The sequence below is a fragment of the Monodelphis domestica genome, chromosome 2 (assembly GCF_027887165.1).
Source record: "Monodelphis domestica isolate mMonDom1 chromosome 2, mMonDom1.pri, whole genome shotgun sequence".
Lineage (NCBI taxonomy): Eukaryota > Metazoa > Chordata > Mammalia > Didelphimorphia > Didelphidae > Monodelphis > Monodelphis domestica.
In genome coordinates, this window is record NC_077228.1 from 511695562 (window position 1) to 511839740 (window position 144179).

A 144179-nucleotide genomic window follows, 5' to 3' on the forward strand; every position below is an offset into this window, starting at 1 on the left:
GTTCATCCTAAGGGAGGAACCTGAGGCTCAGTAAAGTCTCCTGCCCTCCCCTTCATCCTCTTCTCCTCTCCCTTCCTCTACCCTTTCTTTCTCTCCTATCCCTTTCTCTTCTTCTTCTTTTCTTTTTCCCTCTTCTTCCTCTCTTTTCTCTTTCTTCTCTTCTCTTCCCTCCTCTCTTCCTTCACTTCTTTGCTCCCCACCTCTACTCCTTGCCTTTTCCTCCACCCTCTCTCTTCTTTCCTTTATCTTACTTTTCTCTCTCTCGTGTCTCTTCCTTTTCCCTCTCCTACCCCCCTTCCTTTCTTTTCCTTTCTTTTTTCCCTCTCCCCTCCCTTCCCTGACACTCAGAACTACAAGGAGCTGGAGCTTCTCAGAAGAGTGTACTATGGGGGTGTGGAACATGAGATCCGAAAGGATGTCTGGCCCTTTCTGCTTGGACACTACAAGTTTGGCATGAGCAAGAAGGAGATGGAGCAGGTAGGAGAGCATGGCACCCAGGGCAGTCTGGCAGGAAGGGATCCCCAATCAAGCAGGGCTCAGATGTCACTCCCTTGAGGTCTTGGTTTTGCAGAGGGTGTCAGCCTTCTAGGAACCCAGAACAAAGTCTGCCAAGCTAAAAGAAACAGAGACCTGGGATTCAGTTGTTGATTTGCTTCTGCCTGGGTGACACTGGGCTAGTCCTCTCTCAGTTTCCTGCTCATAAAAAGAGACAGTTGGACTAGATATTAAAGTGTCTTATACTCTAAACTCTTTTATCCCTAAATAACTTTTAATTGGATAATTCCTCTACCCCAGTCCTACCCTTTCCTGGGCCTCCCAGACCTGGGAAACTGATCATCCTGGGAGAGAGAGGTTTGGGTAGAAATCTATTCCATGGAAAGGGGGTCTGAGCAAACTCCTCATCACTGCGTGTTTCCCAAGTACAGGTGGATGACGCTGTGGCGTCCCGATACCATCGGGTACTGGCAGAGTGGAAGGCCTGTGAGGTGGTAGTCCGGCAGCGGGAGAGGGAGGCCCACCCAGCCACACTCACCAAGTTCTCCTCCGGCAGCAGCATTGACAGCCACGTCCAGCGCCTCATCCACCGAGACTCCACGATCAGCAATGATGTGAGCCCTGGGAGTGGCAGGAAAGGTAGCAGCTGGGGCAGAGGTGCCAGAGAATGGGCAGGATCGGGCAGGGCGCTTTCACACGAGCTGCAGAGGTCACACAAAGCTTGTGCCAGTTCCAGTCTAGCTTCCCAGCCTGGTCTTTAGACGATGATGGTGATGATGTTGATAAAACCATTTTTAATGCACTTACTTTGTGCCGGGCGCTGGGCTAAGTGCTGGAGAGAGATACAAAGACAAGAAAGCAAGGCGGTCACTGCCTTCAGAGAGCTTACAATCTAATGGGGAAAGACGACACATAGAAGAGAAGCTAGAAACTGGGGGAGGATGTTGGGAGGTGGAGGTTTGGAAATGGCTAGGAAATGACTTAGAGGACGGATTCTGGGCAAGATGAGGGCAAAGCTCCCTTTTCAGAACTTCTGATTTCATTTCAGGGAATGCACCGTTAATGTCTTCAGATGGGAAGCCTAGTGGTATTGCCGTATCAATGAAGTGTTGGACTTAGTTCAAAGACATTTACTAGTTCTATGACCCTGGGCAAGTGAGGATAACTATCCTTCCAGGGTTGTGGGGATTCAGTGAGATACTATATGCAAAAAGCTTTGCAAACCTTAAAGAGCCATGGGGGAAGCTAGGTGGCACAGCAGCTCCTAGAGCACTGGGCTTTCAATCAAGGAAAGCAAAGTGCTTTGAGAGCTTTGAGGGAATTAAGGAAGGCTTCCTGCAAGAGGGGACATTTGAGGGAGCTTTGAATGATGGGTAAGAGTTTGACAAGCAAAGAGAGCTAGGGGGCATGTGGCCAGCATAGGAAGCAGCCCATGGTTACTGGGTAGAGGAGCCTCAGAGCAACTGGCTTATGGAGGGAAGTAACACAAGAAAAGTCTAGAAAACGAGGGTGGTTCCACGTAGTGGAGGGCTTCGAGTGCCAAGGCAGAGATATCTCAATTTTATTCCAAAGATCTCAGGAACCTGCAGAAGGGCTTCAAAGCCCAGGAACAATGTGTCTAGATCTGTGCAGGAGACAGATTATTCTAGTGACAGTTGTGGAGGACTGATGAGAGGAGAGATGATGGGGGTGGGTAGACCTCGAAGGAGGCTGCTTAAACAGTGTAGGTGGGTGCTAATAAGGGACTGTACCAGAGTGGTCACCATGGGAATAGAGAGGTAAGGACAGATGCTAGAGATGTTATGGGAGCAGCAGACCTTGTCAACTGAGTTTTGTTAAATAACTGTGGGAAAGGGGCAGCTAGGTGCCTCAATGGCTAGAGAGTCAGGCCTGGAGATAGGAGGTCCTGGGTTCAAATCCAGTCTCAAACACTTCCTAGCTGTGTGACCCTGGGCAAGTCACTTAACCCCCATTGCCTAGCCCTTTCTGCCTAGATGGTGAGGTTAAAAAAAAAAACTGGGAAAAGTAAAATAGACCAAAACCAAAACACAAAAGGCTTTGAAGATAACAAACAGGGCATAGAGCTTTCCACAAGCCAAGCAGAATCCTAGAAAGTCAACCTACAAAAAGATAAAAGTGAAAGTCCCTAGGGGCAGCTGGGTGGCTCAGTGGATTGAGAACCAGGCCTAGAGACGGGAGGTCCTAGGTTCAAATCCGGCCTCAGCCACTTCCCAGCTGTGTGACCCTGGGCAAGTCACTTGACCCCCATTGCCTAGCCCTTACCACTCTTCTGCCTTGGAGCCAATACACAGTATTGACTCCAAGACGGAAGGTAAGGGTTTAAAAAAAAAAAGTGAAAGTCCCTGGATACAAGGAGCTTATAATCTAATGAAGGAAACAAGGAATAATAATAATAACAATAGCTAATGTTTATATAGCATGTACTAAGTGCCAAGCACTGTGCCAAGTAAGCCATTTATAATTATTATCTCATTTGAGATAATAAGACTATGACATAAGATGACAAACATCATCTCGTATTGGTGTGTATGTGAGCTTTAAATGGTTAAATTAAGCTCAGCTCAGTGACAAATAGCAAATCTCAGAGGTAAGAGCTGCTAGGTGGCTCAGTAGAGAGAGTACCAGACCTGGAGTCAGGAAGACCCAAGTTTAAAACCAGCTTCAGATCCCTCCTAGCTGTGTGACCCTAAGCAAGTCACTTAACCACTGATTGCCTCAGTTTCTTCAACTATAAAATGGGAATCCTAATAGTACTGCCTACTACTCAAGGTTGTTTTGAGGAACAAATTAGATAATACGTGTAAGCACTTCTAGTGGGTACACGTCAAATTGGATTGAATCTGAGTTACAGATGAGGCTTCAGTGACTTGCCCATAACTATGTTACATGCATAACTCAAACTCAGATCTTCCCTGATTCCAGGTCTAGTCTTCTCTCAACTCCAGCATACAGAGAAGGTGACACTATGGTACTGCGGAGAGAACTTTGCCTCTAGATTCACAGTATTTAGTTTAAAATCCTGCCTCTGATGGTTGCTACCTGGGTGACCCCTTAGATATGTCTTTTCCCTTCCCTAAGCCTCAGTTTCCTCATCTGTGACCTGTGAAATGAGAACTAAATGGCACGAGAGGTCCTTTCAGCTCTCAGCTCTGTGATCCTCTGAAATACTCCACCATGGCTACATAGATACACATTGTATCTTCCTTTTTCCCATATATTCCTCCCCTCCCTCCCTCCTCTAGGGCAATGGTTACAGATTGACTACTTCTATTGCTACACAGTAGATTTCTTGAGTAATTCCTTTATCAGGCTTTCTGGTCCTTCCAAGACCTGTTTCTTAAAAGGCTGATACCCCTCTTCAGCACTATGAAAACATAGTTGTGCTCAAAAACAATTAAAGCGTTTTATTAACCCCTTTTAGTCCATTTTATTCACACAGAAGTGCACAGATAAAGGCTAAGTGCTGGCCACTGATCAATTTCAATCAGGTCAATTATTCTTTTGTAAAGTATTTATCTACTATGCCCCAGGCACCACGCTAAATAAACTCAGGGGATACAAATATGAGAAGGAAATACAATCCCTGACTTCAAGAAGCTTAGAGTCTAATGGAGAAAGACAAGAGACAAGAGGAAGCTGGAGAGGTCAATTCTTGAGAACAGCTGGGTATTGTGAAGAGTGCATAACTGAATTCTGACTTTGGATCACAGGTCTCTAATGGTATCTCTCATCTTTGATTTCAGCAAATTAATAACAAAAGGCCCCTTTTCTTCTTAAATTTATTATTTCTTTACAACATGCTTTTTTTAAAATTTCTGAGTTCCAAATTCTCTCCCTCCATCCATCCAGCCTTTCCCCTACTCCTTAAGAAGGCAAGCAATAGGATATCTATTTTACACACAAACCAAACAAAACCTGTTTCATATTAGCCATGTCAACCACAAAACAAGAACAAGAAAATGAAAAAATTGAGCTTCAATTGGCACCTAGGGTTCATAGCACTTTTCCTCATGAGCTGTTCAGAACTGTCCTGGATCATTGTATTGCTGAGAGTGCCTTAGTCTTTCACAGTTAATCATCATTACAATATTGCTGTTAATAAATGCAACGATTTCTTGGTTCTGCTCACTTCATTTTACGTGAGTTCATATAAGTTTTTTTCAGGTTTTTCTGAGACCATCTCCCGCATCATTTCTGATAGCACGATGGTATTCTATCACAATCATAAATGCAACTTGTTCAACTGCTCCCCAGTTGATGGATATTCCCTCAGTTTCCAATTCTTTGCCACCACAAAAAAGAGCAGCTATAAATATTTTTATGGATTTAAATGTCCCTTTCCCTTTTCTTTGATCTCTTTGAGGTACAGACCTAGTAGTAGTAGTATTGCTGGGTCAAAGGATGCACACAGTTTTATAACCCTCTGGGCACAATTACAAACTGTTCTCCAGAATGGCTAGACCAGTTCACACTTCCCCCAACAGTGCATTTGGGTCCCACATCCACTCCAGTATTTGTCATTTTCCTTTTCTGTCAATCTGAAAGTTATGATGTAGAACCTCAAAGTTATTTTAATTTGCATTTCTCTAATCAATAGTGATTTAGAGCCTCTTTCATATGACTATAGATAGCTTTGGTTTTGTCTTCTGAAAACCTCTTGTTCATATCCTTTAACCCTTCGTCACTTGGGAGAAAGAGGATGCATTTTTTTCCATTGTCATATAACACACTTCCATATTGGTCATTGCTGTAAGAGCAAGGATACATTTTCACGGAGCCAAGTAGACAGAAAAGTTGTTCTCAAGTTGGTCATGTGACCAAAAGACTTCAGGTGGTCAAGTCCCTCTGGCCTCAGCTAGAGCTTTAAACAGAAATATCTGGTGGCTTCTTCACACCATTAGAGCAGGGGCTCTTAATAGATTTTAGGGGATCTAGGAGCTTGAATGGGAGAAATTTTTATGTCTTTCTTTTATTTCAAATTTAAACTAAGCATTTTTTTCAATTTTATAAAAATTTGTTTCTGAGAAAGCGGTTCACTAGACTGGCAAAGGAGTCTGGGACACATCGTAGGTTAAAAGCTCTAGTCTTAGTTTCCTTGAGTCAATTCCCAAAGACACCTCTGTCTATCACCCCAGTTCAGGCATGCTGCTAACCTTTGGGCTTGGATTGCTCCCATTGATTCGGATACTTATAGGCTAGGACTCCACCACAGTCTGGCTACCCAATCTTTAGAGTCAGCAGGAAAGACTGGATTTTTCCACCTTGTTTCCAGGATCCAAAGGTGGAAACCTCAAGTATTCCTGGAGGATAGAATGGGCCAAATGAAGATTCCTTTACCTATATTCAAACGTTTGCTCTTCTCCCCTGCTAGCAAAGTCTGAGTCAGATGGGTTCAAGCCAGCCTTGGTATAAGGAATGTCAGAGCATATACTAGAAAGATTGGAAGCAGGAAGGCAGGGCATTGGTGCTTTTTGCCCATATTGAGCAAGGCGCTACCTGCATGGCCATCTTAGTGAGTGCCCTTGCAGAAATGGACCAGGAAAAGGCAGGCCATTGATAGAGAAATAGAGAGCTAAGAGGGAGGAAGGGCACAAAGGAAAGGGTACAGGATTGGGTTTCAAAGGATCTAGGTTTGATTCCCAACTCTACCAATGAGTAGCAAAATATGTGCTCTCCAAAGACCTCAGTTTCCTCATCAGTTAAATGAGGGGTTTAGAGTGGTTGGCCTAACCCAGAAGTTATAGCCCATGTATAACATGGCCACCATTGCTCTCCCTCCACACTAGGTATTCATCTCTGTGGATGAGATGGATCCCCCAGATATGGGGCCAAAATGTCCTGAAGATTCTGTGGCTGAAACAGTGCCCATAGCAGGAACACCCGGCACTGCTGTGGTGGAGCAACAGCAGTCTGTGGAATTCGACTCTCCAGACTCAGGGCTGCCATCTTCCCGAAACTACTCAGTGGCTTCTGGAGTCCAGTCCAGTATCGATGATGGCCAGAGTGTAGGCTTTGAGGAAGAAGACCAAGAGGAGGAGGAGCTGGACCAATCTTCTACTGGGCCCCGAGCCTCCCTCTATGAACCCCCAGACCCTACCCAGGAGGACACCCCACAGCCAGGCGATCTGGGGGCAGGGGAAGAACTGGCTGCTGTCTGTGCTGCTGCCTATACTGTAGGTGGTCATCCCCTTCCCACCCACCCTGACCCTTATCCTTGAGTCCCAAAGTCCCAGACACCTTCCCACTGCCCAGGAACTGGAGGGCAACTTTACTGAGAGTTCTAGGCTCCTAGAGAGGAAAGAGCCCTCCCATGGTCCTCTACTTCATCTTCCTGCCTCTGGGTGTGAGCAGGCTCACCGATCCTGGCAGATGGGTGCTGATTTCTTCTCTGTACATATCTAGAGCATGAACTCTTTGATTAAATTTCTCCTCCCCATTCCTATCCCCTAGAAACTTTGCCTAGGGGGAGGGACCAGTAATAAAGGAGAGCGTGACTGAGGGAGAGGGGCCAGTAATAAAGCCCTGGGAAGCCCAACTCTGATGGCTACTCGGGTCCTCCCTCAGATAGAGTTACTGGACACTGTGGCCTTGAACCTCCACCGGATCGACAAGGATGTGCAACGGTGTGACAGAAACTACTGGTATTTCACTCCCCCCAACTTGGAGAAGCTTCGAAACATCATGTGCAGGTGCTGGCAGTTGGGGGGAGGCTCAGAGGAAGCCACTGGAAGGGGAAGGGGAGGGGTGAGCAACAGGCCCCCCTGTTTGGAGCTTCTCTGGTGGAAGCTGGGAATGTTCAAGCTAGAAGGAGTCTTTAGAGATCATGGGATCCTGGTATTGTGAAGCAGTGTGATCCTTAGAGGTCATCTTGTCCCGTCCCCTGATTTTACAGATAAGGAAACTGAGGCCTAGAGAGAATAAGTGACTTGTCTAAGGTCACATGTAGTGTGTAGTAAGTGGAAAAGCTGGGATTTGATTTGATATCATCTAGTCTAATCATTTAACAAATGAGGAAGTGAAAGTCCTAGGAGGCTGAGACACAAACCCAAGGTCACATAGCAAGTTAGTGATAAAGCTGGGACTAGAACCCAGGCCTTTTGCCTCTTCCTGCTCGGAAAGTCAGAGGGTGAAAAGGAAGGATCCTAAGGGTGGGGAGGGGCGGCATAGCCCCCAAATCTCTTCTTTCTATCACGGCACCTTAGGTTCTGGCTCAGTGAGCAACTCTGAGCAGCTGGAAAGATGAGAACTCTTGGCACTGGGCAGAGACTCTCTCAGGGAGGCTTCATCCAACCTGCCAGGAGCTAACGCCTCCCGCTTTTCAGAATGGTAGACTTGGAGTGAGAAGCAGAGGTCCTGCGTCTAGGGGCTCCCAACCCCAAAGTGCTCAGGATACTCTCCCCCCAGCTCCTCCCAATACCCTACTTGCTCCAGTAGCCACAACGGGCCCCCCTAAGCCACGCCTCACTCTTCACCCGCAACAGAACCTTTGGGCCTAGAACAGGAGGAGAGACCATATTTTTTCTGCCACTAGGTGGTAGGGATAATGGTTTCTTCTCGTTTTTCCTTGTTCTTTCTTCTCTTCCTCCTTTTTCTCCTTGCCCTCCTCTTCCTCTAAAAAAAGTCCCTAGCACCATTTCTGGTACATAGTCCTTGTTTAATAAATGTTTTATTCGTGGAGTTCACTGGGAAACAGAGTGGGCCTGAACCTGGGGATCAGTCTCATTGACTAATTCTGCTTTCCTGGGCCTCACAGCTATGTATGGGAGCATCTGGATGTGGGCTATGTGCAGGGCATGTGTGACCTGCTGGCACCCCTCATGGTCATCCTCGACAATGGTGAGGGCTCCTGGGAGCCCAGGAGAAGTGGGAGGGAGGGTGGTGACTGGGACTTGGTACTCAGGGGTCCTGGGGGGTGATGGTAGGGGTGGAGTAGGGCAGGGGGTGGAATTGGTGTCCTTTGATTTTATTGGCCACTGAAGCCAGAGAAGAAAGATGCCAAGTTGGTGCCAGGACAGCTGGGGTTCAACTCTTTGGGTTTTAATTTCTCATTCTTTGACTGTGAACCTGGTCCCTACCTTGCGCTAGCCTTCTGAGCTTTGGGTGGGGGAGATGATGGCTTAGGCTCAGAAGCTCCCAGGAGGCATCTGGGAGATGGCCAAGGGAGTAACGTCCTCCCCTCACTGGAGACCCCAACACCCACTCTCCCATCAGATCAGCTGGCCTATAGCTGCTTCAGTCAACTCATGAAGAGGATGAGTCAAAACTTCCCTAATGGTGGGGCCATGGATACACACTTTGCCAACATGCGCTCACTTATCCAGGTCAGTACCTGCCTGAAGCCCTGCTTTGGAGGCATCATACCATCTGTCTAGTCATAGATCACAAATTCAGAGTGGCGGAGCTTTGAAGGGCTTAGAGATCATCGAGCCAACCTTCCCCTGTTATCAGGAAGAGGACTGAGGGCCACAGAGGAGAGGGGGCTTGTCTGAGGTCACCCAGCAGGACTAGAAGCCGGGGCCCCTGCCCCTGCTCCTTTACAAATATCAGCACTGCCCCAGTGCCTACTAGGATGCTATGCATTCTGTAGGGAGGTCATCATTTTTGCTAGAATCTTGAGCTGGGTGACAAATGTCCCATTCAACAGTCATCTATCAAGTGCCCCCTGTGTACAAGGCTCTGGGGATACAGAAACAGGGGAAATCGTTTTTTAAGATATTTTTAAAACACCTTGTAGGGGGCAACTCAGTGGTTTTGTGGATTGAGAGATGGAAGGTCCTGGGTTCAAATCTGGCCACAGATACTTCCTAGCTGTGTGACCCTGGGCGAGTCACTGACTCCCTATTGCCTAGCTCTTACCGCTCTTCTGCCTTGGAACCAATACACAGTAGTAATTCTGAGATGGAAGGTGAGGTGTTTTTTTTTAAACAGCTTGTAATTGTAATTTGCTTTTATTTTTAAGTGTTTAGTAGCAGCAGCAGTTATTACCAACACATAGTGCTTTATCCATATTATCTCACTTGGTTCTCACAACAACCCTTTGATCATTAACCCCATTTTATACAAGAGGAAATTAAGGGTGATCAAGTTGACATGACTTGTCCAGGGTTACCCAGGAGAAAGGAACAAACATTTATCAAACACCCTACTATGTGCCAGGTACTATGCTAAGTGCTTTCTATATCTTAGGCCATTTCATCCTCACAATAATCCTGGCAGGTAGATGCTATTTTGATCCCCATTGTACAGTTGAGGAAACCAAGGCAGACAGAGGTTAAGTGACTAGCCCAAGGCCACAGCTAGTAAGAGCTTGAGGCAAAATTTGAACTCAGGTCTCATCCAATGCTTTATCCACTGTGCCACATAAGTATCTATTTTTCTTAACCCCCTCCCTTCCAATCCTATATTGGTTCCAAGGCAGAAGAGTGGTAGGGCTATACAATGGCTACATGCTCATTTTATTCATGTATTTTTATTTTTAACCCGTATTTACTTCCTGGCAATGCTCCCCAGTATCCTCCTTTATAAAAGAAAAAAAGACATAATTATTGCTTTTTTTGTCATTTATCATTAATTAGGTATCAAATTTGTAAATGAGATGGAGTTGGGAGGGATAGTTTACTCAACGACAGAATCAAACCCCCCAAAATCCATAGTGTATACATTAGGCTAAATAAGATTACATAATAAAAAATTAAATAAGTAATAAGATTAAAGAATAAGAAGATTAAATTTATGAGGCTAGAATTAAAGGATGAAACTTGGATTCAGAAAATCTGTTTCACAAATATAAGGTGGGGGAGATGCAAAATGAGATGTTTGGAAAAAAAATCTGTGGGCTTTAGTCGACTAGCAGGCTAGTCAGGGATTGGAGAGGACAGCCAATGTTCCCCGATGTGGAATGGGCTGTCTGCCTCCAGAGGTGTTAGGTTCTCTCTCATTCTTCAAGTAGAGGCTGGATGATCCTTTTTTTTTTTAAAGCCTTACCTTCCATCTTATTGAAGGCAGAAGAGTGGTAAGGGCTAGGCAGTGGGGGCTAAATGATTTGCCCAGGGCCACACAGCTAGGATGTGTCTAAGGTCAAACTTGAACCCAGGCCCTCCCACCTCTAGGCCTGGCTCTCAATCTACTGAGCCATCTAACTATCTCCCGGATGACCACTTGTGAGGATTTCTTTCAGAGAAGGGTTGGACGAGATAGCTGCCAGGTCTCTTCCGATTCTAAAAGCCTGATTTGGTGCTTAAGTGATTTGCTTTAATGTTTAAAGGAAACCCTTCTCATTCCTTCACTTGGGCATTGGGTTTCTATGTCAGGGGCAGCATTTGGGCAGGGAAACATGATGAGAGTAGGGCAGTATTACATTCCCAATTAGCTGCCCAGAGAGAGGCAGGACAGGGAGGGCCTGAGAGCACAAGAACAGGAGAGGCAGTGATCCATTGCCAAGAATTCCATATAAATGTAGAGGAACACACAGGCAGACACTGAGGTTGTTATCTTTGCAGAGGTGTCTGAGTGGTTTTGTGTGAATATCTCAGTGTGTGCACTCTTGTTAACAATTTGTGACCACCTATTCCTCCCACTCTCCCTACACATTTTTCCTTTTCTCTCTCTCCCCTCTCTCCATTTCTCCTTCCATCTATCTTCCTTCCATCCATCTCTCTCTCCCCCATCCCTATCCCCCAACTTTCTCTCTGTCATCTATTTCTCCCCCTTTTATCCATATTTCCCTCCCCATCTCTCCTCCCCCATCTCTATCCCCCTCAACTCTCTTCCTCTCTTCTATTTCTCCCCTTCTATCTATCTCTCCCTGTCTCTTTTTCCTCCTCTCATCTTTTCCCCCTCCTTCCCTCCTCTTACAGATCCTGGACTCAGAGCTCTTTGAACTGATGCACCAAAATGGAGACTACACTCATTTCTACTTCTGCTATCGATGGTTCCTGCTAGATTTCAAGAGAGGTGAGAGAAAGAAATGTGGGGGGAAGGATAAAGGAAAGAAAGACGGAGGAGGAAGAAACAGAGAGGAGAGAGACAGAGAAGGAAGGAAAGGAAGAGACAGGTGAAGGAGAAGAGAGACAGAGTGAGACAATCAGAGACAGATAGAAACAAAGAGATGGGTGAAAGAGAAGACAGAGTTCTTCCTCTTTTGAAGAACTTCCTCTTTGATCTCTTATGGGAACAAAGGACAGAGAGAGGGGAGTGGGGTAGAGGATTGATTAGGGGTGGAGTCAGACAAGAGAGATAAGGAGTTTGGACAGGAGGATACTGGGAAACTCTCTATTTGAACAGGAAAGATACAAGAAGTCCACTCTTGAGTCTCAGCTTAGGTCTGGGTCACATTTGTGCTGAGCCAAGGATGGTAGCATAGGGTTGGAAAACAGGGATCTATCGATCACAGATTTAACGCTAGAAGGAAAAGTAGAGACCATTTAATCTTGTCCTCTCATTTTTTAAGAAAAGAATTTTATTTATATATTTTGTTTTTAAATTACCTGCATTTTAAAATATTTCCCTCACCCCTCTAAGACAGATATCCTTCATAACAAGAAAATTTAAAAGGGAAAAAAAAAGCAGTTCAATAAAATAAGCAACATGTCCCCAAAGTCTGACATTTTATGCAGTTTTTGTATCAAATCTCCCACCTTTACAAAGAAAGGAGGAAAGTACTTTCTTATATCCTTTCTTCAAGGCCAACTTCAGTCATATTTTCTCATCTTTTCAGCTTTGACTGTTTTGTTGTAGTTGGGTACTGAATAATGTTTTCCAGGATCTACTTATTTTACTTTGAATCAGTTCATATAAGTCATCTCATGCTTCTCCAAATTCTTCATATTCTTTGTCCCTTATAGGGCAGTATTTCATTTACACCCATAGTTTGTTTAACCATTCTCCAGTCAATGGGCATTTACTTTGTTTCCAGTTACTTGCTACTGTCAATATTTCCATGTACATGGGACAGCTCTCCTCATTTTATTTGTTAGTCTATGGATCTCTCCATTCATTCATTTTTTGTTTGAGCCTGAGTCTCCCTGTCTTGCCCAGGCTGGAAGTGCAGTAGTTACTCAAAGCATGCCCTCGAAACTTCTAGGCATGGATGCTTTAACCTGCTCCATTTTTCCAACTTGGGCTGGTTCACATCTCCTTCGACAACCTGGTATCCTTCTACCCTTGTCCCACTCCTGCCTCCTCTCCCAGGATTGCTCACCAAAATGGAGTCCAACTGAATACAGACACCAAATCAACTCTAGCTTTCTCAAATTCCCAACCTCGGCCTCCCTATCAGTAGCAGGGATCACAGGTGATTACCCCAACACCCAGCCAGCTCCTCTCATTTCACAGATAAGGAAATAGAGGGCAAGTGGCGGAGCTAGAATTGAAACCCATGATCTCTCCCCAGATCTAGTGCTCTTTCCCTAATACCAAATGGCCAGGACTTTGGCTTCTTTGGAAGTGAGGTTCCAAGAAACTCAGGACCTCTACCCTCCACTACCAATGAGCCCCATTTGCTCAAAAGCTCTGGCAGGACCTAGATTTGACCTTGGATGTGAGCCTAGAATTTTCTTTATTGGCCACTGGGCTTCTTCAAGGTCCTGGGACCTTGTGGACTGATCTCTCAGATGTAGAACATCTGTATAGAACCCCCTACTCTGCTCCCCCAATACAGAACTGCTCTATGAGGATGTCTTTGCTGTGTGGGAGGTGATCTGGGCTGCCAGACACATCTCTTCGGAACACTTTGTCCTGTTCATTGCCTTGGCCCTGGTGGAAGGATACCGGGAGATCATCCGAGATAACAACATGGACTTCACAGATATTATCAAGTTTTTCAATGGTATGAACCCTAGGAGGGACTGTGGGAACACCAATCCCCAATAGCAATAGTTGTGTTTTTATGTGTGGCATGGTAGACATGTGGTGACAATATCACCTACATATCTTTTTGGGGGGGGGTAAACCTTTATTTTATGTCTTAGAAACACCTTTAAAGTAGAAGGACAAAGTCTAGGCAAATGGGGTTAAGTGAATTTCCCAGGATCACACATCTAGAAAGTGTCTGCTACCTAGCTGGCCCATGTCTAAGGGCTGGATTTGAACCTAGCTCCTTCTGACTCCAGGCCACTCTAGCAGCTATATATCTTTAGGGGTCACTGTATCCTAGGATTATAGGATTTAGGGTTGGAGGGGACTCTGTGGCCCTCTAGTCCAACCCCCTCATTTTATAGATGAGGAAACTGAGACCCAAAGAGTTTAAGTCACTTCCAAAATCATAAAGGCAGCAAGTGGCAGAGTTGGGATTTGAACCCGTCTTATGACTCCATATCTCACTAGACCCAGCTCTAAATCTTCATTCCTAAATATAACGTTCCTTCCACTGGCTCCAGTAACTCCCTCCCACAGTTGGCCTGGGAATTCAAAATTAACGCCACATTCATCTAGACAAGGCAGATAGCACCAAGCCTCCTGGGACCCTTGCAGCCTGACTACCCTAAAGAACCAAAGGAAGCTAGGGTGGATCAGTGGGTCCTGACTTTGCTTTGTATCTCTTTGTTTTTTTTTTTTTAATTTTATATTTTATATTTTATTTGATCATTTCCAAGCATTATTCATTAAAGACATAGATCATTTTCTTTTCCTCCCCCCAACCCCCATAGCCGACGCGTAAATCCACTGGGCATTACATGTTTTCTTGATTTGAACCCATTGCTATGTTGATAATATTTGCATTAGAGTGTTCCTTTAGAGTCTCTCCTCTGTCATGTCCCCTCAACCGCTGTATTCAGGCAGTTGCTTTTCCTCGGTGTTTCCACTCCCATAGTTTATCCTTTGCTTATGAATAGTGTTTTTTTCAACTGGATCCCTGCAAGTTGTTCAGGGACATTATACCGCCACTAATGGAGAAGTCCATTACGTTCGATTATACCACAGTGTATCAGTCTCTGTGTACAATGTTTTCCTGGTTCTGCTCCTCTCGCTCTGCATCACTTCCTGGAGGTTGTTCCAGTCTCCATGGACTTCCTCCACTTTATTATTCCTTTTAGCACAATAGTACTCCATCACCAACATATACCACAATGTGTTCAGCCATTCCCCAATTGAAGGGCATCTCCTCGTTTTCCAGTTTTTGGCCACCACAAAGAGTGCAGCTATGAATATTCTTGTACAAGTCTTTTTCCTTATTATCTCTTTGGGGTACAGACCCAGCAGTGCTATGGCTGGATCAAAGGGTAGATATTCTTTTGTCGCCCTTTGGGCATAGTTCCAAATTGCCCTCCAGAATGGTTGGATCAGTTCACAACTCCACCAGCAATGAATTAATGTCCCTACTTTGCCACATCCCCTCCAGCATTCATTATTTTCCATAGCTGTCATGTTAGCCAATCTGCTAGGTGTGAGGTGATACCTCAGAGTTGTTTTTATTTGCATCTCTCTGATTATAAGAGATTTAGAACACTTCTTCATGTGCTTATTAATAGTTTTGATTTCTTTATCTGAGAACTGCCTATCCATGTCCCTTGCCCATTTATCAATTGGAGAATGGCTTGATTTTTTGTACAGTTGATTTAGCTCTTTATATATTTGAGTAATTAAACCTTTGTCAGAGGTTTCTATGAAGATTTTTTCCCAGTTTGTTGTTTTCCTTCTGATTTTAGTTACATTGGTTTTGTTTGTGCAAAAGCTTTTTAATTTGATGTAGTCAAAATTATTTATTTTACATTTTGTGATTCTTTCTATGTCTTGCTTGGTTTTAAAGTCTTTCCCCTCCCAAAGGTCTGACATGTATACTATTCTGTGTTTACCCAATTTACTTATGGTTTCCTCTTTGCTTTTTTTAAACCCCTTCCTGTCCCCCCACCTGTGCCCCTGTTGGCACATCCCCACCCCCTGCAGAGCGAGCAGAACATCACGATGCCCAAGAGATCCTGAGGATAGCCAGGGACCTGGTCCACAAAGTACAGACGCTGATTGAAAACAAGTGAAGTTGGCAGTGGCATTGGCGAGAGAAGGGGGAAGAGGAGGCAGCAGTGGCCGACCAGGCCCCTCAGGGTCCAGAGAGTGGATCCCCTGGATGGGGCAAGTGGAGGGGGTGGTCCTTGTTGGAACCGTCATCTCCCTCCCCCACCCCACCCCCAAACTGAACCCCAGACTTTACTCGAGGCATCTTCCATGTAACACAGACCAAAAAAAGTAATTCCGAGATGGGGAAACCCTAGGCCTTCCCATCAGTTGAGTCAGGGCTAGCCTAAGGGACCTACCTCTGGGACAGAGGAAGGAAAGACCAGTTAAAGAGCTCTCTCTGGGTCTTGGCTGGGGACAGCCCCTACTGGATCCCTGAAGCCTCAGGCCTGACAGGCACTCCCTAGGACACCCACCTCCCTTTCTCTCCCCACCCCAGCCCCAAAGTCATTTTAGGGTTAGACAGAGGCCCTGGACAAGCCTAATCAGGAGGAATCCTGCCTGAGAGGTGTCCTGTCCTCAAGGGTCTAGCATTCTAGAAAGGGGCAGGAGCCCAGGGCTATCCAGGGGCCTGGGATTGCTAGAATCTGGCCTGAGCTGCCCATCCTGGATAGAGAAATGTTCAGGATGACTCCAGGGGCTGCAGAAGGCAGTACCCTGGCGAAGGTCCTCTGTTCCCTGCCTCTTTAGAGAAGCTGGGGAGAGGATTAGGTGGTCAGGCAGCTGCCCTCCTAGTCCCCATCATACTCCACCTCCTTTCAGAGGCTCCACAGCAGGGCTGAATGTAGATGAGAGTTCTTGAGGACTGGAGCAGGGAGAAATTCTGGAGCTAATTTCCTGGGTGCCCTCTGCATTTGGGGGCCTGTGTCCTGGCTCCTCAGGGGGTGCTCAGAGACCGAATCAGGGGCTCTTTAGAAAAGGAGTAGGAATGGGCCAGGAGCAGCCTGGAGCTGCCCCGGGGGGCCCCCATCCTCTCCAGCATTGCTGGCCACTTTGACAGTCCCTTCACCACCACACCACCTGCTCCTGGAAGCAGCCCCTCCACACAGTGTCCAAGTGTAGCTCCCTTTGTGTATTCAGCTGTCCGTGGTCCTGAAAAGCCTGGAAAGTGGATCCTAGAGGGTTCTAGGAGAGCTCCTAGTGCAAATCCTTTGGTTAGCCCCAGCCTGCTTGGACATCCAGATTTCTGTCTATCAGGCTGGCCTGTACAGAGAAGGCCCAAGAGATGGGAGCCCACCCCTCTCAGGGACCCTCCCTCTGGAGCTCCAAAGCTCAGGCTGTTGTCCCAGCGCCCACAGGTGCCTCCTTGCCTCATTTGAACTCTAGAACATATACCCATGGAGTCGTACCAGGATGCTGGGTCCTTCCACGTGGCCTCACTGCTCTCCCGGATCTTAGCCAAGGGAGAGGGAGAGGGAGGGGAGGGAGGCAAAGAAGCTCCAGGGGCATGGCTGGAGGGGGCCTCTCCATGCCAGAGTCTTTCCAAGTCTCTGACTAGTGAAGGCCAGAACCCAGATCTGGGGCTGATCCCTGGAGTCCTCCGTATTCTCAAGTGCCAACACTGCCCTAGGCTGAGAGGGGGACCTTGATCTTGGCCCCCAACACAGCCAACTCTGGAGAATGTGGAGAACTATGAGCAGGACTCCCTGGGGTTCCCCTTGGATCAAAGATCTCCTGATTCTGGGGAAAGGACATGGGCCAGGCTGCCCCTGCCTCCAACAGTCCAGGAAGGATCTCCATGCCCTCAGCATGCTTACTGCTATCCTGCACCCACTTTCCTCCTCCATCCTGTCCCCACCTGCAGGAGCCAGGTGAGAGGGGTGCAGCCAGGGCACATTTGCCATCTGGGTCCTTCCTTCAGGGGTTCCTCCATGGACCTGCTGTGTCATTTACTAGTAAAGGGAGGAAAGGATGTGTGTCTACACCCCTCTATTAGAATGCCATCCCAGCCTGCCCCTCTTCCTCTGTCCCCAGAGTCTGCACTGCCTGTTTGGGGGCCCGTCTGCCCCGTTATCCCCTTGTTGTGTGCTGTGGCTCCCACAGCTCATGCTGTATGCGTGTGTGGTACATCCATGATGCCGCATGTCCTGCCACGTGCCTGCCTTGGTGACTCAGTGATGTTTGTGAGGAGCGGGAAGGTTGGTTTCTTTTTTTTCCTGGCTCAGATATTCTAATGCTGTTCAGTGTAACAAAACCAATAAATGCTACGTTTGGTGACTGCTGGTGAATCTGGGGGCTCTCGGTGGGCCGGGGGTGGCCGGTTGGGAGGCTGATGAGTAAACTGAGAGAAGGAGGGCTTTTATAAAATCAGGAGCCAACGGTAGGGAGCCAGTCCATCCTCAGACTGAGTGCGTAGCCTGGTTTTTTCCATGGATTAGAGGAGCATGATTTCAGGTCACAAGACCTGAAGAGGCAAAGCTGTGAAACTTGGAGTCACAGGACCCGAGTTTGAATCATCTCACTTCCTGTGTGACCTGCGGCAAGTCACAACCTCTCTGGACTTCATTTTTGGATATGAAGTCCCTTCTAGGCTGAGATCCAAGAAGCATCCACAGGAGAATCCAGAAAAACACCAAGGGGCTTGGCTCCAGACTCACCATCCATAGAGTGCTGGAAGAGGAGCCAAGACTTGCCTTCCCCACCTTAGACAAATATGGATGTATCTCAGCACCCTCAGACCACAACTTTCAGGCTAGTCTGCCCTGGATAAAGGGTACAGAGCACCCAGCTGTCTTCTCTCCCTCCAGCTGGTGGACCATCAGTGCCATCTTGGTGCCCAGAAATAAGTTTTCAGTCCTAGTATACCCTGGACTGACTCAGATGGCAGGCCCGTCCTCATTCAGGCTGAGTCTGGAGACCCAGGAAAGCCAGCTAGGAGAGAGGGGCTTTGCCCCAAGAAACTAACCCTATGTGACTCACTTAATTCCAAAATTAATGGGCAGCTAATGGTACAGTGGATAGACCACTGGGCCTGGAGTCAGGAGGATTCATCTTCTAAGTTCAAATCTGGTCTCAGACTAGTTGTGGGACCCTGGGCAAGTCTCTTCACCCTATTTGCCTCAGTTTCCTCATCTGTCACATGAGCTGGAGAAGGAAATGGCAAACCACTCCAGTATCCCTGCCAAGAAAACCCCAAATAGTGTCATGAAGTCAGACATGCCTGAAAGGTCCGAGTAATAATAGAGCCAAGAGAAAAAGGTGAATTGGGAGGAGGACACAAGGGGACCAGAGGAACACGAAGCCAATCAGCCTGCAACCTTTGCAGGAGAAACCCATCTCTCTTCACTGTGTACCCTTCTGTTTAACCCCAGAATCTGAATTCCCCTGCCCATAACTATCAGTCCGACCCCTTGCTTATTCCCAAGCCTTGAACATTTTAGATCTTAGACCACTGCTAGGATTTCATGATGTCGAACTCCCAGTGCAGAAACTCCCTCTATCAAAGGAGATTCAGCTCCAGCTTTGCAACTGTCTGAGAGTTGCCTGGGGCATTGAGAGGTTCAGAGTCCTACAGCCAGCCCCAAAGCCATACTGCTACTTGCACACTTGATGTAATAGATGCTTAGAAGATTGGATAAGGGGAAGCTAGGTGGCTGAGTGGATAGCCAGGCCTGGAGATGGGAGGTCCTGGGTTCAAATGTGGCCTCAGACCCTTCCTACCTGGGTGACCCTGGGCAAGTCATTTAACCCCCATTGCTTAGCCCTTACTGCTCTTCTATCTTAGAATTGATACTCAGACAAGAAGGTAAAGACTTTTTAAAAATCATGAGACTATAAGGGACCCCAGAAACCATCTTGCCTAGCTCCCTCAGTTTACAGATTAGGAAACTGAGGTCAAGAAAGAGGAAATTACTTGCCCAAAATTATACACAAAAATGACAGGAGCAGAATTTGAACCCAGCTCATTTGAGTCCAAAGCTAGAACTCTTTCTAATGTACCAAAATATCTTTCCTCAAAGTGTCATTTAAAGGTGCATTATGGTTATGGCCCTTGTTGCTTCTTCCCTCTGCTACCCAAGTTTTTCAGGCCAGTGGTTGGGTTTTGGGGGACGGGGGAAGGAATGAAGGATTTGGGTCAAAGTGAGCTAATACCATAGCTGTCCCAAGGCGGGCAGGCAGTCAAGGGCTTTCCCCAGGGCATTGACAAACACTTGCAATCACTTAGCAATTTAGGAATAAGGGAGTGTCATTGGCCAGAATGGTCTGCCATAACTGGCAGGTACCCCAGCTGAGTTCTCTAATCTGCATCTTGGTCCCCCGACCAACCCTCCTCAGTCAAGGTGAGCTCTGCAGCAGCATCTGAGGGCATGTCTAGTGCTGCTGTTACTTGCCACGGTTATGTTCTAGCATCCAGACCAGAAATTTACCCTTGACTTCCCTATAGTTGTAATTTCCTTTGATAATCTCACCCGGCTCTCTGGTTAAAAGTCTTTGGAGCTGAGGGCAGCTGGGTATCTCAAGGGATAGGGTGCCAGACCTGGAGACAGGGAGGTCCTGGGTTCCAATTTGGCCTCAGCCCCTTCCTAGCTGTGTGACCCTGGGCAACTCACTTAACCCCCTTTGCCTAGCCCCCTTACTGATCTTCTGCCTTGAAACCAATACACAGAATTGATTCTAAAATAGAAGGTAAGGGTTTAAAAATCCTTTTTAAAAAAGTCTCCAGCTGGGAGCAGCTGGGTGGCCCAGTGGAGAGAGAATCAGGTCTGGAGATGAGAGGGCTTGGGTTCCATTGTAATCTCAGATACTTCCTAGCTGGGTGACCCTGGGCAAGTCATTTACCCCATTGCTTGGCCCTTACTATTCTTCTGCCTTGGAACCAATTCACAGAATTGATTCTAAGACACAAGATGAGGATTTTAAAAAATCATCCATTGAGCCTTCCCAGTTCCTCAGTGAGTTGTCACCAACCCTTCACTTCCACCTCCATCAATTGGGAAGAAACAGAAATATTCCCCCAGCAGTCTTCAGGGCTCAGTTTCCCTATCTGTAAAATTAGGGGGCTGACCTAGAAGACTCCTAAAGTCTCCTTCCAGTCTCACCATGGTAGCCCCCTTGCCTAGCTCAGCTGATGGAAAAAGGAGTCATATTAGTCTCTGAAGGTCCTTTTGTCCCAGTGCCATTAAGCATGGGAAGAGCCTTTGTAGTTCTCTAAACTGTCGACAGGGGGAGCCCGTGCCTCACAAACGGGGGCAACACTCGGCGTCCAGATGTGAGATGGAGGACCACGTTTTCGGGTATTGTTTTACCTTGAGGGCTTTGGCTGGTGTTTCTCTAAGGGGAGTGGGAGTACAGAAGTGGGGCGCCCGCATTCCGTTCCCTGTACATCTTCCCCACCCCTGAGCCCCCCGGAGGTTCAGGCCACAGATCCACCACCTTCCCAACCTTCTGAGTCAGCGGTGGAGGGCTGGAAGGGGACCCACAGATACAACGGCCTCAGGATTATCCTGGCCCCAAGGCCCCCCTCCTCAGACTTACAGAGAACGGGCCAGGATGCTTCCTCCCAGTTCCCCACTGACTACTGCGGGAGGCAAAACTGCTCAGAGAGGAGACCTTCCTGGGATGTAGCCCAGGGGCAGGAAGGCTCCCTTGGGATAGCTGGGCTTTTCTAGACTGTTGAAGAGGGAAACTAGTCCCAGGTTTAGGTGGGAGGGGACAGTGATGATGGCACCCTCTGAAATTCCTGCCTGGGGCAAAGCTCCGAAGGTCCGTTCTAGTTACATCCCTGCAGGCAGATGGGGAGCTGAACACTATCTTTCCACTGTAAACCTGAAGAACGGAATCTCTTATTTTCACATCCCAGCCCCCCACACTTAAAAACAATCCAAACTGCTTGGGACTTCAGGCTCCCATCAGACCATCTCCTCCTTACCCCCAAGCTTGAGACCCTTCTCTGCCCCGGGGACAGAGAAGTATCTGGGCCAATTCTTGGATCTTTCTCACCTATCAAACTGTGGCTGTTTGGTTGAGGAAGTCTTAGGATCAAGGATGGCCAATTCCATGAAAAACAAAGTAAGGGAAAAGAATCCAGACATTTTGATTCTCTTCCCAGCCCGGCCACTGGATGACCATGTCTTGGACAAATCTACCTATGATTTCTATTCTACTTTCCTCTTCTATCAGAGAGGATACCAAAAGGGACATTACGAAGATCATACCGGACCAGAGCAACTCACATTTTATATGCTGACTTTCCTTAAAGTCAGTACTGGTTTCAAGTCCTGCTTCGGACACGTGCTAACTGTGTGTGACCCTGGACAAGTCACTTAGCCTAAAGCCTGGTGCTCCAGGCAACCAAGACTGGAATGTATGCCAAACAACACTGGTAGGCAGAACTTTCTCATTCAAGATTTCCCTATACCAGTGAAATCTCAGGTCCAATTCCTATCCCTCTATCATAGGTTTAAAAAAGCTTTGCTTACAAGCCCAAGGTAGTCCGCTGTCGTCAGGAAACTTGGGTTCCATTCACCCAGTTTGTAACACCCAGCAGGTCACACAAATTCCTTCCAATTGATAAGGATAATGGCTTGGAACATGCCTTTGAAAATTCTAAAGTGATGTGGATGTGGAAAAGAGACAGCTGTGCTGGGCTGGGCAGTAAATCACAGATTTAGTCACTTATCCTGGCCAATCTCTTCATTTTACAGATGAGGAAACCAAGGCCCGGAGAAGTAGAGATCTGCCCCAAATTGGAGATGGGAAATGGCAATGGGAGGATTCAAACCCAGCTTTTGTGTCTAAATCCATCACTCGTGGCTGTACCACATGGCCTGTGGCCAGCCTAGATAGAGAGCCCTAAAAGCCATTTCTAGTTGGGTCTGACCACGTTATGATGGAGTCTGGGCCCCCATCCCCCAATAAAACAACCGGATGGCTGCATGCCCCGGACTCATGTTTCAGTGCAGGTTTATTTGTTTCAATGTTTTATTCCAGGCAAGTGCTTTTTACATGGAGAGTATTCATGTCCCGATACCTAAAGTCTTAGAGCATGAACAGCCACTAGGATACAGCTCAATAGTAAAAATACAATATGTACAAAATTAGGGTTTTTGTAGTTTTGTTTTGTTTGTTTTTTTTCACACAGCAGATGTATCCAAACACATAAAAATCTCTACAGTCCGGGGTCTTGAGGGTTCAGATTTCCGGAAACAGAGACACAGTGACTGAGTCCTCACTGTAAACAAGGGCCACCTCTTGGGGGAGGGGGGCGCACCCTGAGGAGGGACGGGGGCTCATCCTGGAGAGGGCAGGGGCGAAGTGTGGCCCCAAAGCACCCCACTGTGCTTGCCCTGCCCACTGGCCCCTCCTCCCTGGCCCCCTGAGGACCCGAGCCCATCGAGGTAAAGACTCCCAGCCAGTGAGTCACTTAGAGAACATAAAAAAATAAAATAAGAATGAGAGGTAAGATGTGTGAGTGTCTGTGGGTGTCTGTGGGCGTGTGGGTGTGTGGGTGTGTCCCAAGTTAGAAGGTCTGGGGAAGAGAGGCAGGGCTCAGTCTCCCGAAGTTGGGGAGGGCTGGGCCTAGGGCTAGGCCTGGTCCCAGTGGCTGCTGACTGGAGACACTCCACGAGGATGAGGCTGGGGAAGTGGGGAGGCTCCAGCCAGCCCCCCAATGTCACAGCATCACAGCGTTCACCAGAAAACAACAGAAAAGCACAACAGCAACAACACCCATCAGAGCCACTCAAGACACAGCATGACAGGGACCCGGCCCCCCACCCCCACCCCAGGTGCCTTGGGGAGAGGGGGGGATTGGGGTTGGATGAGGTATCTGGGCACAATCCCCAGAGAATGGGGGGAGGCACAATTTAGATTCCACTCTTGTCTGGCCATGACCTTCATGGCTGAAAGAGGAGGGGGAGGTAAGGAGGAGAGGACCAACTCCAGCCAGCTCATTGCCTCCATCCCCATCCCACCCTGCCCCTGAGGGCCTGTTACACAGGGGAAGAGATGGAGCTAATTACGCCAAGACGGAGGGAGGCCACAGGGTAGAGGCTGCAGCTGGGAGGAGGGAAGCGGAGTGGCCCACCTTAGAGGCCGGGGGCTGACTGGGCAATGTCCCCAGAGGAGGAGCCCCCAGACCTGCCATCTCCCCAGCCAAAGAGGAAGCTGACTGAGTATGGAAGTGATGATGGGTTTACTTCTAGTTTGTCTGGGGCCCCCCAAGGTGCTCAGGCTGCCCCTACTTTTGACCAGCGCCCAAGAAACTGTACCCAGCAACTGCCTCCAGACTGGCGTCACAGGCATAAGCCACGGGAGTCTGGGAGCTCAGGGGGCCCCTGGTCCTCCCCAGCAGCGCTCTCGGCCTCCTCAGACATTCCTGGGAGGCCCATCCTTGGGATACCTTTGCCAAAGACCCCCATGAAGGCAACAAGTTTATGTGTAGAGAGAGATGTGCCTGGGTGGGTAGCTGAGTGTACATGTATGTGCATGTCTTACACAAGGTCACTTGTAATAACTATATGAAGGGAAGAGAAACGAAAGCTGTCCCCATGGGTAGACTCACTAGCGGGAAGGGCTGGAGGAAGCAGGCCGGGGCCCTCCCTCTCTGGGAGCCGGGGGCACCGGCACGGGCATCTCCTTCCCCTTCTTTCCCCTCTGGAGGAATGCCTGAGAGCCACCCTCAGGGAGAAACTGAGGCAGCAGGATGCTAAGGCGACTGTTCCCCAGGCTCAGGCCGAAGCATCAAAAGTAAACCAGAGTTGGAAGAGGGGTGCAGGGAGGGGAGAGGGGAGGGCCGGCAGGAAGAGCGCGGGGTCCGGGCTGCAGGCGCTGCCCGCTTCTAGTCGCTTGTTCGGCCAGTCTCCGAGGGGATCCCTGGGCCTTGGAAGGTGGGGTCCCCTCCCCCTAGTCACGATCCTCCGGCCATGGGCTCCCCTGAATGGAGCCCAGAGGACGATCGAGGCTCCTAGAACCCGGGCCGCGGAGCCCTTCCTCAGGGTAGGGGGGGGGCACCAAGAAACACACACGCAATCTGCACACGAACGTATGCACACAGACTGAGCATGCACGGGTACACACATGCACACGTCCACGGGTTACAACTCCACACGGCTGAGCAAAGGGAAGGGGAGGGAGCTGGGGAGGCGCGCTCCCCGGAGGCTCGGCTCTCTTCCCTCTCCGGAAGGGCCCCCCCAGAAGGGAGGGTCCCGGGTCCGGGCTAAGGTACCGAGTCCTACCTCTGCATGGTCCGCTGACCCCGGGGCCGAGCGGTCACTGGATCCTCCTCCACAGCAGTGGCCGGGCTTGGGGGGGGACAGATACCAACACACCCCCGAGGGCTCTCGCTGGTTTCTCTTTCATTTGGTTTATTATGAGTAGAGAATTGTCTTAAATAGTTTCTACTGTAACAAATCACAGTGACCTCAGATGGATCCTTCAGCCTGCAGTGGGAGCTGCCCCCCTCCCGGTCCCCTCTGCTTCCTTCTCCCCGGGGGCGGGGGGCCCCCGGAGCTCAGCCAGCTCCCCCTACAGAGCAGTAGCAGCAGCAGCAGCACAGGGGGGACGAGGGACGAGACCAAGAACATCACATCCACATCTCACAGGTTACACGGGACAGGCGGCGAGGCGGGGACGGAGCGCGACGGGAACGGAGGCGGCCGCGGAGCCGCGGGACCACGCTCACCCCGGGGTCTCCGGACCTTCGGCGCCCTCTGGGCGGCTCGGGGGAGGCTCGGGGCGCCCCTCCTCTGCGCCGGGCTGGAATGTGTGGAGCTGTCGGGGGGTGCCGGGGCCTCCCGGGCACCCCTTCAGGCCAGCTTGAGGGTGCTGACGGGGAAGGAGGGCATGGTGACCATGGTCACGGGGTTCAGGACCGTCTGGCCCACCAGCTGGGGGTGATGGACCACCTGGGCCCCCACGGCCGGCTTGGCCATGACCGCGGCCGGCGGCCCCAGCCCGCCCGTGCCGTTCACTTGCTGGTGGGAGAGGGTGTGGGCAATGTGGCTCACGGCCACGGGCTGGGGGTACAGGGGCAGCTGCGAGCCCAGGTGGGCCACGTGGTTGAGGGCCGCGGGGTGGACGGTGATGTGGCCGATGGGGGGCGTGGCGGGGGCCAGCTGCACGGGGCTGGGGGCCGAGGGGGCGATGTGGGCGATGTGCTTGCCCCCCGGGCCCTGCAGCACGTGGTTCACAGTCTGGATGACCGAGGCGTGGGTGGTGGCCGTGTGGGCGATGACCGTCGAGCCCCCTCCCGCCGTGGCCACCAGGTGGTGGGCGGGGGCCTGCACCAGGGTCTGGGCGGCTGCTGCCGGGGCGGGGGGCTTCTGCTGCAGGGCCGCGGGGTGGGAGTGCGGGGCCGGGGCAGCGGGGGCCGTGCTGGGAGGCAGGGGGGCCGGCTTCAGGAGCTCGGCTTGTGGCCGCTGGCTCAGCTTGGGCAGCCCCAAGCCCGACCGGTCGTCCTCCATGTCCTCATCCATGTTGTCCTCCCCTTCTGTCGGGGGAAGGGAACAGGGTCAGGCTGTTCTGGCAGGAGAGGGGAGGCCGGGGGAGGCCCAGAAAGTGCAGCCCCCTAGGAGAGCCTGGGGCCTGGCCGGCGTAGGGCAGCAGAGGCTGGGGGAGGCCCAGAAAGCACAGCCCAGGAGGCTGGGCCTGGCTGGTGTGAGGCAGCAGAGGCCGGGGGAAGCCCAGAAAGCGCAGCCCAGGAGGCTGGGCCTGGCCGGTGTGGGGCAGCAGAGGCCAGGGGAGGCCCAGAAAGTGCAGCCCCCTAGGAGAGCCTGGGGCCTGGCTGGTGTGGGGCAGCAGAGGCTGGGGGAGGCCCAGAAAGCACAGCCCAGGAGGCTGGGCCTGGCCGGTGTGGGGCAGCAGAGGCCAGGGGAGGCCCAGAAAGTGCAGCCCCACAGGGGAGCCTGGGGCCTGGCTGGTGTGGGGCAGCAGAGCCTGGGGCCCAGACGGGTTACCTGAGGCCGTGGAGGTGGAGGCCTGGTCGTCCTCGGGCTGCCCTGCCTGCCGCAGCACCCGCTCCATCTCGAGGGCGTCCATCCACTGGCTGAGCTCGTGTTTGAGCTCGGTCAGCTGCTGCTGGGTGGCGATCTTCTCCCGGGCGAGCCGCTCCATCTCGTGCTCATACTCCTTCTCCTTGCGTTTCAGCGTCTGAGGGCGCACAGAGGGGAGCTCACCGAGAGCTCGAGGGACCCCCGGCCGCAGGGGGTTGATGGGGGGGCGCCTACCCTGCCGAGGCTGCCTCGCCCAATCCTACACTCTTGGGTCTCTCAGCGCGGCTCTGGCTATCGGGGCAGGCCTGGGATCGGGGCCCTCTGAACTGGCCAGGCCCCTCCTAGGACCCTCCTGGGCCCCTCCTGGACTAGGGGATCCGCGACCCCAGCTCCAGGGGCGAGAGGGGCCTCCTAGCCTAGTAAAGTGTCCCCAGGCCTCGGACGCCCTCTCTGGTCTGGTTCCTTACATCTGACTGCAATGAATCCGTTTCTCTGCCTTCTGCCAGGGAGGGGATCGTCTTCACTGATCTCCGACCCTGCCTAGCCCGGGTCCTCGTACCCGGCCCCTTAGCGCTTCATCGCTGCCACTCGGCAGTCCCCTGGCCCCTTTTCCCCCCTGCAGAACCCCTGTATGGCTTCACCAAGCGCCCTGACCCAGGGCTGGCAAAGGGCATCCTGCTGTTCGTGCTCCCAGGCTGGGGTCCAGAGCCCTTCTGGACCTGCATGGCTGCCATCCCGGCACTCCTCAGAGCGCCTTTCTGGGCCTTCCCTCTCCTCAGCGTCTCCCCCGGGCCAGAATCTCTCTTTCCCTACCAGCTCCGGCCCTGAAACACGCCCATGTGTTTCCCCATCGGAAATGCTTCTGCAAGGAGGGAGTCTGTGGCTGTGCCTCCGCCCATGACTGGGTCTCCAGCCTCCCCCTCAGCCCAAGGGACTCTCCTAAACAACTCCAAAGGCTTTCTTTCAGCGTGTTCTCCCTGAGCCCTTGAGGTGGGGCGTCCGACTGTAGGGAGCACCCCTTCCTTCTCTCTGTCTGCCCGTCCGTCTGTCTCTCTCCCTTTCTCTCTGTGTCCGTCTCTGGCTCTCTCTCTCAATGTAATCTTAAAGAACTCATTTATTCCTGTAGCTTCAACCACGGATGACTTCACCATCTTTATCTATCTGGAGGTTGCACCAACCACTCAAACCGGACGCACCCGAAAACTGAACCTATCACCCTGCCCTCAGCCCTGTTCTTTCCCCCACTTCCCATTTCTGCTAAAGATCCCAAACGTGCCCCCCTCCCCCGTTATCTAGGTTTTGAGTCTTCCATTCTTTCTTCACCTTCCTCCCATAATCAGTCATGAAAGCGTGTTAATTATTCCCTTAAAGCATCTTTTAGAGAATGCAAACAGAATGAATAAAGCCAGACGGAATGCTGGGTAATTACCGTCAGCAAGCTCGGCCCCAGAAGGGTTGACAGAACGTACCTCCCTCCCTCCCTCCCTCCGTTGCACAGGTGGAGGCTTAAAATATTCCACACCCTTCATGTGTTGGTTAGTTTTGCTGAACTTTTTTCCTCTCCTAATCTTGGCTAGCCGGGTGGGCGGTGAAGGAAGCCGCCTTTAAGAAAGGACGGGCTCCTCTCCTGGGCTTATCCCGATGCTCCTTCCCAGCCCCACAGCCACGATCCAAGGAGCGACTCTCCTCCTTCACGTCTGGTCTGGCAGCACCAAGACCACAGCGGAGTAAAAGGCTCCCGTGTGAGCTGGCGAGCGGCTCCGAGGAGTTCAAGCTCGGCGCTGCCCCGCACGATTACCGGTGCAGAGCACGGCCCCTGAGCCCCGCACACCTTCCTGTGCATGTTCCCAGATGAAACACTTCTCTGGCTCCCACCGCGTGGTGATTCCCCCTCTGCAAACGTAGCCAGGCTGGCTCTGCTGCCAAGCCTCATCCACACTCCTGCCACCTTGCTCAGAGCTCTCAGAGCTCGGGCTTCACTGGCAAAGTCCCATGGCAGGAGAAAACAGCAGAGCTGGGCTTCCACCGAGGTCCTGCTTCAATGGAAAGGATTTCCATTTCCATCCACTTTGTACCCAGGGGCACAAAGACCGCGGACGAGAGCTATTCTTGCATCCCCTCAACGCCTGCCTGACATCCTCTGGGCCGGGCTTCCCCTGGGGAATGCCAGCAGAGTGCTAATCATTCTGGCGGCTCCAAGCAAGCGGGAAAGACTGCAGGCCAAGTCCAGGCAGCAAGTCTGAGGTGGGAGAAGCAAAGCAGCTAAGCCCAGAGAAGCTCATCACCAGGCTGGTCATTCCTCCTTGGATTCTGAACCAACCATTGGAACCAGACACGCCTAGCTCAACACGCTCGCCTGCCCTCAACCCGGATTCTTTTCTCTGCCCTTTTCACGACGAGCCTTTCCAATTCCTCGCTACTGAAAACCACAGCAACCTTAAATAGCATCTAAATGCTACCTCGGTGGCTCAGTGGATTGAGCGCCAGACTAGAGACAGGAGATCCTGGGGCCAAATCTGGAATCTAAGATGGGGCTTAAAAAAAAGTGCATAAATAAATCAATAACAGCTACCAAGTTCCCAAGGGGAGGACCTACTCTGAGGGAATCAGGGGACCTTCCTTAAAGTCTTCCTATACTGCTCTGGGCTCCCTCCTCCTCCAGGCTCTCCTCCATCTTATTCATCTCCTCTTCAACATTTTTTTAGGACTGACTCCCTAGGTTCTCCTCTCCCAGGCAGTCTCACTCTCTGCCTCCCCCATCTTCCTCATCTGATGCTCCAGGGAGGAAGATCTCCTCACTCCTGCTCTTCCCCCAGGCACAGTTGGGCCACTTTGGCTCCCATCGCGACGCTCGGTCCCTCTTCTCCATCGACTCCAATCTCATCTGCTTCAAAGACCAAAGTTAAGTCTCACCTCCTCTACGTTCCCATCTGAAGCACTGTGGTCTACACCAGTGTCTTCTCTGAACTGTGACAGCCCGTATGTATCTCACATTAAGAAAGTGAAATTCTCACTGATAAAATAACTTCTCGCCTTTGGGTGATGCTTGTATTTTCCTTGGAAGCACTCTGCAGAGTAGGTAGATGTCACAACTCCCAACGGACATGGATGAAAACTCGGGGTCAAAGAGCTGAAGTGATCTGCCCCCATCCCAGGGCATCAGGCTCCCGGGAGCCACATCATTTATTTTGCAGATGAAGAAACCGAGGCTCAAGGGGGACCCAAACCAGTTCAGACTTCCAGGTTCTTTGTATGGCAGGATGCCATCTCTCAGTGGCCCTCCCCATTCGGTCAGACTTATTTATACCCTCTCATGAGCACAGTTTAGGGCTGGGAAGGGACCCTGGTGCCAATCTCTCATTTTATACAGGAGTAAACTGTGACTTGCCCAGGACCACACCGCTAGAGACAATGTCTGAGGTGGGCCAGAAGCCTAGACCCCATTTGGAGCCTCACGTGAGCTACCTTCAATGGGGTAAGCTTGAACTGATCAGGAGAACCGGCCTATCAGTACACACAAGGTCCGCCCCAAGGGGCAGGAGAACAGCTAAACAAAGGGGAATGTGGGCTCCTTTCAATGGCCCGGAAGAGAGGACCAAGTGCCCCCTTGGCAGAGAAATAGAAGGTTCTAAGCACTGACCAAGCCAGCACTTTTAAAAAACGTTCTTTAACTTTTTCAGATCTTTGTGCCAAGGAAAGGTTGAGTGGGATCCCTGTAAGGGTGTGTTCTCTCAAGCTGGCCCTCACTGGAACCAAGCAGTCCTTTACCTCCTGATTCTCTCCCACTTGCCCCAGAGGGAGGCCAGGCAGGAGTGTGCTAGTCATGGGACCCTGGGCAATTCAGGCCCTCCTCTGCCCAATGAAGGGGTTGGATCAGCCGCTTTTAGGGCTTCTTAATGTGGGACACAGCTCAAACCACGCAGCTGAGGAGCACCCCAGAAAAATCAAGATCATCTCCCCATTCCCAAGTCCAGGGTCTCTCTGTCTCCCCTTTCCCAATAAATGGTCTCTCTGGGGTCTTCCACCCAATCCCAATCTTGTATGTCCTATGAGAGGGCCATGGCTCGGGCTGTTCCCCAGGCCTGAAATGCTCTCCCTCCCTCCCCTCCTCTCTGGGCTGTGTCTCATTCATTCCCTTATGCCTCTAGGAATCTCTGGTTTCCCTCAAGACTCACCTCAATGGCTCTTCCCTTCAAATGGCCCGGCCTGAGCCCCGAGGCTCTTTGTAACAGCTCTGTAGCTATTTTATCAGTACGTGTCCATGTTATTTCCTCCATTAGAAGTGAAAGAAGCCATCTAGGGGTACTGAAGAGAGCCTGGAGTTATAGAACCCAAGTTCAAATCCAGCCTCTGTTGCTCACAACCTGTGTGACCCTGGGCAAGTCACTTAACTTAGAAGCCGAGGAGTTTGGACTAGATGCTCTCTTGGGCTTCTTCCACTAAGCACAGGGTCCAAAGATTCCCTCTTACTCATCAATCCATCACTGCCCTGCCCCTATTTCACACCAAAGTCCCCCAGCTCTTCCCAGAGATCATTACAAACTGACTGCCAGAGCTCCTGGAAAGTCAGGAACCAGTTTCAGTTGCTATGGTGCACACGAGTGACAGTGGGTGGAGCACTAGACCTGGGACTGGAAGACCCGAGTTCAAATTTCTCTCAGAGGCTTACTTGCTGTGGGCCCCTGGCCAGATCACTCAACTTCAGTTGGCCTCAGTGTTCACATCTACAAAATGAGAAGAATAGCATCCTGCCTCTCTCGCAGTGGTGAGGATGAAATAACCTTTGCTTCCTGAAAACCTATCTAGGGGCTAATGGCTATTGTTATGAATATTCTTCTTACACTGGTGTGACAGAACGTTGGCTATTAGGGAAGGCTATTTCCACACTTTGGTTCAATGCCACGGACAGTGCAGCCCAGAATCCCAAGGGGGATGGGGGGGGGGGAGGGGCATGCGGCCCCTCCCCAACTCTGGGCCATTTCCAGAAGGTCCAACAGGCTGGCCTCTGGGCCGCCCTTCCTTCCGCATTCGTTAAAGTGATCGTTTTATTTTGTGTGAAGCCTCGGCGCCGGACTTATTAAGTGCTCTTAGACAGACGCCGCTGTGCCCGGAAGGTACTTCTGTCCCGGGCAAAGGAAGGCCCGGCCCTCCACCCTCCTGACCTCCACCTCCACCCACTTTTCTACATCAGCACCGGCCGGGCTGGGCCACCGAGAATACGACACCTCCCTTCTCGGTCACGGTCAATTTCAAACACGTTCTCCACCGCCCCCCCCCCCCCCCCCCGCACGCCGCTCCGCCCCCTCCTCTCCTCCCAAAGCCGCGAGCACGCGCGCTCCCACGAGGAGGCCAGCTCTTCTGCGTCACGTCACAGCGACGAGCCCATTGGCTTCTCCCCCCCGCACTCGTAGTCCGGCTCATTCCCACCCAACCAATCAGCGACTTGGCCCCACCTCCTCCCCGTGCCGGGAAGCGGCTTGGACTCGAGCCAGCCCGCCGGCCGCCCCTCCCCCATCCGCTCGGGAAGGACGCCCGGAGACTGGGGGAAGGGTGAGATGAGCACACTCGAAGCCACCGCGCATGAAAGAAATCACTGAAAAACCCAACCCGCCCCATAACGTGAGAGCAGCGACCCCGAAGACCCTCATTAAAACCTAACGGCCATCCTGGGTGGGGCCGCCCGCCAAAGCCCTCCCACCCCGCAGGAGACAGGCGAAGAATGACGTCAGGCCCAGCCCTCCCCGCTCTTCTGACTAGCTGACCCCCCCACCCTCACCCCGGACCGAGTCGCTGTGGAGCAAACTCCACCCCACCGGGCAGGCAAGGAAGAGCCCTGGCCCCGCCTAGGCCGGGCGGCTCCGTGGCTGCGCCTCGCCCAGAGCCAGGGCGCGCGCCCTCCCGCTCCTCTCCCTGCTTCCTCCACCTTAATTCTGTGTGCGCGTGCACCCCTGCGGGACCCCGACGGTTTCCAGGGAGACGGAAACTCACGGCTGCCATGGCAACCGTCTTATCTGGCAGGCCTGGCCGCACGAGCGCCCCCACCCCCACGCCACTGCAGAGGAGACTCGGCGCGCGCTACGCGAGAGGGGTTCCTCTGGGGCGGAAGGAGAGTTATTTTTAAAGGGCCAAGAGTGACAGACACGACAGCCCGGGCGGGGAGACCGCCGCTGGGAGCAGGGCCCAAAGTCTGAATCCCAGCTCAGGCCCTTCCCGGCTGTTGCAGCTCTGCCAGAGCGCTTCACCTTTCAGAGCCCCAAATACCAATCCTGGGGAGCAAGGCGCTGCACCAGAGCCGGAATCGGGACTCGAGAGCTGCTGTGGAGCTTCCCTAGAGGTCATGCAGGCAGTGTTTCCAGGAAGGAGAAGCTGGGCCCAGAGGGGGACACTCACCCAGCCTGCTAGTTAGGGTGGTAATTCGGGGCTGGGACTCGAACCCGGGCCTTCCTAAAACTGATTCCACTGATGTGTTCCCTGAAACACTCCCTTCTGGACACCCCAAGGGTGGGAGCTGTCCTACATGCACAGAGAGATGCTGGGGGCCCAGAGGTATCTGAGGCAGCGAAGGTGGATCGGGCCAGTGTGACCTTAATCCCCAGGGTGCCAAGGAAGGATCAGGCCCCCAGAGAAGCCTACAAGTCTTTGGGGCAAAGATCCCATTGCTCCAGGCACACCCCAAGCCCCAGAGGCCAAGCTTCTCCATTTCAGCCAGCGAGATCCTCCCCACCCCCACCTCCAGCCGGTGGCAAAGTCCAGGCTGGGAAAACAGGCGCTGCAGGGGGCCCTTCCTAGCGGGACCGCAGAGGAGTCAGTGGCCTATTTACATTCTCATCTGTGGGGTGCTCTAAGGTCTGACAACAGAAGCGCTTCCCTCCTAGCCACCCATCCAGCGGGGAGAGCCCAGCTTTCCCGATGCAGGAGGCGGTCTGGGGCGGCTGGGACTGGCCAAAGTCACACGAGCAATGAACAGCGCCGGTCCCTATCCAACACGGTCTCCTGGGGCTCTGCCAGCTGCCGGGAGATCCCAGCTCCGTCTGGGGGTTCGTCCTACTGGCCCTGGCTGCTCCTGCCCACAAACGTGCCCGGATCCTGGCCTCTGCGCCACCTTCCCGGCCCTCCGATTCCCTCTGTAATTAGGAGGTGCTCCGGCTTCCAGGGGTGTGCAGGGGTTGGCCCCGAGCCCATCCTTCCCTTCCCCCAGCGCCGGCGGCGGCGGCGGCTGCAGCTGCAAGCACGCCGGCGCGCCTGTGTTGGCTGACTGCTCCAGTCCCCTCCCCCTCCCCCGCTCCATTCCTTCCCTTCCCCCGGCAGGGAGGGAGCCCCGCTGACGTCAGCGCCAGCCCGGGCCATGTGCTCACTGCCCGCGTGGAGGAGGGAGGGGGAGCGGAGGAGGGCGGAGGGAGCGGGAGCTGGCGCTGGAGCCGGAGCCCAAGGGGAGGGAGAGGAAGCTGCTCAAGCAGCCGCTGCCTTCGCGTAGGCCCAGCCGGCTCTGCCAGCCCGCCTTTCACCCTGGGGCCCAGCCGAGCTTCCTCCTCGTCCTCGGGAGCCTCGAGCTGTCCTGGCCACACCCCAAACCCCGGCGGCCCGAGCTGGCCCCTCCCCCGGCCCCCTACCTGAATGTATCTCAGGGCACTTCGGAGGACGCTCAGATTCGAGGTCTTCTTGTCATCCACGTTGGGGATGTTCCGCTTCAGAGTCTCAAAGCACTCCTTCAGGTGGGCCCGCCTAGGGAGAGGGAAACTGTCAGCTCAGGGCTCGGCGGGCCGCGGGCATTGGGGGAAAGCTGGGGAAGGAGGCCAAAACTCAGACGGGAAGCAAAGAAGCGGGGAGGGGGCAGGGCAGGGTCCAGGGCGGCGGCCCACATCCACACACACCTGTTCTTCTCCAATTTGTTGTGGACTTCTCGGGTCCCGATCCTGCAACCCAGACAGACAGTGGGTGTGAGGGGGCCGGCCGGAGTTATAGGCCTCGGCCTGCCCCCCCATCCGGTGGGCAAAAATGCTCAGACTGAAGGGGTCTTACCCCGCCCCCCAGGCGTCGTCTCTGTCAGTCCCATGAAGACTCTACCCTCACCGAGGGGAGGGCAGGAGCCAGGCTGGCAGGGAAGGGGAGGAGAATCCCGGGCCCTCACTCACCCTCCAGGCCGCTTCTTCTGCTCGCTGGGCTTCACCTCCTCAGCCGGTGCCAACTTCAGAGCGGCCAGCGCGGTGGGGGGAGGCGGCTGCGGGGGCGGCAGCTGGGGCTGAAGGGGCTGCTGGACCACGTGGTGCTGGGCGATGGTCAGGATGGGTGTGGGGAAGGGCTGCAGGGGTTTGGGGCTGCCCGTGGGCGCGCTGGTGCCTTTCGAGTCCGGCAGGAGGGGGGTGGCAGTGGCTGGTGGCCTGGGAAGTGGGGGGATGGGGTCCTTGATACTGAGTCCTGGCGCACTGACCAAGGCCGGCTGTCGTGGGGCGAGGGTGAGCGGCTGGGTCGGGGGCAGTGGCAGCGGGGGTGGGGGTGGCATCGGCTGTGGGGAGCCTGTCACCACAGGGATGGGGATGACGGTCACCGGGGTGGCCAGAGGGGGTGGGGGTGCAGGTGGAGGAGCTGGAGGGGACAAGGGGAGTGGGGGGGCCTCAATCCGGGGTTCTTCGGGGGGCAGCATATGATTAACCCGCGTGGCGCTGGCCTTCTGTTCCTGCTCCCGTTCCAGCCGAAGTTTCTCATGTTCCTCTGTGTGAGGAAGAAAGAAGGAAGGCCGGGAAGCTCAGGGGGAGCCGAATACCTTTTACAAAGAGCTCACAACCTCTTCACTCACAGTGGGGAAACTGAGGCAAACTGGGCGCTCAGCTACTCAGCCTGTCTATCCACTGGCCCCCTGGCTGCTCTTCCCTGCCTGACTACTCTGGCTTCTGCAAGGGTTACATTGGAAAATGGAGGCTCAAACCAGATCTGTGACTGGCCCAGGACCCTGGAGTGCCAGGAGCCTCTGCGGGAGGCTGTCCAGGCCCTTCCATCCATGGCAGCTAGGAAGCTGCTGAGACGGAGACAGAGTTCCAAGGGACCACTGAGGTGCCACACAAGTCCCTCCCCGAAGGGGGGAAATGAGGCCAGAGCAGGACAGCCGCCTGGCTCAGCTCAGCAACACCTCTTCTGGGAAGCCCTCCCAAATCCTCCCCCCTCATGCCCCTTCTCCTTTCGCCTCTCTGCCAGGCACTCCCGGGCTTTGTGGACTTTCCACTAGGCTGAACGGCCTCCTCTGGTTAGGGGAGCACCAACACCAGCTCCCCCCACATCCATCATCTCTTCTGAATGTGCCCACCTAACCACCGGCAGCTGCTCTCGGTACGGTGCTCACCACGACCTCTACAGGTGCGCGGAGAGGGTCAGGAAGGGACTTATCCAGGGTCACACAGCCGAGAGTAAGAGGCAAAGCCCAGTCTTGGGCCTCCCACATCTGGAGCTCTGGGCCCCATTCTCAGCTCTCAAAGAGGAAGTGAGGAATGACCCTTCTGCCTGGCACAGAGGCCGCCCAGCAGAGGGGGAGAACGTGCCAGAGCAGCTTCCCTGGGCAGGGCAGGCTGGGGGCACAAAGAGCAGAGCCTGGCTGCAGGGGAAACACTGCCCGCCTCTCCCTGCCCTCCCCTCTGAGTCGGGGCAGGGGAGAGGAGGTGGAGGTGCTCCCACCCCCCCTCCTCTATTTCCTGGACTTTTTCTTCCTACCAGCCCTGGCTCTAGGCCAGATCACCAGGTCACCCTGCCCCGAGTGCCCTGGAAACCCAGGCGGGAGGAGCCGCCTAGCGCAGCAGGCCATTTGCATGTGTGCTCAGACACGCCTCAAACATGCCACCCCAGGAAGGCAGGCTCAGAGGCGGGGCTGAGAAACATGGCCCTGGGAGGGGCGCGCAGGGGGCCTGCTAGGGAACTGCTCTCTGTGGCCAGAGGTGCCCGTCAGGGGCCAATCGGAGACCCGGGCCCCAGGACTCATCCCGCCCTCCTCCTGGGAAGAGAAGGGAGGGAAAAGGTTCCTAACTGGAAGTGCTGAGACTTCCCAACACAGGGAGGGCTCAGCACTTGGATAAGATATGAGAGACTGAAGGGGGGAGGGAGAGGCAGAAGGAGGGAGGAAGAGAGAGAGAGGGAGGGAGAGAAGGAGGGAGGGAGAGAAGAGAAGGGGGGGAGGAAGAGAGAGAGAAGGAGGGAGAGAAGGAGAGGGAGGGAGAGAAGAAGAGAGGGAGAGAGAAGAGAGGGAGAGAGGAGGGAGGGAGAGAAGAGAGGGAGAGAGAAGAGAGGGAGAGAAGAAGAGAGGGAGGGAGAGAAGGAGGGAGGGAGAGAAGAAGAGAGGGAGAGAAAAGAGAGGGAGAGAGGAGGGAGGGAGAGAAGAAGAGAGGGAGGGAGAGAAGAAGAGAGGGAGAGAGAAGAGAGGGAGAGAGGAGGGAGGGAGAGAAGAAGAGAGGGAGGGAGAGAAGAGAGGGAGAGAGAAGAGAGGGAGAGAAGAAGAGAGGGAGGGAGAGAAGGAGGGAGGGAGAGAAGAAGAGAGGGAGAGAGAAGAGAGGGAGAGAGGAGGGAGGGAGAGAAGAAGAGAGGGAGGGAGAGAAGAAGAGAGGGAGGGAGAGAAGAAGAGAGGGAGGGAGAAGGAGGGAGGGAGAGAAGAGGGAAGGAGGGAGAGAAGAGAGGGAGAAGGAGGGAGGAAGAGAGAGAGAGAGAAGGAGAGGGAGAGAGAAGGAGGGAGGGAGAGAAGAAGAGAGGGAGAGAGGAGGAAGGGAGAGAAGAGAGGGAGAGAGAAGGAGGGAGGGAGAGAAGAAGAGAGGGAGAGAGGAGGAAGGGAGAGAAGAAGAGAGGGAGAGAGAAGGAGGGAGGGAGAGAAGAAGAGAGGGAGAGAGAAGGAGGGAGGGAGAGAAGAAGAGAGGGAGAGAGAAGGAAGGAGAGAGAGAAGAAGAGAGGGAGAGAGAGAAGAAGAGAAGGAGGGAGGGAGGGAGGGAGAGAAGAAGAGAGGGAGAGAGAAGGAGGGAGGAAGAGAAGAAGCGAGGGAGAGAGAAGGAGGGAGGGAGAGAAGAAGAGAGGGAGAGAGAAGGAGAGAAGAAGAGAGGGAGGGAGAAGGAGGGAGGGAGGGAGGGAGAGAAGAGAGGGAAGGAGGGAGAGAGGAGGGAAGGAGGGAGACAGGAGGGAGAGGGAGGGAGAGAGAGAGGAGAAAAAGAGAGAGAGGGAGGAGGGAAGAAGAGAGAAGGAGGAAGGAAGAGAGGGAGGGAGAGAAGAGAGAGAATCTCCTCCCTCTTTCCAAAGAGCTGCTCTGTACAGCACCACCACATGGGGGGATGGGGGAAGAGAAGGGAAGCAGGAAGGGAAAGGAGGAAGGAGAGAGGGCTGGCCTTTGAGGTGTGGACTAAAATGGGTCAAATATGCATCCTTTTGCACCCAGCCTTCTTCCACTCTGCCTCAGTCTCCAGCCTCCTCCAAACAGCCCAGGATACAATCTACACAGAAGGGCCCCTTTTGCAATTCTCATTGGCCAACTTGGCATAGCTGCTCTCCGCCTCAGACAAGAAGATCCTGGCACCTCCAGGCCTGGTCCAGGGATGGGGCAGGCTTTTCAAGTGGCCAAAGTACAGCCACCTCCTCTCCTGCCCCCTCAACTATGGCCAGCTCTCAGAGGCTGAAGACTTCTTAGGGTCTTGCCCACCATTAGCTACATTAGGGAGGGACGAGCCACGCCACTCCCCAGCCTTGACTAACCATGGATTAAGTCCGTACTATGTGCCAGGCCGGGCTCTAGCGCTGGGATCACAAAAAGACGGTCCCTGGCCTCAAGGAGCAGGGAAGCCGGTGTGCAAGCCACCAGACTGGGGATGGGAGGGCGGCCCTGCCTGGAATGGCAGCAGGCTAGACCGGGGCCAGAGCCCAGCTTCTGTGAGGCCCTTTGCCCCACCCCCCCACTCGTCGCCTACACGGCTCTCCTTGTCTCTTTCCTCCCAGGAAAGGGGGGCCCGTGGTGAGCCCAGGCTGTTCAGGCCTCTCCCTCCTCCCTCCCTGCAGAGGGGTGCAGCAGCCCCACAGCCCGAGGCACAGCGACACTCCTGCTTACCCTTGGGTACAAGAACCTCAGCCTCGGCCCCCCGCTGTGTTGAGGCCCTTCCTTCTCAGGCCTCTCCAGAACACGGTGCGGCCGCTCCGAGCCCTTACCAAGAACTGGAAAGGCCTTCCGGACAAGATCTACCTCAAGCGCCAACTGTTAGATGAGGCTGCCCAGCCTCCAGCCTCCTTGGGGCGCCGCGCACAGATGGGAGGGAGAAGCATCCAGCGGCCTCGGCTTCCAGGAGGGAGTCCCGCTCCGGGGGAGGCTGGGCTGGCGTGGAGGGCCAGAGTGGGCGGGACGTGGGCATGAGGAAGACCCGGGTTCAGGTTCTACCTTGGCCCCTGGGCCAGAGAGCAGCCTCCGGGGGTAACACAATGGGAGAAGGTGGAAAAGCCCTTTGCAGAGGGTCAGATGGGTCTAGGGGTGGCCGAGTGAGCAATGTGGGCCCTCTGGGAGGCAGCCTCGTGGCAAGCCTGGCCTCGAGGGTCGGACTCGGCTTCTCTGTGTCCGCCCTTCGGCTCCCCCTCCATGAGAGCAGGCCCAGCGGGCCACTCCCCGAACCCCAACACTCTTCTCTCTCTAGGCTGAATTCCCGCTTCTCTCCCCAGCGCCTGTCCAAGCAGGCCCCCCACACAGCGATGCGGAGGCCCGCAGAAGGCGCCTGGTCCGTGCCCATCTGGAGCAGCCAAACTCCTCCTCGGAGGCCCTGGTGGAGCTCGGTCACAGGGGAAGCAGCCAGGGAGAAGAGCGATCCCCAGCCGGAGTCCCGTCTAGGATACCACGGGCAGGGCCTGTTCCGAGGCCCCAGGAAGGACGCTCTCCAGGGCCGGGGTGGGTCAGAGGGTCCCCCGACCTCAGGACACTCCGGGGCTACAGGTAGCCCTACCACAAAAGTCTGTCCGGGGCGGGGAGAGGAGTCAAGGGGAGAACCGGGCGGCCCAAGCCTCTTCCGGGGCCACGGGAGCATTCCAGGACGGCCCCATGCTGGGCCCCCACCTGGCTGGGGGGCTGGAGGGTCCGGCCCTGACACAGGATCTCGGACCCAGGGGGCTCTCCCACGCTGAACGACTTCTGACCTTGAGAGGCCGGCCCGGGGCGGTCACTGGGCCCACCCCCCTCCGGGCCGCGGCGCTCACCCACACCCCGGCACACACACAGGCGCGCACCCCCCCCCCCCCCCCCCCCCGCACACACACACACGGGCTGCAGGCGCGGCCTCGCACATACACGCACACACAACACTACAACCTCCAGCATGACTCATCACTGAAGCAACAATAGACACGGAGGGAAAGGAAGGGAGCGCTGGAGCGCAAGATTTCTTTCTTTCTTTTTTTTCCGGGGAGGGGGAGGGGCGAGGCGCGAGGGGGAGGGGGAGCGCACCCAGATCTTGCACGCACGCACGCATTTCCAAAGCTGTAGGGAGGCTTAAGAATGAATGTCCTTCTGCCCGGAAAGGAAAGAGAATTCCCCACTCTCCCTCAGCCTCCTCTCCAAAGGGGAGTCCAAGGGCCCGGGCCAAGGCTGGGGCCTAGGGCCGGGTGAGAGAACGTCAAATGAGTCCCTCTTTCTCCCATTGCCAAGATGCTCCACCCCCATCGCCCCCCCCTCCCCACACCTTAGCCAGAGGCCCAGTCCCCCGGACAGGAAGACTAACGAGAGTCTCCATCTCTCGGTACGGAGCCCCCGAATCCTGGGGGTCTCCTTCAATCACCCCAAAATAAATGCAGGGAATCTGGGAGAGGAGACGGGTAGGTAAGGAAGGATCAGGCCACTTCCCTTCTCCAGCCTCTCCCGGGGAGCCGCCCGGGCCCAGTCCTGCGGGGCTGGGACCCCTCCTCAGCCCCACCTCTTAGCCCGCCCCGCCTTCCCTGCTCCGGGAACCCAGGTCTGCAGGGAGATAGCAGCGGCCCAGTCCCCAGCGGGAGTGTCCCCGGTGCACGTGTTCGGGGGCGGAGCGCGGCCACGTCACCAGCCCCGAGTAACCAACAAGCTTGGAACACAGACACACGCAACATTCCAGGCGAGAGCGAGTTTGGAACGCGCAGACCCTCCACATTCTACCGGCCAGGGAGGGGGCCCGAGGCCCGGGGAGAGGGGGTCCTACCCTGGTGCCCCGAGGGCTTCTCTGAGGATTCGACCGCCCCCAGTCCCTGGCCCCCCAGAGTCTGCCCCAACCCAGCTCGGGGGGCGGGGTCAGGCGGGGCCGGCCCGGGATCATATGACAAGCGATGTCATTTCATTCTGCAAAGGCCGCCCCCGCCCCCAGCCGCGCGCAGCCCAGCCGGGGGCCCCCACGGCCGGGGAATCAGGGGAGCCTCTCCACGTAGAGTAATCCCCACCCCCACCCGTGTACTCCACACACGCACACCCGTGTACACGCACCTCCCCGCATCCCCTTTCCGATCGCACCACGCGCCCCGAACTGCACCGGGCATGCACGCCCGGCTCCATCCCAGCTTCGACCTCCCCCCCAAGCATGCCCGCTGACAGTCGGAGGCGCCCCAGTCCCCGGCCCCGCGCGGGGTGTCCCAAGGGGCGAGGGCTATAGGGAAAAGCCGCGGGAGGAGCTGTGGCCCCGGCAGAATGCTAATGCTCCAGAGCTGCTCGGGCGGGCGAACGGCGCGGCCTGTCTTCTGCCCCCGGCCCCGGCCCGGGTCCCCCCGCACCCCCGGGGCCCAACCCCGCCGCTCACCACGTGCTCTCTGTTGTTGCTGCGCTTGCCATTCCAGGAAGCGGGCCGCCTCCAGAAGCGTCTCAATGCTCATCGCTCGGGCGGGCGACCGGGGTGCGCCGCGGGGCGGGCGGGCGGGCTTCGGGGGGCTGCGGCCGGCCGGCGGGCGGGCCTCGGGGGGCCGTGGGGCGCTCCGCCGGGGGATCGCGGAAAAGGTGCTCCCCAAAAACGATCCCCGAAAAGGGGATTTGCAAAAATATAAAAATGGGGAAAAGGCTCGGGTGCAGCCCCGAAACCCCCCCGAGGCGGCGCCACCTCCCGCCCGCCCCTCCCGCCCGCCCCTCCCGCCCGGCGCCTCCCGCCCCGCGGCCCCCGCGAGTCCCGCCGACAAGAAAGGGCTTTGCAACAAGATGGCGAGGAGGCACCGACACACAACAAGGGGAAGCAGCCGCGCTGCCCCCGGCCGCCGCCCCCGCTACTACACCGGGGCCGCCGCCAAAGCCCGGACCGGAGCCCCGCCCGCTCAGGCTCAGGAGCGGCGCCTGGCGCGGGGCGGGGATCGGTGGGGCAAGTCCCGCCCCCAGGCGGACGTGTGGACACGTGGCTGGGGGCGGGACTGGAAGAGCCGAGGGCGCCTCAGTGCCCGTGCTCAACTTCCGTCTTTCTGTTCACCCCAGCTCAGCCGGCCCTTGCCCGTAGTTCGGGGCCTGGGAGCCAAGCTGGGCGGCTATCTATGTGGGCACTCTCTCCACCTATATAGGAAGGAGAGGGTCCAAGCGCTTGAACAAGCGCCATAGGATTCCGCGAAGGTGAGAGAGGCGCAGGAATAGGAAGGGACCTTCGGCCTTTAACCCTCGGGAGTCGGAGCCCCCAATCTTGCACATGACCTTAATTCCCCAGGCCCCCGAGTCTTTTGCAATTCCCGCGGCGCTCCGCCCATAGGCGGGACCAGTAGGAGGAAGCTCGGAGAGGAGGCGGGGAAGAATGGAAGAATGATCCGAAACCGGGTTTTGCAGCCGATCCTCCCCCCGCAGTGCGTTCGCATTTCATTAGTATACGTCACCGGGCCGCGGGCCAATGGGCGGGCAGGACAACACGGCATGGAGCAGCTCCACATGGACACCCCGCACCGTCGGCCGCCCGTTTAAAGGGCTAGTACCTGCCCGGTAATTCGAGCTCCCGGGGCTGGGAGGCCCCAGGGACTAGAAGAGGGATGGCGGGGAGTTGGAGTCTCGCTTTAAGGCTGGCATCCTGCCATTCCCTCAAAGTGATGACCCCACGCACACACAACCTCCCACCTATCATGCCGAGCTTCATTCTTCCCCCCACCATCGTAGGAACCCCCAAGTCTTCTCTTTGCCCACGTGCATCTGGCTCGAGGGGGGTTCCCGAAGCTCCCAATCAGACTGCCCTCGACATGGGACCAGCTCGGGGTAGAGGGAGAGAAGGGGGCGAGTCTTCGGGCCGGGATGGGGGCAGGGGGCGTGGTCAGCCTCGGGAACAACAACGTGGAGGGCGGAAGCCCTGCCCTCCCGGGCCTCCCGGGCCACTCGTGGCGGCCGTGGGGAGGGGCGCAGCGGGCGAAGGCCTAGCTCCACTCCTGACCCCGCCCTAAGTGTCCACCCTGACCCAGGGAGCCCAAAGTAGACCGCCCGGACTGGCGAAAGTCCTCTAGGGTTGGTCCCACGGGGCACAGCAGGGCCGGGGAGCCCCCAATAGAGGTCTGGGCCCTCGAATGACCTAGCGTAGCTTACTTCCTGCCACTGTGCCGGTTAAACGAAGAGCCGAGTCCAGGTTCCCTACGGTTCTCCATTGTGGGGGCCGTCCCCTGTTACCGTCGGCGGAAAAAAAAATGGCCTTGGAGACTGGGTTGGGCTCCCAAGTCGGGAGAAGTGGGTTACTGTGTAGCCAGGTCTGTGCCAGCATCTGTTACCTCGAATTCATTCCTCGTCTGCATCCAAACAGCTGAAATCATAGTTATTTAAAATGGGGGAGGGCGGGGCAGCCTCCCGGCTCCCAGCCAAGCCACCATTGTGTGGCGACTGGACTGGGGCTGGAATGCCCGCCCTGCTATCTTCACAATCCAACTGGTTGAGCCTCAGTTTCCTTAGTTATAAAACGGAAACACTGGTCTTGATGAGATCGAACTCCTAATAGCTGGATTCTAGGGGTTCACTTCCATCGTCTCCAAAGGAGGTCCTTTCTAGACACCTCTTATAGGGGCAAATGACAGGCCTAGGCCGGTTCCACACCAAACTCCATCCCTTTTTGCCCACCATTGAATCTGGGTACCAAGAACAGCTCCTAGTCTTAGGGAGGACCACTTGGCTTGGGGAAGAAACTTTTTATTTTCCTGGTGGATGTTACAAGCCCACTGGCGTGCTTTGGCTAGTTGGCCGGGCAGGACCAAAGCAGCTGTTTTATTCAGCATCACTAGACCCGAGTGGCTTCTACCTTCCTACTCAGTGCCCTGGGATTTCCACTGCTCCAGGCCTTAGAGGGTCAGCTTCTGGAGGGCAGGGGCCATTCCTGCCTTTCTTTTATCCTCAGGGACACGTGTGTACTGTAGGCACTTCATACTGAATTGAATCGGCCAAGTTAGTTCTCTCTGCATCTGTTTAACCATCTCCCTCATTTTCTTGGAGGTGAAGACCCAATGGCCCACAGTCAGTGGCAGATTGTATCTAGAAGTTGCTATAATAATCGTAGCACATTTTTTATAGTTTTTAATGTGAGGTTGCAGATGCAAGTATTGTTTCCAATTTACAGATGAGTAAACTGAGGATGCTGGTCGCCCATCTGTAAAGTTTAAGTCAGAAATTTGAGCCTCTTTCCACACCATGTTGTCTCACCACTGCAGCTACAGGATCCTCAGAAACCAAGAAGGGATGCTATCTCAGAGTGGTCCTTCACTATGGCTGGGCCTCTCTCCCTGGAAGGGCTTGGTGCCACATCATCAACATATCCCCTACTTCCATCAGGCCTATGTGCAGTTTGCCAGGGGAGTGGAGTGTGGTACAATCCAAAGCCCCAGAGGAAATGGGATACCAAAACTGGGGAGTGGGTGGGAAGAGTCCTAGTTAAAAGTAGTGGCCTGTAGTAGTGGCCTGAGGGCTTGGCCCACTTGGAGCATCTCTTGTTACATTCACCCTAATCCAAATAGAGTAAAACTACTCTGAGAAAGAAGAATCCAGCTTCCTTCAAGCCCTTGGCTTCCAGGCCTTTGGGTATACCCAAACTACATGGGAAATAGAATATTTTCTCGCTTTCTCTGTCCTTCCCTCTCTCCTTTTTTCTCTCTCCTCTTCCCCTCCTCACACTCACCCTCTTTCTCTCTCCCTCTCTTCCCCACTATCCAAGCCTCTTCTCACTCCCTGATTACAAGGGAGAACAGCTCTCATGGACCCTGTAAGCTGAAAATCCCACCCAGCAGTAACTCTGGGGCTTTCCTTGCCATCAGCCAGAAGGGCCAGGGGCCTAAGGAAACAGAACTCGGCATCATTAAGTCATTTTTTCATGCTCACACAACAAGGACACCCCCCCACCCCCCATAGCATCAAAAATAAAGGAGGACTCTGAGCCAATCTCAGGAGTAGAGTCAAAAGAGGATTTGGTCCTGGTTTCTCTCTTGCTCCCAATCACCCATCTGCTTCTGGGCTTAAAGGAGACGACTGCTATTTAAAACAAACAGCCTTGCTTGGTTCACATGATTGTCCGTTTATTTGGGTCATATGGGGACAATGAGCCTGGCAACGTTAGGCACAAGAGTTTAGCAACAAGGCTTCAGATCTGCTGCTAGGCATTTACAGCCTACCTACTCATTCTGAAGATACAAAGTCCCCTAAGGGATATCTCTGTCCTCACTGTGGAGCCCAGGCAAGAAGCAGGGTCAGCAGGCTGGTGTGCAGGCACCATGTTTACTTGGCCTGTTTCAGTTACTGTAATGAGAAGAGGAAGAGGTCAATTTGACAGTCCAACAACAACAACAACAAAAACCGAAGGGCTGTGCATTTCCTGGATAGGACTTGCCACTTCAGATAAGGTTAAGGGGACCTCTATGGCTATGGCTGAGGATCTCCTCCACAGACCCCAAAGCATTCTGGTTCTGTTTCATCAGTGGAAGCAAAGGTCTCAACTTTCCAGAGGTAGGCCATTGAGTCCATATATCATTTCCCCAAACAGATACCCATTTTACAAACTCAGATTTGCATCCTGATGGGGGTCCCAGGACTCAAGATCTGCTCCTTACATATTGGAGACACATGGAATTAGGAATGTACTTTTTATGGTGAAGTGTTGCCTTCCATCTCTAACCTCCACATTCCAAAGTTTGAATCTATTCTAAGATGCTGCCGGTACTGAAGATCATTCCCCCAAACCCCTTTGGGATGGCAGGAATTGGGAATGGGGGGGGGGGGGGAGGGTACACTGGGTTCAGTGGATTGAGAGGGTCAAAGATGCCTAGAAAGTGCTTCTGTAAGATTATGTATCATTTTGAGAAGGAAATAGAATCCTAATATTCTAACATTTCTGAGCAGAATTTCTCATTCTTTCCTAATGCTTTTATGAAACTCTTACCTATGCATGAAGCACCGAAGGGAGTTTATTGAAGGAGAGAAAGAAGCAAGGGATAAGGGAACATTTGGACAAACCCTTAAATTGCATGCTTGTGACCAAAAGTCAGCTGATTGATTTTGAATCAAAGATCACTCACTAAGGCTTGTGGCCAAGGTGACTCCCCTGAAGCCTCAGCCATACTTGTCTGGCCTCTGCTGAAGATTTCTCTGATCTGACAAGACTACTCTTGGAAGCCAACCTGCCCCAATCCCACCCCTTTTCTCAGTACAGGGGTACAGTGAGGTCAGTGGTTGAGAGACATCTTTCCATTCTCCACTGGCTAAGCCCAAGTAACCATCCATATACGTTTTATTTCTACAGAGAAAGATTGGCTTCTCTATCACTGCACCATGAAGGACGTAGTAACCGGCTCTTCTATGGAGGGCCCACTGTACCGTTCTGACCTCTATTCCAAGCTATAAGATGATCTGACTTCCAACTGTCCATCTCGGATTTCTGGTGCTCCCTCTAAGAAACGATGATCTCAGGTGAACCCTCTATTTTATAGGTGAAGAAACTGAAGTTCAGGAACGTTCAATAACTTCCTCTAGAGATGGTCAAAGGCAGTGCCTGAATTCAAGCCTACCTCCCATGACCCCAGCCTGTTCAGGGAAAGAGCTCTATGAATGGAGCCTACAACTCCATAGATGACAAGAAAAAGTGAAAAGAGTTGAACCCCAACCCTCCCTCCAGTTATAACACAGCTTTGCTAAGTGATATCCAAACAAGGTAAGAGCCTGGCAGAGACAGCAATGCAATAGTTTCAGGTTTGGGGGCCAGGGGGCCCCTCTGCCCAAACCTTGATGGGTTTGTTTTTTTCTAGAGCCTTCCCAGAAGCACCTCCAGTTCTAGAAATAACAAGGTGATGGGCAATCCTAGAAGGGATTTGTGCCAAGGCAATTAACCTGCCTTTGAGTAACATGCAAAGAAACTTGGGTCAAAGGTAAAGGGAGAAGGAGCCAGACATTAAGCTTCTCCAAGAAATCCAACCATGGGGCCAATAGTGCAGTAGGTTAAAAAGAAACCTGGAGATGTGAGGAATGCTAGCAAGGGCTGAGATGAAAAGGTGATGACTTATATGAATGGAAAGAAGCAGTCTTGTGAAAGTCAATTGTCAGATCATGGAAGCAGGATTAGACAGAAATATGGGAACACAAATGGAAAGAGGGCCTTCCAGTCCAAGTCAGATGCCAGCTGGGACCTCAAGCAAAATATCTATAATCTAGAGGGGCAGGCAGGGAAGCAATCAATATTTCCTAAGAAAACACCAAGGCCAGTTTCCCTCCCTTTTTATCTCTCCCTTAGTCCAAGCTCCCTTTCTGCAACAGTGAACACCACGTCCCAAAATGGAATGGTCTGTAATTTGGGCCAATACTTAATGCTCTCTAGGAAAGGCAATCACATCCCCAAGTCAGAATCCAGCAGAAGCTGAAGGCAACACCACGGCATGCAGCAATGCCAGATCTCTGGCAAACCCTACATGGGGAAAGGGATAAGACAGCGGCAGGGGAAGGAAAAGGGAATAGTAAAGCCCAGGGCTCAGTCAAGCACTGCTCATCTTATCAATGCCAAATTCCTTCTAAAGGACCTAGTTCTCACAAGAGCAAAACACTGAGCAAGTGCTCTGAACTTTCTTTACTGTCTAGGAATCAAACAGGGTTTGGGTGTAGCTTTTGGCCTCTAGTTTCCAAAAACATTTTTTTCTCTCACTCCCAGGTGATACACTCACTCCCACTAAGTCAAAGAATCCAATTTCTGCTTTTCCTCTTTTAGACCTTGCTGCAATCTATGCCCATAGTTCCCCATTCCCAGCTGGGAAGCCCAGTGATTTATGACAGGGCTCCTGCTGACAATTCCAATGACATGCTAAGAATATAATATGATCTCTCAACCTGAATCTAGTTTTGACCTTCCTTCCCACCAGATCCCTGGGCCTACCGTCCCTCCTAGTTTTACTCACAAAGCAGGTCCAGAATTTTCCTCACATTCTTGCCCCTTCCTTACCACACTATGATAGTCTCCTCTCCTGTCACTCTGGAGCAAGGCCTTTCTCCATCTCTGAGCAGTGAAGGAACAAGACAGGGAGGGGACTTCCAGTGTAAACAAAGGCCTGCTTTTTTCCATCTCTGTATTGTGACTATCCTTTAAACGTGGGGCTCTCCTGTAGTCTGCAGCACCCTCTACAATTCACCTGTCCTTTGGTTAGGTTTTCCCCAGCTGTGGGGACCTTCTACTCTTAATACTTCACAAACAGCAACCTCTGCCTCCCATCCCACAGAAACTGTCCACCCCCCACAATGAAATGGTCTGGTCCTTTTGGCAAAGCTAGGCTTTTCTAGAGAGGGCCCAGCCTTCCCTGGCTTACACAACAAAATACTCTTGATCCAGCCTAAACTCAGGTTAGAGAACACTGCTGCTCCCCCCCCCCCCCAAGGGTAAACAAGAAGCCAAACTCTTCCTAAGTCCAGGTCAGTATGCGGGACACACATTTTCAGACCCATCAGCTAGAGTATGGCCACATCTTACCAAAGGGAAGAGCATGGACTCATCCTGGAAGTAGACCTCTGGGTGTTCCAGTCCTCACGCAAGCCCATCTGGAAGCACATGGACTCCAGGCTGGTAGAGGGTGGCATTCCAGGCTTTAGCCCTGCCACCCTGTTCCCTTTACCCCACATATCAAGATCACAAACCTATCTAAGGTGGGGGAGGGATCTTCTGACTCGGCCTCGGCTTTATAACCCTATGATGGAGAGGATGTCAGGATGAGTTAAGAATCCTCCTACTGCCCCCCCTGCCTGCCTCTATCACACTGAGAGAAGCACTAGCTATCCTGCCCATCCCCATTTAGTGACAGATAACACCTGCACCAGGAAAAACCTACGACGGACATGCCAGAGGCAGCAAGATCTCACAAGGAACAAAAATCAAAAAGCGAAGTGGTTGTGTGTTTTGTAACCGAGCTACTTGGTACCGACTGCTAATAAAGAAAGAAAATCAAGCATCACATCCAAGATCACCCAATTCCATAGTACCAAATTGTCCTTGGGTAGTTCAGTTACTAGACATTGATTCTAGTCCAACATGTACTTTCACAAGACACTTTTATTTTGTATGACTTCTCTAATATTTGGGCCATATATAAAATTTGATAAAGAACTGGTAGCATAAATTAAGGATGAATTATTAGTTTTTTCAATTACTCACACCCTTAGTCATTGATCATAGGAAGCAAAGTTGAAAGAATGTTACAAGTATTTAATTATTAAATGTTAAAAAAAGGGACTTTTCTTTACATACACATACCCTACCCCAACCCCACCCCTCACATAATTAAAAAGTGTCTTTTTGGGGGAAATGGTTTACTCACACAAGTCTAGCCTTTCCAACAAAAATGAGAATTTGAGAGCTTCTTCCATTCCACCCATCCCAACCTGCATCCAAAGGGCCCAAATCCACCATACTATTATTTTGGATTAATACGGCATCTCTTCTCTTTAAAGATATGAACATAATCCAATGCTAGCTTGTTAACCTGCTCCAACTAATGTGATCAGCACCAACTAATGTCTTAATCACTAGTGCAATAGATCTCCCTAGCAGAGGCTTAAAGTAATGCTGTTTCTGATTAGACTAAGAAACTACATGTCAGTGGCAGCAGTGAGACACAGAGCCCTTGCCATAGTCAAAACATGCTTCCTTCAAAGCACAAATGCAAGCCTACTAAATGTAGCATTGGCTGCTCCAATTATCAATTAAATAAATAAATTGCTGTTTTACTCATCTCAGTGAGTCACAGCATAGCACCCTGAGAGGTTCAGCCCCAAGAATCCTGGACCATGTTGGGAAGTGAAGGCAATGTACCTTCACAAAGCTCTCTATGGTGCCAAGGAGTGCCTGAAACCAACAGGGGCATTTACACATGTAGCTAAAGAGACCTAAAGAAATCAAAGCATGGCCCCAGGGAGCTAGCTCTCACCCACTAGGGCCATTAAGCTATTCTGGGGTATAGAGGCACTAGCATCCACCAAATCACAAAATCCAAGATATGCAAAGGAATTCAGAGGGCAAACAGTTCAACTCATACCTGGCCAAACCTTCCTTTTATATAACAAGTGGCCTAGAATGCAGCTTTTCTCCTTGAAAATTTCAAGTAGAAGGAACTTATTACCTTAGGGGAGGATCCTTTCTTTTAGATACCTCAATTAGCTACTTTACTTTCCTCTTCCTTAAATCTGCTATTTTTCCTCCCAGCCATTCCTCCTATTTCTGTTCCTGGGATAAAACACAAGTTAAATCCTTCTTCCTCATCATATTCCTTCAAACCCTTGAAGAATGCTACCATGTTCTCCCTGGTTCCTTGATACCTTGGTCCCACTTGTCCAGATCCTTCCTAAAATGCAGGCCCCTAGCTGGTCCTACAGTGCCTTTTGGAGCATACATAGTGATTTCTCTTCTGGTTGTCTATAGTCTACGAGTATAAGAATTTTCATTCAGTTAATACTCAGAGGTCAGTTCCCAAAGGCCAACCAGTGTTCTTTCAATTTGGCCATATCCTTACCCAAGGCCCACTGCCCTGAATGGTACTGAAACAAGGCCACAGCATCCCAGCCTAGCACATCTGTGCTCACAGGAATCAAAGGTCATAGTTTAAATTCTTGCCTGATGAGTGAATCCTCTCAACAACCTCAATACGTGGCTCCTTCCTTCTCCCAAAGGCAGCCCCCTAAACAAGGCAGGAACTGAACTCAGTGCCAGTCTAATGGCCATAAAGCATAAGGTGCTGGTGAGGCAGAATCTTCACAATGTCCTAATCAGGTCCAGAACTACAACACACATTCCAGAGGAGGAGCTTCAGGGCCTAAAGGTGATGTACGGCCACTGTACGGCCACTGGTGCCCTCACCATTCAACAGGCTGCCCTAGTTTAAACAGCAATGTACAAGGAGTATTATTCACTCAAGCAGACTATCAAACCAAATAGGGAAAAGGAAAACAATGAAAAACCTGATAAGAGAATGCTCCAAATAACTTCTTCCTTGGAGCTGCTCCAAATTTCTAGTCAGGTCGGAGGGTGCAGATTCACTGGGTGGTGATCAGCTCTTTAACTGGGTGGTGATCAGCTCTTTAAAGGCTAATTAATAGCAAAGACAAAGTCAAATGATAGCTGAGGAGGAAGCAGGGCTTAAATGGAAAACTAATCTTCATTCTGGAGACAATTAAAATATAAAAGTACTTCAAGAAAATGGCACAAACACTTTCCCATAAGAGTGTTTCATAAAAAAGTTCTCCATTGCCCCCATGTGGCTAGGAGAGGGAATGCCAGGCCCTGCTGGCCTCCAATACAGTGCAGGTCCTTGGACAGGAAATGAACCTGAACCCCCCCAACGTGTTGGCTAAACAGCTGGCTTCTGCCTCTGAGAGTAACAGTCTTTACAAAGCAGGTGGGGTCAACTTTTAAAAGCAAGGCCAGATAAGAGCTTTAGGTACCAAGAGAAGTAAATAGACGGGTGTCCTCACCCAGCACTTTCCCTGTGACCTGCACTCAGCCTGCTTCAAGGCCATGGATGTAAAACGTGGCAGGAACAAGCCTGGTAAATGTGACTACCCAGCTGCAAAGGGGGTCTGAAAGGACAGCCATTCCCATGGATAGGGAACAAGGCCAGCTAGTCAAAGGCAAGCTCACCTTCCCTCTCCCAGGCGCATGGGCACCGGCAGCAGGGTTACCAGACTATTTCTAGGCCCATCTACTAAAGACTGTTGCTACTTATTACAGAGACCTTTCTTCCGGAAAGGTCTTGACCTCTAAGCTCCACAGCCAGCCCAGTGCTGATTTTATGAATAAAGCCAATCATATGCTTCAGAGCAACAATCTACTTCTTAATAAAGGAAGACATCCATCTGTACCACCCTCTAGCCCAACTGGAAAATATGTGCTTAGGCAAAAACATTTTTAAAATAATTAACAAGTTGTTTTATGAATGTCAATGCTCTGTAAACAAGGATAACACTGTGGGCCTCCCTGGGTCAAAAAGGAGCCTGTTTTTCCCCAGGAGGGGTCTCATCCAGACAAGCTCTACTCTCCTCCACATGGTTTTAAATCCAAGCGCAACACTGGCTTAACTCTTCCAAAATCTAAAGCCTTCATTCAATGGGAGACATTTTATACCCTTCCACAGATCATAGGGGCAGCCTAGGAAATCATCCACAATGACTCTGGGCCACCAGATCAGGAGCCAAAGGTCAAATTCTAGCACTCTAAGTGACCTCATCAAAAGGTTCGTACTACAGAACCTCTAAGATCCCTTTCCCTTTACTCCTATCCCAAAAAGGTAGCTGATGGTGCAATGGGTAGAACACTGAGCCTGGAATCCAAGAGGTCCTGAGTTCAACTCCAGCCTCAGATACTAGTTGTAACTCTGGGCAAGTCACAACATAATCTGCCTCAAGTTTCCTCAAAGGTAAAATGAGAATCATAAGTCACCTGCCACAACAGGGTAGCTGAGAGGATCAAATGAGATAATTTAAAAAGCACTTAGCAAAATTCCTGGCACATAGCAGGTGCTATTGAAATGCTTATTCACTTCCTTCAGTAGCAAAAACAGCAAGCGCTATTCTCTGTTGTAAATATGAAGAGCTATCATTTAATCTGAGTTCACAAGCACTGCTCCCAATTAGCTTCATGGCCCTGATACTCAGTTTCCTTAGCTGTATAATAGAGGGTGTGAGGAGGAGGAGGATCAGACAAAATACCTCTGAGGTCTCTCCTAGCTCTAACATTCTATGATAGGAAATCACAAATACATGCTTGTAACAATGAAGCCAACATGTGTGGGCAAAGGAATCCCAAGTGTATCCAGGGCAGCTTTCCTTTGGTCCTCCTCTAAAAACCTCAGTGCTTATGCTTCTTTTTCCAAGAAGAAGGAAGAGGGAGTGAGATATATTTTTATCTAGATACCCAAATCTAAATATATAAAATTTCAGAACTGTAGCAGAATAGACAAGTGAATAGAGAATACTGGTCTTGGAGAAGGGAAGACTTGGAGATAATTCCCACATTAAAACAAATCCCTAGTCTTTCCAATCTAACTAAAACCAAAGCACTGTTATTTGGAACACTTGTTTTGAGAAGGTAGTTACACTAGGAATCAAAATTCTAATGCTAGTAAGAAAATAAAATGAGGATAATAGTTGATATAGAGGATAATCATTGGAATTCTTAGATTCCAACATTCAATCAGCATCAATTTACTTGTTGACAAATGAACTTTTCAAGGTTTAGACTCTGGTTGCCAAGAGAGTACATACTTCACCAACAAATATGTGTTACTAGTTTCTGACAACTTCAAATCAATCACAGGCTGCCTTCTAAGACAAAAAATAGAACTGCCCCTTTTCATTTCTGAATATTCTATGTGTGTAGATGTCTGTGCGTACATATGTGTGTGCGTACATCAAATGGATCTCAGTTGACATTTGAAAACAAACCCAAAATTGTATGGAATTAATGCTGGGGAAGAACACCACTGTATACAAACTAGGGGAAACAGTGTGGCTTCCTTGACTGGCCAGGGCTCTTAGTGGAGAATAGGTGTTAGAGCAAGAGCATCAAAGAGCCGAGTAACAACTCTCCTTTACTCATGAAGCACACTCCTCTTGTCAATGTCTTTCTTCCTGTGATCCACCCGCTGACCTGTTTGCAAGATATGGGCTGGGGCATGGGGCAGGGACATAGGTGGAAGGGTCAATCACAAGAAAACAGGAGTTAAGCAATTTCAGTCTTGAATGCCGACTTCTGAGTGTAGATAATGAAACCCACTTGCCTTTCTAAAGCAGCAGCCTTCCAGAAGGTCTGAAAGATTGAGCACATCACTGGAAGCCAAGGTGCCTTCTCAGCCAAAATGAAACAGATGCCTGACCCAAACCTCAATGCTACACAGTCTGATGGCCTCAGAGCCAGTCCAACACTAAGCCAGTCAAATTTAAATCTGTCCACAGTCAAAGACTCCTGGTAGGTTTTTTTTTTATTGTTATTGATACCCGGGACATGTCCTCTGGTGTCACTTCACAGCGATTCCCAACATCTAAAAAAATCCATTCCAATATTGACCCACTGGAATACTTTTTTTAAAAATTAGTGCTAGTGTCATTCTTTTTTCCCCTGAATTAGTAAAAAGAAGTTCTAAAAGGCAAGTTGTCTTACACTGATGGACCCAGCTGTGCCAGGAGGTTGTTATGGCTAACTAGCAACAAGCCTGAAAATCTGGTTGCGTAAATACGTACAAAGCTGGTTCATTAAATCCCTATTCTGGCCCTCAACCCAATGCATCTCTACTACTGTGTCATCGTTTGCCTCCTTCTTGACATTTATTAAACACTTAAACAAATAATGTCCAAGGGTCCCTGTAGAATTTTTCTCTTTTTGAGCCACTGTATTGGTGACTTCTTCAGAAGCATCTAGCTCTTCAGTGGCACAGAGAGAACCCCTGGAACATTCTAAATTCTCTGTCCTTCCCTTTTTCTCAGTCCCTTCCTCCATTGGCTCTTGGCTACTGTCTCCTTGGTCTGGATGATGTCTTTTAGACACAGTTGTTTCAGTTCCACACATGGCAGGCCTGAGTGGGGAACTCTCATCAGTGCTCTTGGACCCATCTGGGTTATTTTCAATCTCTTTGGACATGGGTTTCTCCTCTTCCATAGCCTGGATGAAGTCTTCAGAGGCTCGAGGAACTTCTCTCAGTTGCCTCACTCTGTCTCTTTTCTTTCTCCTTAAATGAACCCAAGAGTTTTCTACAGCTGTTAGGAAAAGACTAACTTCCTCTTTTCCACAGGGAACTCGTTTATGCTGAACCTATTTGGAGGAAAAACAAAATTTCATAGACATCAATTCTGCACCCCCTCTCGATGTCCCCAAAACAGATCTGGAAAAGCATCTTCATCTCCTAAACCAAGTACCTTCAGATCAGTGAGGATTTTTTCAAGCCATGTTGTAATAACTGCTATGCCTTCCACAGTCTCTGAGCCTGCAGCAGAAGCTTTGAGGGATAACTCTTTCATTGTGGCTGCTAAGACCACAAATGTAATGGGCTTCCTGGGTTTTTCTAATTTTCTTCTCTTAGATGGAGGTGACTGAAAGAAAAAGAAGAGGAGTGAGATGGGATTAATAGGTATAAATTATCCAGACCACACACATAGACAATGGAATTTCACTGATATCTTCATTGACAGAAAATAACTCAGGATACATTAGGTAATTCTCCAATCTGCTGTGGCCAAAGGAGACTCAGATCATCCCATTCAATTCAATCACAATGAATACAAGCATTTGTTCAAGACAGGTGTCAGACACTATGCTTAGGTCATACAACATCATCCCTATACATAGAGCTAGGGTTACAAAGGAAAATCAACAGCTCTTGCTCTTAAGGAGTTAGGGGAAAGAATATGTATAGTTAAGTAAGTACAAAATATATCAAAGCCATTCAAGATTGGGGAAAAGAAGAACACTAATAGCTGGAGAGGAGATGGGGAACATCTCATGCAAGAGATAGTACTTTGTTTCAGAAAAGAAAAAGCAGTTGGGAACACAATGTGCCTTTTTCTAAATGAACAAATGCCCCATGATCATCAGCTTCTAATTTGTATCTCAATGTTGGCAGAAATTTGGAATGAACCACAGATTTCCTGGGTTTGCCTTTCATTATCAATCAGAGCCACAGGTATTATTTGTTGAGTCCTGTTGGGTGTCAGGAACAAGCTAGTTAGTTAGTTAACAAGCTGTACACATACAAGTATTATTCTTAATGGAACTAGATGATTCTTCAATTCTCAAGTAATAGGGAAGGCTTTCACCCAAACAAGCCTGTAAGCCTGTCTTTCCTTTCTTTCCTCCTACTTCAAGCACGGAATCTAAATCTTTCCTGGTCATACCCACTAGAGGGACTCACACTCCACATTCAAGTTCAATTACGTCACCATGTTTTTTTTCTTTTAAAAATGAAAGCATCTCCCTAGATTGGTCTTATCCAGGAGCAGTATTTTAAAACTACATTTTATGACTACTTAAGCTCTTAAAAGATACCTTTCCATATTCAGAACTGATCAGAGACTTAAAACTCAAACACCACAAAGATGAAGACAAGAATGAGGACATTAGAGACGGGGCAATGATACACAAAGACCAGAAGGTCAAATGGTTTTGAAACACTTCAATTCTAAAAGGAACCAATGCTATTTTCAGAAAAGGCTAGACAGGTTAGTCTGGATGTGAGAGAGTATTTTCTCAGTAACACAGCAGGAAAACCCCCACCATCATCACCACTTTTACTAGTTCAAAATTGGATTAGGTTTTAGAAAACTGCAGCACAAGAAAGGACCTATTATTTGGATATTTAGATAACAGGAACTCACATGAAGATTCAAGTTTCTTCTTCCATTACAGGAATATATTGGAAATACAAAAATGTATTGAAATATATTGAAAATACAGGGAGAAAGACATTATATTCTATCTTAAGGATTTTTCAAAATTAACACTTTCTAATAACTCTTTATGGTTTATCTTTAAGTTAGCAGACTTAATAAAAGATCAGAGCATTAAGAAACGCTTTAAAAATAACAACTCAATTCAATTGAGTTTACCAGAAAAGGATCAAAAGGAAGGAAATAAACCAATCAAAAGCACTCTGGGGAAATGACGAACAGTGGGGCCTGGGCTTGTTTAGTTAATGCTTTCAGACAAGATTAGACAGATTCACATTTGACATAGAAAAGTGCTGTAATTACTTAATAACACAGGAAGGGAAAAAGTAACCACTGGTAAATACACTTGCAGCTTCCAAGTATCTGTTGCCCAAGAACATAAAAATCCAAGTAGTACACTAGTTATATTGTATTTTGGAGGCATTAAAAAGTAGGTAACAAAATTAAGTTCCACATTTCAACTTTCAACACTTGGAAGGGAGAGGGAGAGGGAGAGAGGTGGGGGGGAAGGAGGGAGAGAGAGAGGAGGAGGGGGGAGAGGGAGAGAGACAGAAAGGGAGAGAGAGAGGGAGAGAGGGAGAGAGAGAGGGAGAGGGAGAGGGAGAGGGAGAGGGAGAGGGAGAGGGAGAGGGAGAGGGAGAGGGGGAGAGGGAGAGGGGGAGAGGAAGAGGAAGAGGGGGAGAGGGAGGGAGAGGGAGAGGGAGAAGGAGAGAGATCATTCCTTTGATTTCTTTATTTTTCTGAGTGCCTGACAAGAACACAGTCACACCTATGATACAAGATGGCAGCATGGTCTACTGAAGCTATTATATTAGTACTGATAGGTATCAAGGCCCTGTTTCTCTCAGAGTCAAGGAGGATTTCCCAGGAACCCATTTCCTGTCTCCCTTCCCCTCTTCCCCCAGATAGTTCTAAAGATGGATATAGAGACAAGAACTCTGGAATAAAAAGGAAAGTATACTTGCAATGGGCTAACTTAGCCACCTTTTTTTGTTACCTACTTTTCCCCTAAAGCCTAAGGAAGGTCAAATCCAACAACCCAGAAACATTAAACCACTGCTCACAGTTTAAATAACAAACAGAACCTCCCTGTCCCAAATGGGACTGCTCTATCCAGCACTCCAATTCCAATCTTCCCTACACAAATCTCTATGCTAATATATCATGTCATCAGAAATGGCAGGTTTACCAACAGTTGTTTATTCACAAAAAAGAAAAAAGATTTTAAATTAAATTTGATGTCACACCTGAAATTAGACAACAGGCTGATAATGGTTTCATTCCTTTATAAATTTCAAAGCAAGAGTTTTAAATAAATTAATGATTATAAACTTCAACATTTTTCAGAACAAGAATTCTCCTCCCCCATCCTTATTGAAAATCCTTATTTCAAAGTAGGGTCACTTTAAAATGTAATGAATAGCAAGAGCAAATCTTAGGAAATTATCACTGAAATTTATCCACAAAGATCTCTTATATTAGCATAGTTCCATGCCTCTTTATAAGTGTCCAACGAAAGGGAAATCTTATGGATCGTTTTTTGTCTCTCTTCTACAAACAATAAAAATTTAACTTATTAATGTTAATATTCTTAAGATCTAAAATCATCACCACAGAGATATACTTCAAGTTCTCAAACAGCAACAATCTAGTTTAGCAGGCAAGCTACAAATAAATAATTCAACATTTTAAACTCTAAAAATCAATGCTTTACACTGGGTAATCCAGTTTAATGAAAAGGACCAGAGGCCAATTTACAACTGATTTCAGATGAAAAGGCTATCTCCTCCCATAATACCATGCAACTGAAATTACAGTATGGAATTAGTTCTCATGGGTCTTTTGCCTTCCAAAAAAAGGTGCATGTTTCTGACACAATCAAACTACATGGATTTAATGGTTTATATAATACTTTTATAAGCTATTTGGCGACACTGTTCAAAACAAAAAAGAATGGAAGAGGTTTTACAAATATAATTTGCCTAAATATTTTACTTAAAATTTACAAATTTCAAAATTCCTTTCACTCCCAATTTTACCATCACTTGGAGATTTAAAAATATCTCTAAATGAGGTCTAAATGAAACATATCATATCTAACAGATTGTGACATATAGCCTTTGCCAGTTTGCTATAATCAACAGCAACTCCCAATAAAACCAACAGAATAAGCACTTGATTAAAAAAAGAGGAAGGGGATAGGGGAGGGGAGAGAGGGAAAATAAAGGAGAAGAGGGAAAGGGAAGGGAAGGAAGTAAGAGATAGAAGAAAATTCCTGAGCATGAAGATTCTTTGTGTAGGTTCTGCCAGGTAAGAGCTGGTAGAAGCAAACCAGCCCAGAAAAAGGACAAATCAGGTGAAGATAGATGTATCAGACGGGTAAGAAGAAGCTTGGAGGTCCTACAATGTTACGCAAATTCCTCTGTCCAACCAGTCTCAGAAGTTGTTACAGAGGCAAGAATAGAAATAGTCACTTTGGCAACATGTCATGGTCTCTATTACTCTTGACATAATCTGAATATCAATGCTCTTCCTTAAAAGGAATAAAGGGTCAGGGCCATTATAAGTACTTTATGGGGAACACAGACTAGAAGATCTGGATGGGCAACTGGTATCAAAAAGTCTTACTTGATTCATTCCAATTTACTGAGTACCTAGTATAAGCATATAGTGAGATCTAGCATATGAACTTTACAAATATCTGAATGAACAAAGAATATACCAAGAAGCCCTTCCAAGGACTGAGAGGAAACTGAGTCAGTGCTCAGAAGTCAACCCAAGCAGGAAGTTAAGGTGCCTATTGATTGAATACATCTAAAACAATGATTTTTTTTTTCCTTTAAAGAAAAGAAACGTGCCAGAATTTAAGCAATCACACTATACAGAAGTCCCTTAGTTCAAGTCTGAGCCAGTTTAAATATTATAAATTACCCACATGAAAAAAATAACCCCAATATTTTATGGTCACTATTAAAGAAGAATACAAATTTTCCACTCATCACTGAATCTCCATCATGGAACAGAGGTAGAGGTGATCCAGAGTTCTCTTCAAAGATAGTCACCTCTTGCAAGAATTCCCCTAAGCTGAAAAGTCTAGAACACCCCTGGAAGCAGATCATCATCTGAGGAACAGGTTAGCTAAGTCAAGAAAGGCTCAGAACTGAGAGAAAGCTAGTTAGTAGGGAAAGAATTTGCTTTTTAACAAAGTTAAGGATGCTACTTCCTAAGGTATGAAGGGACAGTGAGCAATGTATCAGATAAAAATCACAGCTCTTTCGAAGTTGGACTATGATCCAGCTTGGCCATTCACCTTATTCACCAAACATGATCCTGCATAACTCATAGGCTACTCCAAGATTTTAAGCCCACCTTCAGAGATTTACAATTTGCCATTATGAAGTTATGTTCTAAAGGGATTCCCAAGAGGTTCCAAGAAAGAGAGTAACATTTAAATGGAGCACAGACGACATGATGTATTTTTGTTCTGAGTTGTCAAGAGAATGATTAAATTCGATTCAAATATGAACTCTTTTCAGATGCCCAGGAAATGTCTAGCACAGAGTAGGCATTTAATACATCCTTCTGATCTACTCTGCTCTTGTTTTTACCTCTCTGATTGTCTTGTTTATACTAATGTGGGTTTTAAAATTAAACACAAATACTTAATGTGGGCAAGGTAAATATCCTTAACATATTTTTTAAAATCCTTGGATACAGAAAGTCAGGTATATTTAAAAGTTCAATCTCATTCCACTGTCCTGAAACAAGGAAGGATATTAAAGGGAGTGTGAGCTGAGATTTTTGAGATACCTCATTTTTTGTGCTATATGGCAGCAATCCAAGACACATCCAAGTACCTGCCAGGAATTTTGGAAAAAAGCAGACAACAGGCTTAAAAGGAATAAAAAAAGGTTTGGGCTCTCCCCTCCCTTTTTCATATATTGGGGTTTCAATAGGTTATATGGGAAACATATGTAAGCCTGGCCTCCTACATTGTTATGCAATAAAAAGAGGGATAAGCAAGGAGACCAGTCATTCTAGAAAGTAGCAGTAAATATCTATCTACAAACCAAAATCATGCTGAACCTTCTCCTTACCCTAGGATTTTTGCCCATTATGCTCCCCTGCTAAAATAGTCTCTCCTTTCTGGCTATTACCCAAATACTACCCATTCTTTCAGGATCCAACTCAAGATTACAGGGAACCTGTAGCTCAGACTGGTTTTTTCCCTTTCCTAATGAGTATCACTCATGCAAGCAGTTAGTCATTCTTACATTGCAAAAACTTTATTAATAATTCTATCTTCTCCCCACCAAAACTATGAAAAAAGCTACTTGAAAGAAGGCTAGTCTTAGACATTTCTTTATATTCCCTATGGTTCTAAGAACATAATAAATACTTGCAGACTTGGATAGACAGCAGGATTTTGATAGAAAGAAGGATTTTCATCCAGCAGCCCACCTCGCCACAAAGTGTAGTGGGACACTGTCATTGGCTCAGAAGCCTGAAGGCAGTTATACAACACAAAAAAAAAAATTAAAAATCCAGTTTAGTTATCTAGTTGTTTTGACTATATGATACCATGAAAAAAAATTTTTTTAACTGACTTAATCTGCCAATCTAAGATGGCTGATTAGATAGGAAATTTATAGAAGGTAATTGTGCAGTCACAATAATGTCTAGGATTGGTGATATGTATTAGAGGCTGATTCTTTATGTCCGGAGTTTAGAGTCTATCTTGACCCTCTCAAAAAGACAAAACCAGGATCAAGATCCTGTCCAGTCACTTCCAACCCTGGGCCCAAGTTTTCCTCCTCTGTGAAACAACAGGGCTCTGAGAGTCCTCCTAGGTCTAGATCAAAGGACCTTTAATGCCTTTTGCAGGCAGAGCTAGAAGAGTTGATCCTATAGGATTTTTAATTCTGAATTTGCTACTGGTTCATGATCTTTGCCAACTTTGATACATCCCAAGAAAGCATCTAAGTTCTCAAGAAAAGTGGGTGGCATTAATGTCCTAAAGGTTTAAATCAATTCCTTCATTCTAGGTCTTGTCCCTAATTGAAAGTAATGATGGTCCAAGCTCACTCTGGGTACTTATCACTTTGACCCTAACAAATTATCTTTTATCCTGTTTCCCCAGGTGCAATCAACCTCAGGGCAATTTCTACCTATCAGCCTCCCTTGAGAGAAGAGTCCAAGGGCTTAAAGGAAGAACCTTAAAGATGTCTCTTTCAGACTGAATATCAGAAAAATTATAAAAATCTTTTGAACAAAAAAGCAACAGTCAGAATGTCAAATACTGGGGGGTGAAGGTGCAGGAGTTGTTTTTTTTTCTCTTTATACTCCAAATATCAAACTTCCTAGCAGGACGGAAATGTAATCATTCCCCTTGGGGTGACTATAGGAAAGGAATAGAACAAAGAAGCTTCATGCTAAAATTCTGAAAAGAACAGTTGCTAAAATATGTTCCCTCATCTGAAATGATTCTGCAAAAATTCTATCAACATCAGGACCCGTCTTTTTGTTGCTGAGATAAATCTATGCTAAGATAAATCCAGACAACAGGATCTACAGGCTTAGCAAAAGCACTTGACTTGGCAGGAAAAATCAACTTTTCTTAACATTCAGCATCAACAGAAATGAGTCAGTAGACTTGGGAAAAGTGAAAACAGAAGTTGCCATAGAAACTTGCATGCTTACACTAAAACGGTTAAGAAAAAAAAAAGAAAGCAAGAAGTAGGCCAATATTTCTGCTTAAGTGACTCTGGGCTTCCTCTTGCTATCTAGATCAGTTCTAAACTATAAGGGGGGGTGGGGCTCACAATCCTCTGTTTACCAAGTTCAACCCCAGGGAAAGTAATGACTGACACACATGTGCACACAAGGTGTGCCAAAACTAAGAAACTGTTGCTGGGTTACTACAAATCAGAAACCACCACTTTTCCTGCAGCAGTTTAAGTGCATCTAATGGAACACTTGGGAACTCAGTATTAACTGGGATGCAGGGGAAGAGTGATGAGTGTTCTGGCATGGGAGAAATTTGAAACCTTTAGCAAATGACATTCCTTCATTGTGAAAAACTGAATGAGCCTTACAAGGCAGAGCAGAAGCCTGGCTGCCACTTCTGATACTGAAACAAACCTAGCCCTTTGAGGCTAAGATCTCACCAATTACTCAAGAAAAACACATACAGAAGAATATATAGACACACACAAAGGACAGAAGGGCTCTGTTCTCTGAGCTAGCATGGGTTTTGCCAGAGCTAATTATCAGCTCTTCTAACTGGGGTGCCAATGGTTGTGGGAAGCAGGTTCTGTAAAATGCATGTGGGAAGCAGGTGCTATTTGCCTCTAGTGCAGCTGTTGGGTCGGCTTGGAAGAGAGGAGTGCATTAACAGTGCCTTTAACCATTTCAGGGCAAGTCTTGTGCTACGTGTGCCCTGTTTCAAAATAAAGGTTCTAAGGCAGCATTGGTGAAGGCTTTCAAGTTCACATGCCCAGACTGCAATTTCAAGCTGCCTGTGAGACACCCCCCAGCATTACCCCAGAGGGAGGGGGGAGGAAGTGCTTGCTTTGGGCAGCTAGACAGAGGGGTGGGACATGCAAAAAAAGTCCTCAGCTGCTGAGAAGAGAAGGAATGGAGCAGCTACTCCAGTGCTGGCTCTGCACGTGTGCCAATACTTCGCCAACACTGTTCTAAGGGGTCTTGGTAGGTTGACAGAGGGAGGGAGGCATCAACCAACCAATGAATTCTCTATGTAAATCAAAGAGCAACAGGAGTCCACTTGGGCAACCTTCCCCCTATTCAAAGGTAAGCTATTGAAATAGAAGCAGGAAATGTTTTTTTCATATACACAGATGTGCACATGAAAGTGAGGACACACACACACACACACACACACACACACACACACACACACACACACACACACAGAGCCTATACAACAAATAAATAATTCAATTCATGCATGCATGCACAAAACACCAGTGGCTGTAACAGTAACCACAGCTAATGACTCCATTCCCATTTCTACATGTGGCCCATGCCCTTTTCCCATCTTGGCTTGGCAAAAAGGTTCTCCCCCACAGTTGCCCTGTAAGCATGATATTAGAAAATAAGTATTGTTTTATTAGTTTAGGGATAAGAAGTGAAGTGGATGCTTGAGAAAAGAACTGGAGTTTGAAGCAGAGCTGAGAGCATGTTAATTTCAAATGCTGACAGTTATGACTTTTTCTTTGTCAATTACTCTCTCTGGCAGTTGGCAGAGACTCACTCTCTCAGGGCTGGGGTAACATCTTTGCCTCTCCCAGTCTGAGGGAAAGACCCGAAGGAGCTCAGTGTTTTCCTTTCTCAACCTGTGAAAAACTATTGAATATCTATTGTGGTTTTACAGATTGCTTAACTCTGAGAAGACCAAAGAAAAACCTGGCCTTTGGTTTGGACTCTGAGTCTGTTCCTAACTTGATTCTTGTTGAGACTCAACCAGCTAGCCTTTGCTATTTTATAATTTGAAGGCAAAGTTAAGAAGTATAAGGATAACAGTGGTAGTTTTTTTTTGTTTTTTTAAACCCTTACCTTCTGTCTTGGAGTCAATACTGTATATTGGCTCCAAGGCAGAAGAGCAGTAAGGGCTGGGCAATGGGGGTCAAGTGACTTGCCCAGGGTCACATGGCTGGGAAGTGTCTGAGGTCAGATTTGAACCTAGGACCTCCCGTCTCTAGGTCTGACTCTCAATCCACTGTGCTACCCAGCTGCCCCCTTCAGTAGTAGTTTTTATTTAAATAGTATAAATTTGGGTTAGTCAGATCAGGGAGGAGTAGTGTGGCCTGTGAAACACAGGAGAAGCAGTTCCTTGGGGAACCAGGGAGTTTATTTGGGTGGATTTAGAATCCCTTAGAATTAGAAATCCTTTATCCTTTTCAATAAATACTTTATTGTTATAATAAGAATCTCTTCTTGTGCCTGGCCCTGAAGGGAAGTTCACATTTGAGCTTCACTTCATCACTGAGGATACTTTTGATTACTTCTATTAAAAGTATCCAAACAGTTTTTAAAAGTTTTGAACCTATATTGGAAAAGTTTTTCTACCTAAATATTTTATTTTTGTAACTTGTCAATTTCTTTTTACACCCCCCAAGGTGACTTTGTGGAGTTAGGGCAGTGATAGTGGAACAGTGTGCCATACCTCCACCCCAAGACCAAGTGCCCTGCCCCCTCCCTTACCCCACAAGGGGAGGGAGGAAATGCTCCCATTGGGCTGCTGGGCTGAGGAAAGGGTAAAGTGAGGACTGTCCTCAGTGAGTGTAGAGAGGGGAAGAGGAGTGGCTCGAGCCCTCTGCTCCCCTCCAGCTCTGGCCTGCCTGTGAGCCACTCACCTCACTCCCTGTGAGCTCCCATTGGGCTGCTGGGAGGTGGGGAGGGGAGATGGGAAAAAATGTCATCAGACCCGGTGGAAAGGGGAAAGAGAGCAGCTACACCTTAGTCCCTCTGCATTTCTAGTAATGAACTGGGGAGGGGGGAAAGCACTCTGTGTGCCATCTTTGGCACCCATGCCATAGGTTCACCATCACTGAGCTAGGGCATCTACCTCAGCCTGTGCACATCAACAGAGAAGAAATAAAACATAAGTCAAGAAGCAGTCCTGAGTTAAGCATCAAGGCCACAAGAAACACTAACAAAATGTTGTTTGAATGAACAAATGAGTGCAGAAAAGGGACCCTTGAGTTCCACACGACAGCAGAATTAGGCCTCTCCAGTTCTGGTACAGTGCTGGAGGCAAGGAATTGTTTCATTATTGGCTCACAGAGGACAGTGCAAAGAGTCCTGGCCTAGTCTTCAGTAAGACTTGGGCTTAAAAGCCAGCTTGCTATGTATGTGACCTTAGCCAAGTCAACTCTGGGCCTCAGTTTCCTTGTCTATCCAATAAAGAAGCTTGGGCTGGATTAATTCTTGTGTTCCTTCCAGAATGAAGCTATGATCTTATGAACCACATATTTTGATAATGATGTGAAATACAGGAAGGGAAAATACTATTAAAAATAAAAACTGCTAGCACTTTGTATCTTCCACTTCTTCCCATTCCAAAACCTCCACTCAGCCATGTGGCTATGACCTTGGTTCTTCTTCCCTGGCCTCTATCATGCTCTACAAAGAGTCCAAAGCAAGGATGAGGGAACCCTGGCATGCTAGGACTTTAAAGAAGAAGGAATCATGTCTCCCAATGATTCTTTTTCTGCTCCATCCTCAAGGGGTTGAGGGATAAGATGGAGGAGTCACTAGAATGACTCACAAAGGCCCACAAACAAAATCAGGACCACCTTTTTAGTCATACATGTATTTCTGGGATTCTTCCTACCCTCTAAGAATTCGCAACATATAAATATCTTCCAGAATCCCCTCAAAATATGTTCACAAATGCCTTCAAAGAAAAGGCCACACCAGAAAACCAGGAAAGGGCTATGCGAACATTCAATAAGGGAATTTTATAAATGTACAACTTTAACAAGGTTAAAAACTTACTTTTTTTAAAAGCTAGTTTAAATCTCTTTTAATCAGAGAAATGCAAGTCAAAACAACTCTGAGGTATCACCTTACACCTAGAAGATTGGCTAACTTGACAGCAAAGAAAAGTAATAAATGTTGCAGAGGATGTGGCAAAATTGGGACATTAATGCATTGCTGGTGGAGTTGTAAATTGATCCAACCATTCTGGAAGGCAATTTGGAGCTATGCCCAAAGGGTGCTAAAAGACTGTCTGCCCTTTGATCCAGCCATAGCACTGCTGGATTTGTACCCCAAAGAGATAATAAGGGAAAAGACTTGTACAAGAATATTCATAGCTGTGCTCTTTGTGGTGGCAAAAAACTGGAAAATGAGGGGATGCCCACAGACTAGGTAATGGCTGAACAAATTGTGGTATCGATTGGTGATGGAATACTATTGTGCTAAAAGGAATAATAAAGTGGAGGAATTCCATGTGAACTGGAACGACCTCCAGGAATTGATGCAGAGTGAGAGGAAGAGAACCAGGAGAACACTGTACACAGAGACTGATACTCTGTGGTACGATAGAATATAAGAGACTTCTCTACTAGTAGCAATATAATGATCCAGAACAATTCTGATGAGGAAGAACACTATCCACATTCAGAGGAAAAACTGTGGGAGTAGAAACACAGAAGAAAAACCAACTGCCTGATTACATGGGTTGAGGGGATATGATTGGGGATGTAGACTCTAAATGATCACCCTAGTGCAAATATCAATACTATGGAAATGGGTCTTGATCAATGACACATGTAAAACCCAGTGGAATTGCATATTAGCTATGGGAGGGGGCTGGGGAAGGAAAGAACATGAATCTTGTAACCATGGAAAAATATTCTAAATTAATTAAATAAATTTTCCCAAAAAAAGCTAGTTTACCTGTTCCATTTTTAAGATACACTGGCCTTCACTGAGTGCAAATCTGGAGAGGGAAGGGAGGTTAAAGGACAGTGCAGTTGTAAAAGGCTAATATTTCAATTATGACCACTACCCCACCACCCCCTGGTGAAGTCCCTGGGAAACAAGACAGCATAGCTCAGAAGCTCCTTCAAAGTGGTAGGACCATCTAAGACACATGTGACTGACTAGCATGCCTTAGGATCACAGGATAGGTAGCAGAAGCAAGAGATCACTACTTACAGGTACTGTCACATCATCATAAAAGCTCCAAGCCAAGGCCCATCTCATTGTGCGCCCCTGACAGAATTCAGTGTGCGTGACTTTGGGGACCTGGGAGAGAGACAGTAAATATCATCAAATAGCAAGAAAGCAAGCCATGGGCAACTGGCCAAACATAGCAGTCATCTCCAGTGTCTTATTCTTTCTAATCTAAAGTAATGATGATGATCAAATACAGAATTAAAAACAGAGCTTTGAAGGGAGGTATTTTCCCCTAAACATTAGAGGGAGGACTAATGGAGATGACTCAGAGGGAGCTAGGCTTCATCATCTAAATCAAGCTCTCAAGGAAGGAATGTGGAAAGCAGTCTTGTTTATTTTAAGAGGGGAAAGAGACTGACCAAAACTCGGCTCTAAATGGACATATGCCTTCCTCTGGTCTGTGCTATCAGAAAAGAGAAAGCTGTGAGATTACAAGGAAGGACCATGCTGGTGAGAAGCAGAAGGAAGAGCAGCAACAAGATGCAGAAATCAATCAGGTTGTGTTCTAGTCCCAAGAACTGCCTAAATTCACTAGGACCACCAGGTCCTTGGTTGGAATTAATTTAGGAAATGAAATTAGAATCCCATATTGATTGTCTACCTACAAGGTAAAAGTCAGTTAAAATGTTAGAATCCCTAAACCAAACTATGAAATTCAGACAATGAATTCCTGCTTCAAACATAGCAAGGTCAGTATTTTTTTCCACTCTAGTCATGTCAGAAATGGAAACAGCATTTTCTTATACTCATAGTTTACTGATAAGCCCAGGCAGAAGCCTGGCACATTTTCTAATTCAAGTTCTCTTCCACTTTGTCACTGCTAAAGAAAGGAACCATACAAAGGCATTACTACCATCCAGCCCACCCCAATCATGAAAGGTTCCCTAACAATGTAAGCTGAACCAACTCTCCCAAATCCATACCATCTGCAAGCATATGTGAAAAAGTTTAATGTATGGAGACATGAAACTTACCAACTTCTCTTTCTGAATTCTCTCTACTGAATCTAAACTCCTAATTATGTCCTTCCAGCAAAGAGGCTTACAATAGTTTTCTCTTTAAAACATCTTTCATATCCCAATACATGCAAGTTATCCCCTCCCTCGACACACCATGTGTTGTCCCCATCCCCGGCTGTAGAAGACCCTCGTCACCGTCACCTGTCACCTGTCCCCCCCCTCTAATCCCTTGTCTAAAGTTGTCTCAACCAGCCCATTCTCATGCCAGGTTTCCTTTGCCTGCTATACTTGTGCCTTTACTTCTAATTCTCCAAAGGGCTTCATTGATGACCACTGGCTTGCTCACAACCCCTGCCCATGCATGTGTTTTCAAAGACTCAAAATCCCAATGCTTAAAGCATCATTTGAAGTCATACATGCTCTGGGAACCCACACCATCTTTGTTTCCCTTGTTATTTACATAAACTGGGGCTTACCCCTTGTATGCGAAGCTCTTCCTTCAATGGAGCCAGACTGCATTTCTTTCCAAGCATGCAGCTGTACCATCTAGAAAGAAATTAGGTAATTTTAAACCATTTTCCCACTCTTAAGAAAGAAATTCCTCCTCCCCAGCAACTCGATGAAAACAAATGGGTCAACTGCAAAGAACAAAAAGGAAGCATTAGTGACAATGACAAAACTCTTGTTCAGTAAAGCCAAAAATGACCTAAAACAAGCCCAAATAACTGGAAGAAAAAAAGGGTTCGACCAAGAGTCTCTTAGAAAGATGCTTCCAGAGAGGTCAGGTTCAATTTGGGTAAAAAAGGAAACCAGAGTGACCTTTTTGATTTTTTCCTTTATAACAATGGCTGCCTCAAAACTCAAAAGCACAAAAAGCTTCACAATGTACTTGGGGGGAAGGAGAGTCAAGAATTGGCTACATGAAATAGGTTTTGATCAAGGACACATGTAATACCCAATGAAATTGTGCATCTGCTATGGGAAGGGGGGTGGGGGGAAGGGAAAGAATATGATTCTTGTAACCAAGGAATAATGTTCTAAATTGACTAAATAAATTAATTTAAATTAAAAAAAAAAAAGAATTGGCTCCATGTTCAGCAGACTATAGTATGATCACACTGCTTGGTTGGGCATATGGGCCACTTTCTTCCCTCAGGAGAAGAAAAAGTAAGTCAATGAACAACAACAAAAAAAATGTAAGACTCTAAGCACAATAATATAAAAGGACTCTTAACATCTGCAAAGAAATTCCTAACTCATTAAGACCCACTAACTCAGCATTTCAAGATGTCAGCCTCTATATATTTTGAATAAAAGCCTACCCTACTTCCCCAACCTCTATAGGTAGCATTAATTATTATATTTATTTGCCTCACAGTTAACATCTAATAAATTCAGAAAGATGGGGAAGGGACAACTGTCAGAATAAGGAAAAAGACAAATATAGAATTTTTCTAATAAATGTAATTTTCTTATTTGCATCACTGCTGAAATGAAAGTAATTTAACAACTTGTGGGAAATTCTCGTAGTGGTCTGCACAAGGAAAGTAATCAATAAATATTTGTTTTTGTTGAAACTGCTTGCCTTTGCTCTTTTATAAGCTAAGGAACTCCCTCATCAATAGAATAAAGATAAATAAGCTTCTCCCTAGTGTACAAGCAATAAATATACTAGCTGCTATTCTATTTGTAAAGAAATCCATATAACCTTGTTTATAGATTTAAAACATGATATGTTTTTGTTGGTTAAGTTTTTGAAGAACCAGAAGAAATAAGGTGTTACTTCTTTAATAATAAAAGTGGCAAGGCAGAAGACTTTGGATGAAGAAATTGAGTAAATCAGAAGAAATTCAGAACTGACAGTACTCCTACCTAGAGTAACAGGGAAGTATTCAGGATAACTCAGTTAAACTCTTTCTTCGAAATAGTAATTCTTAATTGAATAAGAAGAGGGCCCCAAAGCACAGGTTTAGAGACTTAGAGCTAGGAAGAACTTTAAAGGTCATCTAGTAGAATCCCCTTATATTATAGATAACTGAGAAAAACTACTTCAATTTTTCCTTTCATGATAACAACTGCTTACAAAACTAAGAAATTCAAAAGCAGAAAAAGCTTTTTAGAGATTGGGGGCCAGGGAGGCCCTAGGTAACTCCCCCAAAGTCATATAGGTGATTAGTAGCAAAACTAGGATTCGAATTCAAGTCTTCTGACTCCCAATCCAGTCAGGAGCTATAAAAAAGCCTCGGAGTAGAAGCAGAAAAAGGCTGTATGTGTTTAAGAAAGGCAACTACTTAGATCAGCTAACGATCTTGAAAACCTGAACTTCTTTTAACCCTTATTCTAACTTGGGGGAGGGGGAGTACTTTTCAGCTTATAAAAAGGTTAAAGTAGATTATTTTCCTAATAAAGAATATTTTGGTACAAAAAGGACATGTGAGATACCATTATGACCTAATTTCTTTCAGTTATTCCTTTCTGAAAAGTTTTCTAAATGGCTAGCATTTATAGAGCACTTTATAGCTTGCAAAGCATTTTAAGTTATTTTGTTTAATCTTCATTAAGTTTGTGAGGTAGAGGTTATTATTATTCCCATTTTCGAGGTGACAATACTGAGGCAGACAGAGGTTAAGTTATTTGCCCATGGTCACAGAACGAGTAACTATTTGAGCTAGGATTTGACCCAGGTCTTCCTAACTCCAGGCCCATGGCTCTTATCCAGCAAATCACCTAATTTCCATAAGGGTACAGAATGCCCAAGAACACATAGCACTCACGCACTTCCATAAGTTCTTCTTGTACTGCCTGCCACATAACTCATTAAAACATTAAGTCTTAGAGAACATTCAGAGCTCTTCCAGCATTCCCTGAGTGTGGGCATGTAGATTTCTACTAAAGCCGTCTTGCTCTGCTTGCTGGATCTCACATACTTTATACACTGTGAATGCATGTCTGCACTGTCACAAAAGTCAAATGAAGGAGACTCATGCTTACATCTGGTGACGAATTGCTCTTTCATAGTCATATGAAATATATATGGATATTAAATATATCAGGATATTAAAATTCCTTGAGGAAGTTACTTCTGTGCACACAGCAGGTTTACATGAACACTCTTTAACTAACTGCAGCAATTACAAGCACAGATGAGCTGGGGGTAGAGGGAAAGTTAGAGGACTTAAGGTCTCTTTCAGTTTTAGTGTCCTCTATTCACACAGCTGTGCCCAAATGGGCAATTTTCAAAGGAAGAAATTCAAACTCTAAGCAGCCATGTGAAAAAAATGTGATGTTCTAAATCACTAATAATAAAAGAAATGAAAATTAAAGCTACTTCGAATTTCCAACTTTAAGCTCACATCCACCATACTGGCAAAGTTGATAAAAATGGAAAATGACAATCATGGGAAGTACAATGAGAAAACAAACCCACTACTACACTACTGGTGGAGCTAAGAATTAATACAAACATTAGAGAAAGCAAAGTCCAAAAAGCTATTCAAGTGTACATACCCTTTAATTCAATAACACTGCTTTTAGGCCCGTGCCACATGAGACGAAAAGAAAAGGAAAAGGATTATACATGGACAAACATTTATATTTGCTGTTCAGTAAGATCTGACTGTAACAGGCGAGGATACTGGCACACCTTGCCATTTACTTCTGGAGCAGATCCAGAGGATTCTTTTGTCAGACAATCAGAGGTTAAGTGACTTGCCCAGGGTCACACAACTAGAATGTGTTTTGAACTCAGGTCTTCCTGACTTCAGGCCTAGTAGTCTTAACCACTAAGCTATCCCCTTCACCCCTGAAGCTTCTCTCCAATTGGTAGGTTCTTCCCAGAATCTCCACTTTAAAAAGAAAGCTCAAGCTAGCTATTTCTTCATGCACTCTTAACCAGACTATCTTTAACAATACCCTCTATTCTGGGTACATTCTTCTCCCCATTCCACCTTGAAACCCCCCCTTTAGCTTCCTTTTTTTTTTTTTTGTATGCTGTCTTTTCCTACTGAAATGTAAGCTCCTTGAAAAGGAAGTCTTTATGCTTGTATCTATATTTCCAGTGTTAGTACAGCTCTAGGCACATAGTAAACTATTAATAAATGTTTGCTGTCAGACAGACTGACCTTACCTTCTCATTCTTCTTCATTCCACACCTCCAAGAGGATGCCAGCTCTTGCCACTTCTTCCTCTACATCTCTTGCAACTATCCCCTTCTCTCTACTGGCCCAGCCCTCAGCCTCGTTTAGACCCTCATCACTTCTCTCATTTATTTCCTATCCCCAATCCATCTTCTACCCATTAGCCAAAGTGTTTTCCCAGAATGAAGTCTGATCATTGTTCCCTGCTTCCAACCTGGCCCCACTTCATAAATCCTGCAGATACTGCCTCACCTTTCCCTTTTTAATTTCCATTTTTTGGACAAATTTTAAACATATTTCTAAGCACAGCCAACCTATACATTCTGCCCTCCTCATTCGTCTCTCTGACTCACATCCATCACCCACACAACTGCCCCTAAAGTTCAGGACTGCCCAAGGCACCCCCCCTTCCTAATCAGGCTTCCTCCAGTATTCTAACACATCTAACCATCCCATGGTTTAGTTCTCACCCATGACTCTCTATACCTGCTGATGGTGTCCTATGCCTGGAATAGGCTTCCCCCCTTCCTCACCTCTACCTCTTACCATTGATGGTTTCCTTCATGACATCCTGAAGGACTTCAGGAAAGCCTTCTCCCTCCCCCCAACTGCACCCCCAAACCTATTTATTATGTTTCTTGGATTTATGCATATGTATATAATAGCTAATGTTTATATAGCCTTTATTATGTACCAGATGCTAGACTAAACACTTTACAATTATCACATTTGATCCACACAATAATTCTTCTTCTTCACCTCATCTTTCATCTGCTTTGCCTCATCTTTCATCTCCTTTGCCTCATTTTCCAGCTGGTTGATTTTGGCTTTCAAGACACTATTTTCTGTTTCCAGATGACTTATCTTAGTTTTTAAGTTTTTTTCCCAATTGTCTTCAGCCTCTCTTAATTGTGTTTTGAATTGTATTTTGAGTTCTTCCAAAGCCTGTATCCAATTCGCTGGCATTTCTGATTTTTCCTTTGCTGGGTCCTCCCCCTCTGTTTCATTCGCTCTTTGCTCATTACCTGTGCAGAAGCTGTCTATTGTAATTTCTTTCTTCTTTTTCTGTTGTTTGCTCAAGTTTACCCCTTCTTTGCTCCCCGTATTTGGTTGTGCTCTTGCTCCTCTCATTTTGTTTTGGTTTTGAGGCTGTCAGTCTTCCCTCTTGGAGCTTTGTCAGATCTCTTGGTACAGTCTCAAGGGGAGGAATGTTAGCTTCCCTGTCCTCTGGAGGCTTTTGATTGGATTGAGTTCAATTGGGTTGGGCTGTATGTGGTATGAAGCTCTGAGGCTCTGTAGACTCCTGGAAGGCTGGGCCGCCCAGGCTCTCTCCAGTTCTCTCCAGCTGCTTCTCTCCACTGTCCGCTTTGCACACCTCCCTAAACTCTGAGGAATTCTGATGAGATTAGGTTTAACTGGATTGGTCTGGATGTGCCCCGAGGCAACGGTGAGACTGGAGCCCCATGGAGGGACCCAGCCACTGCCCGATTCTCCTTGGCTTCCTCCCTGCTGTCCAAGCTGGATGCTCCGAGCCCGGCACCCCGCTGCTCCCAAGGTAGACCCTGCAAACCAGCACCTTTGCCCGCTCAGAGGTTTCCGCTGCTGCTGGGGGCTCAGCCCTCTGGGTTGTGGGGGAGGGGTCCTGGGACCTTCACTCTGCCTTCCCCTTAGTCCTGAGTATTCTCGGATTCCAGCTTTTGGGGGACGTACCTTTTGATTTGAGTCCAGAAGGAGGGTTCCCCACTTCTGTCCTGTTGTTCAGCTTGAATTTCGGTGCCCTAGGAGCATTCAGTCTATCGGTAAGGAAGGGTCTTCCATGAGGTCTAAGTTTTGCTGCTTGCTAAGCTGCCATCTTGACTCCGCCCCCCCCCCCACATAATAATTCTTATCATCCATATTTTATAGATGAGTAAACTAAGGCTAAGTGAGGTGCCTGGGGTCACACAGCTACTGAGTGTCTGAGGCTAGATTTGAACTCAGATCTTCCTGAGCCCAGGGCTCTATTGTACCACCAAGGTGTCTACACACATATATGTTGTCACCCCCATTAGAATATAAATTCCTTGAGGGCAAAGACTGTTTTTGCTCTTAATTTGTAGCCCCTGCATTTAGCACAGCTTCTAGCACAAGGTAAATATTCAACAAATATTTGTGAATTGACTAATTGATTTGGTTCTTGGCAAGAGCATCAAAAAAGGGCTGTTGGTGTTCAACTAAACAAGGTCTTATGGACTATCAGGTGCACTGACTTTTCAAAAAAGGATATATTTCATTTCCCAATATCACAGATACAGAGCTGGAAGGACCCTAAAGGTCATCTAATAGAACCTCCTTACTTTAACAGATGAGGAAACTCAGACCCAGAGAAGTTCATTACTTGCCCAACATCAAATAGGTTGTAAGAGACAAAACTAGAATTTAAGAGGGAAAGATGAAAAAACACAAAATTTATGCAAATGGGTACCTAAAGAAGGAGAATGAATGCCACCTACCTTTCTGTTTCATCTGTTAAAAGTAATATCATCATGACTAAAAAAGTGTTTAAAAGTCCTTAGAATCCCTCCATAATGTGAAATAGACTATATGTGATTAAGAATTCAGATGCAAGGAGAAGCTAGGTGGCTCAGTGAATAGAGCACCAGACCTGGAGGTCCTGTGTTCAAATGTGGCTGCAGATACATCCTTGTTGTGTGACCCTTGGCAAGTCACTTAACCTAAACTGCCTAGTCCTTATCCCTCTTCTGCCTTGGAACCAATACTAAGTATCTGTGGGTTTCAAAATTAATAATCAATAACTACATATTATATTTTAAAAGTTTTACTAATAATAACTAGGGCAAAAAAACTGCCTGAATTCAGCTGGGTTTGCAGGTCCAAAAAGAGGAAGAGGGAGGAGTTACAGCCACTTAAATATAACCACATAAAATGCAGGGACACAGGAAAAGGGAATTTTGGGAAATTCTAAGGGACTTGGGGGGGGCGGGGAACGGAGGGGGGGGGTTTGAAGTCCAAAGGCTCAAAATCTCCATGTATACATATCAATTCTAAGACAGAAGATAAGGATTAAAAAAAAAAATTCAGCTATAGCTCTAGTTCACAGGGTTTCCCTTTCTCCATGTCTAAATAGGAGTGTTTCAGGCCTCCTGACTCCCTGAACTAAGCACTACACCCCATTCCCTTTCAAGCCACAGCAAAAAAGAAGCAGCTTTTTCACCATCATTTTTGAGTGTGTTATTCTGTTGTTTGTTTGTTGTCATTGTTGTTTTAGCATGAATCAATGTTCTAGGGAAGCCAAATTAAAATTATTAAATTTGCTCATGCTTACTTGCTAAACTAATAAACAGGAGTGTTTCATTTCAGTGCTTGTCCAAGACTAAGAGGTTGGAATCTGCTCACCTCTATCCAGAACTGTACAACTATAGCTCTAAAAAGTTTAGGGTTAAGTACCTAATTCTGAACAAACTGCATGAGGACTGAATTGTAAAAGAGCATAAAGGCTAGTATAGTCAGAGAACATTAGTTTCCATCAATTCTGTTACTAATTTTCATAAATGTTGAGTGGAATCTACAAGTTCCTCGTTGAGGTTTAGTTCCTTCCTGACCCTCACAGAACGAGGCTGCCCCAAGATGTCAATTCATTATTCTGACTGTCAAGTTCCTAATCTGGACCTCCCTTGCTACTGTCCTCACTCAACCACTGAGAAGACAGCATTTTGTAAACCTTCAAATAGTACATCCAAGGTGCCTTATGAAGTATGTCTAAAAAAGTTTCTAATTTGATTCTCATATTACAATTGCTCTGTGAGGAAGCTATCTACAAATTGTTACAAATTGTTACAAATTGTTACAAATAAGGCAACTAAGTTTCAAAAAGAAAAGCAGTTTTCATATCAGTCATTTAAAAATCAAGTACTTTCTGGATGGGTTTCCTAGTATTTCCTTGAGATAAAGGCCTTTGGAAGTGTGTGGGGGTATAAAGCCATTGCTGCTGGAGCTCTCCTATTCCCCTCCATTATACAGATCTCTCTCCCTTTAGTTTCCTATCTTTTTCTTCCATTTCGACTCAATCCTTCTTTCCTTTCTGTATTCTAGGCCTATAGGAGCCCCTTGTTTTTAGGCTTCCAGATGAGACCCAGAAAAAGAGATAACTGAGCTCTGCTTGTGTAGACGAAGATGAAGTTACTAAAAACCTAACTACCAGCTTCACAAACATACACATGCCCAACTTCTCATATACCAGATTTGATATAATTCACTCTAAGACATTCTTCAAAGATGCTATGGGATCTAGAATCACAAACCAATACATATCTCTGCTTTTCATTCAGTCTCTGTTATCCTTCAGTTGTTTTCAAAGAGTTGTACCAGCATTCTTAATGTTCTGCATTTATTACAAAAAAAGATCTGTTTCCAAAGTTAGAATAAGGCTTCAGTGAGTGGATAGGTATATACAATCAGCAGCCTGGGAATAGCCTTTACAGGACCAGTGCCTAAAGGATAAGAGCAGGACAAGAGTCATGAGATGAGGTGATGGCATTCTACAGTGACATTCTCCTTGGAAAACTTCAAGGAAGATACTGGCAAGTATAACAGGGTAGACAGGCAAGGATAGGCTGTAATCTGCAGCTTTGAAGAGAACTCTGAAACCAGTGATATCTTAGATCATTTGAGGATCTGCAATTTTAGCCTCTTTAGAAGCCCCTAACAAGGCAGACAAAATAGAAAAGGTCTCAGTTGGCATCTTCCCATAGTATTTCAAAGCCCCTTATTTCCCCACCTTTTAGGATCTTCTCTCAAATATTAAAACAGTACTTAATGTTCTTCTTGCATCACCAACTCTAATTTCTACATCTGAATAGTTTTCTCTTCTACCATCTAGGCCATTAAATGAAATATTTACTATGATGTTATAGGAGGATTGCCATGAAATCATATTAAAGAAATGAGATTATTTGTGGATTCTGGAACAGAACCTAATCTTACTGAACATAAACAGCTTTAAATAAACTTGAATGACTCAACCAATTTAGTACATGAATGTAATGGAATATGAAGAATTTATGAGAAGCAGGTTAAGACTCTCATAAGCTGACAGACTGAACTAAGCAATAACATACAAAAAAATGGCCACAACAATGGAAGTGGAGAAAAAAGAAAATGAAATTTAATGCTGTATAATTGTAATGAGCAAAGCTTTGGCTCTCCTTCCCTTCCTCTAAGAGGTGGGCTTTGGTATAGGTCCTGTACCCAACTCCCCACCGAAATGACTGACACAAAAAGCAGGCAGGGTAGTCTGGTTCTTTTTTCTTTCCTTTCTTTTTCCTTTTTCTTTCAAAGTCTTTGCCACAAGGACAAACTCAATGGCCAGGGTAAGAACTCTATACATAGAAATCAATGTGATGTAAACAAAGGGCATCACAACATTTTAAAACAAAATGAGGGAAAGGTTTTCCTCTCTTACCCTGAAAGCTACACCCTGACAATGGGAGCCCCATTCATCTGAACCCTAGCTCTGTCTGTCACTTTGACCACATGTGGCAGGGCAAGAATCCAAGCAAGGCAAAAGGTTCTTTGTGAATATCTTCTCTCTGCCTAATGACAGGTGTGCTGTCTGCAGTAATTAGCTTAAAAAAAGGGATCTCCTTAACCCTCCTATGAAACTGGTGAGGGATCTCAGTTTCCCTTCATTAAGTTCTTGACAGCTCAATGTCCTCACATCTGTCACTGTTTGTGAGTTCCATTCCAAGAACACAAATTGCTTCAAGGACTGGGCAACAAATCTATTTTGGCTCATGGGGAAGAAATGAGTCCATCTGCTTACTAATCAAAAGCCATATTTTAATCAGTTTGGCTCCATATCAGTGCAATGCTGGTGTCAGCAGCATGATCATGTGGCATTTTCCCCTTTGGGGCTGTGTAGGATCAGTGGCTAAAGGCAGAAGTGCTGCCCCTCCTCAAGCCCCCACCCCAAGCAGGAGTCTCATCAGATATTCTAAGGAGACCCTTCCCTTTTCATCGTTCATGTTATTTTTCAGTCCACTGTGGCATTTGCTCTCTGACAGTAACTACAGGTAGGAGAGAAAAAAGGAAACTGCTTTTGGTCCCATCACCTGCTTACCTCAGTCTCTTCTTCAGCTGCAAACTGTCATGGATGATTCTCTTGACAAACTCTAATTCACCTCCTTCTGCCATGATTTCTGTGATACCCCCAGTGTTTACAGAACTTGGGGGAGGCCTACGAGGATTTCGAGAGTTTACTCCCTAGAGAGAAAAAAATATTTCAGACTCCTAAACTAGGTACTTGAGCATATTCTTGCTCCAAAGCTCTCTTCACCATTAGCAAGCTGTCTAAAAATTTTATACTAAATTTATATGCCTTTTCCCAAATCTTATATAGCTACATTGGTTCAAAGCTTTAAGGAACGCTGATTAGTATCTAGGTCAACCCCTCACTTTAGGGATACAGAAACCATTCTAAATACCAAGAGAGATGAAATTATTTGCATACAGTTACACACAGATATGTGACTGAGACAGATTTTAAATTCTGACTCTTTGGCTTTAAATCATGACTTTTTTACATACTAGTGGGAGGAAGTAAGACAAAGAAGAAAAATTATGAATTTGGAAGTATCTATCTCAAGAGGCAGTATGTCTTAAAGAAGTTAAAGACCATCTTGGGTTCAAATTCTGACACACAGCTATATAGCCAATGGCAGGCTACTTTCACTTCTTAGCAACAGACAACTCTCTGTAAATTACAGAATTTTTGTCCATCTGCATTGGCAGAAGGAGCTTCCACACTGAGAAGTACCTACATAGATGAAATCTAAGTCTGGACAAAAAAAGTGTGTATAGAGGTACACATGCACAGATACATCAGCCTAATAAAATGGTTAGTGACCCTCTCATTCATTTGATCATTCACTTAGTAAATATTTAATTGAACTCTTACTTTTATTCAAGGCCCTTTGGGTAGGGCCATAAGGATACAAAAATAAGGCAATAAGTTCACTGTACCTGGATTAACTTCTTTATTGTTAACCCAAATCACTTAATTTTATATAATATTTCTTTACTAGCCATTAGCTAAAGGAGCAAAGAAGTAACTATAGTCACATTATATCACTTGGCTAGGAAAACCACGCCTTTAGATTGTATCATTAAAACTTAATGAAACTGGCAATCATCAATTAAACCAACAAAGATTCATTTGAAAACAAGTGTTGAGATAGGCAGTCTACTAATCTACCATTTACAAGTCAATCCCAATAGTTTTCAGGGGGTTCACAACTAATATTTCAAGAAAATATTACATTATATACCTTTTTTTTTTAAAGTCCTTTAAAAATTAAAAAAAAAAATCTGTCTTAGAATCAATACTAAGTATCAGTTCCAAGGCAAAAGAACAGTAAAGGCTAGGTAAATGTTAAGTGACTTGCCCAGGGTCACACAGATAGGGAGTGTCTGAGACCAGATTTGAACCCAGGACCTCCCATCTTCAGGCCTGACACTCTATCCACTGATAGCTGCCTCCATTACATTATACTTTAATGCTTTTTAAATGTTATCACTAACCTTGACATAATTGCCTGAAAAGATAAATCATTTTGTTCTAGATAAAGCATATTTAAGTCAGTATTGTTAAAAAATACACTAAATCAACTATTTCAAGAAACATTTCAGTGACTTTTTTTTTTTAAACCCTTACCTTCCATCTTGGAGTCAATACTGTGTATTGACTCCAAGGCAGAAGAGTGATAAGGGCTAGGCAATGGGGATCAAGTGACTTGCCCAGGGTCACACAGCTGGGAAATGTCTGAGGCCAGATTTGAACCTAGGACCTCCCTCTCTAGGCCTGGTTCTCAATCCACTGAGCTACCCAGCTGCCCCCATTTCAGTGGCTTTTAAAAAATAATCACTAATATTCATTTGGATTTTGAAAAATAAAATCTCAATTATTCTGACAGATTTTTTTTAAGGTAGCATTTTTTGCTTTTCTCAGTACAATAATCTAGCCCCATCACACTATAATGGTGCCTAACAGAACTCCCAATAGGTTAGCTGGTAAGAATAATTTGCAAGTGAGATATTCTATCAATTTAATATGGAATTTGCTCTAATGGACCACTTTCACCTCCTTCTACCCTATCAAGCTTATTATATTCACTATTCCAGAATAATATTACCAATAGCAGCTAGCATTTAAATAGTGCCTTTGTGCCAGCCACTATGCAAAACACTTCACAAATATCTCATTTTATTTATTTAGAAAAAAGAATCTGATAAGCAGCATCCACTTTTAGTCCACATCCTAACAATCTGAATTAATGAACTTGTTAATTTAATTGTGTTTAGATTTTTTGGTATCCCTTCTTATTGCCCAACCTTCAAAGATGATGTTTGGAAAATTGCTTTGGGGGGGGGGGGAGGGCTGAATTAGAAATTTCCCCAACTGAAATAATACAACAGGTGGTGGTGAAGAGGACTGCTTCTTTACTCCACCTTCCACTCCCTACCCCAGTCCACCACACACATTTTGTTTTAAACCATAATATGAAATAGTAAACACTGAGAGTTCACTTTTATTTTTGTACTTTTAATAAACAGAAATAAATTGAGCTGTTTTGAGCTGCCATTAAAAATCTTTCTATGGTACTTTTTTTAGCTTTGCAATAAGAAGACTATGAAAAACATTCCAAATCCAGAGAAGTTACAGGATTCCTCTTTCCAGCACTCAAGAATCAGCTCTTTTCCAATAGCACAGCAAGTCTATTAGTGTGCACAAGCCATTTAGTCTACCCAACAATTAATCTTGGGATAGCTTTGTATTGTATAATTTTCCCCATTGAAATGCATCACCTGCCTGACATTGTTCACACCACTAACCCACCCATCCAATATGGCAAATCCAGACAAACATTCAGTTTCACCAGAGCAACAGATACTCTACCTTGGCTTCCAACTGGTTGGCAAAAAAGGGAGGGTTGCACATGCAAAAATCATAAATGATCTCAGATTCCTCTTTAAGAGCATCCATTAGGAGTGTCTTCTGTGGTACTTTAACCACTGGCAGAAAAAGCAGGATGTTTAAGATATAGAGCAACAATTAACTCACTACAGATTCATTAACATGCTTAATGGCTCCGCTTACGCTTATATGTTTAACACTACAAAAAAGTACCCTCAGTTTATACAAAAGAGACTTTAGGTCCCTGGAACAAAAGGAAAAGAATATTAACAGCCTTTAACATATACAGTAGGCAGAAGAGAAGGAAGAAAAATACACCTCAGTCATCTCTAGGGGTTTATGCTTCAATTTAGCCCGGTTCCATGCACTGTGGTTGCTCAATTTATATTCACTGAAGCTCAAAAAGAGGGCCAGCTCAAACAGCCACAGAGTTTGGTTCGGGTAAACCTCCTTCACATATCCCATAGCCCTCTCTAGGTGGCAAAAAAAGGAGGGTGGCTAAAATCTGGGAGTAGGAGTCATTCAAGCCTGCACATTGGCAAAAAAACCCAAACATTTCCATCAACCTCTGAACCAAAGCAAAGGCACACACAAGGTGCACCGAATGATAATAAAATAAAAGGATATTAGTTCTGTGGCATATACCTTTTATGAGATCAGATAAATTATTCTGTTCCACATTTTTCTTAGCATAATTAAAGCACATATCATCCACTTCTGTTGCAAGGAAATACCAGCCATTGAGAGTTGCTCCAAGTAAAGGATAGATGCAAGATGCTCCTGTACCTATCAAAATAAAAATTCAACACACATGCATGCACGCACACACACACTCAATTATTGAAGACAATTATTTCCTTCTTTGAACTTCTATAGCAATCATACAAGTTGACATTTAAAATATGTCCTGTTTTGTTCTTTAAATATCTGTAGACATTCATTTTGTTTCTTTAACAAAATTGAACACATGTCCAGATGGCTATAGCCCAATTGCCTGGTTTGTAATTCTCTTATAGTTCAAGACACATAGTAGGCATTCCATAAATAATTTGGTAGCTGATTGAAAAAACTCAACAGGATTAACTTGATTTAGAAAGGGGCTATGCTTTTACACATTACCTTGTTTCCATAAAGGAAATCAATGATATAGTATTTGCTAAAATACCACAGTGGTCAAATACCACAAACCAGATGAAAATAAATTTCAATCCCCAAACAAAACCAAATAGCTTTCAGGGTACATATTCTTTTTATGAAATGGAAGAATCTGGTTAATAGATGTTTAAAGGAAACGATATCATCTGTAAAACTTCAAGAGAACTTTGTCTAGTGGCTACTAAACTCCAAAAAATCTAAAATCATTTAGAATGGGAAAAGTTAAAATTTTCAGTTCAAAAGATTCAACTGAGGCAAATTTTATCAACTGTCTAGGTAACCAGGAGTCACTAATCCCAATCCATTCAAAGTAACTATGAGGCATAAGGGGTTGTATAAGGGCCCCTTCTATACTTTAGTTCTCATAAAGAAAAAATCAAAAGGCTAAGCAATAAATTATAAAAATGGTCTTATGTGCCAAAAGTGGCATCATTTTAGTAATTTCTTCCATCCATTAAAAAAACAAAGTTTCTGCATAATATTTCTGCAGAAATATTTGTTTGTTTTAAGTATTCACTATTGTGCAAAGATAAGCATAATATTAAATACCATGAATCCTAATATTAAGAGCTTTATATTCTAATCCTTCCCAGAAAGTTGAAATGAATTATGGAAGGGGTTAAATGGGAGTAACAAAGGGAAAAGGGAAAAAATGAAAGGGAGGAAGTGATACATAGCAAGATTTTATCTTTGAAATTAAAGCAATCTGAACAATGAGGAGAGGGCAAACGTGTAACAAATGCTTAAAGCCTACATTTCTTCTCTTAATCATTATATTCACTTTTTCCTTAGAAGTTACAGGACCCTAATTAGACAAAATCTGATTCCAGTGAAGTGGCCTTCCTTCTATATTGCCTCACCTCCCCCACACCTCTTAAAGAAAGCTAAAAAAAGCATCCTGCAGACATTCCCTCTTGATACCCTTAGAAGATCTGAGGTATAATTAGGATCAAACCAGAAGAAGCACCAAGATCTTCAAGTTTACTAGAAATTTAGGAAGTTAGCCCCCTAAGAATGTGACACATCCATCTGGCTTAATGTATTCCCATTTCAAAGTCAGAAAGATCAGAACCACTTGTTCTTCAGAGGCTGATTTCCAATCGCAATTCTGTGTTTAAAAATAAAATTAAAAAGTTCTTTAGTCAAACTTTCCTACAAAGGACCAGATGAAGTTAAAGGAGAAAAAGGAATGAGCTGGAGATAATAAATGGACAATACATTTGCCATATCTCTATCTCCCTCTACTACTTCCTTCTGAAAATAATCACACCAGAATGTCTTCTGAAATGTAAATGCTTACATAGCAATTAAGCAGAACTCCTTTTATGTATAGTAATTCTATTCCTTTTGCTAGAGTTTAAACATTCCGTACACATGATCATCCAAAGAGTCCAGAAAGGCTAACTTTACAGGCCCAAATGATATTTAAGTAAATGCACATTTGGCTAAAATTCCAAATGAACTTCTTTCAGTGAATACAAATTTCAAGAACTTGGTAAAAGAAAATAAATGTTTAAACCAATAAGGAAAATGAATAAGTTGAGAAGCCACCAAGTTCCTCATCTTTATTCTCAAGGCTTTTGTTCTAGAATCTCATGTGGCTGCCCAAGTGAAGTCAATGCTAAAAAAAGCCCAACTGTCACCAACAGAAAAGAGATCTCAATGGTTAATTTCTTTTAATAAATACCCAGCATAGATGCTGGTAAAGAAACACCACATAAAACTTCCAAGTAAGAAATAAAGAGAAGAGGAGATACCAATGTCAATCCCCCGGCGGAGGGCACTCCTGGCTGGATCCCAAGGGCCAATCAGATCTTCCACCCAGTGGATATAGTTGAGACGAAGTGGAACCGTAGGAATGAGCCTTTCCAAAGGAATATCAATGGAAAGTCCAAAGTCTTCTTTTAAGAGAGTGCATGTCAAAGCTCTGACAGCTTCAGGGTCCTTGAAGTTAAGACTGGGGGGGGGGGGGGGTGAAGAAGAGAAGTAGAAAAATGGAATTCAGTCATGTTCATCACACAAGCTACTTATCACCAAAGCCCATTTTCCTTAAAGATGTCAGTCTAAATCACATCGTACAAATCTCAGCACCCTGATAAATTTATAAGGTTCTTAATCAAAAATCACCAATCTCTACTCTCCCAAAATGAAAATTAGGAATTACTTTTCCCCCATATCAAGGTATCACAAAGTTCCCCCAGCTAATATTAATTTTCCTTGAAAGTTACCTGTGATACAAGTCTAAAACATGGTTTTAAAAAAGGACAAAAATTGTTTCTCCAACATATAGCAGGACTAAACATGTTACCTGTCAAAATCATTACAAAATATCTACTACAGAGGAAAACTTTAAAGAATAAAATAGAATTTAATGTATTCAGTTATTTGTAAACTGTTTATAAATCAGAAATTGTGGGGGGAACATTATAACTATTCTTTATGCCTCATAATTTTCTCAAAAGTTATGAACAAAGGAAAAAGAAAGTGTTTTTTGAAGCTGCTTTCCAAGAGGAATTCTGGCAAAGGAGTATGAACAGCCAGGCCTAAAAGGGTTAGTGTGGCATTATTCAAACTCTTCTTCAGTTCCCAAGATGTTTGGGCAGCACTGGAGGTATAGTCAACAGAAACCACAGAACCTCAAGAAGAGGTCCTGGCTTTGCTTCTTAATTCCTTAATTACTAAAGAAAGTAATTATTGTTAAGATCCTAGTGGTGCCAAGAGACCAGTGGTCAAAAAGTGTAAACAAATAGTTCTCAAACTACTCACAACATCATGAAAGAATGCTCCAAATCACTAGTAACAAGAGAAATGTACATCTAGACAACCCTGAAGCCTTACATTTCACACTCTGCAAACTGGCAAAGATAATAACAATCAACTTGAGGATGTATTGTTGGTGGAGCTGTAAATCAGTAAAATCAATTGGAATTATGCAAATAAAATTACAAAATTATCCATACCCTTAACTCATAGATTCCATTACTAGACCAATACTCCAAGAAGACCACCAATAAAGTCCTCAGAACATTTATAGCAGCACTTTTGGTGATAGCAAAGACTTGGCAACATTAATTAAGGATGGGCTAAACAAGCTGTGGTGCAAAAAGTGAAGAAATCTCAATATGGTGTAAGAAATAATGGTAAATACAGAGAAGCACCAGAGTGAAGTTAATCAAGCCAAAAACAAACAAACAAACAAACCACCACCACCACAACAAATACAATGAGACGGTAACCATGTAAATACAAAGAAACAGAAAAAAAGTTTTTGTTGTAAAGTTGTGAAGAAGAATGTCTTATACTAGCAAAGAGACTACAGCAAGTTGTCACAAGGATTATTCACTATGACCAGGTAGGATTTATACCAGGAATGCAAGGCTGATTTAATATTAGAAAAACCATCTGCATAACTGACCACATCAATAATCAAACTAACAGAAATCACATAATTATCTTAATAGATGCAGAAAAAGACTTTGACAAAATACAACATCCATTCCTATTGAAAACACTAGAAAGATTAGAAACAGAAGGGCCTTCCTCAAAATAATAAGTAGTATTTCTTTAAAACCATCAGCAAGTATCATTTGCAATGGGGATAAGTTAGAAGTCTTCCCAATAAGATCAAGAGTGAAGCAAGGATACCCATTATCACCACTATTATTTAATATTGTGCTGGAAATGCTAGTAGTTGTAATTAGAGAAGAAAAAGAAATAGAAGGAATTAAAGTAGGCAATGAGGAAACTAAACAATTACTCTTTGCAGATAATATGATGGTATACTTAGAGAATTCTAGAAAACCAACTAAAAAGCTAGTGGAATAATTTCATTGAAGAAAATGACAATGATGAGACATCCTTTCAAACTCTATGGGATGAAGCCAAAGCAGTACTCGGGCGAAAATTTATATCCTTGAGTTCATATTTTAACAAATTAGGGAGGGCAGAGGTCAATAAATTGGACATGCAAATCAAAAAAACTTAAAAGCGAACAAATTAAAACCCCCCAGAAGAAAATCAAATTAGAAATCCTAAAAATTAAGGGAGAAATTAATAGACTAGAAGATGGTATTTTGAAAAAAACAAACAAAATAGACAAAGTATTGGTCAATCTAATAAAAAAGCGAAAAGAGGAAAACCAAATTAACAGTATCACGGATAGAAAGGGAGAACTCACCTCCAATGAAGAGGAAATTAAGGCAATCATTGAAAACTACTTTGCCCAATTATATGGCAATAAATATACCAATCTAGGCGATATGGATGAATTTTTACAAAAATATAAATTGCCTAAACTGACAGAAGAAGAAATAGAATTCTTAAATAATCCCATATCAGAAAAAGAAACCCAACAGGCCATCAAAGAACTCCCTAAGAAAAAATCCCCAGGGCCAGAAGGATTCACAAGTGAATTCTATCAAACATTCAAAGAACAACTAATCCCAATACTATACAAACTATATGACATAATAAGCAATGAGGGAGTTCTACCAAATTCCTTTTATGACACAAATATGGTACTGACTCCAAAGCCAGGCAGGTCAAAAACAGAGAAAGAAAACTATAGACCAATCTCCTTAATGAACATAGATGCAAAAATCTTAAACAGGATACTAGCAAAAAGACTCCAGCAAGTGATCAGGAGAGTTATTCACTATGATCAGGTAGGATTTATACCAGGAATGCAAGGATGGTTCAATATTAGGAAAACCATCCACATAATTGACCATATCAACAAGCAAACCAACAAAAATCACATGATTATCTCAAAAGACGCAGAAAAAGCCTTTGACAAAATACAACACCCATTCCTATTGAAAACACTAGAAAATTTAGGAATAGAAGGGTCTTTCCTAAAAATAATAAACAGTATCTATCTAAAACCATGAGCCAACATCACCGCAATGGAAATAAACTAGATGCATTCCCAATAAGATCAGGAGTGAAATAAGGATGCCCATTATCACCTCTATTATTTAACATTGTACTAGAAACACTAACAGAAGCAATTAGAGAAGAAAAAGAAATTGAAGGCATTAAAATTGGCAATGAGGAGACCAAGCTACCACTCTTTGAGGATGATATGATGGTTTACTTAAAGAATCCTAGAGAATCAACTAAAAAGCTAGTCAAAATAATCAACAACTTTAGCAAAGTTGCAGGATACAAAATAAACCCACACAAGTCAACAGCATTTCTATATATCTCCAACACATCTCAGAAGCAGGAATTAGAGAAATACCATTCAAAATCACCTTAGACAATATAAAATACTTAGGAATTTATCTGCCGAGACAAACCATAGGAACTATATGAGCACAACTTCAAAACACTTTCCACACAACTAAAACTAGATCTGAACAATTGGAAAAACATTAACTGCTCATGGGTAGGATGAGCTAACATAATAAAAATGACCATCCTACCCAAATTAATTTACTTATTTAGTGCCATATCCATTGAACTTCCAAAAAGCTTCTTTACTGTATTAGAAAAAACCATAACAAAGTTCATTTGGAAGAACAAAAGATCAAGGATATCCAAGGAAATAAGGAAAAAGAAATACAAAGGAAAGTGGCCTTGCAGTACCAGATCTCAAACTCTATTATAAAGCAGTGGTCATCAAAACAATTTGGTACTGGCTAAGAGACAGAAAGGTGAATCAGCGGAAAAGACTTGGGGTAAGTGACCTCGGCAAAACAGTCTATGACAAGCCCAAAGATTCCAGCTTTTGGGACAAAAATCCACTATTTGATAAAAACTGCTGGGAAAATTGGAAGACAGTGTGGGAGAGATTAGGTTTGGATCAACACCTCACACCCTACACCAAGATAAACTCAGAATGGGTGAATGACTTGAACATAAAGAAGGAAACTATAAGTAAATTAGGTGAACACAGATTAGTATACATGTCAGACCTTTAGGAAGGAAAAGATTTTAAAACCAAGCAAGACTTAGAAAAAGTCATAAAATGTAAAATAAATAATCTTGACTACATCAAATTAAAAAGTTTTTGTACAAACAAAACCAATGTAACCACAATCAGAATGGAAAGGGAAATAAGGGAAGGGAAATAACAACTGGGAAACAATCTTCATAACAAAAACCTCAGACAAAAGTCTACACAAATTTACAAGGAGCTAAATCAACTATACAAAAAATCAAGCCATTCTCCAATTGATAAATGGGCAAGGGACATGAATACGCAATTTTCTGATAAAGAAATCAAAACTATCAATAAGCACATGAAAAAGTGTTCTAAATCTCTTATAATCAGAGAGATGCAAATCAAAACAACTCTGAGGTATCACATCACACCTAGCAGATTGGCTAACAGGACAGCTATGGAAAGTAATGAATGCTGGAGGGGATGTGGCAAAGTTGGGTCATTAATTCATTGCTGGTGGAGTTGTGAATTGATCCAACCATTCTGGAGGGCAACTATGCCCAAAGGGCGCTAAAAGACTGACTGCTCTTTGATTCAGCCATAGCACTGCTGGGTTTGTACCCCAAAGAGATAATAAGGAAAAAGACATGTACAAGAATATTCATAGCTGCGCTCTTTGTGGTGGCAAAAAATTGGAAAATGAGGGGATGTCCTTCAATTGGGGAATGGCTGAACAAATTGTGGTATATGTTGGTGATGGAATACTATTGTGCTAAAAGGAATAAAGTGGAGGAATTCCATGGAGACTGGAACAACCTCCAGGAAGTGATGCAGAGCGAAAAGAGCAGAACCAGGAGAACATTGTACACAGAGACTGATACACTGTGGTACAATCGAATGTAATGGTCTTCTCCATTAGTGGCAATGCAATGTTCCTGAACAAACTGGAGGGATCTATGAGGGAAAAAAACAATATACACATGCAGAGGAAAACCTTTGGGAGTAGAAACACCGAAAGAAAAGCAACTGCTTGACTACAGGGGTCGAGGGGATATGATTGGGGATGTAGACTCTAAATTAACATCCTAGTACAAATACCAACAACATGGAAATGGGGTTCAGATCAAGGACATATGCAATACCCAGTGGAACTGCGTGGTGGTGGGGGGGGGGGGGGGGGGAGAAAATGAGTTTTGTATCCAAGGAATAATATTAGAAATTGACCAAATAAAAATGTTATAAAATAAAATAAAAATAAAAAGCTAGTGGAAATAATTAATAACTTTAGCAAAGTTGCAGGATACAAAATAAACCCACATAAATCATCAGCATTTCTATATATCTCTAACAAAACATAGCAGCAAGAGTTAGAAAGAGAAAATCCATTTCAAATAACTTACAGACAATGTAAAATATTTAGGAATCTGCCTAGACAAACCAAGGAATTATATGAACACAACTACAAAACACTCTTCACACCATTAAAACTAGATCTAAACAATTGGAAAAATTTTAATTGCTCATGGAACAACCTAACATAATAAAAATTACAATCCTATCCCAATTAATATTTATTCAGTGCCATACCTACCAAACTATCAAGAAACTTTTTTACTGAATTAGAAAAAACACTATAACAAAGTTCATTTGGAAGAACAAAAGATCAAGAATATCAAGGGAAATAATGGAAAAAAAAAGTGAAGGGTGGGGCAGCTTACAAGTATCAGATCTTAAACTGTATTACAAAGCACTGTTCATCAAAACAATAAGGTACTGATTAAGAGACAGAACAGAGGATCAGTGGAACAGATTTGGGGTAAAGGACCTCAGCAAAATGGTGTATGATAATAAACCCAAATAGCTAACTTTTGGGACAAATCACTATTTGACAAAAACTGCTGGGAAAATTGAAAAACCATACAGGAGAGATTTGGTTTAGATCAACATCTCACACCCTACATCAAAATAAGTTCAGAATGAGTGAATGACTTAAATATAAAGAAGGAAACTAAAAGTAAATTAGGTGGACACAGAATAGTATACCTGGTCAGATCTTTGGGAAAGGAAAGATTTCAAGACCAAGCAAGAGTTAGAAAAAAATACAAAATGTAAAATAAATCATTTTGATTACATTATTAACCATTCTGGAGGACAATTCGGAACTATGCCCAAAGGGCTTTAAAAAGACTGCCTGCCCTTTGATCCAGCCATACCACTGCTGGGTTTATACCCCAAAGAGATAATAAGGGAAAAGGCTTGTACAAAATATTTATAGCCATGCGCTTTGTAGTGGCAAACAAAAAAAAAATGGAAAATCAGGGTATGCCCTTCGATTGGGGAATGGCTAAACAAACTGTGGTATCTGTTGGTGATGGAAAACCATTGTGCTCAAAGGAATAATGAACTGGAGGAATTCCTTGTGAACTGGAATGACCTCCAGGAATTGATGCAGAGTGAAAGAAGCAGAACCAGGAGAACCTTATACAAAGAGATGGACACACTGTGGCACAATTGAATGTAATGGACTTCTCTACGAGCAGCAATGCAATAATCCAGGACAATTCTGAGGGACTTATGAGAAGGGATGCTATCTACATCCAGAGAAAGAACTGTGGGAGTAGAAACAGAGAAGAAAAACAATTGTTTGATCACATGGGTCTGCGATGGGGATATGATTGGGGATGAAAACTCCAAGTGATCACCCTAGTGCAAATATCAATAATATGGAAATAGATCTTGATCAATGACATATGTAAAACCTAGTGGAATTGAGCATTGGAAATGGGGGGGATTGGGGAGTATGAGGGGTGAGAGTAAAGGAGGGAAAGAACATGAATCATGTAACCATGGAAAATTTTTCTTAATTAATCAATTAAATAAAATTGAAAAATAAAATAAAAATGAAAAAAAACTAGATCTAAACATATGGAAAAACATTAATTGATCATAGGTAGGACGAGCTAATATAATAAAAATGACAATCCTACCTAAATTAGTTTACTTATTCAGTGCCATACCTATCAAACTACCAAAAAAATGTTTTTAATAGAATTAGAAAAAATAATAACAAAGTTCATCTGGAAAAACAAAAGATCAAGAATATCAAAGAAACTAAAAAAAAATATGAAGGATGTTGGCCTAGCAGTACCAGATCTTAAACGTACTATAAAGCAATGATCATCAAAACAATATGATACTGGCTAAGAGATAAAAGGGTGGATCAATGGAATAAACTAGGGGTAAATGACCTCAGCAATCTGGGCTGATTAAACCCAAAGATCCCAACTTTGGGGATAAGAACTCACTATTTGACAAAAACTACTGGGAAAACTGGAAAACAGTATGGCAAAAATCAGGATTGTGAGATCAATATCTCACACCCTATACCAAGATAAATTCAAAATGGGTAAATGACTTAAATATAAAGAGTGATATTATAAGTAATTTAATAGTATACCTGTCAGAACTATGGGGAAGGAAAGAATTTAAGACAAAGCAAGAGATAGAGAACATTACAAGATGTAAAATGAATAATTTTTACTATATTAAATTATAAAGTTTTTATACAATGCAACCAAATTTAGAATGGAAACCACAAACTGGGGGAAAAATTTTTAAACAAAATTCTCCGGCAAAGGTAAAATTTCTTAAATGTATAAGGAACTAAGTCAAATTTTTAAGAAATCAAGCCATTCCCCAGTTGACAAATGGGCAAGGGATATGAATAGGTAGTTTTCAGATGAAGAAATCAAAACTATCAATAATCATATGAAAATTGTTCTAAATCACTCCTAATTAGAGAAATGAAAATTAAAACAACTCTGAGGTATCACCTTACACCTACTGGATTAGTCAATATGGCAATAAAGGAAAATAATAAATGTGGATGTGGCAAAACTGGGACACTAAAGCATTGCTGGTAGAGTTGTTAATTGATCAAAGCATTCTGGAAGGCAATTTGGAATTATGCCCAAAGGGCTTTAGAAGACTGTCTGCCTTTTGATCCATCAATACTACTACTAGGTTTGTAACCCAAAGAGATTAAAAAAAAAGGGGGGGGGGGTGCCAGTTGAGTGACTCAGTGGATTGAGGGCCAGGCCCAGAGACAGGAGTTCCTAGGTTCAAATCTGGCCTCAGACACTTCCTAGCTGGGTGACTCTGGGCAAGTCACTTGACTACTATTGCCTAGCCCATACCACTCTTCTGCTTTGGAACCAATACCTAGTATTGATCTTAAGATGGAAGGTAAGGGTTTAAAAAATGGGAAAGGATCTATTTGTACAAAAACATTTATAGCTGCATTCTTTGTGGTATCAAAAAATGGGAAAAAAGAGGGGCTGTTCCTCAATTAGGGAATGGCTGAACAAATTGTGGTATATGATGGTGATAGAATACTATTGCACTAATAATAGGACTCCTTGATTTCCATATGAAATGGAAATACCTCCATGAACTGATACAGAGTGAAATGAGCAGAACCAGGAGAACATTGTACACAGTAACTGAAAAACTGTGGGACAATCAAATGTAATAGACTTTGCTACTAACAGCAATACAATGATCCAGAATGACACTGAGGGACTTATGAGAAAGAATGCTATCCACATTGGGAGAAAGAACTGTGGGAGTAGAAACACAAAAGAAAAATATATGACTTATCACTTGTTTATATGGATATATGATATGAGGTTTAGGTTTTAGAAGAAGACTATTATGAAAATGAATACTATGGAAATGGATTGTGAGTGGTAATACATGTATAGCCCAGTGAAATTGCTTGTCAGCTCTGGGAGAGGGGAGGGTAGAGGAGAAGGAGAAAACTCAAATCAAGTAATCATGGAAAAAAATACCTTGAAAATAAATAAATAAATTGTTTGAAAGTGTTTGGGTTTTTTTTTAACCTTTACCTTCCATCTTGGAGTCAATACTGTGTATTGGCTACAAGGCAAAAGAGCGGTAAGGGCTAGGCAATGGGGGTCAAGTGACTTGTCCAGGGTCACACAGCTGGGAAGTGTCTGAGGTCTCCAGGCCTGGCTCGCCATCCACTGAGCAACCCAGCAGCCCCCCCCCTCTTGACTTTCTTTTAAGACGCTATTTTGGGGGCAGCAAAATATAGATGGAAACAAAACCTCAAAGCCACTTATCAATAAGACCTATTCTAAAACCGTCTTATAAGATTGTGGGAAAATGAGTAAACAGGAGAAAAAACATTTTAGTCATCATCTTCCCCTGGGAAGATACAGTCAAATATTAGCTGAGTCAATGACATTTTCTCTATGATCAAAAGGCTTCAGGGTCTTTTATATATGAATAGAAAGGTCTGTAGGGTTAACTGACTAAATATACCATCATGCAAAGGCAGTAAAATGAATGCTCTTCATTTGGTTCACAATGCACCTCAATTCATTACTAAAATCCAAATAAATCAATTATTGTTCAAGAACTAAAGATGTCAGGAACAGAATTTTGAAAATGCTTTACTGTCTACAAAAGAACTCACTTTGATTGGTCATAAGTAGGGGGAAAAGCCTAATTCGTGGTCTTTTTTCTAAGGAAAAATACAAAAACTATAAATTTGCCTCTTTCATAATAACTCTCTTCCTCCCACTTCAGAGGTAACAAGGAGCTAGCAATTCTGAAGTGGAACACTTTAAGGAATACTTTTCAGAAGCAGAATATAAAAGCCTAAATAAAAGTGTAATATAGTTTTTCAAATACTTATCCCCCACCCATCCACTGATGCTTTGTAAGAAGTTATAATAAAGACAAAAAGAAAAAGGTGAATATGAACTTGGTAAAAGCAGGTGTTCTTCAATCAACTCAGAGGGAAATAAAAAGACTTTAAAATCTCACATCTTATCTTTTTTATACCTCAACACCCACTCAGCTCAATCAAGCAAGTGATTAGGTGACTCATAGAGAGCAAAGTAAAATTATTCTTCTTCAATTTCTGAAACAATGAAGAATAATCACCAAAATGACCATTTTAAACAAAGACATTCCAAGACCTCCAAATCCTCATAAACCGACAAGGTAAGAATCAAATGGACTGTCCTTGGTCATACTAAAAGTCAGTCCAGATTAGACTAGATTTCTTTGGATTAGTTTTTAATTCAACCATTTTATTAAAAATAGTTTTGTCTATAGGATATGCACTCAGTCTTCTCCTAAATTACTCAGCTAATCAATTCATCACCAGAAGAGTTGCTCTCCAAGGTCACAAATGATTAAATATGACCTAAGAGGCCTAAAAGTGTGAAGTATTCTGACAGATGTATTTTCTAGGAAGATGAAACGCATTACGTTCCATGGGAAAAATAATGAACTAAAGTGGACCAGTTTCTTTTCTTTTCTTTTTTTTTTTAAATCCTTATCTTCCACCATAGAAGCAATACTGTGTACTGGTTCCAAGGCAGGAGAGTGGTAAGGGCTAGACAATGGGGGTTAAGTGACCTGTCCAGAGTCATTCAGCTGGGAAATGTCTGAGGACAAATTTGAACCTAGGACCTCCCATCTCTACCCCTGGCTCTCAATCCACTGAGCCACCCAGTTGCCCTCAGGACTAGTTTATTTTTAAGCTAATAATTAAGGGCCACATTTACATAGGAGGTTAGCCCTCCTTCCCCTCTCCCCCACACCCACTTAACCACTCTAGTCCATTGTAGCCCTGTTCCTTGAAATAAAAATCATTCAGATAATTCAAAGGACTTTAGTCAAGCTCAATGCAGCTGGCCCTCCAGTTCAAGAATAGCTGTATTCAAGAGAAAAGGGAGCTGGGAAGAACAAATAGACAATCCCAGAAAACCTGTCTAGAAATGCTAGTACAGGTCAGCTGGCCTTCCATGGCTTCCATGGCAGGAAGCAGCCAGCCAGATTCTACTGACGTGAATGAAGCCAGGCAGTACTTCCTTCCAAGACTGGCAGCAGTCACCTGAAGATAACCCTGCCGAACTTAAAACATTAATTACTCTGTTTATGAGGTATGTGGGGTGACACTAATAGCAACATGATTAGGGCTTCCCTAGTCTTCAATTCCAAGACACTGTTTATACTGAGCTCGTTCTTACCATTCAAGGAAAGCCTAGAGATACATTTATCCTGGATTGTTTGGTAGCACTGCAAACTATTTATTAGCAAGGAAATCAACTCTAAATACAACCAAGTACAACACTTAGCTGGGGATGGTGCTAACCACTAAGTCTGGTCTCTCACAATTAGTCCAATAACTGAAGTTAGGCACATGAAAATAAACATAGAACCAATCCTGGGCTTCATTTCCAAAAAGGACATCATTTTCTCCTTCCAAGGAAACAAAGATACCAATGTAACAGCTAACATTCTTTCTGCAGAGTAGAAGACTGAGAGTTTTAGTGACTGAAGCCCCCAAATATCCCAACTACCTATATGTAGAACTTGTATTTTCTTTGTATTGATGAGTTTTATTATAGTACACTCAATTACAAACACATCCTTCTCTACTTTGCAAAACCGTGCCCATGTCTAATAACCTTCCACCCCTATAGTCCCCCATTTCTGCAATGAAAACATCTTAATTTGGGGAGGAGGAGGGAGGTGAGCAACTAGGCCTGGCTATTAAAATTACAGGGATCACTTTTGGGTTTAAAGACAATTTTGGTCATATATTTAAATAACAGAGAGGTAAATGAACTAAAATTAGATTAAATCAGTCTCTACTAATTTTTCAAAGTTATTGTTAACAAAATCTCCTGGGTTAGGATTTCCTTAAAAAGGAGGATTTGCTTCACATGCCCCAAAGTAGAAATATGAGAATACACTTCTATCCCATTGCTTTGCAAAGTTTGATTTGTCTTCAGATCTACAGGTATGAAATATTGTATATTTTCAGATTTTTTTCAATATATTGATTTTGTGGATTTTTTTACCTTTAATTTAAAAAATATTCTTTGACATATGAGATAGTATGATTAGAGAAGGAAAGGGAAAGGATAGAAAGAGAAGTTTAGGTGAAATAAATACAAAAGATTTCATTAATTTTAAAGGATTTGCTTTAGTAAATATATGCAATATTACCAGTAAGGAGATGCCTCTGGGTAGTTTGCATTTCTATTATCCAAGGAAAATATGACAATCACTATAATAATATTGTTCAAACAGCAACCCACATCGTAAGTCAAAGCCTCAGTAGCCTCTCAGAACCGCTTGCCACCCCCTACCCCCGGACTTCAGTTTATGAGATGATCATTAAAGAACTAAAAATGGCAGCTGTCAAACTGCATTAAAAAACCCTTAGAGGGTTCTGTTTGTACAAAAATATTTATAGCTGTGCTTTTTGTGTTGTCAAAAACTTGGAAAATAAGGAGATGCTTCTTGATTGGGGAATGGATGAACACATTTTGGTACATGATAGTGACGGAATACTATTGTGCTCTAAGGAATGAATTGCTCAATTTCTATAAGAACTGGAAGACCTCCATGAACTTATATGGAATGGAATAAACAAAACCAGGAGAACATGGTAACTAAAACATTGTGGGACGATCAAATGTAATTGACTTTGCTACTAAAAGCAATGCAGTGATCCAGGACAATCCTGAGGAACTTATAAGAACACTATCCACATCTAGAGAAAGAACTGTTGGAGTAGAAAGGCAGATTTGGGGCTTTGGCTTTAAAATGATACTCTTTTACAAAAATGAATAATACTGGGGGGAGGGGAGTGAGGGGGAAATGACACCCTTGGAAGCCTAAAAAAAGCTTCAGGGACAGGGTCAGTAGTCTCCTGGAAATCACTAAGAAATACTCTATCTTTCCCACAGATGGCAGAAGTTACATGGATGGCAGATGCCCCCACAAAGAGCCAGCCCTTCCTGAGTGACTGTCAAAAAGCACACTGACTCAAAACATCTAATTACTATAGTTAGACATAATGATAACAAAGCATTTTTCATATCTCTATAAATGTGTTTAGGGGAGCATGAAAAAACCTCAAATGAAGAGCTTTCAGGCTTATACTACCCATACTCAGCTATTATGCCTCCTTTAGAATAAGAGAAAAGACCTCCTTCCCCCTGGCTTTCCTGTCTTTCCCTCAAAAATGAAGTTATTATTGTCTCTTCAATAGGACTAATGGGTAGCCTAAAAAGATTTTTTTTTGGAGCTACCCTGAAATGTTTATTTCTCTCATATGTGAAACAAGCTAATGAAAGGGAAATGTTCTGACAACGTGGGCTGAAAGAATGTAAACATCTTTAAGAGTAAGGCCTGTTTTCTAGTTTTTTTCCCCCCTGCAATCCCAACTCTTAACAGGGTATCCAGCATATATGATACTTGATCAATGTTTACTGAAATAAACTTTGAAATTAACATTACAGCAATGCAGAGAATGAGAAATGATTAAGCAGCTAAAAGTACAGGACAACAGAGAATGGGTTTAATGCCCTAAAAAGGGATTAGGCTCAATAAGAGGAAAACTTTCTGGGCCATGAAATCTGCTAGGAGAACTCCTAGGGGCTAGGACAACTCTTGAATTAACTCCCTTTACTGTTGAGCTATAACCTATGGCAAGAATTAACTGTTATTGATTCCACCATTTTGTCTTCCTGTGAAATGACAGTTAAGTACCTGTTTTTTCCCCTTTAGTTGTTGATTCTGAGACATTTGGAAAATGTGTACCATGAGAAGACTCAGGCTCACAGCTGAGGTAAAAGTTCACAAGGAATGGTCTATGGCCTCAGGATCCTAATCAATGAGTGCATAGAAGGTTAGAAATTCCAATAACCTGCTGGCTTTGAACTGGGAGGTGTGGTCAGCCAAAGTGGTAGGTTCCGAAGATGAGTCTGGTATCTAAGACAGGTGTATGGTCCCATTTACAACTCCACAGGACCTGTGTTCTCTCCTTGATAGTTTGACCTGAGGTCAGTCCTCAGTGGCTGATATTTTTACATGCCATCTCAAGGATTACATTTTATTTTTTAAACATAATAACAGCTTTATTTATCTAATCATTCAGTTATTTTTAACATTTAAATTTTTTAAAAATCTGAGTTTCAAATTTTTTCCTTCCCTTCAGCTTCTCCTTCTCCCATTGAGAAGGCACCCATTATATAAGTCAAGCCATACAAAACATATTTGCTATGTTGTAAAAGAAAAAAGCAAGTAAAATAATGAAAATGAAAAGGTCTATTTCAATCTTCACCAGTTCTCTCTTGGGAGGTGAGTAGCATTTTTCATCATCAGTTCTTTGAAACTACTGATCAGAGTAGCTAAATTTTTCATAGTTGATCATTCTCACAATATTGCTGTTACCTGCATACAATCTTTCCTTGTTCTGATCATTTTGTATTAGTCCATATAAGTCTTCCCAGATTTCTCTGAAACTGTTCCTTTTGTCATTTCTTTTTTTCTTCAGACCTACAAGTTTATGTATTTATTTTTATTAATCTATTCATTTATTTAGAATATCTTTCCATGGTTACATGATTCATGATTTTCTACACTCCTCTTCCCTCCCCTCTCCTGGAGTTGACAAGCAATTTCACTGGGTCATACATGTATCATTGTTCAAAACCTATGTTCATATTATTACTATTTGCAGTAAAGAGATCTTTTAATGCCAAAACTCAATTCATATCCCCATCAAACCACATGATTGATCATGTTTTTCTTCTGCATTCTGCTCCCACAGTTCTTCCTCTGGATGTGGATGGTGTTCTTTCCCATAAGTCCCTCCAAATTGTCCTGGATCATTGCATTGCTGCTAATAGAGAAGTCAGTTACATTTGATTGTATTATAATGTATCTGTCCCTAGGTACAAAGTTCTCCTGGTTCTGCTCCTTTCATTCTGTCACGGATTATACTGTGCAACACCAACATTGATCCCACACTGCTCTTTGCCACAAAAACCTGCCTTTTAATAAAAATATTATTTCAGTGGTACCATAAAGCCACAGTAACAAAGATGCCACAGTCTCCAAATAACTAAACTTGAAGGTAGCCCAAATGGCAATAGAAAGCTATCCAATATGCTAGGCATATTGGGCTGCAACCAGTTACTTGAAATGATTTGAATGGTATAAAGGAAAAGACACAATTCAAGAAATACATCACCAGAAAAGGAGGCAGACTGGGCATGTGGTGAGACTGACTGTTAACACTAAGCAGACATCTGAAGGATGTACAGGGAGCTGTGAAACAGTCTGTGGAAAGGTCTCCAGCACTGTGAGGAATTCCTCTACAGGGCATTTATGGGAGAATGGGGATGAGACTCCCACAGATCCAATGGGACACCATCCATATTTGTGCAAAGAATGCCTACTCCATGAATTCATGCACCTATTCAAATTCTGCAGCATCTCTAGCACAGAACTGTGCACATAGGTACTTCACAAACGTTTATGGAATACAGCATATTTTTTGTAACAGAGTAGAGCTGACCTGGATTTGTAGCATTTCAGCACCCCCACTGACAGGCCTGTGGTTTTAAAGGATTCTTGTTATCAATTCTGTAACTGAATTCAGATCTTTTTATTTGTCCAAGTTTATGTTTAATTCACCATATTACAGAATTCTTTCCTATACTTCCTAGCTAGATGGTCCTGGGCAAGTCACTTAACCTCCACTCTTTTGACCTTACCACTCTTTTGCTTTGGAACCAATACTTACTATTAATTCTAAGATGAGAGGTGTGAAGATAGGATTAACACTCCCCTTGCCTATTTTTAGCTAATCAAATCAAGAACTTAAAGTACCCCTACTTGACACTAAGTAAGAGAATTTGCAAGTCACTTACTAGAGAAAGCTCATACCTCTAAAGGTCACTGCCCCGCCCCCTGGCAGTACTAGGCAAATTCAAAGACTGCTATTGGTTCCTGTAAAGTGGGGGGGCACGACAGTGACTTGAGAAAATTGCTTCAAAAAGGTCAGCTCAAGGATTCAGTCACTCTCTCTGCATCAGTGAGCCAGATTGGAGGAGGAAACCTTTCCCCTGGATCCTGCATTGGCTTTCTGGGTGAGTAGCTGGCCTTCCTTTCCTGGCTTCCGGAGAGATTGGTTCCCTGAAAGGCAGATTCCAGCCTTGGTTTTGGAGGAAGCTGCATTAGTTGAACCCTGGCTGAAGACACCACCAGGATTTCTGGCTGAGGATTACCAGTAAATTCACATGGAGACAGTCTTGGGGAAGCCCTGCTGAGGCTGAGCCTGCCTTCTCAGGAGAAGGGCTGGTAGGTTTATTAGAATCTGTCTTTTTATCTACATTTTTCCACTTTCACTCTTTCCTTCTCTTAGTAAATAAAGCTGCTAAAAGTCATTTTGACTTAAGCTGTAATATTTTTAATTGGCAACCACAATATTACTTTAGAACTTTCATATTAGCATAAAAAGCTAAATTTAAATTCTTACAATAAAGGTTAAAAAAAATTGTTTAACCCCCAAAGTTACAAAATATGTTTAGAAAGGCTAGAGGGGGAAATTCCAGCAACTAAAAAGTCTAAAGAGCCTTTATGCTTACTTCCAGTCTTCCTGCCTAATAAGGACTGCCCAGTCGAATCAGTCACTTCAACCCCTCCTATCCAGAATGGCTAGCTTCCCATTCTTTACTGACCCTTGGGTTCCGTGAGCCACAGGGTAATCACTGCTCCAAGCATTCTTGTTCCTCCAGCACTAATCTAAAAGTTTTCTATCTCTTTACAGATGCAGAAAAAGTCTCCTATATTTGTATAGGTCATCTAAGATGACCAGCTGGCACACACCACAGAACAGTGCTAGGGAATGCTTGTATCCTATTTAAAGAAACAAAAGAATAAGATCTCTCGAAAAAGAAAAAAAATTATTTTATAGATAGTTACATCTGAAACTTCCATACTATTAAGTTTCTGTGTGTCAGTTTGCTATTCATTCAAATAACATGGTTTAAAAAAAATCTCCAATAGATTCATGAAATATTTTTTATAACTACCATATGCAAACCCCTGGGCTGAGCACTACTGGGTAGAATAAAGACTAAGAAATAGGGATCTTACCTTAAGAAGCCTATAATCTAGTAGTGAAATAAGATAAGTACAGAGAAGGAAGAGCAGAATGTGTCTTGAGAGAGGTACAAAGAAAGTGCTATGGAGGGGAAGAAGCAATCACATCCATTTTAGGAGCAGAGAAGGATTCAAAAAAGGCTTCATCAAAATTGTATCAGTCGGGGTGGGCCCTTCAGGAATGGAGGCTTTCAAAAGGCAGAGATGGTAGTGGAGAGATTTTTTTTTAACCTTTTAATGTTTTTTTCCCCCCAATTACATGAACAATTTTAAGTCCCAAATTCTCTCTCCCCCTCCCTCAGACAGGAAGCAATTTGATATAGCTTATAGATGTGATATCATGCAAAACATTTCCATTTTGGTCATGTTGTGGAAGAACACATATTTAAAAATTCAAAAAGAAAAAGTGAAAAATAGTACACTTCAATCTGCATTCAGACATTAGTTCTTCCTCTGGAAGTAGGTAGCATTTTTCACCATAAGTCCTTTGAAACGGGCTTGGATTACTGTATTGCTAAGTATAACTGAATCATTCACAATTGATCATCATACAATATTGCTGTTACTTCATACAATGTTCTCCTGTTTCTGTTCATTTTACTCTACATCAGTTATTTAAGAATCTTCAGGGTTTTTTTCTGAAATCATCCTGCTCATCTCTTTTCTTATAGCACAACAGTATTCCATCACAATTACAGATTACAACTTGTTCAATCATTTCCCAATGGATAAGCATCCCTTCAATTTCCAATTTTTTGCCACCACAAAAAGTGCTACTATAAATATTTTTGCACAATTAAGTCCTTTTCCTTTTTCTTTGAACTCTTTGGAGGTACAGACTTAATAGCGGTATTACTGGGCCAAAAATGTGTAGTTTTTTACAAGACAGAATATTACAAGATGTAAAATGAATAATTTTGATATTAAATTTAAAAGGTTTTATACAAACAAAACCAATACAATCAAGAATTGAAGCAGCCAACTGGGAAAACACTTTAATTACAAATTTCACTGATAAAGGTCTCATTTCTCAAATATATAAAAAAATGAAGTGAAATTTATAAGAATCCAAGTTATTCCCCAACTGATCAATGGTCAAAGGATATGAATAGGCAGTATTCAGATTTTAAAAATCAAAGCTATTCATAATCATATGAAAATTGTTCTAAATTTCTCCTGATTAGAGAAATGCAAATTAAAAAAACTGAGGTACCACCTCACACCTATCAAATTAGCCAATATGACAGTAAAGGAAAATGATAAATGTAGGAGGGAATGTGGCAAAACTGGGACACCAATATATTGTTGGTGGAGTTGTAAACTGATCCAACCATTCCAGATGGCAATTTGGAACCATGCCAAAAGGGCTATAAAAGAATGTATGCCTTTTGATCCAGAAATATCATTACTAGGTCTGTATCCCAAAGTAATTTAAAAATAAAAGGATGGGGAAGGACCTGTTTGTACAAAAATATTTATAGCTGCTCTTTTTATGATGTCAAAGAATTGGAAACTAAAGGCATGTTCCTCTCTTGAGGAATGGCTGAATAAAATGTGGTATAGGGTGGTGATGGAATACTATTGTGCTATAAGAAATGATGAACAGGAGGATTTTAGAAAGAGTTGGAAAGACCTCCATGAATTGATGCAGAGTTAAATAAGCAGAACCAGAATAACATTATACACAGTAACAGCTATATTGTGTAACGATAAAATGTGATAAGACTTTGCTACTAGCAGCAATGAAATGATCCAGGAGAATTCTAAGGGGCTTATGAAAAAGATTGTTATCCACCTCCAGAGAAATAACTGTTGGAGTAGAACTGCATATGAAAACATGATTTATCACTTATTTATTTGGGTATATGTTTGGGGGTTTTGGTTTTATGGGATTGTTCACTTGCAAGAATGAGTAATATGGAAATAAAATAAAATGCCAAAAAAAAAAAGTAGTTTTATAACCCTTTGGGCATGGTTCCAAATTGTTCTCTAGAATGGTTGGATCAGTTGACAACTGTGACAGAGAAATGTTTAAATACACAGGCCTAAGAGTTGAGAAAGCCCTGGTTCTGTTTAGGGAACAGTGAATAATGTGACTCTAGAGGAGGAGGTCAACATAGCAAGTAGAGATAAGACTTAAAAAGGAAGACTCACTCTCAGCAATGCAATGATCTGGGATACTCCTGAAGAACTTATGATAGGGAATGCTATACAACTTCAGGTAAAGAACTGTTGGAGTCATCTTTCACATCATTGTATTTTTGGTTTTATTTTGGGGTTTTGGTAATGTATGAGTTTGCTCTTACAACAATGACCAATATGAAAGTATATTCTGCATGACAATAAAAAATAAATTTTAACTTAAAAATTGTTTAAATAAAAAGACTAAGGTGTGGAGATTTTTTGAATACCAGAATGAACTTCTGAAATTCCAGAATCAATCAAAATTTTCTTAAGCTGAGATGCAATAATAAGAAAACTATGCTTTAGGAAACTTAATCTAGTATTGTTGTATTGGACAGATGACAGAAGAATGTGATAGATGAATTAGGAGATATAGCAGGAGAACAGAAAGAGAAGAGACAACATGAGTATAAAGTGAGAACCTGAAAGACTAGGCAGCTGACTCAATGTAGAAGGTAAAGGAAAAGGAATCAAAACTATTTTTAGAGTCTTGGATTTATGTTATAAAGGATGATGATTTCATGAAGAGATAAGAAAAAGCAGCTGAAGTAATTTCTTTGTTTTTGTCTAGGATTACATCAAAGAGAAGGAAGGGATTATCTGTATTTCTCTGAACAGTTCAATATGTCGTTGCTTTTAAAGCTGAAATTGAATTCTATCAAGGGATCAGCTATGTTAAAAAAGCAGTATTAGAGAAAGAATGTAAATGATTTCCTGCAAAGGGGCAGTTAGGTGGCTCAGGGAGAGACAGGAGGTTCTGGATTCAAATCTGGTCTCAAACACTTCCTAGCTATGTGACTCTAGGCATGTCACTTAACCTCCACTGCCTAGTCAGTACCATTCTTCTGCCTTAGAACAAAGCCATAGTATTGATTCTAAGATGGAAGGTAAGGATTTTTTTTTTAAGTTCCTATAAATAATAAATAATTCACATTGGGTGTCTGTTGTGGTTTTTTTTCCCCCAAAAAAGAAGCATTCCCAGAATGAAAAGGCTAGAAATTCATGAGGGTAAAAAAATAATTATCCAAAATATATTATTTTTCTTGTAGTTCAAAGCAATGCTTTCTAATGCTACAGATTTTAATTGTGTGGTTCATTCTAGGCCATACATTCTCATTTTTAAAATCTGAAATCAAGCAGGTGGAAAATCTAAAAACATTGATTTACTTTTTTTCTCCTTTCAGCCTTGGAATAACCATTAATTGCTTTGATCTACATAAATCTTCGAGATGAGAGTACGTCTTACCTTCCTACTGATATTAGAATTCCTTCAATCAGAAACAAAATAGATTGTCAAAGGAAGAAAACCTTTGAAGAGCTCAGATCCAGAGAAACATAAACTGACCAACTTGGGAAATCATCTAAGTTGCCCAAACACCAAAACTGGAGGCACAGGCAGGAGCTAAAAGCCAATTACAAAAGTCCTTTCTCCACCATAGCAAAAGGCAAACCATATATCCAGGCTATTTGGTCAACTTAATTTATGGTTAAAAGCCAGGTGTCTATGATTTAAAAGGCATGGCGTACAGGCGCACACGCACGCATGCACGCACACACTTTAAACAGAGCTCTACTGACTGTCCCAGCATCCATCCCCTCCATCACCCTCCAATATACCTCAAAAGTCCTTCTGTCTTCATTAAGGCAAAGGGACACAGTTTGTATAAATCAAAGGAATGTCCAAAAAAAAAAACACCAAATGACTTGAACTGAATTGGGATCTTATAACATTTACTATATTAAGAAACCCCAAATAGATACTAGACTTGAAAAAAAAATTTCATACCATTAAAAAAAATTAGTCATGAACTACATCAGGAACTTTTCAAACAAGGGTTAGAGTTGACACAAAAAACAAATAGATCTATTTTAGTTATATAAAGTTGAAAGTTTTACAAGAATAAAATCAATATAGTTAGGATGAGAAGAGAAATTTGTTGATTAAACAGGATAAAAGAACCTTTGCATTTAATGTCTCAGATAAGAGCTTGATATTAAAAATATGAGAAATTAACAAAACTACACTGGGACAAGAATTATCCAATAGATAAGTTGTTAAAGCAAATAAACAGTTCTCAAAAGAATTGCAAACTATTAACAATATAAAAGATTGCTTCAAGTCACACTAAGAAGAGACATATAAACCAAAACAACTCTGATGTTTTACATCATACCTGGCAAACTGTCAAGGACAATAAAAGATGGAAATACATGTCTTAGGAACTAGGGAAAGATAAGCAAACTAAAATACTCTTGGTGGAGTTAAGAATTAAAAATTCAAAAACAAAAATAGAACTATACTCAAATTACTAAAATGCTCATACCCTTTGAATATATTTATATAGTATACATAGTATGTGTGTATGTATATATGTACTCTCCTTCCCATGAAGGTTTAAAAAAAAAGTCCACAAATACCAATGTATAGAAGTGTTTTTTTGTGGCAGCAAAAAAACTAGACAAAAAGTAGCTGCCTACCAACTGGTTAAATAAACTGTAGTACATAACTATAAAGGAATATAAGTCTCAAAATTCAAAGCATGGGAAGACTTATATGATGGAAGAGTGAAGAAAGCAAAATGGATTGACAACCAAGAAAACAGCAAAACCACAACAAAAGTCTTGAATGCTGGATCATTAGGATAGCAAAGCTCATGTCTCAAAGAAAGCTGTCCTGGGTCTACAAAGGACTACCGAGCTGTGAGATGCAAATGAAAATGTTACCATTTCAGACTCTACGGTAGACAGATGTTCCTAAACTGCTCCCTCTTTTTCCTTTTCCTTTCTGTCTTTATTTCTTGTTACAAAGAACCACTTCCCAGTGTCTCTCACCCTACTTACATAATAGCCATCCTCAGTCTCTTCTCCTCTGACTTGTGCCAACTCAAGTTCCACCCCATGTACTCTACCCAACAATGGTACCTTCTCTCCACCATGGCCACAGTAGATGTAGGCAGCTCATACTAAGCCCTCTAACCTCTCTGTCAAAATAGGAAAAGCTTAGAATAGTTATCCTTATCCTACCATAGAAATGAAGCTGCTTATCAAGATGTAACAGAAACAAGCCCCAATCTTGACATTAATAATAAGAACCATGAGCTCCTGAGGGCACAGGGGTAGTTGCTATACCAGGGAACAATCATAGAGAATGAGGCAACTTGTGCATTGCTGATGGGCTCTACCTCATGTCCCCAGTCACACCTCACAAAAGCCACACATTCCAAGCTACTGAAATTCAAGGGAATTGTGGATTTGGCTCCTCCTGACTTTGTGGCATTTATATCCATCAGAGAAGAAGATGTGAGAAGGAGGTAACAAAATCAGAGAAGAGAAAAAAGTTTTTTTCTCTACTTGTCAGTGCTTCCATGAACTAGCCAGGAACAGCTGATGATACCATGGAAAATAGTCCACTGATGAATACTAGAATAGAGTATGTGCATCCTATATATATGGCATTAATTCTGTTGATTAAGCTCCATGATGGCAGCAGAAATTGTTTCATTTTTGTCTTTGTATTCTGAGCACCTCAGCCAGTATTTAGCACAAAAGATAAAGTTCAGTCCTGATATGGATCAGTTATACAATATACAAAAGGCTAAAATAATGGCTAGAGTTGGAGAGACAAACACTTAAACCTCAGTCTCAAGAGTAATCAAGAAAGAAGGGTGATTTGGGGGAGGGAGGTCATATATTTCCTACCGCGGTACATCAGTAGCATCACATTCAGACAAGGTGGCTAACAAAGAAGACTGTCTGGTATGTTAGTGCTGAGTTCCAATTGTAGCTCTCCTATTAATTGGATAGATGGCCTATATCTCTAGGCCTCAGTTTTTAACTCTGTGATGTGAAGAAAAAAATACCTATAGAATGAACTCAAAATGTGGTGGGGTAAAGCATTTTGCAAACGACCCAGAACAATCCAGAGGAACTTGGGAGAAAGAATGCTATCCACATCCAGAAAAAGAACTGTGGGAGCAGAAATGCAGAAGAAAAACAACTGCTTGATCACATGGTTCAATGGGGATATGATCAGGGATGTAGACTCTAAGTGATCACCCTAATGCAAATATTAATAATATGGAAATAGGTCTTCATCAATGATACACATAAAACCCATGGAATTGCTTGTTAGCTACAGGAGGGGGGAGGAAAAGAATATGAATCATGTAACCATGGAAAAATAGTCTTAATTAAATGAATTTTTTAAAAAATCAGACAAAGCTGAAACATCAATAAGCTTTATACTAAGGATTTTTTTATAACTGAAAACAGCTGATTCAATTACAAGGTCACATCCATGGGCAGTCAGTCACCTGCTACATCTGGACAGCCCAGTAACCAGACCTCAATGGCCAAATCTTCTTCCTCATATCCATTCTCCACTAGCTAAAAACAGAGTGGCTTCAACCTTCCTCACCTACCATGGATGCTCTGCTTGAGTCTGAATAGTCACTAGTAGGCATGCCACTTGCTCTTTCCCCAGGTCTCATAGCACCACACAACCAGACTCCCTTCCTTCTCATGTCTTAATCGTTCTCCTCATTCCCTTCCCTTCTACTCAAGAGTCTCAAAACTCTTTCCTGGAAAATGAAGATAAAACCTTAACTTCAGGAAAACAGGAGTATAGGCAGAATAGTGCTTTAGACTTGGTTGCTCAGAGGCAATTAAGCAACAAGTCTTTTTAAAGGAGCCTACTAAAGTCCACTTCAAGGTGAAAAACAAGGGAAACAATATCTACTCAAGGACATTATATTCTAAGGACATAATTAACACCAGAACTGAGCCAAATGCAACAATTTCCTAAAAATGGTGGGTATATGCCTTGAACCTAGGTAAATTTAAGGAAAACAAAGGGTCTAGGTTTTTCCTGAAAGACTGGTAAAGAAAAAGCAAGGGATATAAATGGAATTTCCCTCAATTCTCCTTCTCTCAAAAAAGAAAATACCCTAAGGGTGAACAAGTCAAAGGGAGAGAAAACACCATCTCAAGCTTTGGTGGACCTCTTCCCCACCCCACACCCCCATTACTGAACCTGCTCCCAATTATTACCAATTCACAATCATGTACATAATGACCTTGGTACATATCCATAACATCTACTCATCTCCATAATGTCTATCATACTTGAATGTGTACCACCAAGATCCTATATGAATCAAATATATTCCTTGGCCTGTTGACCTACCTGACTCTTCCAGTCAGATTTATCTGGACATGCTGCTTAAAATCTGGGTACTTGGATGCCAGATATGCAAAGTCAGGAGGCTTATCCTTGTACCTGTTCCTTGCATGCATCGATTTATTCAAAGCCATCCTAAAAGAATCAAATAGTAACATTTAATACAGAACAGAGAAATACAAGTTATTACAATAGGCAAAATAACCCTATATCATTGCCAATCAAATCAAAAGCTAAAAATGAAATTTTGCATTAAAAAAAAAACAGCTACCTTTTTGGAGTGTCAATTTAAGTGATAAGGTTCTGTATCATATGTATTCCTTAGTGTTATGGTAAGATGATGGTCATCTTCCTCGATGCAACTAATATGGTGGAGATCAAGAGGCTGGTTGTCTAAACAGATGGTTCCCAAAACTGGTTTCACTACACCCCTAGGTGTCTCCACTTGTCTCAAGGGGTTGAAGAAATCTATATTAAGACAAAATAAAAATTCTTGAATTCATTTCAAATTGGGTAAAACATACACAACCTAGCACTCTGAAGAGGAAGTCATAAAATCACAAAAATAGTTGAGTCAAAATTCTAAAAGGTTTCTGTGAATCACCATAATCTAATCATCTCTATTCTAAGACCAGAGTTGGTCAAGGAAATTTGAAAATCTGTGTTTTGGGAGCACCCTTCTAAAAAATTGGAGAGAGGAACGGATCAAGTATTTATTAAATGCCTGCTATGTCAGGCAATGTGCTAAGTAAGCACTTTAGGGCCAGATTTAAACAAAAAAAAAAAAAAAGAAAGGCTTCCACTGAATTTTTTTCTTTTTTAGTAACACTTTCACATCTCTAATTGGGATATATATATAATACTTCCTCTCTCAAAAATATTATAATCTATCTGAGGAATTAAATGATATCTCCAGTAACAAGTTAAATATTTTGAGCTATTGAAAATATTTTTCAAAATGGTTCTCCTTGCTCTCTCTCTTTCACATCACTTTAGTCCTTTGGCTATCTGTAGTTCAAGTATTTATAGGTGTGAAGTTAATGATTTTTTTTTTTTTGTAAATGGAGTATTTCTTTTTTAGACCAAAATTTTCAGTAGAGGTTTGAAAATGTTCTTGATCAGGAGGGACTTGAACAGGCTCATATAAAGTCCACAGGACAGAAACAGATAAAGTACTCAAAAGCTACATATGATGATTCTACAATCATGTATTTCACCTCAAATCTTTGGGAGGGGGGGAGGGCATCCTCATCTCTCCCTCTCTGCTGCTCTTCAGACTAGGGACCTAAAGACTGTGCCCTAGGAGGCTGTTCCCTCAAATAAGACTTTGGTTCCATCCCTTCCCTCTCAAAGAAGAATGGATACCTCTTTCCTAGCCATTGGTCCACAAACTTCTGTCCTTAGTTCCAACACCTGACAGGAAGATTAGGATTATTTCCAAGGGTAATAGATGATATAAAGTCACCAAGAGTGTTTCAAACTCAAAGAGAAATGGGGACCACTAATCTGTAAGTAAATATCCTTGAGGGTCACATACTGACTCAGTTTTAAAATGAAATATTATCTATAAGTATTTCCCAATTACATTTTAATATGGTTGGGGAAGGAGGTTGTTAAACAGGACAAAGAAAGAGAAAGATGGAAAAACAAAGAGGATTGAGACATGCAAAATTCAAAACAATAAGTATGGTACTGAGAGTGTGAGACGGTGCATAAAACTCATTAAATATGGAGATTGCTTGCAAGATAATGTGAATGCCAGAAAGATTTTTGCCAAACAAACTATGCAAATTGTATATGAGATACTGTATAAAAGGCTCCTGTCTAAGAAAAAAAGGAAGGATAAAAAAGGATGATAGAAACATAATTCTAAAGCAAATTACAACTGTATGCCAAACTGGAGTGGCACAAATCCCAGATTAAGGATGTTTAAGTAGACTTTAAAGACCTCTACCTTTAACAGCTCCTGATTAAGAGTAAAAAAAATCATTAATATAAGTGGCCAGTTAGTAATACAAAAAGCCCAAAGGATGCTGTGGTTTTGCAAGCTAAGATTTGAATACCTCAAACTGCTCTAATTTCACATCTTTACCTATGGAGATCACAATCCCTAAGCAAATTGGTAGATGGCCTTCATGCAAAGAAAAAAATTCATCCCCCTGCAGCTGAGAAGATCCTTGTGTCATCTTACCAAGTTTCTGCTTGGGTTTATGCTCTATCAACACAGCCTTCAAGAACCCAGAGTGACCTCCATACTACAATGAGGGAGCAGAATAGGAACTCAGTAAAGGGGAATCATTATACTCCAGAGGTCAGTAAGATTAATTATCCCAAAGAAGCATTTTCTTGTCAAACCACTAAAAATGATAGTATACCCTTCCTAGGCTGATGCTGGTACTGAAGTGGTCTAAAAGGGTTCAAAAACCACTAAACTTCCTTCAATTTGATTTCTACCAGATAAGAACAGATCCAGTAACTTTACCTTAGACAATCCATCCCATCTTTTTAAGGTCAGACCAAATGTGACCAGTTCCATAAAATCTTTCCTGGTACCCCAACTCTGTGATATCCTTTCCAAGCCTACATCTCAAAAAATTTCATTAGGATTGCTCTTCTACTTTTATCATTTATTACTGTGTATTGAGGGTACCCAACCACGGTGGGCAGCCCAACAGATCTTTGGTCCTCAAAGAAGTAAGAGCTCCAGGCTCCCCAGAACCATTTTTATATGACTGCTAGGTAGGTCTGGTGACAAAAGAATCCCTTCTGCATGGCTGCTAATGGTGCAAAATTGGCAGAGTTGTTTTTTGTTTTCTCTTTGAAACAAAGGGAAAAAAAGACATTTCTACTGGGAAAAGGAAAACACACACAAACACTCAAAGCCAAAAAAGAATTTTTTTCCTTTTCCTGTATGGAAAGAGGAGTGATGCTTCCTAATAATTCAGGATCGAGAAGGGATACTATTGAAGATCCAAAAAGATCCAATTTCAACTGGGAAACAGGTATCTAAGATGTGGGTTTCTTTCAAATCTCTCTGCTATGTAAGTTTTTGTGGAATATCAGTCTGACTTATTACTTTTTTTTTTAAACCTTTACCTTCTATCTTAGAATTAATACTGTTCCAAGGAAGAAAGCGATAAGGGCTAGGCAATGGGGGTAAGTGACTTGACCAGAGTCACACAGCTGGTAAATGTCTGAGGCCAGATTTGAACATAGGACCTCCTGCCTCCAGGTCTGGCTCTCCATCCACTGAGTCACCCAGCTGTCCTCTGGCTCTTGATCTCATTCCTTGACTTCTGTCCTCCCTTCCAAGCAAATATGATATACATACATACATACATATACATATATATACATATATAAAATGGGTCCATCAATTTTAAATCTAAGCCATTCCTACTCATTGGGTGTGTCTTCACAAAACAAAGCCCAGAGCAGAGATGCCCCAGGCCCACAGAGAGCTCAGTTTGGTGGCCTAGTATTGGCTGCTGCTTTCTCTTGGACCTCCTCATATTGAGGAGTCAAAGGTTCTATCATGGGAGGAGGGAGGTTGCCCTCTGGCAGGTTGATTCGAAAATCTTTCAAGAGAAGCTTTTGTGACTTAACCCTTCAAACTTTCAGGGGCTTCAGGCTTTTGGCCAGCCTGGCATTCTGCCTGTCTGGTGGGTGGGTCTCTGTGTTGGCCTGTCGTGCCCCATCAGGTACTCATAGGATGAGAGACACAAGGGTCAGTGTAATGGATAAAGCTGGCTTCAAGGCAAGGAAGAACTTGTTTCAGATCCTGACTCTGATCTAGCTGTGTGACACTAGGTAAGTCACTTAACCTAACAATGCATTAAGGCAGGGTTCTCAAATATATTGGTCCCAAGACCCCTTTAACATTCTAAAATTACTGAAGATCCCAAAGAATTTTGTGTTTACAAGAGCTGTAACTATTTTTACTTAACATGTTAGAAATTAAAAGTTTTAACCTTATTCCTTTAATTCTTGAAAGTCTTAGGGAACCCCAGGGGTTCAAGGACAGTTGCTCTAGGAAACTTTGGCTTTTTAAAAAAAACTCAATATTTCTTCTTTTTTTTTAAACCCTATTTTCTGTCTTAGAATTGATACTAAGTATCAGATTCAAGACAGAAGAACAGTAAGCAAGGACTAGGCAGTTGGGGTTAAGTGATTTGCCCAAGGTCTCAAAGCTAGGAAGTAAGAGAGGCCAGATTTAAGCCCAAATCATCCAACTTCCAGGCCTGGCCCTCTATCCATTGAACCAACTAGCTCCTTCTAAGCCCCTTTCTTTTCTTTTTAAATCCTTACCTTCCATTTTAGAATCAATATGATGTGTTGGTTTTTAAGGCAGAAGAGAAGTAAGGACTATGCAATGGGGGTTAAGTGACTTGCCTAGCTAGGAAGTGTCTGAGGCCACATTTGAACCTAAGACCTCCCCCATTTATAGGTCTGTAGGTCACTTTCTAATACTACAAATGCAGAGATAGTGATCTGAATTAGTAGTTTCCTCATTAGTTCTTCATAGCAATGAAATCACAGGTCCAATCCCTATCTCCTATTGTGCATTAGTTATATCTGTCTGTGACATATCCCCTTCTAGAATAAAAACTCCAAAAAAAAAAAGGCAGCAGGTGGCTCAGTGAATTGAGAGCCAGTCCTAGACTGGCATATTTGTCATTAATTGCATATTTCTCAATTTCAGCCTTATAGTTCTACAATTAGGTACTTGATAAATATTTGCTTAACTACTAAAAAGAACTATAACAAATAGCATATTATAGCTTTTAAAAATCCCCATACAATAAAGTACATGATATCTATGTCAGGTACCTTAAAATTCACAATTTGTTTCTGCTCAGTTGACTATTCCTCTTACTCCCAAAGAGAAAATTTTTTCAGGGTAATTTTGCAGCAAATGTTTTCTTCGGTATTTATACATGTTATCTTCAAATTCTATAGATACTTTTTACTTAAATGTAAATTCTGACATAAAGACTAAAATCTAAAAACTCATTTAATAATTTTCTTGAAAGCAATAGCTTATGTCAATATCTTAAAGAAGGCTGCCAATTTTACACTTTCAAAAAGCTTTTAAACAGCAACCCACAGAGCTAATATGGCTCACCCTAGTGATTCATCTAGCTGTAAGTGTAGCTCTTGGGGGAAATTAGTCATTTACAGGTTTTTTATGATTTTTATGATTCTCAACCTGATTCTACCCCTATCACTCTATCATGCAAGAAATTCCAATCCTACAGATACTGAATAGAGTCTAGGTATAATGAAATGCACAAATTGTTAAAAAGAGAAGGCATTAAGGGCAGCTAGGTGGCTTGGTGGATAAGAGTCAGGCCTGGAACCCACAGATACTGGGTTCAAATCTGATCTCTGAACTTCTTAAATGTGTGACTCTAGGCAAGTCACTTAATTCCCTTCTCTCGTTTATGGGAAGTAGGAGGGGAAGGGGGGGGGGAAGGAGGGACATATCAAAATTACAAAAATAGAAATGGAGGAAACCTTTCATAGACATCTGGTGCAAACCTCTTATTTTACAAATGGAGGAATAGTGGTCCAGGGAGATAGGAGTTTGTCCAAAGATCCAAAGGATCAATGGCACATTAGAACCCCAAGTTTCCTGATTCTCTAATCAAATGTTTTTCCCCTATACGAGTTACCTTAATAAAAAAAATTTTTTTAATCGTGTTTTAAAAATTTTGAGAAATTTTAAAAATTTTAATTTATATCTTTTGGTATTTCCTCACCTTAATTTCTCTTCCCTCTTTTTTTGACTCTTACCTTCCCTCTTAGAGTCAACACTTCCTATTGGTTCCAAGGCAGAAGAGCAGTACGGGCTGGGCAATTCGGGCAAGTGACTTGCCCAGGGTCACACAGGCAGGAATACATTAATTTCCAAATATATACTGCTCCCTCCCTTATAAGTCCTAAATGAAAAAGGAGATAAAAGACAATTCTGCAAAACCAAAACATTGAAAGTGTCTGACAGTGAATAAAATAGTGAACTCAAGATTTGGCCCACAAGCAGCAAAATGGAGCCAGAAGGCGCCGTAGGAATCTCTCTCGGTTTAATTCGCTCCCTCTCGACAAGAGCAAACTGAGAGTTCGGATGACTAGCACAAGGTCAGCGAAATAATCTGGGCAAGTATCAGAATTTGAACCAGGTCCCTGGGCTCCTCGTGCTGGCCTTGCTTCGTTCTCTCTCCGGTCCCCACAGTCAGTCTCGCCTTCCCCCTCACCCGCCGTCTCCCGCAGCAGCTCCGAGGCTCATCCCGACCCCCAGCTCCGCTCCGCGGACCATCCAGACGCCTCAATCCGGTGTTTCTACCCTTGGCCCCGGCCTCGTCCCTGCGGGGCCTTGAAAGGTCGCTTCGACAACGACGGCGGGACGACGCTCTCCCCTGTGCTCCAGTTACACCTACCCTTGTCACTCGCTTCGAGATGCCGCCACCGCCACCTTCTCGGGTGCCTGCAACCCCTAGTAACGAACGCAAGCACGACGCGACCAGCGCGCCGCCATCTTGTACCGCGGGCTGAATGGTCACGCCGATCTCGCGAGATTTGGTGGCCTTGACCCGAAGGGCAGAGCGGCAATTCTCGCGAGAGCTGAGATCCCGGAGTCCAGAGCCCGGGAAGGAGAAGGCGGTGGACACAGAGAGCCACTAGGGGGCACAGGATGGGGAGGCACGTGGCGGCCGAGGGAGCTGGGCGGGGCTGGTATACGTAAATGTATGGTTAACCCGTAGGCTTAGTTTAGCAGCCGGCTCTGGGCTTGGGAGCTAAAGGTTGTGGAATTGAATTCTATCCTATCAGGAAGCATTTATTAAGTACTTACTGTGTACCCGGTCCACAATACCAAGGCAAAAATGAAGCCCATCCTGCCCTCAAGGAGCTTACATTTGGGTTGGGGACTGGACCTGTTATTTCATAGGTGCCGTATGAGATACTCCCTCCACCAGAGCTGATCAGCATCTACTCTGCAACTTAGAACAGTTATTGTTCAATTGTGTCTGACTCTGTCTGAAATATTACATTCGTTAGGCTTTTCTATCAGCAGCAATGCAGTGACAGGACAATCCAGAGGAATTTGGGAGAAAGAACGCTATCCACATCCAGAGAAAGAACTGTGGGAGCAGAAATGCATTAGAAAAATATGTGATGGATCAGGTAGTACAATAGAGATGTGATTGAGGTTTTGATGTTAAAGGATTGTTCAACTGCAACTATGAATAACACAGAAATAGGTTTTGAACAAGTACGTGTATAATCCAGTGGAACTGCTTGTTTAAATAAAAAAGAGGAAAAAACAAAATCTGCTTTTTGTTACAAAAAAAGAAATATTATATTCAATGCACATTTTTGAGACAGACACAGATGGGGCTGGGGGGAAGAGGGGGGATGTGCACAATAGTTTCAAGGAGGAAGACTTCTGGAAGCAAAAAAGAAAGTTGTAAGGTCAAGATGTAGAGAGGAGCAAATCCAGAAAGCCCAACTGAGCAACCTCTCTAGAAAAGACTCCAAGCAAAATGTACTGGGCATCAACTGAGAAAAAAGAAGGCAGGAGTTGCAATCATGATAGCTGATAAAGCCAAAGTAAAAATAGATCTGATTAAAAGAGATAAGGAAGGGGGCAGCTGGGTAGCTCAGTGGATTGAGAGCCAGGCCTACAGATGGCAGGTCCTAGGTTCAAATATGGCCTCAGATACTTCCTAACTGTGTGACCCTGGGCAAGTCACTTGACCCCCATTGCCTAGCCCTCACCACTCTTCTGCCTTGCAGCCAATAAATAGTATTGATTCTAAGTTGGAAGGTAAGGGTTTGGTTGGTTTGTTGTTTTTTTTTTAATACACAGAAAAGTACAGAAAGAAGTGCAGAAAGGGATACAGACAAGCAGGGCAATGTTATTACTACTGTGAAAAACTGAATATTTTTAAATGCTAAAGCTGTACACAGTAGAGATGTACATTTTCATGTATACTCCTGTTTGTTGTATATGGAAATGTTCATGTTTATTGATGTTTTTCAAATTCATAATTTAAAAAATGAAATTTGAGGAAATGATTGTTAAAAATCTTCCTTAAAGGTTCAAAAAAAATCCTACCTGGAACCTAGGGTACATCTCCCCTTGCTACTACTTGAAAAAGTATAACAGTCTATTGTCCTATGGTTAATCAACTCTCTTCAGAATTCCTGTGTTTCAGAGACAAAGACTATGTATGAAGGTAAACAACCCCTTCTTCTTGGGTCTTCCTGCTCCCTCATTCCTGTCAATCAAATATGATAATATCTGAAAAGAGCTTAACATAATTCCTACCAGAGTGGGCACTTTATAAGTGCTCATTCCTTTCCATTTCCCACCCTGATCTCAACTCTGCCCACGTCCATATTCTGTGGTGCCTTCTGGAACTACATTCTATCCTTACAAACTACCCATGAAATTTGATCCCTTCCTTTCAAACTCCTTTCATCTTCTTTGCAGTCACAGAAATTTGGCTTCCCCAAAAGACATCTAGATCCCTTGTTTACCCTCTCCACTACTGGATGTGCCTTTTCTATACCATAAAGAGTGAAAGATGAAATGACAGAAAGAAAACAAAGGTTCGCTCTTCTGAGCATATCAGTTCATTAAGCAAAGCATGCCAATCTCCTAATCCAGAGGAACCAGGCCTCTTCCCCTGCTTAGGGTTGGGTGCCAATACAGGGGGGAGACAGACTTTTTTACACTAAAAACAATGAACAAATAAGACCAATTAATTAACAAAACTTTACAACATCAGGCAATTTGATTTCTAATTGGATGAAAGATTAGGGACTTTCCAAGTTGGAACAGGGAGACTGAATAAATGCAATTTCCTGAATTCAGAAAAAGAAGTGTCCTATTTTTCCCCTAGTATCTGTAAACAACTAAAGTAATATGGAAACAGTAACTGATTGATTAGTATGGGGTCCGTTTTTAGATAAGACATATAGGTTGCTTGGGATGTACAATTATGAGAAAACTCCTCACACTAGTCTTAGGATCTGACTACATTTCTGGTCAAATAACCTAGGTCCTTGGGTAAGAGACTAAACAGCTGATACAGTTGTTCTAGTTTCCCAGCTATTCAGGGCTAGGTTCAAACAATGCAATAAGGTTCTCACAATTTTCACAATTGAATACATATTTTTTACAACAGAGAATTGAGGCTAAGCCTATAATAGAACAGAAAAGGAACAGAGCTAGCTCCAGAATTGAGTTGCAATATAGAGTCAGTGTGGTTCACTCAGTTCCCATTCATCATAGTACAGATTATACTTCTCTCTTCCCTATCTTACCACCAATACACACATATATTGAACCAAATGGGGCAATCAATATGTTCTTTGCTCTTCACTGCCATGGATATAGCCCAGTGATGGTGAACCTATGGCACAGGTACCAAAGATGGCATGCAGAGCACGCTCTGTGGGAACTTGGCTGCCCTTTCCCACCTTCTACCCCAGAGTTGGAAAGGCAGAGGGTCTTGGGTGGAGCTGCTCCCTTCCCCCTCTCCACTGTGCCTGATGACATTTTTTCACATCCCCTACCCCTCTGTATTACCAGCCCAATGGGAGTGCACAGAGGGTAAGGTGGGCAGTTCACAGGTGGCAGAACTGGAGGAGAGCAGAGCACTCTGGCCACTTTTCCTCCCTTTATACTCACTGAAGACATTCCTTACTTTACCCACCCCTCTGCTCAGCAGTCCAATAAGAGTGCTTTCTCCCTCCTCTGTGTGGGGTAAAGGGGGGGAAGGAGGTAGGGGTCAGCTGGTATTTGGTGGGGGGAGGAGCACAACTTTTGGTCTGGGGGTGGGGGTGGGGGCAAGTGTGAAGATTGGATTTAGCTATTTCCTGATTGTAACAATGAAGATACCTAGTTTAACAAAATCAGGAATGTCTTGGGAACTTTAAATTACTCCACCCTACTTAGATGTACTTTAGGGGAAGATAAGGTTGTAATCTCCTGATTGAACAATGAAGGTACTTAACTCTTACCTTATAGTGAAGTTAGAACTTTTAAATTAAGTCTATTTTAAGATCTTAATACAAAAAGGTGTTAAGTAACTATAAAGGTTAAATTTATCACAAAAAGGTCAAGTATCTTAATACAAAAAGATGTTAAGTAATTATAACGGTTAAATTAATCACAAAAAGGTCAAGTAACTAACAAAAGCTAAACTTAACAAAGAAGTGTTAAGTAACTGTAAAGATATAATCTAATCAAAAGAAGATGAGAACTAAAAGTATGGGCAGTCCTGGAGAAAAGCCTTTGATGTGATTGGTAGACATGAAAATTTAGAGGAGGAGACACAAGGGTGAAAGATCTATATATTTGGATCACTTCCTCTCTCTGGCACCCTTTGCAGCAGAGAATTGGCTGATAGCAGCGTGCTGGCCTTTGGGCATTTTAGCATGGCTACAAGCTATTGTCCAGTTTAGTGGTGAGTTTCTGGCTAAATTTCCCTCCTTTACTTTTCTAACTTTATCCCCTTAGAAGCCTCTAATCTTCTTCAGAGACCTAGAGGTGGGGATTTTAAAACTCCCCCTGGCACAGGCCAGGCAGGAGAATCCTATATCCTCTTCCCTCCTTCTCCTTAAATTCCCTCCCTCTATATAAATTAAATTACCATAAATTTCCAGACTGACTTGGGTATTTCATTTGGGATTTTCCCCTGCGACCAATTAACTCTAGATTTTAAGTCACAACCCTAAAATGATCTTTACACAGGATACACCATCTCTAAAAGGTTCACCATCACTGATATAGCCTCAACCAGCTACCATCACCCTCTCCTTTGTCCAACCAGATAGAGAGGCCACTAGATGGCAAAGCAGATAAAACACTAGACTGAGAGACCAAAACACCTCAGTTCAAATCTAACATGACTGGGCAAGTCACTACTTAACCTCTGTCTGCCTGAGTCCCCTACCACCATCTGTAACATGGGGATAAAAATACCACCTACTCCCAGGATTGTTAACAGATAATACAATATTTGAAAGACCCTTCGCAAATCTTAAAGCTCTATATACATATTAACTATTGTATATCAACCTGTCTTTCATGACTTTAATAGCAGTTCATCCTTGCTATCATACCTCAGTTCTCATTTTCCCTTTCAGTTCATTATCTGGTTCAAAGTTTTTTTTTCTCTACTTCACCCTCTGCCTTAAACATTGAAACTTCAATATACAACTTTCCAATTCATCAGTTTCTTGACCTATATTTTACATTGAATTAGCCACACACAGGAATGGCCAATCCTTGTTCTCATCATCATCTATAAGTGCTCTATTTCCTTACTCTAGAACTCTGACCACAGCTTCTTATCCTCACATGCTTCCCTGTGCTGGCCCCTCCTAAATCTCTTCTTTCTCAGTGCCTCTTCTAACTACTCCCCTCCAACCCAGCTTTCACAGTCTGTTCTGGCTTCATTTTTCATCCTTTACAATCAGGTCAAATCTGCACTGTATTTTATCTTCAAAGCTTTCTCTGCATGGTTTGTCACTCCCTTGCCCCAGTCCTGGTTTGCTCCCCACTCTCTGCCTTCTGTACACCTGAACCACATGCTGTTGAACACTCACTAATAATCATGTGAAGAAGTTACACATACAATGATTCACAAAAAAATCTGTTATCTAAACTCATTTGGGCCCTCACTGATATCTGATAATTCTCTTTTCCTGGACTGGCTGCCTCCAATATTCCCCACAGCATTTGTTCCAAACCTCTTTTCTCTTCAACCCCCCCCAAACCACCTCCTCTACTTTTTTAGCAAAAGATCTTACCATAATTAAAAAAAAAAAAGTTGAGGCTATTTGAGCACCTTTCCCACCCCACCCCCAACTCTACAACTCAAATCTTTTCAACATCATACTCAAAGGGAAAAGGATTATTTGTACAAAAATATTTATAGTAACTCTTTTTGTGGTGGCAAAGAATTGGAAATTGAGGGGATGTCAATCAATTGGCTAATGGCTAACAAATTATGGTATATGATGGTGATGGTATACTATTGAACCATAAGAAATGTTGAACAGGATGATTTTTTTTTTAAACCCTTACCTTCTGTCTTGGAGTCAATACCATGTATTGGCTCCAAGGCAGAAGAGTGGTAAGGGTAGGCAATGGGGGTCAAGTGACTTGCCCAGGGTCACACAGCTGGGAAGTGTCTGAGGCCAGATTTGAACCTAGGACCTCCCATCTCTAGGCCTGGCTCTCAATCCACTGAGCTACACAGCTGCCCCCGAACAGGATGATTTTTAAAAAACTGGAAAAACCTAGAAAGATCTACATAAACTGATGCAGAGTGAATTAAGCAGAACCAGAATAACATTGCACACAGTAACAGCAATACTGTATGTTGATCAATTGTGAAAGACTTAGCTATTCGGAGCAATACAATGATCTAGGACAATTCTGAAGGATTTATGACAAAGAATGCTATCCATCTCCAGAGAAAGAACTGAAGAGTCTGAATGTAGATCAAATCATACTGTTTTCACTTTATTTTACTTATGTTTTTATTTTTGAAATTTAGTTTTATATGAATATTCTCTCATAACATGATCAATATGGAAATATGTTTTGCATGATTCTACAAGAATAACCCAGATCAAGTTGTTTATCATTTCATGGAGGAAGGAAATGAGAGAGGGAGATAATTTGGATCCTATAATTTTTAAAGCATATGTTGAATATTGTTGTTACATGTAATTGGGAAAATATATTTTTTTCACACCATAATCCCCTATTATCTCCTCTTTTTCTCCAGTCTTGGACAAAGAAGTAGTCTTACCAAGGCCAACTCTACTTGTGCCCTCAATACCATCCTTCTATATTTGCTGTAATAATCTATCCCTTAATCATCCCCCTTACCTTATTTTCAGTTTCTTCATCCGTTTTTTCCTTCCCAGATCCATACAAGTCTAGCTCTCCCCATCCTTAAAAAATCTTCTCTTGACCCTCTCATCCTTCAAACTATTATACTATCTCTTCCTTTTTTGAAAAATTAATAAGCCGCTGGCCTCTCTCCTTCTACCTCTTCCCTCCTAAAACAGAAAAGAAGAAAAGAAAAACAAAACCTCTGGAACAAATATTTATGGTCAAGCAAAATACATTAGCTCAAAGGATAGAGAGCCAGCCCTAGAATTGGGAGCACCTGGGTTCAAATCTGGCCTCAGATACTTCCTAGATGTGTAACTCTGGGCAAGTCAATTAACTCCCATTGCCTAGCCCTTGCCTATCTTCTGTTTTAGAACTGATACTAAGACAGAAGAAGAAGAGGAGGAGAAGGGGGAAAGGATAGAAATAGTTGCCCCTTCTCTCCTGGTTGATCCAACCCTGCAAGTTGTCTCTCCTCAGAAGCTTCTCTCCCACTAAGGTTCTGATATTAAGTTTTTCAAAACTGCTTTTACTACAGTTGTCCTTCTGAGATGAGGGGTTGAGCGGTGGGAAAGAGGTCCAGTGCTTCATGAGGGACTTGGTCACATGGAAAAAATCAGAAATACCTGCCTCCTCTCTGATCTTCAGACTCCAAAGGGTTAGGAAACAGGGACCTTTTTCTAGCACCAGATATTTTGATTTTCAACTACCCTATATCTTCTCCCCTGCCATTCTTAGAATTAGGATTTTCCCTCACTGTTCCCCTCCACCTCCATAAACCTGCTAAGAAGTACCTCCCTTCCAATTTGGAACTATTCCCAAAGGGTGCTAAAAGACTGTCTGCCCTTTGATCCAGCCATAGCACTGCTGGGTTTGTACCCCCAAGAGATAATAAGGAAAAAGACTTGTACAAGAATATTCATAGCTTCACTCTTTGTGGTGACCAAAAATTGGAAAACAAGGGGATGCCCTTCAATTGGGGAATGGTTGAACAAATTGTGGTATCTGTTGGTGATGGAATACTATTGTGCTCAAAGGAATAATAAAGTGGAGGAATTCCATGTGAACTGGAACAACCTCCAGGAATCGATGCAGAGTGAGAGGAGCAGAACCAGGAGAACATTGTACACAGAGGCTGATACACTGTGGTACAATTGAATGTAATGGACTTCTCCATTTGTGGCAATGCAGTGATCCTGAACAACCCGGAGGGATCTATGAGAAAGAAAACTATCCACATTCAGAAGAAAAACTGTGGGAGTAAAAACACTGAAGAAAAACAATTGCTTGATTACATGGGTTGAGGAGGATATGATTGGGGATATAGACCCTAAAGGAACATCCTAGTGCAAACATCAACAGCATGGAAATCAGTTCTGATCAAGGATACATGTAATACCCAGTGGAATTGTGGGTCGGCTACCGGAGGGGAGGGGAGAGGAGGGGAAAAGGAAGGGAGGAATAGAAAATGATTTTTGTAACCAAGGAATAATATTTGAAATTGACCAAATAAAATTTAAAAAAGAACTTTCAAAAATAAAATATTTAATTTGATATAAATTATATAAAAAAAAGAAGTACCTCCCTTCCTCTGTATCCTTGAGAGAGTGAACCATAGAGTCCTTCATTTGAAGACAGCAAAGGAGCCATTCTTCTTGTACTATTAGGAGTCAGATGACTTGGAAGTCCAGACTGGATGCTGATATAAGACTAATTGATGTCACCTAGCCACTTGGGGTTTCAGTTTTCTTATCTAGAAAATGCTGATGTCTTTGTCTTGCCTGCCTCAGTAAAAGAGCAAATGTACAGAACATTAAATGTTCTTTACATAATATGCACTGGATACCAGTTTAGTGAATGGAGTTTAAAATATCTTTATTCAACCACAAACATTTTAATAAATGTGCAGCCCATTTCGAACTGCTTATTGTCACTGGTGTGCTTTATTATGAGAGATGGTTCTTTAGGTAGGGAGCAGGAAGAAATATTTTGGGAAACCAAAGGGTAAAAATAAAAGATACCAATTTTTTTTTTTAAGTAGACTGCTAGTGTTCTGCAAAGAACTCTGGACTTGGAGTCAGGTGATGTGTTGAATTCTAATCACTTTACTTATTTGTGTGATCTCAGATAAATCACTGAAATCAGAAATCTAGGTAGGAAGCAGTGACTTTGTCCTAATGGAGAAGACAGGAACTTGCCATGGTGAGAGAAAGAGGAGTGGACAGAGAAGTGGATTTATAGCCAAGAAGACTTGGGTTTAAATTTTGCTTTTGACCCTTATTATTGAGCAAGTCTCAACCTCCAGAGCCTATTTTAGGTTTTTTATTTGTAAAATGAAGGGGTTGACCTAGACAGTTTCTAATGGTCTCTTTTAGCTAGAAATCTCAGATTGCAAGGAAGGCCAGATGACACTGGTGTCTGGGACAGGAGAGAAAAGTGAAGGAACAGGGTGTTCCCTCCTCCCCATCCTCATTTGGGGTCCTCTAGAGGTAGCTGCAGGCCCCACAGAGCCACAAGCTTGACTCTCTGCGAGATTGTGGTGCCAACCAGCCTGCCAAGATTTTTAGCTCTGCTCTCTACTTAAACTTTGTAAGCCTGGGCTTCCTCCTCTGTAAACCCCCTGGGTCGGACCCCGATGCCTTCCCTTCTAGCTCTAAGTCCTCTAATGCCTCTTATGTACGAGGCACTGCGTCGCTAGCAGCGCTGGGAAAACTGCAGGGGACTAGCTAAATGTCAGGAATTCGTGACGTGGCTGACTAGGGAGTGGAAGGTATCAGTTCTCCGTGCTTGTTCACGACAGTCCAAAGCCCAGCTTCTCCCCAAGGCTCCCCCTCTCCCTGGCCTTTGCCCCCTGGAGCCCCCCAGGCCCGTGCCCCTGCCTGCTAGGGTCCTGCCCTTTAGGCGGGTCCCGCCGCTACAGCAGCACCAGCAAGCGACCCCGAATCCAGGGATGCCGGAAGACAGAGGGACTGGTTGGTGCGGGTGATTCGAGTGAACCACACGCGGGCCCTCAACGCTTGGGTAACCAGAAGCTCAGTAGACCCACCAAGAAGCACCGGGTGGTCCTGGACACACAGATCAGCCTCAGAGCCGACCAGCGAAAAGCCGGAGCTGGAACCCACCCCGGCCCGGTTGGAGGCTGGAGACAGGCCGCCGCAGGGGGAAGGCGGGGGTGGCGGCGGCCCAGGATGGAGGGGAGGGCAGGCTCCAGCCTCTGGGCTAGGCTCAGCCTTCCGCTGGGGTCGGTGGGGGGGGGGGGGGTAGTGATGTGGGGGCTTCGCCTGAGGCCATGTGGGAGCTGGCCAGTACCACTCCCCTCCCCCACGGTGGGCAGGAGCCCCAGACCACGAAAGGAGAGGGGACCAAGGGATGGGAAAAGGAGCGGGGGTGGGGAGAAAGCAACCCCCTACCCTACCCCACCCCGGCCAGTAGCGTGGTTGCAAGGCTCACTGCCCACATTCCGCAGAGCTTGAACATCCGCAGGAAAGACTGGGAGGAGACTGGGAAAGGGCTGCAAGAGGGGCGGGCCGGGTGATGCAAGAGCTGCGGCTGGCTCAGCCTGCCGGGACTCAGCTCCTAATAAGGACCAGGGAGGAGCGAGGGATGGAGGGAGGAGCTAGAGACTGACCGAAAGGAGGAGGAGGAGCTACATGTTCCTAGCACCTATTGTTGTACCTGCCAGCACCGTCTCCACCCTAGGCTTTTTCCTCCACTGATGTCTAGTGATGGACATGAAGAGGCTCTGGGGGAAAACTGACGGGATTTGGTAGCAAGGTTTTGATTGAGCTTCCAATCCCGGATCTAAGAGCTGGAAGGAACTTCAGGAGACCCCGGGCTCCAAATCCCAGCTCTGCCCCTTGACTTTGGGAAAGGCCCATTCCATCTCAGAGCCTGATGCCCCACTGATAATGGTATAATAATAATATAATGACTTCTTTATACATTTTCTTGGTTTATCCTCACAACCAACCCGGGAGGTAGTTACTGCAGGTTCTATGCTCCCCATAATACAGAGGAACGAGGACACTGGCTCAGAGGAGTTCATTAACTTGCCCTTGGTCCTCGGGCTATAATGCTTGTCACAGGGTATTCAGAACTGAGATGTACCCAGCCATTTATCCAGGAGACCCTATTGGGCTTGATAACAGCCAAAATCCTTGGTCTAGTCTCATCCACTTACCTCTGTTTAGTAACAAGCCACTTGATATATGTTGCTTCCTTTAATCCTCCCAGAAATAGAAGAATTGCAGTGTTATTAACCACATTATATCTTGAGGAGACTGAAGTCAGGAAAGCTTAAGATCACACAATAAATGGCAGCTCTGGGACAAGAACTTGGGTCTTCTATCCTTTGATAAAAGTGCCCTTTTTTCCCCCTACATTCAGATTCATAGATTTAGAGCTAGAAGCAGGACCTTAGAGGCTACCCCCCCTCATTTTACAGATATAAAAACTAAGGTCTTTTAGGTTAAGTGACTTGGACAAAGCTGTGCATCTAGTGAATGACAGGCAGGAGTTGATCCCAGATCCTCTGACTCCAAATCCAAAGCTTCTTCAACCTAGACCTTTGTTGTGTTTAGTTGTGACCAACTTTTCATAACCCTATAAACCATAGCTATTCATGGGGTTTTCTTGGCAAGGATACTGAGGTAGTTTGCCATTTTCTTCTCTGGTAGGTTTTTTTTTTTCCCCCTTCAGGCAATCAGGGATTAAGTGGCTTGCCCAAGGTCACACAGCTAGGGTGGATTTGAATTCAGGTCTTCCTAAAGCTATGCCCAGCACACCATCTGCTGAGCCACTTAGTTGCCTCCTAGTCCATTCTGATGACTCAACTGTCAACCAATGAATGTCCCTAAGGGTAGAACCAGAAGCAATGGATTGGGGTTAGTATCAGGATTTTGCCTCTTTCTGAGAAAATCTTGGGGGAAGCTGGATGAGTCAGTGGATTGAGATTCAGGCCTAGAGACAGGAGGTCTTAGGTTCAAATTTGACTTCAGATACTTCCTAGTCCTAAGCAGACACTTAACCCCCATTGCCTAGCCCTCACCACTCTTCTGCCTTAAAATCAATACACAGTAGTGATTCCAAGATGGAAGGTGAGGGTTTAAAAGAAAAGAAAAGAAAAGAAAACTTTACTGAGAGCTCCCCAAGGTAGAATAAACTGTACCAAAATTCTTCACTAGATATCTTTAAGCAAACCTCATTCTGCTTTGTGATGCATGATGACATGAGGCTACTATTGACAGGAGTTTACTGAAGCCAGCTTGGACCAGCAGTTGACTGCTAATTTTTTGATGCAAGCATTTATACTTTGGGAAAATTGACAAAGGCTACAAACCTGGACTTGATTTATTGTTTTGTTGCATAGACTTAACAAAGTAATGGAGAAAATGTTAACAATGCAGGTTAAATTTAATGCTTGCTCACCCCCCACCCCAAAGCTGGTTGTCAAACATTTACTCCCCTATCCAGTGGATGTAGAGGATATTCTTATTCAAAATAAGAATAAAATTAGGCAGTCTCAGAGCTACCTTCCAGCTGAGATTCTATGATCTTCAGTCTTGAATTCTTAGTTGTACTAATTTACCTTTACAGCCAGATAAGTTTGTGTAGGGGGCAAAAGAAGGCAATCAATTACCCAGTAATTATTAAGTACCTACTGTGGGTCTGGATCTGTCCTAGGTGCTGAGGACACAAGTACAAAGAAACAATCCATATTTTCAAGAAAATCACATTCCCATGAGGGAGATAATAAGAAAAGTGGGATTCAGAGTGGCTTTTGTAACATGGCCCTGATCAAGGCCCTAGTAGGACTTACCATTGATGACCCTATAGAGAGACAGCACTAGTGATAGTTTTTCCCTTAGCTTGTGAGAAAATATGAGAACTGACATTCCTCACGGAAAATCCTTTTCCTCCTAGAAAGAAAATCCTCCACTTCTCAGCTGAGCTTAATTATAAGTGACTAGCAACTTATAACAACCAAGGCTATCTCCAGATAGGAGATAGGAGAAGGTATCTCTCTAGCTTCTTTTCCTAAGTGGAGGAAACATGGGGAATACCATGTGTAACATGTATAGAAAGTAAAACCTTTTCACATTTTGGTTAACTTTTCTAAACTGATTCCCTACTATATTAAAAAATTATTTGTTATAATTTCTCTTTGGGAGAGGAAGCAGGTATCTGGGAGGAATACACTGGGAATTTCTGGGAAGGGAAGGGAGGAGGGACATATTGGGAAATGTAGGTGATGTAAGAACAAAGGATGCCAATGAAGGTGTTTTTAAGTACCTACCAACAAAGACCTAGATCAAAAAAGGTATGGAGAAAGCATTCCCTGAAAAAGGAGCTTGGAATTAGAAAACCTGGCATCAAATATAGTTGCTGTGTGACCTTGGGCGAGTGATATAACTTCTCTAAGTTTCATCCTCCTTCTCTGTAAAAAACTAGGAGGTTGGTCTACATCCATGATGGTGAACCTATGGCAGGAGTGCCAAAGATGGCATGCAGAGCATTCTCTGTGAGCATGGGGCCACCTTCCTCCCCTTCCCCAGAATTCATTACTAGAAAGGCAGAGGGACTCAGGTGGAGATTCTCCCTTCTCACTCTCCACTGATGATATTTTTTCATATCCCCTGCCCCTCTGCTCAGCAGTCCAATGGGAGTGCGCAGGGACTAAAGTGGGCAGCTCACAGGCAACAGGACTGGAGGGGAGTATAGTACTCAGGCCATTCCCCTACCCCTCTCCACCTGCTCTGAGGACATTCCTCACATTACCCACTCCTCTGCCCAGCAGCCCAATAGGAGTACTTTCTCCCTCCCTGTGTGAGATAAGGGGGATAGGGGTGGGGCATGGCACAGGATGGTGGGGGGGGGGGGAGGAAGTCTAGCACTGTCTCTAAAAGATTCACCATCACTGGCCTAGAAAAATTCCCTTTTTTAAATAAACCTTATCTCCTGTCCTAATAGCAATTCTAAGACAAAAAATCAGTAAGGGTTAGATAATCAGTTTGGTGACTTGCCCAGGGTCACACAACTAGGGAGTATCTGAGGTCAGATTTGAACCCAAGACCTCCCAACTCTAATCCTGGCATTCTATTCATCATGCCACCTCACTGCTCCTTAGATAACTTCTAAGAACCTTTCAAGCTCTTTGATTGCTAGTGGGACCTTTGCCAAGTTATTCCCCTTCTCCATACCTCAATTTCCACCTCAGTGAAGTGAGGGGTTTGGAGTTAAAAAAAAAAAAAAAGATCAGGTTAAAGAGTTAAAAACCAAGAGTTAAAGACCAAAAAATATTCATCCCAGCACTTTTTGTGTTAACAAAGAACTAGTAACAAAGTAGGTGCCTATCCATGAGCCTGAACAAATTGTGTTATAGGAGCATAATGGAATTTTACTGCATCATAAGAAAAGATAAACGTGAAAAATTCAGTGAAGCATGGGAAGACTCAAATGAACTGACCATCACAGTGACTTTCCAAACCTAAATATCTCTAGATGAAGAATATTCCTCTATGTAGAATATCTACCTATTGAAATGTAAGTTCTATAAGGCCAGGAATGTCGTGCTTTTTTACTATATGTGCCCCCAGCTTTTGGCACTTGGCAAGTGCTTCCTGAATGCTTTTTCATTCATTTCATTCATTTGCCTGATGTAGAAAGAATTAAACTAATCCAGGAAAACAATAATGTGCCAAATTTGGCTCTGGAGAAGAGTTGAGAAAATATACTCTCTTCCCTTTCTCAGAAGTTGGGGACTATGGGGATGGGATATTGCATATACATTCAAATATGGTTAATGTTTGTTTTTGTTAAGCTGTTCACCTTCTTGCCCACTCCCTTTTTATTTTAGTCTTTGTTACAATAGCTCTATGCATAGGGGAAGGGTGAGGATATACTGAGAAATAAAAATGCTATAATGAAAAAATGAGATAAAAAAGAAATAACTATCTTAACCCTGTAGTCTATTACATTTTGAAAATATTTTTTAAAAATTATTTTAATATAACTGGCTTCCTTATAATCTTATGATTTTTATTTTATGCATTTAAAAACGTGATTCTGAGAAAGAGGATCTACAGACTTCACTAACCTGCTGCTCAAAGTGGTCATGGCATACAAAAGGTTAAGGAACTCTTGGCCTAAATGATCTCTTGAGTTATCTTTCACTCTAAATAAAGCCTCTGTCCCATGTTTCAAGGAGCCAATCTGCAGCTTGAGGCAAAAGTCCAAGCTATGGAACCACTGAATCATTTCCATTTAAATATAATTTTCCTGGTGCTGCAGATCTCTGCATCAGAGAACCCTGGAATTTTACTAGTTAGTCACCAATCCAGGAGTAAAGTCCAAATCTCCTGGCCCCTAGTTTAAGGCCTTTTCCATGCTCACTCATCTGACTGCAGTTGAGGAACAGTTTACATGAAATTTATAAAAGAAACTCTCTTAGACTGTGTAGGAAATTCTTTCAGAGACATGATTTGAACTTGGAGCTAGTCTGAGTTTGCTTTTTAATATATTGGGAAGTTGAAATAAGAGCTCACTAAAGGTGTGAGTGCATTCTGCAATAGGAGACTTTTGGCAGAATAAAGCTTTTATAGGGATAAGGATGGTATCAGACAAATAAATTATAGGAAAAAAATCTGGAGACCAATTATGACATAAAAATAAATGATGAAATGTACTGCTGGGGGCCATCAAGCCACGATGTTTTGAAATGGTCACTCATAGAAACCAGGAGGTCACAAAGTGGCTCCTTGGAAGGATGGAGACACCTACTCATGCCCCCTCTGTGTGACTTCTCTCACAAACATCCCTTACTATTGGAATTGCTCTGATTATTGTTCTTTCCCTAGCTTCAGGAAAAATAATATGAGAGCAAAATACTTGCAGGATTAACACTAATGTTCCACATTATCCCCCCAGAATACCACCAAAAGATCATATTTACAAAACCAAACCTAAAAGACTATCATGAGTTAACTTCCGCTTATGCATATAACTTCTAACATAGCTGTGCTCAGAAATTCCCCACTCCTATGTACAGAACAAATTCTCCTAAACCAGTACATCAATCATCATGCCTCAGTGACTTGATTTACCAACTAAAATCCATCTTGGAAACTCCCCATGAAACACTAGAAAAAATGATTGGCCTAATATTAAAGAATATCTGAAACTGAATTGTGTTTCTATTAACCCTTTGATCCCTCAACTTGGCTATAATGCTTGTTGATTGTTTTCTAAAGAACTTCTGATTTATTATCTATATTTATTAAAAGTAACAATGATTTTCTTTGATTGTCCACAAACTCAAGCACCTCACAGGTTAATGAAAAAACTGACCTCTAGCTATGTATCACTTTCCCAATTATCTGCATTTGAACATGTATGTTGAATAATGTAGCTGTGTGCCAAGAAAGTATGTAATCCTTGGGGTATAAAAATAAAACCAACCCAGGGCCTCGCAGAAACAGTTTACCCAGGCTGACGTTCATAACTGTCTTCCATCATTCATTTGCACCTTCATCAACACACCTAGCCAAGGACCCCAGCCATGACAAGGGCTGGACCCAAATCCCAGCAATGTACTTCTCACCTCTTTGCAAAGAGGTGCTTACCCAGAGCATGGGTTCTTACTGAACCTTTTTTATGTATCCTCGAAGTCTGGTGGGACCTACAGATCCATTCTTAGAATAATGTTTTTAAATGTATAATATAAAATGTGCAGGTTCAAAAAGGCAACCAATTACATTGAAATATAGTTATTACAAATTTTTTAAGTTCAGAAAGATAGTGGACTCCTTTCAATAAATCCCTAAGATGGAGTGAGAGAGCCTCTCCATCAAAACAAGATAAGTTTCAAGTGTTCCCAACCCAAGCCCCATTTTACATAGATAGTATTGAAACAATCCTTGTTTTGATTGATTAAAAAACTTAGGATATGCAGATAGACAGAATTGAAACAGTCCTTGTGTTGATTGGTTAAAACTCACTTGAATAATTAGGATAATTGGTTTTGTGAACTGCACATTCAGATTAGCTAGCTTTCAAGATAAGATTGTAACTCTCAAGTGATCAGCCAATGGTGATTGAGGGGAAGGACCATCTTTACTTCAGAGATTAGGATAAAAGGAGGCTGTCTGCTCCCATTCCTTGTACTTCTTTGCTGGCTATAACACTGGTAACACTGGCTATTGAGTACCCATTCTTGGGAGAATGAAATAAAAGAACTTTGACACATTGACATCAAGTTCAAGATTCTTTTATGTAGGTGGTAGTTCCTTTCCCTGAATATATGTTTCCTACATATATACCTTTTGACTTATGGTCTCTTTGAATGCAGACCCTTTCCACCAATGCTGAATATATGTGTGAGAGAATACCCCTCAGATTTTTTTTTCTACTTTTTCACATTTCATGTACTTCTTCATTACTTCCTGACATTTCAATAAATGCTTTTGCTTAGAATTCAGTGTGTATTCTAGTTTACTCTTGAAAGGTAAACCTATCAGTAGGGGCTCAATAGTTTTTATTAATGTAGATCCACAAGGTATGGTGAATCTGGGGCAGTCATCCTCTGAGGGGACTCAGTTTATGAGTTGTGAGGTGCCCCTGGGGACTACATGAACACAACCTCTTTTCAGGCTTATTCTTCTGCAGATTCTGTTTACCACTGCCTTCTATGTACTTTATCATTCCTGATTTCTCAGGACACTGCTCTCTCCTCCTACTTGATTGACCATTCTCAATCTCCTTTTCTGAATCATCATCCTGTCCTGTCCCCTTATTGTGGCTATCCCTTCAGGGTTCTGTCTCCTCTTTTCTTTCTAGACATTCTAGGTCAGTAGTGTCAAATTCAAATAGAAACAAATCCCTGTGAGCAGCACATGGATTTAGAAAACCACAAATTAACATTTCATTTTTAAATTAAAATTAATATTTTAAATTTTATTTGGTTAAAATTTCCCAGTTATCTGAGGTATCACCTCACACCTAGCAGATTGGCTAACATAACAGCAAAGGAAAGTAATGAATGCTGGAGGGGATGTGGCAAAGTAGGGACATTAATTCATTGCTGGTGGAGCTGTGAACTGATCCAACCATTCTGGAGGGCAATTTGGAACTATGCCCAAAGGGCGACAAAAGAATATCTACCCTTTGACCCAGCCATAGCACTGCTGGGTCTGTACCCCAAAGAGATAATGGACACAAAGACTTGTACAAAAATATTCATAGCTGCGCTCTTTGTGGTGGCCCAAAACTGGAAAATGAGGGGATGCCCATCAATTGGGGAATGGCTGAACAAACTATGGTATATGTTGGTGATGGAGTACTATTGTGCTAAAAGGAATAATAAAGTGGAGAAGTTCCATGGAGACTGGAACAACCTCCAGGAAGTGATGCAGAGCGAGAGGAGCAGAACCAGGAGAACATTGTACACAGAGACAAACACACTGTGGTATCATCGAACGTAATGGACTTCTCCATTAGTGGTGGTGTAATGTCCCTGAACAACTTGCAGGGACCCAGGAGAAAAAAACACCATTCATAAGCAAAGGATAAACTATGGGAGTGGAAACACCGAGAAAAAGCAACTGCCTGAATACAAAGATTGAGGGGACATGACAGAGGATAGACTCTAAATGAACACTCTAATGCAAATACTATCAACAAAGCAATGGGTTCAAATCAAGAAAACATCTAATGCCCAGTGGACTTACGCGTCGGCTATGGGGGGTTGGGGGGGGGAGGAAAAGAAAATGATCTATGTCTTTAACGAATAATGCTTGGAAATGACCAAATAAAATATATTTAAAAAAAAAAAAAGAAAGAAAGAACTGTTAGAGTCATCTTTCACATCAGTGTTTTTATTTCTTGTTTTTATTTTTGGGTTTTGGTTTGTATGAGTGTACTCTTATAACAGTGACCAATATGGAAGTGTGTTTTACATTACAATAAAAAATAAAATTAAAAGTTAAAAAAAAAAATAAAAAAAAATTTCCCAGTTATATTTTAATCTGATACTGCTGACACTTCTCTAAGTGATCTCATGGATTTTTTTCATGTTTTTCAAGTTTTCATGGATTTAATTATCTTCTCTTTGCAAATGATTCCCAGATCTTCCTAACCAGCCTTAGTCTCTTGAGCTCCAATCCCACCTCACCAGCTACCCATTAGATATTTCTAATTGGATGACTTGCAGGAAATTAAAGCAATACATTAAAAACTGGTCATTATCATCTCTCCTAAACCCATTCCCCAGGTTAGGGATGGACCCCAAATACAAGGGAAGACATATTTTTACATATTCAAATGATTAATCAGATAAATCCAGTTAATTAAAAGGAAATACAACACTAGGCAATCTGGTTTCTAATTGGATGAAAATTTAGGGACGTTCCAAATTGAGAGGGGGAAGGTAAGTGTAATTTACTGAATTCAGAAATAGAGGTATCTCACTTCTCCCCAAGTATCTGTGAACAGTCAAAGGAACATGGAAAAAATAATGGACTGATCAGCATGGGACCAGTTTTCATATGGGTTACTTAAGATGTACAATTGTAAGAAAACTCCTTTTATCAGTCTTTGGATCTGACTGACTCTGGTCAGCATAATTTAGGTCCTTAATTAAAGGTCTTTAAGCAGCAGATAGTAGTAGTCCAATTGAATGGAAAGGGAACTGAGTCACAAGATAGAGTCAGTGTGGTTCCTCTGATTCCTACAATTAACCATTTGCTGTCCTAATTTCCTTAATTCCATCAATTTCCTCATCCATCAAATCTCATATCCTTTTAGTTGATAAATCTCATCACGTCTGCCTCCACAGCATCTTTCCCCCCTTATTTTCACTCAAACAACTACAGCCCAAGTTTAGGCTTTCATTGCTTGGACTACTGCAAGAACATCTTAGCAGGACTCCCCTCCCCTAATTTCCTAATCTCTTCCCTCTCCAATTCACTCTTCATAAAATTGCCAAAATAATCTTCCTAAAGCACAAACCTGACATCACCCAACTTACACAAAAATCTAAAGTACCTCCCTAGTGCCTTTAAAATAAAATCCAATCTCCTTTGTTTGGCATTTGATACTATTCAAAAGCTGTCTCTAGATAATAATTCCAAATTTTTAAAAAATTACATTTTATTGAGATCTTTTATTGTAACATCGTCCTTTCTCAAAATATCACTTCTCTCTTCTCTACCCAGAGATGTTTTCAGTCCTGTTCAACTCTTCATGATCTCATGGATCACAGTAATCCAGAGAACCATCCCTTAGGATAAAGAAAAAAGGAAGGGAAATGGTAAGCAAAACTAGACAATACATAAATCAAGTCTAGTCATTTATACAACATCTGTGGTCTCCCATCTCCCTAAATAGAGGAGGAAGACATATTTCCATTACTTTTCTTTGGTATCAAGTTTGGTCAATAGAATAAGATGGCATTCAATTTCAATTTTTGTTTTTTGTCCTTGTTGTTATTCCTCCCACTCTCTGTACATAGTGTAGATATTTTGTTTTGTTTTTTTCTGATTCTCCGTACATCATTTTGTATCAGTTCATATAAGTCTTCTCAGGTTTTTCAATATCTGTCATATTAATAATTTCTAACAATGTAGTAATATTCCATTACATCCATATACCACAGTTTGTTTAGTCATTCGCATTTGATACATCTACTTTGTTTCTAATTCCGTGCTACAGTAAAAGGTGTTCCTATAAATATTTTCTATGTCTATAGGAACTTTCTATCTTTAGCCTCCTGGGGGGAAATCTAAGCCTTGCAATAGGAGCTCTGGGTCTAAAAGTATAGAATGTTAAATCACTTTCTTAGTATAATTTGAAATTGATTTCTGGAATGGTTTTTGTATCTCTCCTTTCATGTCCTTGATGTTCCACTCAAAGTGACCTTACTTGCTATTTCCCAAATTCAATGTTCCGACTCCTATCTCTATATCCTCTGCTGGAGTGTACTCCTTCACCTCCATTTCTTAGAAACCTTAGCTTCCTTCAAGCCTCTGGGAAACCATTCCTAGATTCCTTACTTGTTTGTATTCTTGCCCTCCTCAAATTTTTATGTTTACATTGTCTGTGAGTTTGTCCTATTCCCAATAGAATGGGAATTTCTCAGTTTAGGGACAGTTACTTAGTTTAGCTTTATACATCCAGTGCTGAGTCAAGTAATACTTAATGTCTCTTGGATTGCATTGGAATGAATACTAATCTTCTAACTTGAGCCCTTTTTGTCATATTTTCTTTTTGGGAGGGGGTTATTTATCTTTGTAAAAGGAGTAATGAGCATTTATACTCTGCTTGCTGGAATGCATGCATAACCACAGGTTTTTAGTTGGTTCCTTGGTCTACATGATGAGTGTGTATATGTGTGGGGTATCTCTGTGCCAAATATCATTGGCAACTGAGCCAGGAAGAAGTAACTTAGTAGGCTTAAAAAGACTCTCTCTCTCTCTGTCTCCGTCTCCCTCTCACTCTGCCTACTTCATTTTGTATCAGTTCATATAAATCTTCTCAGGTTTTTCAATATTTTTCATATTAATCATTTCTTGCCAAAATAATCTCTCTCTCCCCCTCTCTCTCCATTCATATCTATCTAATCTTTCTATCCATCCATCTGTTTTCTTCTTCTTCTTCTTCTTCTTCTTCTTCTTCTTCTTCTTCTTCTTCTTCTTCTTCTTCTTCTCTCTTTCTCTTTCTCTCTCTCTCTCTCTCTCTCTCTCTCTCTCTCTCTCTCTCTCCCTCACCCCCATATTTTTTTTTCTCTGCCTTTCCTCTGTTTCCTTTGTTTCCATTTTTTCCCTTTCAATTGTGTGGCTTAAATCTCTCCCTAAGACTTTCATGGAATAAAGAAGAGAGGATCTCTCTCCTCTATTCTCAGCGACAGCTGTTGCAGCAACATGCATGAAGCAGTAAATATCCACACTTCCCTAAATATACCTGGGATGGATGTTTCTAGCCTTGGTGGCTACTGTATGAGGCTGAGAGAAGCTGAAAGTTTCCAGGTGTTGATTGGCAGTAGGGGATGCTTCTTGTGGCAGTACCTCTTACTAGAAGAGGGATGATGGTTAAAAGGATCATCATGGAAACTGAAAGCCCAAGTCATGGCCTGACTGGCTAGAAGACCTAGACCTTGATTGTCATTTAAACAGTACAGATAGAAGATGAAAGTGTAATACCTATTCAGAAGTTCTACAAAATATTTCACGTGTTTAGTATCAACTTTCCAAGAGAGCAAAATTGAGGTGATTAGTCATGTGTTTCTTTTCTGTTTAGGAGCTTCCTTTGAAGGAGTCCCTTGATTGACTCATATATTTTTATGGGGTCCTGTTGAAACCTTTATTATGAATTACTTTAATTAATAAATATAAAGTACTTTATAATCCTTAAAGTGCTATATAAATACCAATTGTTACTATTATTGTGCAATAACTTTGCAATACATTCACATGCCAAATTTTATTTAGTCATTTTCCAAAAAGTATATGCCTACAAGTTTTCCATTTGGGGAAAAGAGCTATAAATATCTTTGCACATATAATACCATTTCTTCTGTCTTGATCTCTTGAAGGATATAGGCCTACTAGTGGTAGAACTAGGTTAAAGGTATGCATAATTTAGTAACTTTTGGAGTATAATTGCAGATAATTTTCTTTGTTTCTTTTAAAAAATCCTTACCTTCTGTCTGTAATCAATACTGTGTATTGGTTCCAAGACAGAAGAGTGGTAAGGGCTAGGCAATGAGGATTAAATGACTTGCCCAGGATCACAGAGCCAAAAAATGACTGAGTTCAAATTTGAACCCAGGACCTCCTATTTCCAGGCCTGGCTGACTATTCACTGAACCACTTAGCTGCTTCACATATTGTTTTCCAGAATGGCTGGCCCAGTTCACAGCTCCACTAACAATGTATTAATAATGTGCCTGTTTTCTTTTCCTTCTTTTTTATTACTAAAACCCTTACCTTCCATCTTGTAATCAATCAATACTGTATTTTGGTTCCTAGGTAGAAGAGTGGGAAGGTCTAGGCAATGAGGGTTAAGTGACTTGCCCAGGGTCACACAGCTGGGAAGTGTCTGTGACCAGATTTGAACTTAGGACCTCCCATCTCTAGACCTATGTACATGTTTTCTTAAACCCCTCCAAAATATATATTTTCCTCTTTTGTCACCTTCGCCAGTCTGATGTGTGAGGATCTGGAGTCTTTTGTGAAGAGCTTTCCTTCCAACCCTCCACTAACCTTTTTTAGCTAACATCTCTATTAGCTTTTTATCTGACCTTCATCTAGCAAAAATCTGTATTTAAAAAGAATTCAGAAGGGATGTGGAAGCAAAGAGGATGTTTTCGTTATTTCTTTGTTTATAGTGAATATACACATTTTTCTTAAAAACAAACAATAAATAATACATTTAAAATTTCACATATAATTAGTTTTTTATTGATCAAGTTTATTTTAACTTTACAAGAGTTACATTCAAATAAATGAATAAGCACCATAAACACAGCATGAGCAAAATTATAAGGAATAGCAATAAAAACTGTGTCATAAATTACCATAAAAATCAATCACAGACCAGAAAAAACAAAACCAATCCCCCTACTCCAAACCATTAAACAAAACAATATAAATGGTGTTTTCAAATAACTATACACTAACTCACTTGTGGCTCCCAGTAGCTGCTAGCATGTGGCAGCGGCCACACACTGGGCAACGGCTTCGACAGGCCGGCCAAACCTTGTGAGGGTAGCCATCAGGTCGTCGACCCCTGGTGAACCAGGGCTTTGCTCACCCAGCATGTGAAGACTGCATCGGCTGAACAGATGGAAGAAACCAATAAGAAGGTTCAACGGCTGAGATGGCGACGCAGAAAAGCACTGTAGAGTGCTTAGGGCGTGTTAGAGCACAAAGGACAACACGGCCATCCAATGCAGCTGAGGAAGTCTCCAGACATAACAATTTTTTGTGCCACTGGACCCAGGCTTCCAACACCGAGAGAGTGGGACTGTCTCTGTGCATCAGCTTTTCCACTTAAATCTCTTTCACGCACAAGTATCTTTGTGCACACTCATCTATCCTAACCCCGTCCACCCTCTTCAAGACCTGTGGCGATAGGGGAGTGACGACACAACAGGTGGAGGTGACCACTGGCAGTTGTAGTCACAATCCTGCACGTAGACGGCCCACAGACCAGTGGTCGCTCGGCCCTGTGGGCAGCAGGGACTTTCGGCCGCATCCTGGGCGACTGAGCAGCCCTCTTAGGACAGCACTGCTCACCCTAATCAAGGGAGGGGACTAGAAAAGGTGTCCCAAACATTGCCTGCCCTACAAACACCCAGTCAGCACACCGTGGCTGGCGGGTCATCCCCTTTAAGCGGTCGAAATCAAAGAAAAAATTCAAAGAAACTCCTATTAGGAGCCTGGAACATCAGGACATTACTTGACAGAGAGAATACCCCAAGACCTGAGAGAAGAACAGCTCTAATCGGTAAAGAACTGGCGCGATATCGACATCGCAGCCTTAAGCGAAACACACTTACCAGAAGAGGGATCACTCAGCGAACCCACCACTGGATACATCTTCTTCTGGAAAGGTAGAGCCTCAAATGAAGAAGAATCCATGGTGTTGGCCTGGCCATCAAGACCAGTTTGCTCAAACAGCTGCCAGACTTGCCTGTGGGCATCAGCGAGAGGCTCATGAAGATCCGTTTGCCTCTCAGCAAAGACCGGCATGCCACAATCATCAGCGCATATGCCCCAACACTGACCAGCACAGAGGAGACCATCGAGCAGTTCTACTCTGACCTGAGTGCCGTCATGCACTCAGTGCCCACAAATGACAAGCTGATACAACTGGGAGACTACAACGCCCGCGTTGGCCAGGACCATGAAAGATGGAAAGGAGTGCTCGGCAAACACGGCATGGGCAAAATGAACAACAACGGCCTACTGCTACTCAGCAAATGCTCAGAGTTCGAACTCACCATCACGAACACTGTGTTCAGAATGGCGAACAAATATAAAACAACGTGGATGCACCCAAGATCAAAACAGTGGCATCTCATTGACTACATCATTGTACACCGGCGAGACATCCAGGATGTAAAGATCACCAGAGCCATGAGAGGAGCTGAATGCTGGGCAGACCACCGATTGGTTAGAGCGACTCTTCAAATGCGCATTGCGCCTCCCCATCCAAAACGCGCCCAGACAGTTCGCGCATTTTACAACATGAGTCGTCTTAGAGATCCATCTTATTTGCAAACATTCCAGTCCTGCCTGGACAACAAGCTGTCTGCCAAGGGACCACTCACTGGAAGATCAACCAAGAACTGGAACCAGTTCAGAGAGGCAGTGAAGAAAACATCAAAGGCAGTCCTAGGCCCAAAGCAACGCAACCACCAGGACTGGTTCGACGAGAACAACACTGCTATTGAAGACCTATTGAGCAAGAAGAACAAAGCCTTTATGGAGTGGCAAAATAACCCAAACTCTGCTCCTAAAAAGGACAGATTCAAGTCTCTCCAAGCCACGGCGCAGCGTGAGATCAGGAAGATGCAAGACCGATGGTGGGAAAAAAAGGCAGAAGAAATCCAGCGGTTTGCTGATATGAAAAACTACAAACAATTTTTCAGTGCCCTCAAGACTGTCTATGGGCCATTAAAACCCACCACCACTCCCTTGCTATCCTCTGATGGTGACACTCTCATAAAGGATAAAAAAGGCATCAGCAACAGGTGGAAAGAACACTTCAGTCAGCTTCTCAACTGACCCTCTTCAGTCGGCCAAAGCACCCTTGACCAGATCCCCCAAAACCGCTCCATTGAACAACTTGACGTCCCTCCTTCAATAGAGGAAGTCCAAAAAGCCATTAAACAAATGAGTGCAGGCAAGGCACCCGGTAAAGACGGGATCCCAACCGAGGTGTACAAGGCCTTAAATGGAAAGGCGCTCCAGGCATTCCACATAGTGCTGACCAGCATATGGGAAGAAGAAGACATGCCCCCAGAACTCAGAGATACCTCCATCGTAGCCCTGTACAAGAACAAAGACTCACGAGCAGCCTGTGACAACTACAGAGGCATCTCTCTACTCTCCACTGCTGGAAAGATCCTCACCCGTATTATACTCAACAGACTCCTGTCATCTGTTTCAGAGCAGAACCTGCCTGAATCACAATGTGGCTTCCGACCAGATCGCAGCACCATCAACATGGTCTTCACAGTGAGGCAAATGCAGGAAAAATGCCTTGAGCAGAACCTGAGTCTCTACATTGCCTTCATAGACTTGACAAAGGCATTCGACACAGTGAACAGGGACGCATTGTGGGTGATCCTTAGCAAGCTCGGTTGCCCAGCATAATTCGTCAAACTGATCCAGCTCTTTCATGTCAACATGACAGGGGAAGTCCTATCTGGTGGAGAGACTTCCGATCGCTTCAACATCTCCAATGGCATGAAACAAGGCTGTGTCCTCGCTGCGGTACTATTCAACCTATTTTTCACCCAAGTATTACAACATGCTGTGATGGATCTAGACCTGGGCGTCTACATCAAATACCAACTGGATGGCTCACTATTCGACCTTCGCCGTCTGACTGAAAAAACAAAGACAACAGAGAGACTCATCCTGGAAGCTCTCTTTGCAGATGACTGTGCTCTCATGGCCCACCAAGAAAATCATCTCCAAACCATTGTGGACAGGTTCTCCGCCGCAACAAAACTGTTTGGCCTGACTATCAGCCTCAGCAAAACAGAGGTGCTGTTCCAACCTGCACCAGGGAGGCCAACGAACCAGCCGTGTATTACAATTGACAGCACGCAGCTTTCTAACATCAACACTTTCAAGTACCTGGGCAGCATCATTGCCAACGACGGGTCCCTAGACCATGAGATCAATGCCAGGATCCAAAAGGCCAGCCAGGCACTTGGGCGGCTGTGCTGCAAAGTCCTCCAACACAGAGGTGTAAGCACTGCGACGAAGCTCAAAGTGTACAATGCAGTGGTCCTCAGCTCGCTCCTGTACGGTTGTGAGACGTGGACACTGTACCAGAAGCACATGAAACAGCTGGAGCAATTCCACCAACGCTCCCTCCAGTCAATCATGAGGATCCGATGGCAGGACCGATTCACCAACCAGGAAGTCCTCGATAGAGCCAACTCCACCAGCATCGAAGTCATGGTCCTCCAAACCCAGCTATGATGGTCTGGACACGTCATCCGCATGGACCCATAGCGAATACCAAGACAGGTATTCTACGGTGAACTGTCAGCTGGACTCAGGAAACAAGGCCAACCAAAGAAAAGATTCAAGGATCAGCTAAAGTCAAACTGGAAGTGGGCTGGCATCACACCAAAGCAACTAGAACTCGATGCCTCTGACAGAAGCAGCTGGCGAACCCACATTCACTATGCCGCCACCACCTTTGAAGATGAGCGACGTCGACGTCTTGCCGCTGCGCGTGAATGCCGACACCAGGCCACAACCACACCTCCCGTGGCAACTGGCGTCCCGTGCCCCATGTGCCACAAACTGTGCACCTCAGTCTTTGGACTTCAAAGCCACATGAGGGTACACCGTAGATGAAACTGCACAAAGACAATAGTCATTCTCGATCACCGAGAGACTATCACTACATGAAAAAATTCTCCCCTGTTCTCTTCAGATTGATAAAAGAAATAAAGACCTAGTCTATGAATTCTATCTTTTGAAAAATATTGCACATACGTATATTTGTTTGACTTTCTAGTAACCTCCCTCTAGTCTCAAATTCTCCCTTATAACAAAGAAAAATACATAACCCAAACAAATCATCATAGCAACCTCATCTGAAACTTCATGCAACAAACACTCTTTGCCCAGAATCAATCCCTTCCTTCCCAAGACATAGGACACATATTTCATTACTAGTTAGCTAGAACCAAGATTTGTCATTGTCTTTGGTGTTGTTTTTATTTACACATCATAGCCATTATGTATAATGTTCTCTTTATTTTGTCAACTTTATCCTATAACATTTTATGTAACTTTTTTCATCTTATTCTTTATTTCTCATTTTATCACACAATATCTCATATCTCGTATGTTAAGTATTTTAATATTTTATTAATTTTTGACATTCATTGTTTTAAAACTCTCACCTCCCATCTTAGAATCAATATTGTGTATTGGTTCTAAGGCAGAAGGGCAGTAAGGGGTAGGCAATAGGGGTTAAGTGACTTGCCCAGGGTCATGCAGCTAGGAAATATATAAAATGTTATTATTATTTTTTTGAAAACCTTCCCTCCCATCTTAGAATCAATATTGTGTATTGGTTCTAAGGCAGAAGGGCAGTAAGGGCTAGGCAATGGGGGTTAAGTGACTTGCCCAGGGTCACACAGTTAGGAAGTGTCTGAGGCCAAATTGGAACCTAGGACCTCCTGTCTCTAACCCTGACACTTAATCCACTGAACCACCCAGCTGCCCCCATTCATTTTTTAAAAAAATTTTGAGTTCTGGATTCTCTCCTTCCTACTCCTCCACTCATTCTAAAGGCAAGAAATGGGATATAAATTGTATGTGTGAAATCAGGTAAAACATTTTCATATTAGCCATGTTGCAAAAACAAGCAATAAAAAAATTAATTATGCTTCAATCTGCATTCATACTCCATCAGTTCTTTCTTTGGAGGTGGATAGCATTTTTCATGAAAAGTCCTTCAGAACTGTCTTGGATCATTTTATTAATCAAAATAGATGTTATTCACAGTTGATCATTGTATAATATTGCTGTTACCGTGTATAATATTCTCCTGGTTGTACTCACTTCGCTTTATATCAGTTCCTATATGTCTTCCCAGGATTTTCTGAAACCATTCTGATTGTCATTTCTTATAGCACAATAACATACCATCACAACCATATAGCACAACTTGTTTAGCCATTTCCCTAACTAACGGGCATCCCCTCAATTTCAAATTCTTAGCACCACAAAAAGAGTTGCTATAAATATTTTTATATGGGTTGGCTTTTTTAGCCCTTTTTTCTATAATCTCTTTGGGTTACAGGCTTAAGAGTGATACTGCGGAATCAAAGGGTACATAGTCTCATAGCTCTTTGGGCATAGTTCCATATTGCTCTCCAGAATGACTGGATTCATTTTATAACTCCACCAGCAGTGCATTAGCTCTCTGATTTTTCCACATCTCCTCCAATATTTGTCATTTTCTTTTTTTGTCATATAACCAATCTGATAGCTGTAAGGTGGTACCTTGAATTGTTTCGATTTGCATTTCTCTAATCATCAGTGATTTAGAATATTTTTTCTTATGAACACAGACAACTTTGATTTCTTCATCTAAAAAGTCTGTTCATATCCTTTGACCATTTATCAGTAGGGAAAATGACTCATATTCCTATAAATTTGACTCAGTTCTCCCTATATTTTTTAAATTTTTATTTAGTCAATTTGGAATATTTTTTCTTGGTTACAAGTCATGTTCTTTCCCTCCCTTCTCCCCACCCCCTCCCGTTGCCAATACACAATTTCACTGGGTTTTACATGTGTCATTGATCAAGACCTATTTCCAAATTATTGGTAATTGCACTAGGGTGATCATTTAGACTCTATATCCCCAAACATATCCCCTTTGACCCATGTGACCAAGCAGTTGTTTTTCTTCGATGTTTCTATTCCCACAGTTCTTCCTTTGGATGTGGATGGTGTTCTTTCTCATACATCCCAGTTCTCTATATATTTGAGAAATAGGTCTTTATCAGAGAAATTTGATATAAAATCCCCTGCCCTAGTCTGCTTTTCTTCTAATATTGGCTGCAATGGTTTTCTTTATGCAAAACCCTTTTTATTTAATGTA

At 44.0% G+C, this 144179-nt stretch overlaps 3 protein-coding genes across 13 annotated transcripts in view; 1 reads left to right on the forward strand and 2 right to left on the reverse strand.

Moving 5' to 3' along the window:
- Positions 1-17682, forward strand: part of SGSM2 (small G protein signaling modulator 2) — a 75673-nt gene extending 57991 nt beyond the window's left edge. For 2 of the 3 annotated variants that reach the window (XM_056819618.1, XM_056819619.1), the window contains 9 exons: positions 349-477; positions 927-1109; positions 6303-6689; positions 7081-7205; positions 8270-8352; positions 8728-8837; positions 11373-11469; positions 13175-13342; positions 15400-17682. In XM_056819618.1, coding sequence (XP_056675596.1) covers positions 349-477; positions 927-1109; positions 6303-6689; positions 7081-7205; positions 8270-8352; positions 8728-8837; positions 11373-11469; positions 13175-13342; positions 15400-15488 — 1371 coding nt within the window. In that variant the 3' untranslated portion in view covers positions 15489-17682. The remainder of the gene's footprint in view (positions 1-348; positions 478-926; positions 1110-6302; positions 6690-7080; positions 7206-8269; positions 8353-8727; positions 8838-11372; positions 11470-13174; positions 13343-15399) is intronic. The other variant, XM_056819620.1, reaches the window with a different exon arrangement.
- A 4669-nt stretch (positions 17683-22351) lies between these two features.
- MNT (MAX network transcriptional repressor) lies at positions 22352-41637 on the reverse strand. The gene is made up of 6 exons (XM_056819633.1): positions 41141-41637; positions 34529-35105; positions 34268-34309; positions 34007-34118; positions 26361-26553; positions 22352-25894 (listed from the first exon to the last, which is right to left on the reverse strand). Exons 1-6 carry the CDS (start codon positions 41211-41213, stop codon positions 25212-25214), a joined length of 1680 nt encoding a protein of 559 aa, XP_056675611.1. The 5' UTR covers positions 41214-41637; the 3' UTR covers positions 22352-25211.
- A 3179-nt stretch (positions 41638-44816) lies between these two features.
- On the reverse strand, positions 44817-114955 carry METTL16 (methyltransferase 16, RNA N6-adenosine). Of its 9 annotated transcripts, none has more exons than XR_008916845.1 (14): positions 114835-114955; positions 114194-114339; positions 108669-108865; positions 108404-108532; positions 83900-84099; positions 81633-81773; positions 80970-81085; positions 78135-78277; positions 68357-68426; positions 66901-66990; positions 54688-54861; positions 53556-54583; positions 48263-50866; positions 44817-45057 (listed from the first exon to the last, which is right to left on the reverse strand). XR_008916845.1 is itself a non-coding variant. In XM_056819634.1 (12 exons), the coding sequence occupies exons 4-12, from the start codon at positions 108529-108531 to the stop codon at positions 53972-53974; spliced, it is 1674 nt and encodes a 557-aa protein (XP_056675612.1). In that variant the 5' UTR covers position 108532; positions 108669-108865; positions 114194-114339; positions 114835-114955; the 3' UTR covers positions 44817-53971. The 9 variants fall into 9 exon arrangements, 4 of the variants coding, with proteins under 4 accessions (XP_056675612.1, XP_056675613.1, XP_056675614.1 ...); XR_008916846.1 differs by having other exon boundaries at positions 114160-114339; XR_008916843.1 differs by lacking the exon at positions 48263-50866.
- Between the last annotated feature and the right edge of the window lie 29224 nt (positions 114956-144179).

Coding starts and splice junctions, on each gene's coding strand:
- MNT (XM_056819633.1), bottom strand. CDS start 41,213: ATGAGCATTGAGACGCTTCTGGAGGCGGCCCGCTTCCTGGAATGGCAA. Junction 35,106..41,140: donor GCAACAACAGAGAGCACGTG/GTGAGCGGCGGG, acceptor TTCCTCACACAG/AGGAACATGAGAAACTTCGG. Junction 26,554..34,006: donor GTGCCCTGAGATACATTCAG/GTAGGGGGCCGG, acceptor GTGCGCCCTCAG/ACGCTGAAACGCAAGGAGAA.
- METTL16 (XM_056819634.1), bottom strand. CDS start 108,531: ATGGCTTTGAATAAATCGATGCATGCAAGGAACAGGTACAAGGATAAG. Junction 68,427..78,134: donor CAGCTGAAGAAGAGACTGAG/GTAAGCAGGTGA, acceptor ATTTCTTTCTAG/ATGGTACAGCTGCATGCTTG. Junction 54,862..66,900: donor ATGATGATGTGACAGTACCT/GTAAGTAGTGAT, acceptor TTTTTCTTTCAG/TCACCTCCATCTAAGAGAAG.